This window comes from Gopherus flavomarginatus, chromosome 2, assembly GCF_025201925.1.
Source record: "Gopherus flavomarginatus isolate rGopFla2 chromosome 2, rGopFla2.mat.asm, whole genome shotgun sequence".
NCBI lineage: Eukaryota > Metazoa > Chordata > Testudines > Testudinidae > Gopherus > Gopherus flavomarginatus.
In genome coordinates, this window is record NC_066618.1 from 68106845 (window position 1) to 68227536 (window position 120692).

Here is a 120692-nt window from a genome sequence, read left to right on the forward strand (position 1 = left end):
TTTTGGAGAAGACTAGCAGTTAAGTTATTTCTGCTCTGTGTGAATATTGAAAATTTCAAAGCACTTTTCAGAAGGGTGGAGGTTTTGCCCCGATGTTCTTGACTAAGCTTTTCCAAACCATCCACTATTGTACAATGTGTTTTGTACCAATTAGTTGTCACCATTAACATCTAAGTGTGGCTGCATTTTGATGTTAGTATATTGGATAAAAATATAGGTCTTTATTCTGAAAAAGCCCCACTGATGTCAAAGGAATTTAACTAAGTGAGGACCTCAGGATTTGGCTCAATATGCACAGCTGTAAAGTACTTTGGAATTCGTCACAAGGAGAGGTGCTAGAGAAATATAACATATTATTTTATCTCTAAAAAGCATATTTAGCATAAGAGCTATCACAGGATACACCACTCACCACCAGATTGGCATCTTCAGCTGATACTCTAGGGATCAGCTATAGGCCAACACTCTCTGTGTCTGCCCTTTTCTGAGTTCCAGCCCAGGAACCCTCAACTCAGCAGTCCAGGCCTTCTCCCTCAGGCCTCATGGCTCTATCCCTGGGCTTCTTCCTAACACTGGTTCCCATTTTCTTCCTGGGCCTACCAATTACCAAAGCTGCCTCCCTCTTCCCAGGGAGTGACTGCAGACTCCTCCCTCTCTCCTGAGAATAACTGACTTTTCCCAGCAATCCCTTCTCCTTTCAATGCCTGGGCTTTATAGGCCCCACCTACTCCTGCCCAGCTGACCCTCCTTAATCAGCTGCCTAATGGGTTAATTGGCCCATCTAGCCTGTATTGAACTTTGCAGGGTGATAGTCACCCCATTACAAGGACAAATAATGACAACCAGGAGCAATTGTTATTGTTCCATGTACTTGTTACCAAATGTTCAGTTAAATAATGTAGTTTTTGGCCAGACAACATTAAGGGAAGTCACAATTCACAGTAATACATGGGGTCAAACTACAAGCCTGTCATATCATTCTTGGGACCAGACACTCTCATTTCCACTGTATCTTCTTCATAACAAAGACTGTAGCACTGAAAAATAGTATGCAATTTATGCTTATTACAGAACTCAGTTCTGTATACATATATTGGCTCTCCCACCTCAAAAGTCCAATACATGCACACTTTGGCCCTGTTTATGCCCACCTGCTACCCAATTAAACCTCATTAAGATGCACACCTGCAGCAACTTTAAACTCAGATCCTATGGCTTATAAACCCCCCCCCCCCACCATAATACATCAATTGTTTTCTTGTCATGCTCTCATTAACAACTGTCTTGTCATCAGGAGTTTTTCTAATATTATCCTTACTGCCAAAATTCTCTGACAAACCTCAAAAGTCTGATACCTCAGCAGGTTCCTGGTTATCAAATATTGAATATAATGAACACAGACAAGGAGACAATCAATGATAATCCCAGTTCAGGTGGCAGGAATACATAGCCAAGTGGTTTGCTCCAGAGTCTGAGGGCAGATTATGCTTTTGCTGTACAGTTTCATATAGTACATGTTATTTTTGTGTATCAAAAGGATGGGAAATATCAACTGAAATAATTTTCTATTTTTCTTTAATACCATATTCCAAACAGTATTTGATTAGTCATGTGATCCATCCCAGTGTAACACAGGGCTAGATCCACCATGGAACTTTTAGGCTTCCTGTCACCCAGTGCAATCAAGAGTCCCGAGTTAAGAGCCAAGGTCCCTATACAATGCAGGGGAAAGGTTAGTGGTGTGGTCCACAAATGTGTTAGGCATTTAAGTCCCTTTTTTAGGCACCCTGGTGATCCACAAAACTCCCATTCTGCTGCTGCCTATAGCTACTTAGATTCACTTTCACCTAAATTTTTGCAATAAACATTTTCTAGATGCCTATGTTTTGGCTTCTGAGCATGTGCACTGCTGCCTCACTGTAGATATCTGAGCGCCTATGTCCTGCCTAATCCTCAAAGTGATTCACAGACTGGGGAAGATAGGCTTTTGGCCACCTAAATTGTGCATGGGGGCCTGATCCAGTAAACTCAGAGGCTGCCCACCAGATTGGACCCCTGAGGTGTGTTCACACAAAACAGTGAGAGGGGGAGGGGCACTTACTTAAAAAACCTTTAGCCTACTGGATAGGGTACTCACCCAGACAGTGAGAGAGCCCCAGTTCAAGCCCCCACCTTCTTCTGAGAGGGAGAAGGGATTTGAGTGCCCTAACCACTAGGCTATAAAGTCTTTCTCACTCTTTCACGAGTGTAATATTTAGTTATTCAAGTATTTAATTACAGTGGAACTATGAGAGAGATTGTGGGAGCTCCACATCAGAATATTCCACTGCCTAGGAGTTAGGGCACTCACCTGAGAGGTGACAGAGACCTGTTCACATTCCTTCTCCCCTCAGGCAGAGGGACCTGAACCAGTGAGTACCCTTTCCTCAAGGCTAAAAGTTATAAGGGAGCAGCTGCTCCTCTTCCCTGTCTCCCAGCTGTTTTGTTTCAGGCCCCTCATGAACAAAGGTGGCCTATCTTCCCCTGGTTTGTGGATTGCAAGCAGAAATAGGTACCTCCCTGCAACCTGGACTTAAGATGGGGCTTAGTACATACCCTTCTCTTTGGCATCTTCCATTGGCTAGCTTAGGCAGCTCTGTGCCTAGCATGTAGGCTTTATGGATTGCATTGTAAAGCGCCTCTCTCTCCTCATTCATTGTAAAAAAGTCTAGGCCCCTAACTGAAGCTTTGTGGATAGCAGTGTTGTTTCTCTGCTTTTCTAGATGTTTAAAAGTTGGGCTCCACAATGCCCGGCATTGCAACGCCTAAGTGTCTATGTGAATCTGGGCCCAGGTGCCTAAGAATGGGATCTACATAAATCAGCATGATAAGTGGAGAGCTGCCTAAACTAGCCAATAGGAATTGCCAAGGAGGGGTGTGACCGAAGGCCCATCTCTGTCAAGGAGTTAAGCACCTCTAATGTGTCTGTAACAGATATGGCAATTTCCTGCAATATCCTTGAAAAACCTTATTCTGTTAAGTTTAAGTATCTTTGGAGTCCATTGTACTGAATGCAAAGTTTATGTATTATTGTGGGCCGGGATTATATGTAACTTCTGTAGTGGGAGATGTGATGTAAAGCTTGGATGATCAAAGGACAATATTGAACAATGTGCCAGACACAAATGAACTTTTGGGACAATATATGTTAAGTGTTTTTCCTGAGAAATATCTGGGGGAGATGAATGCAAATTCTCCACCTCAGGTTATACAAATCCGCAGCCCTTTGAAACTATGCCCTGAGGAGTGGGCCTTTGTCTGCTGATCATCTGTTACATGAGGCCAAGATCAAAGCCCCAAGCTGTATGAAGGAAAGACTGAACTCTTAATGGTTATTCTGGTTCCAAATCTGAGACAGTCATGAACCTGTAAGCAAGGGGAAAACCCAGACAAAATGATGACATGGACTAGCATAGTAGCTTTGAGGAGTACCCTATAGGGTACTTTCTTGAGAAAGTGTGTGTGTGTATGTGATGGGGTTCCCCCCTTCACTTTCTACAGAAGGAAAAAGCCCAGTTAGAGACATGTTCCATAACTGTGGGTGATTGGATAAAGATAAAGGACAAGCCAGTGCAATGCAGAGGGAGCAGTCAAAGGGGGTGTTAGAGGTGCAGATAAGTGCAACACCATGTCCTAACTCAATGAGGCACTACCACAGTGAGTAAAACAGTCACAGGCTGCTGAAGCGGAGTGCACATAACTATTTAAAAGGGTATAGTAGTTCTTCTGAGTGTGTTCCACTGGTATCTAGGGGTACAGTGCATCTGGCAGCAGCCACTCAGGTGCTACACTCTGCCCACTAGGCACTCATGGCTTTCATGTCCATAGTTTTGCTTGCACAATGCAGTTGAGAGCTCATCTCTAGGAATTAGTTTGTCCAGGACTATTGCACTGTTTTCAGACCTCATTTTATATTGCCCATATAATTTATTTGCAGAAACAGTGTTAAAAGAATAACCCTGTCAAAGAAAGCTGTTAGGTTGGTTTGACACGATTTATTCTTGACAAATCCATGCTGACTGTTACTTATCGCCTTATTATCTTCTAGATGTTCCCAAATTGATTGCTTAATTATTCGCTCCATTATCTTTCCGGGTACTAAGTTAAGCTGACTGCAATTCCCTTGGTTGTCCTTATTTCCTTTTTTATAGATGGGCACTATATTTGCCCTTTTCCAGTCCTCTGGAATCTCTTCCATGACTTTTCAAAGATAATTGCTAATGGCAAGTTATCCTCCTCAGTCAGCTTCTTGAGAATTCTAGGATGTATTTCATAGGACCTTGTGACTTGAAGACATCTAACTTGTCTAAATGATTTTTAACTTGTTCTTTCCCTATTTTAGCCTCTGATCCTACCTCATTTTCATTGGCATTCCCTATGTTAGACATCTGACCACTACTAACCTTTTTGTTGAAAACTGAAACAAAAAAAGTTGTTTAATACTTCTGCCATTTCCACATTTTCTGTTATTGTTTTCCCTCCCTCATTGAGTAACGGTCCTACCATGTCCTTGGTCTTCCTCTTGCTTCTAATGTAGTTATAGAATGTTTTCTTGGTACCTTTTATGTCTCTAGCTAGTTTAATCTCATTTTGTGCCTTGGCCTTTCTAATTTTGTCCCTATATACTTGTGCTATTTGTTTATATTCATCCTTTGAAATTTGACCTAGTTTCTACTTTTTGTAGGACTCTTTTTTGTGTTTCTGATAATTGAAGATCTCCAGGTTAAGCCAGGGTGGTCTCTTGCCATACTTCCTATCTTTCCTCTCGAGTCCCTTCCAGTCCTACGATTCTATGATTCTATGAAAATGAAATTCCTGTAATATTTAATTCAAACTTTCCCCTCACCACAAAGACTACAAATGTCCCTTTAATCATATCTTCAGTCCTGAAATCTATGCCAGTAATCAGTGGATTTGAACACTGAGCTTTGATAACTTTAGACACCAAGTTCCAAACAATTTTGTTCTAATTTATTATTAACATGCCACTAGAAAATGCCTTTGAAGTAGCAATATTCTGTATGATGCCCAGTATGCAAAAAATCTGCTACTGCAGCAAACAAATTAATATTGATTATCCTACTCTGAAAAGAATGAGGAAAATAATTAAAGTATAAAACTGCGATGAATCCTTGTATAACATGTAATTACTTCCATGTTTTATATACTTATTTTCTTAACATCCATGCAAATAAAGCTGATGTTAGGATACAGAAAAGAATTCCACTATGTGGTTTTGTAGCTATGCAAATGCAGGGAGGTGTTAAGTTATATGCAGGGCTTTAAATATAAGGAGTCTTCCTGATCATCTGCTCCTGGCGCAGGGGTATAAATCGAGTCAAAATGGCTATTATAGAGTAGCAACCTATGCATATACAGTCTCTGTCTCATGCAGACTTGTGTTCATTCTTTCCTTTTAGTGATTTTCCTGAATATGAAATAAAAACTATGCAGGTTGAAAGCATACGTTGGCTCTTTGTGTGTGGATAACATAACATGCCACTTAATATTTAGCATGTAACTGAAAGGGAACGTTTGGGACTTAAATACATGCTCAAAATGAGAGATGGGGAGAATAAGCATGAGCGACTGTAACATGGTGACCGAAAGGTTTATTGCTCTGGATAAATCCACTATATTTCAAATAAATCCTAAATTCTAAATATGTTCGGCAGAGAGAGCTGAAGGGGCTAGGTGCTGATTGCTATCCAGGCACTAGAGGCCCTAAAAATCACAGTAGATTAATGATCAACTCAAATTTACATGGGAAGCTGCAAGAGCACAGGAAGCACATAACTTTGTTTTCAGACTGAAAGAATAAATCCTGGACAGAAAACATCATTAAGCTGTGTTAACTTTGTAAATATGTGCCATAACATAAAGAAAACCTTATGAAATGTTGCAATTTTATGACCAGCCAATTGTTAAAAGACTGGAAATTCTAAGGTATGATTAAACTCTGAAAAACCCAAATGTTTGAAAGTGCAGAACTGAGGCAAGTCCGCCAAAATAACTGTAACGCTGCCCCTACTTATGCACAGACATAAAACAAAACTTATACCCACACACCAGCATGAGACTGAGTATGGCTCATATAATCGGTACTGAATAGTGAATACCTTACTGTCCAGTATTTCAGGTACGAATATACACACTACATCCACTATATATGTACCAGCTACACAAGAAGAGAGATATCCTCTATTTCCCCTTCCCACTTTGAGGAAGCAATGAAAACATCTCCTCTTTTACATTGATATAAACACATGAAAGACTTGTCCAGTGCTCAGCCTGTGTTACCAATATAATTTGATCACACCAGACTTGTGAAATTTTACAGCCATTTGAAACTTGTAGGATCCCAGTACCTGCAGACATTGTAAACGTGAATGCCCTTGCCATTCAACTATGAACAACCTATTTTATTGTTATTTGTTTGTTTGTTTGTTAAGAACACAATTAAATTTGTTTCAGCTGTCCACAGCAACTGGCTGCAAGCTTCTTAAAGCCCCAAAATTAACTGTGTGGTTCTTTCTAAAATGTTTAAATGTAATATTTCCCATCCCAACCATTCAAAAAGTCATGAAACTCGCTTAAAAATCATGATTTCTTCTTTAAATTATAAATCTGGAATTTTTTTTATTTGCCTTCTTTTTTTTTAACTTTAAGGATACACTTGGGTCATTTTATTTGTAATTTTTTCGCTGCAATTGCAAGGGTTAGAAACTTACCTTTTTAAATAAATGAAAGCTGAGAGTCTCATGTATTTACGTGGTTCCAGGAGTCAGGACTTCAGCGCCAAATATTATAACACTGTAAATGAGTTTGAGAAATTTAAAGGAAAGCGCTGCTTTTTTTCACCTCAACTTGTAGCAACATAATCATTATTTAACATTTATATGGTGATAGTGCCTAAAGTCCACAACCTATTGTGCTAGGCACTGGGACAACCTATTGTGCTAGGCTGGGACAAACTCTGCCCCAAAGAACTTACAATCTAAAGTAATATATTATGTAATGGTATTGATGTTCTTTTTTTAAACTAACATCAAAAGAAAGTTCTTCTCTTTCTCCTGGCAGCTGCCATCTCGCAGATCATAGAGCTAAATATTTTATCTTATTAATCCCTCCACACTCTTCTGGGAACACTGCTAACTTTCAGAAAGTGACATTCCTCATATTTCACAGCTGCTGGGTTTTTCCTCTCCCAGACCTGAAACATCTCTCCTGTTGTTGGAACATGATTTTTAGCTGACCTCATCTCCAGATTCTGTATGGTCTGTATGTCAAGGAGGAGCCTCTGTCTCACATTGACAGGGCACACAGAGAAAGTATACATTGAATTTTCCATCTGGACAGAACAGGGGGATTGGGAAGACTGGCCTTTCTGCCTGTGAGTGGAATAGCAGATGAAAGAATAGTGCTGTCTCTTGACTGTATATGGAAAATAAGATGGGATAGGAGTAGTTTCCTTACCAGAGTAAAAATTGACGCAGGGGAATGACATGGTAGTGGTTGTATAGAGAAGGCAGGAAGCGCAATGCTCATATTTCTGACCCATGCTGGAGAGGTGACCTAGGAGAGGTGACCTAGGAAATGGTTTGTGGATGGTAGACAGTTTATAGGGGCTTGTTGCTTATATATTAGAAATGTATACTATGGTGTGGTGGTGTGTAAGAAATTTCTGAGATTAGAGACTGATGCTAGGCAAGGAGTTAAAGTTTTTTGGACTGTGCAATATGGTATTTTACCCAGGTACATTTTATTTACTAGACTGTGTGAACTGTATGAGCATTTTGAAATATCTATGTACAAACAACTTCCTCAATTGTTGGGTTCCATGGTTCTAAATGGCTAGGTTTACTTACCTGTTAGAATCTATGTGTTTCCACTTTAATTTTAATGGACAACCTTTAATTTAAAAGTAGAAAAGATATTTGTGTGTTTGCAAACAGGACTACTTTACCTAGCACTAAAATGCAGCGAGAGAAAGATGAGCAGCAGCTGTTCAGCACTACACAACATTTCAGTAAAGAACAGAGTCATGTTATAACTCCAATTTCCACCAGCAGCACAGAATTATCTTGACCAGAGATATTACAGCACCATGTTATAACAGTTTACCTGCTAAATATATATACTAGAAATAAAATAAATGCATTTTGTTAGATCAAATGGGAAAAAAATCAACAATATTTCACCCACTCCCCTCTTCATTAATCCTTGCTTCTCCCTTCCTATGAAATTGAATAGTCTGCAAGTTGCTGGTGCCAGCTCTTTGCAAATTGCCTGGGACAGGTCTCTTCATTTACAGTTCATTTTGCTTTTCTGTAGCTGACATGCATTGTTATTTCAATGAAGGCTTTTGAACTCAGATTTTTTTCATGCAAATCAGTAATGCTTCCCAGCTGAATTGAAGACATCACAACACTTTCTATGAAATCCAGTAAAAAGAGCCATATTTTCTCATTAGACAATCTCTGAACTAACGGTGGATAGGGATGTGACTAGTTCTGTGGGTAAAAGTGGAAAAGATGCACACAGTGGTGATGCATCCAAAACATTGGCTATATACCAATTCTCCCCAAGATATGCTTTGGGCTATAGCATAGCTTTTAAAGCACAACTGAGATAGGGAAGGAGTCAAGATACAGCATACTAGTGTGTAACGGTGCTATGGGAGTGCACTCTGAAGTGGCAGATGGTACACAAACAGCAGCGTGGGGCATGGGTCGCTTGCTGGTGGTTTCTCTGCAGCTTGAGGTCTTCAAACCAATTTTGAGGATTTCAATAATTCGGTCCTGGGATAGGGGTTGTTATAAAATTGGATGGGTGGGGTTCTGTGGCCTGCCTTGTGCAGGAGGTCAGACTAGATGATCATATTGGTCCCTTCTGACCTATGAGTCTATGAGTCTATGAGTCTATGAGCCAGCCTCCAGCCACTAGAGGATGCTACATCATATCTTCTTGTTTAATGGGACATCACTTATTTTAGTCCCGCAGCTATCTACATTCCATATAAATTTGGTGTCCCCTCATTTTTATTGTTGAAAATTATTTACATCTGAAACAAAGACTCATGAAACAGTTATAACTTATAACAAAGGGGTTATTTAGACTAAAGGAATAATCTGGTAGCATTTTAAATGTCCTGCAGGAATACTTTTTCATGTCCCTCATTTAGGATCAGTCAGTATTGCAAACCCCAAATGTTAACACATCATTAGTCAGGCCCCCAAAATCATAAGATTGGCTTAAAAGTCATGAGACTGTTAAAATAATATAATTTGGATTCTTTTTATTTTCTGTCTGGTTCCTGGACCTTAAAGATACACTCGGTGTATGTTTTCAGGCTTTTTTCTAAAACTATAAGGGCTAGAAATATACATTTTTAAAAATTGAAGCAGAGATTCTCATATAATCACTTGCCTCCAGGAGCTGAGGCTTTAAGAAAATTACCAAATATCATACTCTCATTATAAAATTGTGATTTTGTCCCATATTTGGGCCTTGCCAGGTAGAAAGGCACATGATTCCACAGGATGTGCAGTTGATAGTCTCAGCCCATTTCCTATTCTCATCTCACAAAAACAAATGCCCCAGTCAGCACCAACTAGCACCCTTGTTAGTAGTATCAACAAAGAGGCCACAGAGACTCAGCTACCCTTTCATCCCCATAGGTGGTCCTTTCAGATGAGTGTTGCAGCATACTGATGGAAAAGCTTGCGCTGTTGCTGCCCATGCAATATCTGATTTATGGACTCCAGTCTCCAGGTTTGATAATTCAGTACATTTTGCCAGCACTTAAATGACTAAAGACATAAATATTTATTACAAATAAAAATACCTATATATTCCAGAGTCAAGATGTTACTATGCAAACACATTTAGCTTTCAACATATCATGTGCATTCAACCCTTTGTTCAATTCAGTTTGTTATACAGGATATTCCGTGCTTAATAAGGATATTCTAAATTAGAATCATGTGTGCTTCTTGATTTGTTTTCCAAAACAGCATTTGCCTCCTTCTAGGGCACCTCTAACAGTTCCATGCAAAGTTTTGATTTGATAGGACAAGAACAGTGAGGGCATTAGGACCAAGAGAAAGACATGCACATTGCTTTGTATTATGTCTGGCAAAGGGTTCCTTGACTGAGTGCTATAGTTATGTGTGAAAGAAAGTCAGGGACTGAGTAGTTCTCATCTGTTGATCACAGTTAACTTGAAGCATCAAAACAGGGGAAGCTGTCAGATCTGCTTGCAAAGATAATATCACTCCAGTCCAGACAGCAATTGGAAACTTTGCAGTGGCAGGAAATATTCTGGAAGGAAACTATGAAAAATGGAATTTATTTTTACTTTTTCTCAGAATTAAAAACGAAAATCAAAACTTCAACCACCTTTTAATGAGCTTTTTGGTCAACTAAATACATTTCATTCATAGACAATCTGGGATTCTGTATAACAAAGGATCTCCTTTATCTAATTGGATCTATGTTATCTCTTATAAGTAGGTATTTTTGATTTTGTCTACAAATATACGGGAAAGCATGAAACAACATCAGTGAAATGTGAGGGGGATGGGGGAACCTCTCAGCAGACAGTAATGACCAGTTTTTTGCTGTAAAGAAACCAGAGAGCTGGGCTGTAAGAAATAGCCAAGTGATATTTAGCATGACCATCTGTATTGTTTTGTCACCAACAGTATGCTCTTAAAGAAGAGGTGCAGATATGGATCACGTAAGCTTCAGTTTCTCTTGTTGTTGCTGATGCTGAGTTTTTTGTTACTGATGGTTACAATCCTGACTCCACCATTCCGGGACCTGAACAAAGAGGGGACATCCCAGCCATTAAAGTTCAGTCCCAGAGAAGGGTATCAGCTGGACTTTCTGGAAACCCAAGAAATGTTGGAGACTCAGGAGGAAAGCCAGCAGTACTACCCCATGGTGGGGTTATCCCCTTTCATTTCCCTCCGGGAGGACGAGCTGCTAGTGGCCATTGTGTCACCCACCACCAGGAGAAACCACAGCAAGGCAAGAAAAGGATACCGAATGGTGAAGCAGCAGAGCAAAAGGCAGGAAGAAAAGACTGATGTCAAGCCAAGGGGAAACCAAGAGTCCCAGCTCATGTCCTTTCCCCTGCAGGATGCAGAAGAGGCTGCTGCGGGTGAGCAATTGGCAATCCTTGGCCTGGAAACCCATGGCTTTAATGAAGCGCTCAGTGAGCGGATTTCTCTGCGCAGGGAGCTGCCTGAGGTGCGGCACCCTTTGTAAGTAAAACATCCTAATTATTTCCTATGAGAAACCTGACCCCTCCCAATTGTTCCTCTAAAAAACATTTCCCTTGACCCCTGAGAAATCTATCCCCTTTCTATCACATCATCTCCCTCAATTGGAACAACCAGCCCTCCTCCCCAAAAGAAAATGTATCCGTTCCCCCAAATTTATGTCCCTTTCCCAAACTCTATGCTACAAGCTAGGACCCTGAAACACAGATCAGAAATTGGAGCTTAAACTAGCAAGACCCATCCTAGTTAGACAAAGCACACTCCTCTTCCCGTCTCCTTAAATAACTTAGGGTACAACAGCTTTCATTCCATTATATCATCCCCTGGGGATATTGAGAGCATAGCAAATGCTATAACAGGAGCCATGAGAGACACTTGTCTCATTTTCTCCCTTTCTTAAATATTATAATTGTTTTCTTAAAACAATACTCTCAGACTCAAGTCGAAAACACCAAGTGACTTTGGGGCTCTTGAGAATTGTGTGTCCGGTAAAAGAACTATAGGAAGTTATAGAAACTAGTGGGGTGTGGGGGGAATGGAAGGAAGAATGACTGCAATGTATCAGAGACAAGACGGGTGAGGTAATATCTTTTGCTAGGCCAATGTACCAGTCACTCTGGGTGTTCCAGTCCCAGAAGAGGAGGACAAACAAGTGCACAATGAATTAGTGTACAAGGCTATGTTATTTGTAAAACTCTTTTGCTTCTTGTTTATGTACCGCTCCTGCCCTTTCACTCTCACTGGCAGAGGCAATCGTCCCACTTCACCCAGGTAGCCAACAAGTTCTGACTTTTCAACCTGTGAGCGCACTTATTTATTAGCCTGCTCATTTAATGAGGAGTATGGCGGCCTCTTCTGGCACATATCAGAATGGAAAAATGCTGCAGTTGTCTGCTTTATTTAACAGGTACCAGGGTCAGTCAGTACTATTTAGCCATCTGTTGGAGTGTAAGAACTATGGGGCTGATTAGTCTGTTGTGATGGCAAGCCACACAGATGAATTGTGCTAGTCATAAGATGCCAATCTAAGGGCCTTATTTATGCTTGTTTAGGTGTCTTTTGTTAAGTAATCACATAACCTTATTTATTTACTGTATTCTATTCAGCTGATGTCATCCTTTGTTCTCAGAGTGCTTCATATGTAGGCAATGGCCCAGATTCTGCTCTGAGATTCACTTGTGTGAGACCACTGACTGCTTGGGACTGAAATAAGCAAAACAATTTAGGCCAAATTCAGCACTGTTACCCCTGTGTATAGTTATTGTGGGCTTGCTTGAGGGTCACTGTGGGCAGAATCTTGGTCTAAAATGACTTAGCTCCCTGACTGCTGAATATTTTGTAGTGCACTTGGTGTGAACTTGCCAGGGCATTTGATGCATGTCCAAAGGGCTATCAAACTGTTGATCTGTTAGGTGCCCATTGCCACTCAGTTAGTAAAGCAATAACATTATTTTCTACTATATTCTGTATTCGCAAGTGGACGGTTTTGTGTATTCCCTGCAAGAACTGAGGATACTACTAACACTGGGGAAAAGGAAGAGAATAACAGAAAATCTCTGGCCTCCTACACTTCGTCTTGTTTGTTTAGATTGTAAACTCTCCTTTTTATGTTGTGGTATTCATATAACCTTCATCAACACAGTATCTGAATACCTTCCAGTCATTAATTAATTTTTATCTCACAACACCCCTGAGAGGTAGGGAAGGACTATTCTCATTTTACACCTAGGGGAACTGAGGCACAAGGTAGATTACAGGGCTATGGCCTGCTAAGAAGATCAAGTGAAAAGTTCACTGGTAGGTTAGTCTGTGCATCAGTTGGTCTTGATGAGTGAGGTTCTACCTGGTACCTAGCCAAGTAGGTAGTGGAGGACAAAGAAAGCATCAAGCCCCCTTCCTGCACAGATTCCTTAAGGCAGAATAGCAGCTCCAGAACTCACTCCTACTCCCATTATCATCGGGGGGGTGTGACTCTTGAATGTGGTAGGGGTGGGGAGAGAAAACAGGTAGAGTAGGTGTAGGCAACCTATGGCACGGGTACCAAAGGCGGAACGCAAGCTGATTTTCAGCGGCACTCACACTGCCAGGGTCCTGGCCACCAGTCCGGGGGCTCTGCATTTTAATTTAATTTTAAATGAAGCTTCTTAAACATTTTAAAATCCTTATCTGCTTTACATACAACAATAGTTTAGTTATATATTATAGACTTATAGAAAGAGACCTTCTAAAAACGTTAAAATGTATTACTGGCACGTGAAACCTTAAATTAGAGTGAATAAATGAAGACTCAACACACCACTTCTGAAAGGTTGCCGACCCCTGAGGTAAAGCCATGACTCTGCTCCCCTCTGATCTGGCTAGCCACATGAGATGGGTTATGTAGCACATCTTAGAGGGATATAGCAGGTTCCATGCTCCCCAGAGCAATGGGGGAGCTCTGAGAGGGAGTCTGCCTTTCTGAGGCAGACTATACTTTGAGTAGTGCAGCATGCCAAAAAGATAAGATCTGGCCCTACGCAAGCAACAGGTTTCACATAACATCTTTTGCAGTGGTCATTTTCTCATGGCTAGAGACAAATGGTGGTCCATGTTTGAGGAGACAAACTTCAAGACTTGGAGGATGTTTTCCATATTTGGTAACAGTGTTTGATATGCATTATCTTTAATTTGTTTTTATTTCAGCTGAGTTACACTGAAGGAAAATTAGAGCAATGCAGGGGTAAATCAGGCCCTCTATAATTAACCAACCAAAACCAGCTAGAAGTATTCCAGAGAGTTATTTCTATAAAATCCCCCTTTGTTGCAGCCTGTGTGAAATTAGGTGGTAAACTGTTGTGGCAGGGACCATACCTGCTTATTGTGAGGCACCTAACACACACTTGCATGCTGCAAAATAATAATGATAAACCCCCACTTCTATATATTTCATCTACTAATAAATCAGCATTAAGATATATGGAGTTTGTCATAGTACATACTCTTAGAAGTGCTGTCCCTTAAAGCTGACAGTAAACCATTGCATTGTCCTTTGTATTAAAGCAGTGCACTGGAAAAACTAAATTCTTTTTATTTAAAGATTACATAGCTCACACACAACAGAAATCAGTGCCTGCTGTTCACTGCAGCCTGCCACTCATGCACTGTCCATAAAGTCCTGGACCCGACCATCCAATGTGGAAGGTGGCCCCTTTGACCTCTGCAGCCACACCCCACAACTTTACACATCAAGCATGGCTCCCTACAACCACTGTCTTTCCTGCCTATCCCTGGTGGATGTCGGTGATACTTTTCAAAACATGTATGAATAGAAGTCCTGGATCTCTGCCAGCAAGCTCTCCACCCTTTCACTAAAACTTATTAATAGAACAAAATCATACCTCATGTAATCTCATTTACTTTTCTGGCTGGGGAGAGAGTATGGCCAAGTGACCACGCCTAACCCCTGGGAATCCTCCACTAATGGGGCCAATTGTACTTTAATGCTACTCTCGTTTACCAGGACCCTGAAGGTACAAATGCTCAACACCCTTCCATTATCATCCCCCAGGCGTGTATTTGCCACCTTTGAGAATGCCTGCTTTCAGCTTGCCCAAGTGCAGTTAGCATCCTCCTGGACATTGGGGGTGAGTCAAGCCTGTCATCTTGACTTTATGACAAGGCCTTGTCCACAAACCACAGTTCTTCTGTGTTGGGATTAAATGTCAAATATTATGTACTCAGGCAAATGCAAACATACAAAATGTCCTAAAGGTTTTAAATTACCTCACAAAACTACAGCTCCCATTGAAGTGCTGCTGGGAATTGAATCTCAATAAGACATTTTTCTGGAGCCGAGCAGGAGTCTCCTTTGGCAGTGCCTTTGCCTTGTGTGAATTAATGTAGTGTTGACCACAATTCAGTATTGTTCATCAGTAAGATTAGACTCCTCTGTCCCTTATCCGTCATGACCTTTTCTTGTTTGAAATGATCAGCCAGTCATGGGCCCCAAAGTATAGAAAAGGAGTTTCATGTGCCAACAGCCCCTCTCATTTAACTGAAGACTAGTTATCTGTATTTTTATTCCTTGCCAATCACCATGGCAACTGAATGCTGCATCAGCTAGGCTTCATAGTCTAGAGCAGTCATTTTAAATCCTTTTCCAATCAACATCCCCCAAAATAGCATCAACTTTCTTGCCATGGCAACACTACTAGTTGCAAAGCATTATGAGATTGTGGAAAAAATCCACAGTTGGTTGTGTCAGTATTTGTTGCTCCTGGTTCAGAGGCTGTATCAGTTTCTTTCTTTCCCTTCCCTGTCTCTGGATATAATTGTTAAATCAGATACTTCTGCTTGGAAACACAAATTGCCCCCTTCAAGACACTAGGATTATCCCTTTTCTCCTATCTTAAGTGACAACACAAAGATATTTAAAAAAAAAAAAAACAACCTGGGCCAGACTGATCCCACTGCCTTTAATGAAATTACATCTTGAGTAGTTTGAGGAGCAGTAGAACTATATAATCTCCATATAATCTTTATGTAATGCTGTAGTGCTTCCACTGAGGACTTCTTTCTATTAGAGATTAAATTAGCTAGACAAATTAAAGGGAGTCCACATGGAAAACTGAATATTTTAGGCCAATTTTTCTTAGGTAAAACAAGTGCACATGCAAAATGTATGCAGACACACACTATTTGTAAAATATGTATTTGTGAACCCATGCTGGATAACTATGTTGCTGCCAGTTAGTGTGTGTAATCATCCACTTTCTACGAGACAAAATCAGCTTGTGTGTGCAATGGATGCATGAGTACTTAATCCATCCACACATTGCATCCATTCTTGGAAATTTGTCCAATGCTTCACAAGATTTCATTAAAATGTTTGTGGTCCCTAAATACTCAGAGTTGTGTGAGGATGTAACCACCTAATTCCCACTAACTGTAATGCTATATGTGTGACTTCCATGAGTGAAATTCTGGCCCCATGATGGCAAAATTCCCATTAACTTCAATGGCATCAGGAATATACTCCATATCACCCCATGAGGGAATGCCACACCAGATCAGAACAGTGAGCCTAGGTCATAAATCCTGCCTCTGAAACCGGTCAGTACCAAAAACCTGAAAGGAAGGAGCAAGAAATCTTGAAGTAGACAATTATGGAAACCTGCCCACTCAGGGAGTTTCTCCTTAACCCCTGTCCATCAAAGGATGGCTTATGCCCTGACGAATAACCTTTTAGAAAAAAGTATATATTTAACCTATGTCATGTAATTATAAATGTTTTCATATAAACGTCTGATCTTTCTTTGATCATCCTAAGTTTCAATAATATCTTGTGGCAATGAGTTACATGGGCTTATTAAGCATTGTATAAGTTAGTAGCATCCATTTAAAAGGTGTTGCTTTTCAATTTCTTTGGCTGTTCCTTGTTCTTGTTTTGTGAGAATGGGAAAATAGAAGCACCAGACTGATTTCCCCTATAGCATTAATTAATTAATTTCTATCTTAGTCCTTATTTGCTACATCTTTAAAGTCTTTCCATGCTTCCAGTCCTCTTTGTCTGGACCCTTTCTATTTCAGCTCTGTCTTTTTCAAAGTAGGATGACCAGAACCAAGCACAATGTTCCAGGTGAGGACAAACTATTGTTTTCTATAATGCCATTATAATATTTTCACTGTTATTCTCTATCCCATTCATTAGACATCCTAACATTTTGTTTTCTTTTTTAACCATCACTTCATCCTGAGCAAAGATTTTGAGCTGTCTGCAATGAAGTAAGGGTAGATTATGACTTTCAGCCTCAGAGAAATGGATGTGTTCATAACAATAAGTAAACAAAAAAAAAGTGTTGCAACCTTCCATATTGTGCCGCTCTCATTCTATCACATACAGCTGTCTGCAACAGGACTATGACCCCAACCTTCCTACTGCTAGTGTCATCATCTGTTTCCATGACGAAGCCTGGTCTACTCTCTTGAGAACTGTGCACAGTGTAATGGACACAGCCCCAAGGGCATCTCTGAAGGAAATTATTCTTGTCGATGACCTCAGTCAACAAGGTAGCTCCCTTTTGCTCTCCCTAAATTCTATTTTCAAGCTCTTGGAAGGAAGTTGTAATACTGCATGGCAGGGATGGGGAGAATGGAACTACAAGAACCCTCCAAAATCAAGCTAAACATAGAGAAAACTGGTTGCCAAATTTTACTTTTCCTCCCCTAAAATTCAACTTCAGGCTAAGTTTGAAAGTGTTTATTTTTTCCTGTCATTTCCAATAGTTTAAAGCCTTTATTTTTAAACACAGTTCACCAGATTGCTATGCATGACTGTCCTGTCCTAGTCATTATGTCCCACTCCACCAATCTTTGTGTCAACCACAAATTTTAATCACCAGTGATTTTATATTTACTTTCAGATCAGTGATAAAGGTGCTGAACAATGGTGGACCTCAAACTAATCTCTCCACTGGAAACACCTCAATTTACAACTACTTTTTGAAATGCCTCATTTAGCCAGTTCTCAATCCATTTAATGGGTGCTTTTTTAATATTGGAAAGTGTTAATTTTTTTTAATGAAAATGGCATGTGGTACTAAATCAAACACTTTACAAAAATCTATTACAACCATGCAGTTACCATTATCAACCTAATTTATAATCTCAAAGAATGAAATCAAGTTAGTTTGACAGGATTTATTTTCCATAAAACCATGTTGATTAATAAAGGATGAGAATATGATTAATGACAATCAGCTTTTCCACTATTTTTCCTAGGACTGATGTCAGGCTAACTGTCTTATAGTTAGCCAAGTCATCTTATTTGCCATTTCTGAATATTGGCACAACCTTAGCATTCTTTCAGTCTTCTGATTTAAAGATGTTTATCCCTAGTAGATGCTGCTTAAAGATTCCTTCGTTCCCAATGGTGTGGAAAGTACCGCCTTATCCTCATGTGACACAAAGTGCATCATCCTACTTCTTTCCAAATGCAGAATAATTTTTTTCCCAATGAAAGCTGAGATTCTTACAGAATTCCAGGAGCTGCAACTTTAAGGAAAAGAGCAAATGTCATGAGACTTGGGATAATTTGGGAAAGCTGGTGGTAACACTCAGAGATGACATGTACTTGCTGACAGTGGGGAAGGCAGGGAGAGAGCAGTGACTTTAGCAAATGTTACTGAGCACGCTCAGTCCATGTGAACATGCTCAGTACAAGCCAAGCAGCAAATCTGGGGGGCACATGATCCACGTTTCTTCCCCCCACGCATCATTTCTGATAACACTGGGCAGCACCCTTCTGCATGCATGGAGGTCTTCTTCCATAGATTGCTTCTGAGGCAACATGGATTCTTCACTGCTAGCAAATTATACTCTCACCTCAGAGTTTGCTCTTCCAGTCTATAGTTGAAGGACATATAAGTAGGCAAATGTAAGAGAAGGTCACATTATTTCTGGCTTGTCCCTATTGAAACAGAGGACATCAGTCTCCACAACTGTGTTAGTCCGGTATCTGTTACAAGTTCTAAATTCACTTCATTTTGCTTCTGTTTTTAAACCAACACCACATTAAAAATAAAATGCTAGATTGTGCCCTTAGCGCATAAGTTGGTGGTTACGATTCACTGCCCAAGGAGTAGCCTCAAGAACTGTGACTGAGAAAGTCACCATTCCTTCCCACTTTCCCCTTTCACAATGATGTCATGTGTACTGCACTCTTTTCCAGGGGCCTGCACACACCTCCCAGTATGCCCAGCCAGTTCCCCTGGCTGACTTGTGGGGAGGCAAAACCGTGGTTCCATTGTTCCCTACACAATTTCCTTACAGCAGCGAGAAGGTTAGGGGGAGGGAAGGGGCAGCACAGCACATCCCCCATGCCCAGAACTGCAAGCTAGAAAGGTCTGACATAGTTAAATAGGAGCTGGAGGTGAGGCTCTGCTCCCCTTTACTCCCTGCATGGCTGAGAAGGACAAATGCAAAACTAGCCCAGAAATCACTTTTCTAGCTGGGGAGTACCATTTTTGCCACAAACAGTTTTTTGTTGTTTGGGGGGGGGCGGTTTTGACAGATTGAATCAGCACTGAAATCTGAATGATTATTATATTTACTGCAGGGCATCTGAAGTCAGCCCTGAGCGAATACATCTCCAAGCTGGATGGTGTGAAATTGATCAGGAGCAACAAGAGGCTCGGGGTCATTCGGGGTCGTATGTTGGGAGCTGCACGGGCAACTGGGGATGTGCTGGTCTTCATGGACTCCCACTGTGAGTGTCACACAGGCTGGTTAGAACCCCTGTTGGGCAGACTAGCCACTGACAGGTAAATATCCCTTTGGGCTTAGTGTACAAAATGTTTAGATGCTTGTTAGAAGGGAGTGGGTCACCATGAAGAACTGTGATCCTTGAACTATTTGTATTGTTCATAATGCACAAGTTTATACTAATTCTTGAGAACAGGACAACACTCGTGATCTCTTAAAATTCATTTTTACCTTGGGTTTTCACGGTCTTTCATCCCTTTAGCCATACTGTGTTATTTTACTTTTACTCTATGTGCATTAACCTGAAAGTTAGAAGACTAGACAGACCAGGCATTTAATAAGACACACTACCAAACCCTTTCTCTCTAGAGCTGCCTTGAGGGAATACAGCCTGTGTCTGTAGTGTCTGAAATACATTAGCATTGGAGCAAATGGTGGCCAACATGAAATGAATTGGCAATCCCAGACAGCGAGCAACGGACGACAAGCATCCATCAGAGAAACCACTACAACAGTTGGCATTATTTGCGGCACTTGCTGGCAGTCTCACAAGGATTGAATAGGCCCAGAGGCTGGATTATCTTCTCTTCTTGTGAGCTGCTCCTGTCACATCTGATGCACATTGACAGGACACGGTGGGAAGGGCTGCACTGCTCTCTCCCACGTTGTACCTGTGGCTGTTCCGTGGAAAAATAGAAGACTTTTCAGGCTGCCTAAATCCTAGCTATTTCACCAACGCTAAGTTCACAAAGACAAATAGAGATACTGCATGGCTGTGCTCAGCATTCAGCAATCACCAAGCATCACAAAGAGGTTAGGGTACTGAAGTGTTTCAAGGATCATATGCAGTAAGTACATACTCTTTAATAAAGAAAGAATTCTGAAGCCACTGAAAAATAAATGTTTGAACATTAAATTATGTAACATTAATAGTAAACTAAAGCTGTTTGTAACACAATGAATTGCTGAGGGGGTGAGGGTGTATTTTGAAAAGAAAAGTATAATGCCTCCTTTAAAACACTTACTAGCTCAGTAAGTAACCAAAGTAAGAAGCTGCAAATAAGGTTGTTCCCAGGCAATGAAATGGGCTGCTTTTACTGCTGACAATGGCTGCTTTTAAACTCATTCATGTTCACTTTTAGAAATGATTGCATTGTTCAAATGCAAAATGAAAGATGCTGCAAGTATGTGGAATACAATACTGTTCTAGGTTTCCATGTCTGCCTTTTTCTAACAGGGTTTCCCAGTGAAAGCAGATTGCTTTGTCCTCTGGATTATTTGTGGTCCATGCTGCTGACGCTTCATTGCTGTAGTGACTCAAACTGGCTTTGATCTAGTATCCAACGTCTGCACATGCTGCAATCCTATCTCCTGATTGCAATGTAGACATACGCTAAAAGAGCTACAGAAAGCCTTAAAGGAGAGTCACAGTGATGCACTGCTCCATGGAAACTTTTTATATGCCACTTCACAGGGGAATTACAAGAGCAGGAGAGGAGGCATGGCCCATGGATCCAATGGCACAAATTCATGCCACACTGATTTACTGGCTAAAATTCACCATGGCAAGAGAGTGAGGAAGCCACCAATGCTACTGTCACCCTGAGGCTTCTATAGTGGTCATGGAGCAGCTTCACTAGTGCCTTGTGACCCATGGGAAAGGCTTCTGACACCTGCAGCACACACCACCAACCTTTGTGCAGAGCCAATGTGTTCATTATTTACTCCTGTTTTGTACAGCGAGCCAGGATTTAGTCCTGAGTAAAGGCTGCAGGATTTCTGGCCCATGAATAGAAATGTAGCCTGATTTGAAAAACAGTGGAGGCCCTAATTATCCCTTTCTAAATACTATAGCAGAAGTGTTCCTACTCCAAGCAAGGGAGCTGTGTGTAGTAGTTAAGACACAGGACTGTCAATCAAGAGAGCTGGGTTCTAGTCTTGGTTCTGCATTGACTTGCTAAGACAGTTGGCAAATTGTTAAGCTCACTGTGTCTCACTTTTCCCTTCTGTAAAATGATGCTAATGCCATCTATCTGATGGTGAGGGGGCGGGGAGAGTTACAGCATTATTTTTCATAAAGTCTTTGAGATGCTATGGAAGTGCAAGGCATTAGTATAATAAACTTGAATTAATTAAGCAGGTGAGGAACTGTGAAATTGAATCCATATTCATCTTCTTATACAATAATGAGGCAGAAAACAAAGTTTCACTGGCTCACGAAACACCCACCTCTCTTCTTCACTGTGCACTAATTAAGTTGTCACTCACTCACTTTAGCTGTAAAAGAAAGTGCTTTAGCGTAGGAGAGCACTTCATCAGCTACAGAAAGTGACTCAGCAACTGCCCAGGTTATATACAGCCTTTCTGATGTCTGAACCTTTGCATGAGTTCCAACCAACAACAATCCAATGCTCTCCCAGATCTAATGTTAAAAAGGGAAAGAAAGAAAACAAATTTATTATATATATAAAATAAAAATTCAAACTAACTTACTACAGGGAGACAAATGTGGTATTAATGTAATATACAACATGAAGGCAGAATCAGGTACTTTATCTACACAGACAGCTTCAACTCTAGTTAAGTTATACCTTTTGAAATACAAAATACAGTCTTCAGGAACAGCATCATACTTTTGGTCTTCTATTTCTGATATCAATGAAATAATCATAAGCAAACAATTTCAGGTGTTTGTGAAAATCATGCAGTCCGCAGATTCAAAATACATTAGGAAATCAATAATGTTGCAAAAGCGTTTGAAGATTAAGCAGCAGAAAGCTGGTTTAATAATACTTTGCACTTACAGTAGAACCTCAGGGTTACAAACACCTCGGGAATGGAAGTTGTTCATAACCGAACAAAACATCATAGTTGTTCTTTCAAAAGTTTACAACTGAACATTGACTTAATACAGCTTCGAAACTTTACTATGAACGCAGGTCTCCTGAGTTACATTTATTATCTTAACACAGTAGGAGCTGGTGAAATTAGTAACCTAATGCAGGCAAGCACAGATTTCTTGTCATATAAAATACTGACTAATTACATGGTAATCCCAAACCAGCTCACTTTCTGCACTTGAGTTTTAGACACCATTGTGACTACACTGTTCTAGCTCTGGTGCAACAGAACAAGTTTCAAATCAGGATCAAATCACAGTTTATGCCGGTGCAATACTTCTACATTGAGGGCTTGTATTAGTGTAGCTATATTGGTGTATCTACACCAGTTGATTAAACCTCAGAGTAAGACAAGGCCTCAGTCTCTTATGGAAAAGACCTATACAATTCAACAGGGATGAAACCAGTAGGGTTGTATAGAAATTATTCTAAAAAAAGCCATATTGAATTAAAACGTTTTCTGTAGACTTTTTAACCTTTAAAATAGAGAATATTGATAGGTTCTATCTATAGAAAGATTCCCATTCTCCAAGACTCCATGAGGATGGATGGCAGACTCCTAAGAAATACTTAGGTGCTCCGGGAAGTGGAGGTGATGAATCAGGTCGATTGTTTTCAAAAGTTCCCGCTAACTTTAGGATGCCTCAGTTTTTAGGTGCTCACCTTGGACACCTAGGGCCTGATTTTCAGACCTGCTGTGCACCTGCAGTTCCTACTGACTTGTAGGCAGTATGTAATTAATAGAATTATGCAGGATATCAGTGTTAACCTTATTTCTTGGGGAAAATGCCATGGGATCTTTAACTAAGACAAGTATATTAGTTTCATCCAAGATAAACTAATTTCCACAGTACAGTGCCCTCAGGTATCATGCTGGTAACTCTGCTTCCCCACACAAATGCCAGTGTCATGCTGCCCAGTGCCTGCCTACATTTCCCTAAAGATTTAGCTAGGTGTGTCATTTTCCAGTTCCTATCCTCAGATGTTGGGTAGTATTACTGTGGGCCACTGAATTCCATCTCAGAGGGAGCTACATTTCAGTGGGGATCATCAAAGTGCTCCTTATAGGTAAGTTTCAATAGGAGAATGTTAGGCAAGCTAAACTATAGGTGTGACTGCCAGCTCTGTCTATGAATGTAAAATATTATTTGCTGATTACATAGTTCTTCTCCCAAGGATTTCACAAATACCCATTTGAGGCAGATAAACACTGTTATTCCCATTTTGCAGATAAGGAAGTAGGGAAGTGAAGTGAATTTTTCTAAGGACGCCTGTGGCAGAGCTAGGAATGGAACCCAGGGCTCCTGAGTCACCAGCCTATGGCTTACCGGGAAGAACATCCTGCCTAAAGTTATGTAGTCCTTTGGAATACCTTGTGATAAAAGGTGCTAGAGAAAGAAAAGATTATAGAATTCGTTCCATCCTTATTGAAAAAGGATCACTATACACCTTACTGGATTACTGAATTCACTTAGCAGGGACAGGGCTGCCCAGAGGATTCAGGGGACTTAGGGAAAAGCAGGGGAGCTGCGGCGCTTGTACTCACCTAGCAGTGTTCCAGGTCTTCAGTGGCATTTTGGTGATAGGGAGCCCTTCAGTCGCTCCGCATCTTCAGCAGCGCTGAAGGGCCCCCCGCTGCCAAAATACCGCCGAAGACCTGGAGCGACTGAAGGACCCCCCGCTACCGACATGCCGCCGAAGACCCAGACCGCCGCCGGGCCACAGCTCATGGGGCATTTCGGCAATGGGGGGCCCTTCAGTCACTCCATGTCTTTGGCAGCACTGAAGGGCCCATCGCTGTCGAAATGCCGGCCAAAGACCCGGACCACTACCGGGCCAGGGCTCCTGAGGCTCCTGTGGGGCCCAGGGCCTGGGGCAAATTGCCCCAATTGCCCACCCATCTGGGCGGCCCTAAGCAGGGGTACTTGACTACTTTGTGTTATTTTTTGGTTTTAGGGATTTAGTTGATATCAAAATTCTTTTCCCAGAAACTACAAAATCTTCCTAAAATAATTACCATGTGCATACACCCTCAAGTAAGACTTGTTTAGGATGAATTCTTCTAACCATAAATATAGATTCACTGTCAAACAGTGCAGCAGTGAAAAGATAGGAGACAAAGGGTTAGAATAATGAGACTATGGTGAGTTTTTACAATTGAGAGAGGTAAATAGCGAGGTCCACCAAGGATCTGTACTGGCACAAGTGCTACTCAACATAAAATGATCTGGAAAAAGGGATAAACAGTGAGGTGGCAAAGTTTGCAGATGATACAAAATTACTCAAGATAGTTAAGTCTAAAGGTAACAAAACTAGGTGACTGGGCAACAAAATGGCAGATTAAATTTAATGTTGATAAATGCAAAGTAATGCACATTGAAAAGCATAATCCCAAATTATGTATACATACAAAATGATGGGGTTTAAATTAGCTGTTGCCACTCAAGAAAGAGATCTTGGAGTCATGGTGGATAGTTCTCTGAAAACATCCAGAGTAGAGCAGCAGTCAAAAAAGCTAACAGAATGTTAAGAACCATTAAGAAAGAGATAGATAAGAAGACGGAAAATATCATATTGCCATTATATAAATTCATGGTATGCCCACACCTTGAATGCTGTATGCCATTCTGGTAACCTCATCTAAAAAAAGATGTGTTAGACCTGGAAAATATACATTAGGGGTATGGAACAGCTTCCATGTGAGGAGAAATTAATAAAACTGGGACTCAGAGTAGCAGCTGTGTTAGTTTGTATCCGCAAAAAGACTGTTCAGCATTGAAAAGAGATGACTAAAATGGGATACGATAGAGGTCTACAAAATCATGAATGATGTGGAGAAAGTGAATAAGGACGTGTTATTTACCCCGTCACGTAACACAAGAACTAGGGGTCACCAATGAAATTAATAGACAGCAGCTTTAAAACAAACATAAGTACTCATTCACACACAGTCAATCTGTGGAACCCATTGCCAGGGGATACTGTGAAGGCCGAAAGTATAACTGGATTTAAAAAAAGGATTAGATAACTTCATGGGGGATAGGTCCATCCATGCTATTAGTCAAGATGGTCAGGGATGCAATCTTATGCGCTGGGCGTCCCTAAAGCTCTGGCTGCTAGAAGCTAGGACTGGATGACAAGGGATGGATAACTCAATAATTGCCCTGTTCTGTTTATTCCCTCTAAAGCATCTAGCACTGGCCACTGTTGGAAGACAGGATAGTGGTCTAGATGAACTTTTGGTCTGACCCAGGATGGCCATTCTTATGTTAGCTACAATATATTGTCTTTCCTTGAAGAATGTGTCATTGATTTGTAAAGAATTTCTTGACAGTTGTTCAGGGATGACTAACAGAACAACCTGTACAGTATTTTGGAAAACAGTTCAGATGCCCCTCAGATAGTTTCATCCTACACCAGTCTATATTTCAGTCTGCTTCCAGATCAATAATAATATATAGTTTAATAGCTATGTAATTGTGACTGTTTCTTGTGTATTGCACCTTTAAATCTCTAGGAGTCTGCTGGAGGCAGCTGCCATTTTGTATTCATATCAGTGGCACCCTGTTGCAGAGGGTGCACATACTGTGCTCCATCATGAAGATTTGGCTTTGGTTATTTCTTGTAGAAGAATGGATTCACTACTACTGTGCCCATTTGTGGCTAGCTGTGGCACAATTGCTTTCTTCTCTAGTACCCCTTGCTGACAGCTACACCAGTCCTGCCTCTCCTTGCAACTTGACCCTCCAGGCATGTCATTTTAAAGTCTCTCCTCTTCCAGAGAACTCCTGTCCCAAGTCCACATAAAAAGATAACTTAAGTTCCATTCTCTTCCACCCCTCTTCCTGGGGAATTACTAAGCTCCACAGGTCCTCAGCTGGGATCTTCAACATAGACTATCCAAGGAAATCCCCATGCAAGTACTTCTAGTCACACTCAGCTGCCAGTACTTTGCTAAACCCTGTCATGAAGGGAGAACTCCGCATCTCCTGACATCTTGGTACTCCATCAGTCTCAGCTCCATATCAAACCCTTTTGGGGCCCACTGCAGTAAGAATCACCAGCTCTTGTAGCCTTTGCCATTTAACTGTCCACACACACGGTTTTCCTGGTCTCTGGTGGCCAGGCCTAACACCCTCAGCTTCCTGGGCTAACTTTCCAGTTCCCATGCCCTCCTTTCTCAGGACTTCCTGAAGTGGCTCAGCCTAATGACTGCGAAGTTCTTTTTTGCTCTTAATTCAGAGTGTGGGCTCTCAGATTTCTTCCTGGCTCAGGCCCCTCTAGTTCTGGCTGCAAGCTTCCGGCCTCCCAGCCATCTCTCAGCCTGTAGCCTAAGAGTATGTCAAAGTTAGACTCAGGACTCATAGTTTGTCAGACCACTCTGTTTTATTAGCACAGCGCTCAGCTAATAACACCCAGATAATGTGAGCACCATGCAGGACATAAATTATCTTATTTATATAGATAAAAGGGCAAGCACTTAACAAGATAACAAAGGAAGCAGAATCTGATAAGTTTACCTGGGCTAGGCATGCATATCTTATTTCCTTACTAACTATTACTGATCTTCTGTTAATGTTTTGCCATTAGTACCCTTGTTTATGCCTAATGTTTCTTTTCCTGGCACCTGTATTTCAACATTTCTTATTTCTGCTTAAAGGTACATATAACATTTCTTTAATCCATTCTTATTTTTACAATATAATTCATTCTACTTTCACAAGTGAAAACTCCCAACTACCTCTCACCTAGTTATCCTCTCTGGGCCTTTTCCACTACTCTGTACTCCTTTCCTTTATGAAGGCCCAACTTCTTCCCTAGCTGGGCCTCCTCTTCAGTTGGTCCTAGCCCTCCCTCCAGGTGCAAGGAAGTGCCTTAGTTGAGCTCTCTAGCTCCAGGTAGCCCTTTCAGTGCCAATATAAAATATATAGCCCACCACACAGCCCTTAATCTAAAATAAAATTAATTCAGACTGAGAAGATATAGCTGCTTTTTTGCATATGGGGAAAACATATCAAGTAGGTTTGATTCTTGGCCCCCGAGAACACCAAACGGAGAAAAAATTAGCCTGGTTATTGTGGAAGGTTTGACTATAGAAGGGCACAGACTCCATCTTTAGAGTGTAGGAAGGCAGGGTTTTCTCATCCCTTAGCAGTCAAAATGTCTCACACTAGACCTCTTTCTGGATGCACCTCTCCCTCATCCCTTATTTTAGATTCAAATCTATCATCATGTGATATTTCCCTCTATTACTGTACACTATATATTCAAATACTGAATTAGGAACAGAAACTCAGATCCACAAAGATACTTAGGTGCCTAAACACTAGATTTAGGCACCTATGTTCAATTTTTAGACATTGCTGCAATCCACAAACCACCTGCTCAGCTACTGCTTAGCCTCATAGGCACCCAAACTCACTCAGCGCCTAAGCTTTTGCAGTAAGAGTTCCCTATGTGCCTATGTTTCTGCCTCTGGACATGAGTATTGCTGCCTCCCTCTAGGTGTCTGGATGCCCATCTCCTGCCTAACCCTCAGTGCAGTCCCTGGACTGGGAGAAGATAGGTGGGGAAACTCTTAATTCACGTCAGGGACCTAATCCTGTAGGCATGCTCAGAGGCTGCCTAACTCCATACAAAAAAGCTGGAGGGGGAACCTGCCTTATAACCTTTAGCCAGGTGGTTATGCTACTCACCTGAGATGTGAGAGACCTCCCAGTTTAAGTCCCCTCTCTGCCTGGTGAGGTGAAAGGATTTGCATAGGGATGTGCCACCTCTCAGCTGAGTGCCCTAGCCACTAGCTTATAGAGTCATTATCACTCTTTCTGGTGCCTAATTAATATTTAATTATTTAATGAAGTGAAATAACTTTCATAGGAGAGATTGAGGGAGATCCACATCAGACTAATCTATAATCTCGGACACTCTCCTGAGAGGTGGCAGATCCCTATTCAAATCTCTTCTCTTTGTCAGGTGGAAGGGGGACTTCAACCTGTGTTGTCCTATATCCTGGAAGAGTACCCTAACTACTGGGCTAAGTGTTACAATGGTGAGCCCCTTCATTTTGTTTGGCATTAGGCAGCCTCTGAGCATGTCTGCTGGATTGGACCCCAGAAGTGAGCTTAGCAGAGAAGCATCTATCTTCTCCTGGTTCATGGATTGCCAGCAGAGTGAGGTGCCTAAATCCAGGCTTCATGAGGTAGATGGAGCGTAGGACACATTCCTTTGGTCAGCATCTCCCATTGGCTAGGTTAAGCATCACACCTCCTGGCAGGCTGGATTTTGTGGATCACATGCTAAGGTGCCTATCTCTCCCCATGCATTGTTGAGGAAGCCTAAGCACCTAACTCAGGCTTTGTGAATTGCAGTGTGGTTCCTGTGATTTTTTGAGGTGCATAAAAGTTAGGTATTGCAACTCCTGACAGTTTGTGGAGCCTGGCCCAAAGGCTTCAAAATTGTTAAAAGATGTTAATTTATCTTCTAACAATCATGATCCCTTCATTTGGTTCTACAATGTAGATCACCAATTATTTATAAAATTGTTGTTAAATATAATTAAGAATTACTACAGCCACTGAAAATTGCCACATTGTCTGTTTGCTGCTTTTAGAAATCAGAGTTTTGCCAGGTGTGCAGGATCAGGCAAAAATGGTTCTATTGTTTAAAAGATTTGTGTGCATGTTAACTTTATGCTGATTTAGCATGAAGAATGTAAATATTTTCTACAAAAATCAAACAATGTCTTCATCTCTTCTCAGGACAACTACTGCAATTCCCTTCTGTAGGGCCTGCAAATCTCAGCTTTCCAGATTCCAAAATTAATAGAAAACTGCTGCCTGCCTTCTCACGCGCACAAAGAAGCATGAACTCATCACTCCCATTCTCACACAATGCCACTAGCTCGGCATTCATTTCAGTATCCTGTTCAACACTGACCTTGCTTTTAAAACCTTCAACATACTTAGTCCCCTGCAACTAGGTAGCTGACGTCACGGACTTTGTCTCTCTTCCTGCTCTTCTTTTCATGCCCTCCACTTGTCTAGAATAACGCTCATTAATATGTTTTGCATTTATATACTATGTTCATCTGAAGATCTCACAGCCCTTTACAAAGGTGATTTCAGTGGAAATGTAGGTGCCCAGACAGTGCCCAAAGGCAGATGCTTGCCCCAACTTTGGGCCTGAGCAAGAGTCTATATGGAGCTTGGATTCTCAAGCCATCTCATTTTTGTAGGAAAAGACCCACTGTGAGAGTGAATTGAGGACAATAGGAACATTTTTACAGTTGTTTTTGTTACCTGTGCTCATTTTAACAATCTGTTCCTTTCCAGCAAAGCATGGTACAAATCAATACAAAGCCCTTCTAAAAGCAGTCTACAGTATATTAAACTTTAGGCAGATTGGTTAATTAATTCTTCTTTTTCACAAGAAAAGAACACAATGTCCACAGCTTATGTAAAGGGTAACGGGAAAACATTTCATTTGCAAGTTGTATTTGGTTTAGAAATCCCCAAACAGGAAGTTATGTTTGTTTGCTTTTTTGAAGGTCTCATGTGCTCCAGGCATTTGAAATATTCACAAATTAATAACGCCCCACTCACATTGGACAAAGCATTGTTGCCAGTTCTTTTCGAGTTTCCTTCCTCCCCCATACCCCCTCCTTCTTCAGATTCCATGGAATAAAATTAGCAGCTGTCTGCCAGTGTGAACATTTCATTTCAAAGTTCCGAGAAGGTGCTGACTGTCTGCCAGCTACTGAATTAAGAACAAAACAAATTATAAGCAACATCTTCCAACTTTCAATTACCTTTGGCTGAAAATGTGCATTTCTAGCCACGTAAAGGCTAAATCCACCATTGAACATGCAGAAAACAGATGTTTTAGAAAGGATACTTTAATATCGCAAGAAAGATAAGGCAACACTTGATTACAAGAAAAATTGGCTATTGATTAGTTTTACTAAAATTAAAGCTGCTAGATTCCTTATTTATGGTCAGAAGGACCTTCTAACAATCTGAAGTTCAAGCTGCTGTAAATCAGTGCAACTCCACTAGTTTCAACAGAACTATGCTTATTTACACCATCTAAGGATCTGACTCTTATTTTTCTAAATGGTATCTTAAAACCCTGTGAAGCATGAAATTCCCAAGGTGTTATCATTTATACAGTAATACTTTTAAAACACAGATATCAGTTTGTGGTGCATATAATTCATTTGGAAAAGCAGATTACTGGTTCTTTTACTGAAAAATTTGAGGCAAAGTGCAATATGGCATATCCAATGATTTATCATCAATTGTCTTCAGTTCCATAATTTTCCACATGCAAACTTTTTATTTAATGCTTATCCAAAAGTCTTTTTTTAAAAACTTGCTTGTTTTAGTTTTATATCAATCTTTCCATTGCTGAACAAATTTTAAACAGCCTCACTTATCTGCTTCTGATTAAGAGAGTAAGCTAAATTGTGCAAAATGTTCAGAATAGTAGGTTGTTTTGGAAGCATGTTTTTACCTGGTTTGGTGGTTGTGATTGGTTTGGTTCTGGTTTCCTGATTGGCTGAGCCCTGATTGGCTGAGCCTGGTGGTGCAGAAGTTTTGTTTGCATAGCACTGAAGGTCTGGATCCAATATTTAAAAACAAAACAACAACAACATATAGCTTAAAAAAGGGACTCTGTCCTGCAAACACTACTGGTTTTAGTGCTTATTATCATTAACAATCACATTAAAGTCAAAAGTGTTATTGGAGGATTGGGCTGTGATATTGGCAACAAATTACAGAACTACATCCAGAAAGGATGAGATGTAAATGAATGGAAAATATAATAGTAGAAGAATTATGCCAATATCACACCCTTAGATCTAGAATTTAATCTCAGTTATACCAGTGTAAATCCAGAGTCACAATATTTACTTCAGTCCCGTTATTCTAGAACAGTGGTATTTAACCAGTAGTATGCAGACCACTGGTGGTCCACAGACTATATCTAAGAGGTTTTGGAAAGGTGACTATGAAAATAAAATTTCAGATCCCCAAAAAGGCATTCCATTTTTCTGATCAATCATTGGGTATGTGAATACCCCCACCTACAGGTCAAAACCAGGAAGTATTGTCATTACTAGAAAAGCCCACTGTTTAGCGCTCTGTCTCATGCTGTGTCAAATGCGGTGCTGAGCATGTGAAACATTTATAGTTAATTCTGTTCAGTTAGCTTCCAGTCTAAGACTTCTATGGTAGAGGTCCGCAGACCACAGGTTGAATTTCCAGAGGGGTCCGCACCTCCATTCAAAATGAATAAAGGTTGAAAACCCACAGTTCTAGATTTATACAACTATACATTAGATAAAAATGTGGCCTTCCTAGTCAAACATCTTTGAATTTTTTATTCTAAATAATTCCCCATTCATACTTCTCTTCCTAGTTTTTCTAACTCTAAAATGAAATCTTATTCTAAAATAAACTATGTTACAATTAGTTTATCAGTTCTAGCTATGTAAGAATATTTAGACTAGAAGCAATAGACTAGAGTGTGTAGCAGCAAAGTGAAGCAGGAGTGTCTAGTTCCAATTATAATTATCAATCTCATTTCCACCCTGGCAGCTGTAAGAGGCTTTCAAGTGTTTGTGCTGGAGAAGGACCTCAGTAGTAATTTTTATTCTAAATGGTGCACACTTTGCTATTGCTTGCCATTGAAATTGTAGTTTTATTGACTTGTATTGGAGTTATATGATGTTCTTTAGGTTTTGAAATTTAGTCATGCAAGATGTATCTGTCCTTCCAACCCCACATGAGGAGAGGCTGAGGGAACTGGGCTTGTTTAGTCTGCAGAAGAGCAGAGTGAGGGGGGATTTGATAGCAACCTTCATCTACCTGAAGGGGGGTTCCAAAGGGATGGAGCTTGGCTGTTCTCAGTGGTGGCAGATCACAGAACAAGGAGAAATGGTCTCAAGTTGCAGTGGGGGAGGTCTAGGTTGGATATTAGGAAAAACTTTTTCACTAGGAAGGTGGTGAAGCGCTGGAATGGGTTAACTGGGGAGGTGGTGGAATCTCCTTCCTTACAGGTTTTTAAGGCCTGTCTTGACAGCCCTGGCTGGGATGATTTAGTTGGGAATTGGTCCTGCTTTGAGCAGGGAGTTGGACTAGATGACCTCCTGAGGTCCCTTCCAACCCTGATCTTCTATGATTCTATGTATTACATTTTTTAGCTTCATCTGGCTTAGTAAAAAGAAAATAAAATGCCTGAACCAATTAAATAAATCCAGCTCTAAACTGTGTTCAGTTTTAGCACATCCCAGAAGATGGTGGTGACTTTCATTCTGCCTCTTCCCTTTTCCCTGGTTTTCTCAGTTGGAGAACAAGGATTGACACCAGCTTTCTTTGGAAAGACTGATATTGACTTTCATTTGAATGGAATAGTGTCATCCTGAATACAGGGAAATTTCTCAGCATATCTTCAAGGGATCCAATGAGAATTTGATCTTTATTATTTGTATTATGGTAATACCATAAAACTGCAGTCAGGATTGAACTCTATTATGTTAGGTGTTGTACAAACATATAGCCTATACAATATAATGAAGCTTCAAAAGAAAGTGAAGCCCACCACCCCAGAATATTCCTGGCTGATAGTGCAATGTTGTCATAGAGAGAGATTCCTTCCTGACCCCTACTGCAATTGACTCATGCCCTGAAGCATGACAATGAGTTACTTGGTCTTAATTTTATGACCAATTATAACATTTGTAATCATACAGGTTATCTAATCTAGTTTATAAATCCAGTGCTTGTCTCTATGAGACCCTATGATTGTGAATTCCACAGGCTCATATACTCCTTTATGAACAAGTATCTTCTCTTATTTGTTTTTAACTCATAAAGTGTCACTCCCTGTTCTCTTACTATGGAACAAAGGAGAGACTGAGCAGTTTTAACTATACTCTACATAATACTTCAACTCCCCTCTAGCCATTGAAGACCCATGGACAGTTTTTCTCCACACGTTTCTAAAATCCTCACTAGTGAAATGACAACTGTAATAGAAAAAAGGATTGAGTCCCTCCCTACTTTCACTGAAAACCATCACTATAGTGATTGTAAATGCAGCGAAAATATGCCAAGGTCATACAAACATCACACAGAGTTGCCAGCTCCCGAAGCTGGCCTCAGTCTCTCTTTCATTGCCATGGCAAACAGTGAACAGATAACAGGATAGTGGAGACTATGGTGTTGACCCTTTCCTATTGGCTGGAAGGTATTTAAACTCAGCTTCTCTCAAGAATGATATCAGATCAGCAGAGCTAAAACTTTTAAAGAGAAGGCCATTGGTGTCTCTTTGACAAAACATGCTGCTTTCTCCACAGACAGGGCCAGATTTTTCTCTCACACCGGGCTTATCAACACGCTGAGTTATTTTGGATTAGATGGACACTCTTATTGCAGAATAACAGTATCTTTTTCTGGTTTACTTTAATCCACAACAGCTATTCCCACTTTATACGCTTACCCTAACTTATTCTGGAATAGCTTCCCTGTGTAGACAAGCCATTATACTGAAGTCAATGGGAGTAGCTCCTGAGTAATAGAGCAGAAATGGGTTACTTTGCTCTTCCAAACAGCTTTCTTTGCTGCAGCTCTCAGATCTGTAATGCTGTAGCAGTTGAACTATTAAGATGGTTTCCAAATGTCATGCACCATTGACTAGGAAACAGAAGGTTTTGATACCATGGAACTTGTTCTTTTCTGAATTACTGATAATTTCAGGATGTCATGAGGCCCATTTTTAAGCATCATGATATTTCTGACATGGAAAATACAGAATATTCAGATAAATCCTGATTTAATTAACATTAGAAACTAATTAAAGGATACAGGCCCATGGGGTCAGGGCTCTATTCTGGCTATTACAGACAGATGATATATGGGAACAGTACAGTGGCGAGAAAATTACAAGTATATGCTAAGAGGGAGTTAAAATGGATATGTTAACTACACAGATTGTTACAAAGCAACTATTATAATATAGTACAGAAAAAGGATAAATATACTATAAATTGAACACTTGTGTTTTCAATTTGATCTTATCAAATGAAAAATAGGTCTCTTCCAATGACCAATCCACGGAAAATTATAAGCAAAATACACCTCCTAAATTCCACTTTTCAGGAATAGTTCTGCCCTTAGTCATACCCATGAAACCCTGTTGAAACTAGGGAGGTTGTGAGGGCAAAATTTTACCCTTTGTCCATGCAATTGAGATATCAGAAGGCAGAACAGTGGGCAGAATGTGTCCAGCTCTGTAAAAGACCCAGTGCAAGTGCTTTTTGAGGCAAGGACCATCTCTTGGTTCTGTGTTTGTACATTTTGATAGTGCAACCAAAGTAAGACCCAAATTAACAGTGAAATGACTGTGATTCATACATTCTTTATAAATTAGTGTTCCCTACTTTACTCACTATAGGTTCAATCTTCCAATTGACAGAGCACACTCAACTCCCATCAGCAGAGGAGTTGAGGGCAATCAGTACCTCACAGGAGTGCTCAGGACCTTGCAGGGTCAAATCCTAGAACAAATGGTTTACTAACACACTGTCAACTTATTCTGCAACTTGGCCTTCAAAAAAACATAAATTCTTTTCAGAAATCGAATCGTCTCCCCTGTCCTAGATGTCATTGACTGGAAGACTTTTCAGTATTATCACTCTGTGGATCTGCAACGAGGTGGTTTTGACTGGAAATTAGATTTCCATTGGGAGCCGCTGCCGGAGCATGAGGAGAAGGTACGCCAGTCTGCCATCAGCCCCATCAGGTAACAGTTCATCAGCCAATATGCTTACTCTCACCTCAGCAGCACAATCACAAAATCTAACACATCCTCCAGCTAATTGAGAAGAGACAGGATTACATTCACAGGTTTTTTTAGCTTGTATCTTTTGAGAGGAGAGGGTTATTGGTTTACATATCCAGTAGGTTTTAATTTATTAATAATATTATTAGACTACAGTCGGGCCTATGTTATGGCATGTGCTTTCCAGACATAGACACGGCTCCAAACAATGTACAATCTGACAGGGGTGCTGGAACCATTTGTAGAGTGGGGGTGCTGAGAGCCATTGAATCAAACTGTAAAACCTGTATATAACAGAAACCACTTTAAGCCAGGGGGTGTGGCAGCACCCCCAGTTCTAACACCTATGCAAACTGAAAAGACAAGAGGGAGGGAGATGCCACATACAAAGTTATTAGGATAATGATAGTCACATGGCTTATTAATTACATGTTGATATGTTTTATGTGTGCGTGTATAAGTTAAAATATGCTAATTTCCCCATCCCTTGACCCTCACTCAACAATTCCTCTCTTGCCTCTTTTTCCTGTACTAATTTCCAGCTTCAGTTCCTTATTTCCTTCCCTCCATTGAGATGAACAAGTCAGTCATGCAATAAATGAAATAGATTAATAGATGATGTACTCAATTAGGCCCAGATCCTCAAGGATACTTAGACACCTAACTCCAAATTGAAAGCAAAAGGATTTCATATGGAGTAGAAGAAAGTGTGGAAATTGTGGTCAGAGAAGCAGATGACTGAAGTGGAAGACGGGGGGACAGGGATGACAAAATAAGAGATAAGCAGGGAGAAGTAAAGTGTGGTAGAGTTATGCAGAGCCGTAAAGGCAGCCACAAAAAGTTTGAGCTTTAGTGGAGGTGGACAAGGGGGAGCCAGAGGAGGGCTTCAAATGGGGAGATGTGATCAGATCTTATCTGCTCTATTTTTATGGTCTGGAGGAAGTGATGATGAGAATCTGGGGGAGGTTTTAGCTGGGTGAACAGAGAAAGAAGATTAGAACCTCGAAATATTGTGCAGGAAGAAAAAAGGCTGCAAGATTTGGATATCACCTAGGAGTGTCTAAAGAGGGAGGAGCTGAAGTTCAGACCTAGTTTACTGGGTGACAGGGAGGATGGCGGTGTGGTCAGTAGTGACAGAGAATGGGGGGAGGGCAGAGGCATTCAGTGAAGGTGGCAGTGTCATGCTGGTTTGGCAAGAAAAATGGCAAATGAAGGGAGAGAGAACAAGTATGTAGTGGAAGAAGTCTGTGCAACAATGAGAATGATTCCTAGGGCATTCAAGTGGCATGGATCAAGACCAGACAAACTGGAGGCTGAGGTGAGCCAGGGTTGGGGGATAGTAGGACAGAAGTTTACAATGGGGGTCAAGAAGGAGAAAAGAGTCAACAGTGGCAGAGAGAAGTGAAGGGATTCAGCAACAGAGTCAGTGGAGAAAGAGGAGTGAGCAGGGAGAATGGTGCGGGGGAGGGAATGAGTGTAGAAGAGCAGTCTTGGACATGAACGGACTGGAGGTCCCAGAGGGCAGGGGAATGTTGGAGGAGATAAGGCAATAACATGAGAGACAGAGATCTCTCAGCTTTTGAGAGATCAAAGGAGCACCAGCCTTTAGTGATTCCACAGTTTAGTTGACTTGATGCCAGGCACATCACTTGGCTGGTCCACGCTGACCGCAAACTTATGACCAACATCAGGTCAGCTAATTCAGGTCTTCATAACCATGTTCAAACATGGGAAAATTGTACGTGAGCCCTACAATCTAGGGTAAAGGGTATGCTTTGTGGGAAGACTGAGGGCAGGACTCAAAAGGTGTTAAGAGCAAGAGTGTCAGAGGGAAGGAAGAGAGGGTGTTAAGAGCAAGAGGGTCAGAGGGAAGGAAGCAGCTTCTTGTCTGCAAAGGTTTACACAATAGTGTCTTATCTGTGGTTTCTGCAAGTGTAGTGTTGGCCATCTCCATTTAAAGTAAACAGCAGTTGTGTACATTTGTAAAATAAATAAATTACACTGAGAAATACCCTGAGCTGCATCTCTCTCCCACCAACAAAGTGGCTCACAGCAAAGTCCCAAAATCTGCCACCACTCAGAAAGTGGAAAGCAACACACACACACACACACACACACATCCCTTTTAAACTAGAAACACAGCTGACACTTTAAAATTTACCTGCCACCCTCTCAGTGATAGCAAGGTCCACCACAGGATCATGCATTGTTTTACAGAGACCTCTCCGTGATCAGAGTAAATCTCATTCTCTATTTAACTCTCCATCCTAGATTGCAGCAAGATTCACTTTTAAACTGTGCTCTGTCTAGAAGTCCTGTGGTGCCTGGTGGAGTAGTGGCAATGGACCGACATTACTTCCAAAATATTGGCGCTTATGATTCCGACATGACTCTGTGGGGGGCAGAAAACCTAGAATTATCTATAAGGGTAAGAATCTGAAGAGAAACGTCAAGTAACTATTGTGTGTTGAAGAGAGCAATATTTAAGAGCCCGGAGGCAACTTAGAAAATAAAAACTGAGTAGAAAACTGCATCAGGTGGAGAGAAATTTCTGTTTTCTCATAGAAATCTACCCCTAAAGTTCTCCAGCAAGACGTCAAGTGACAACACACAGAACCACTAAGTCTCATTGGCTGACCCTCACCTCATGAAAGGACAATATTTTTAGCACCTTCTGAAAGTTGCATTTTGCAAATGAACCCTAGCATGTATGTAGTATTTGGAAAGTGTTAGTTGCAGAATCTTAACAACCAGAATGAACAAAGCAGTGTGTCTTTAACGCATGTTTAATGTTAAAGGCTCGAGTAAATCAACAAGTTAAACACATGTTAAAGACAAGCTGCCTTGTCTACACTAGGCTGTTAATACAGGTTAGCTAACACCTTCCAAATCCTAGTCTAGATAAGGCCTCAGAACACAAGCAGCCAAATTATAGCTGCCTCCTTCATGGATGTACTGGGAGAATGGACTTCCTCCTCCTTCTGATGACCTCCTCCTTGGGGCACCCATATTTTGGCCCCCTCAGTCTTGCTATCAGATAAAATGAACCCAGAAGGCTACTAGCCAGAACAGATTTTTACTCGTGTCAGTCTCTATTTCACCTTGCTTTGCACACCTAGGTTACTTACCATTTGCTAAATGGTGTTGATGGTGATGTATTGCCTGCATAGCGGATACACCATGTTAGACCCCTTTTTGTCTTCATCTGTGTTGCAGGCATGGCTCTGTGGTGGTTCTGTTGAAATCCTTCCATGCTCACGGGTGGGGCACATTTATCGAAATCGTATCCCGCACACTTTTCCTAATGAAGAGGCTGCAGTGAGGAACAAAATCCGAATAGCAGAGACTTGGCTGGATTCTTTTAAAGAGATTTTCTACAAGCATGACACAGCGGCTTTCCTAATTAGTAAAGTAAAGACATAAGTGATGTTCCATCTCAAGAGGGAGTAAAGTAAATCCTTACCATTTGGGGAAGGGGAAGAGAGTTTTTCTTTTTGTAGCTGATTAATGCTGCCTGTTAACATCCCACGTATTGTTTAGCCACTTCCAGAGGGAAATAATTTTGTCTGCAGAAAAACAGACACCCAGTACACCAGATTTAGGAAAGTGTTTATTAAGGTATAACACTCACTGAAAAGGTGACATCCTGTTAAGCTCATGGTTGTCCAGAAGAAATTGGCTGTATTCTCCCAAAAGTAGAGTGAAGGACACAGGAAGATAGCAGAAAAGTTCCAAGAGCAACAAACACCCCAATCACTATACCCCAATTAGATTTTCATTTGAGGAGTCATAAGGATGCGTTGAAAAGAGGATTGGATACTAGCTGCCATTCTGTCTTACATTTAGGGTATGGAACCGGAATGGCAAAGCATCACTACTCACAAATCTTCCTGGAGTGACTCAGCATGCTCCACAACCACAATTTAGCTGGTGGCTGTTTGGGTTCAGCACTGTGATTGAAATGTGTCATATACCCAAACATATGTTTCTTAAAATCTAAACAGCAGAGTTGTTGACAATGCTGCTGCTAGCCCTATTTCTTTGGCTTTGGTACATTTCATTATACCAGCAACCTTTTCCACTCCCTGGTAGGGCAGAAGTTTGAGCAGTTATAGCAAGCAGGTGAAAAAATAGACTCAGTAAAGGAGAGATGTCATTAATTTTAAAATGCTGTGCTTACAAAACTGAAGACTGATGAGAATGATACAGCTAGGCAGCATGTGGGTTGGCACTTAGCACTGTATGAGTTTCCTCAAACTATTTTGGCACTGCATTTCAATCCTGCCAAACCCCAGTTGCTGCAGGCCTGAGTTGCCTAAATTATGTTAAATTTTATGACAAGTTTGAGACTGTATCAAACTAATTTTTTTCATCCGATTTTTCTCTTGTTACTTGTATTGCAGGACTTGAACTCCATTGGCCAAATTAGCATCTAATTTATACTCCTGCAGTTTCTTTGAGTCAATGAGCTAGCAATGTAACTGAGAGGAGAATGTGAGCCCAGGTCTGCAGAGATCAATGACTGGTTTCTTATTTCATTTAATAATTAACTGAAGGTGTTTCTTGTTAACTGGGTAATAACTTTATCCTGAGCTAGTAAACCCTTCAGCCTTCAGTGTTGCAGTTTATTTGCTATCAAAACCTTTGCCTTTGGCCTCAGAGTTTATTTTGTCCAGGTTACTGTTATTACCTCACAAATATGAAATACCCTCAAATAATATTCATGTTCAGCTAACATAATATTAATCTATTACCTTCTTCCACATACAGTATTTTTGTGTCAGCATAGCATAGTGTTTTAATCCATAAAGGCAATGCATGAAATAATTTCCAGTGCATTTACTTGCAATCATCATAATAGTCTTGTCCCTTAGTGATTTGGTGAATTAATATGGTAAATAGGGCCATCTACTGGCCCTTGAAAAATCCAGGGAATATTAGCTGAACATTGACTCCTACTAAGTAATTTTAAAAAAATATAACCCCAATTTAGATTGCTTTATACATTTTTTCTGGGACTGAGCTGTATTCTGCCCAGGATGTCTATGGCATGAACATTAATATTGATGAATAAATCTTTTCACTTTCAATTTTTTAGCTAATTCTGTTTGTTTAAACTTATAACCACAATTTCATCTCAGATTGTTTGGGCTAGAGAGTGACCTGCTTCACGGTATTCTCCAGAGTTCTGCCTCCAGTGCCAAATCTAAACTGTAATTAATACAACAAAATGACCTGGCTGACATCTGCTTCCTAGACCCCAGTAATTCTCAGGTGTACTGTCCCGTTTTAGGGAACCCACAGATAAATTTTACTCCCGGTTGATTTCTATGATTCACTGGAGATCTCTTGAGTGATGGGTCTGAGTGACCCTGATACTTTTGAGTTAGTGATTTGAGTTGCTGGACTGGTATTAATGAGACAAATCCCCTGTGATTTACTGCTAGAGATGGGATTAGCAGAGGCATTCCGGTTGGAGCTCCCTCAGTATAAATGACAGGGAGCTGCTAGCAGCATATTCTCCATGAGAGATCCTTGGTTTTGGAACTTACTCCTTCACTTGGTCTGCCAGAACCCAGTCTTGTAAGCTTTCTGGACATGCTGCAAATGTTCAATGTTTAATATTAAAGGCTCGAGTAAATCAACAAGTTAAACACATGTTAAAGACACGCTGCCTTGTCTACACTAGGCTGTTAATACAGGTTAGCTAACACCTTCCAAATCCTAGTCTAGATAAGGCCTCAGAACACAAGCAGCCAAATTATAGCTGCCTCCTTCATGGGTGTACTGGGAGAATGGACTTCCTCCTCCTTCTGATGGCCTCCTCCTTGGGGCACCCATAATTTGGTCCCATCAGTATTGCTATCAGATAAGATGAACCCGAAGGCAACTGAGGAGTGGGTGGCCTGAGGGGAATATATTTATGGGCAGTCTTGTTTATGTTGCAATCTTTAATGTATGGCATAGGCACTCAAAGCAACAGGTGGGTGCCAAGAGCTGAATTTTAAAAATCTGAAGAAATAAGTAAATCACTGGCCAGAAGGTTGCAATAGGTTGCTAAGAACTACGAGAGGTCCGACTTTGAAAAGTATTTAGACCAGGACACCACTGTGCTGGCCACTGTACAAACACAAAACAAAATGATGGTTCCTGCCCACAGAGCATCTGCAGAATCAAATTATTCACATAATATGATGAGAAATTGATGGAGAAAATAATCAAATCATATATAATTTGATCAGCATTACTGCATATGTTAGACCAACTTCTAAGCTCATTTACCCACACTGCAGGGGGATGTAAGTAAGAGCAGATTTTGGTCTGTTAAAGCCAGGGCATTAAATGGCAATCAATAATCCAAATTCTTACAGCTCCATTGGTTTCAGTGCAGTTAGTGTAGAATTTGTTTTTTGTTAAAAAGAGGGTACAGAATTATTGATTTTGTAAGATAATTACATTTGTTATGGATGATGAAAATCCTTATTCCCACTCCATGTCTCATCTTTGAGACTCTCAATCCCCTTCCCACTCCAGACTAAATATTATTTTTAGTATAAATTTACAGGGGGTGTAGAAGTCGTCTTTCTCATTTGTGTAACGCATACAAGAGACACGACACTAACTGTAACTTGCTGTATATAAGGGGTGGCAGAACTGAGCCCTCCCTGGGCAGCATATTTCTTTTCCAGCTTCTCAAAAACAAATATATTTGTACTTGTTTACTATCCATTCAATTGACCTATGCTTTCTCATATAAGGCTGAGAAGCCAGATTGCAACGAGCGCCTTCAGCTGCAAAAGCGACTAGGCTGTAGAAAATTTCATTGGTTTATATCAAACGTATACCCCGAACTCCACCCACCAGAGTACAAACCAAGATTCTCTGGCAAGGTAAGAGGGAAATTATTATTATTATTATTTGTATTACTGGAGTACCTAGAGACCCCAACTGAGATCAGAATCCTGTTGTGCTAGGTACTGTACAAACATATAGTAAGAGACAGTCCCTGCCCTGGAAAGTTTACAATCTAAATAGACAAGGCAGATAAAGAATTGAAGGGAAAACAAAGGCACAGAGAAGTAAAGTGACTTGCCCAATATCACACAAGTACCAACTCAGGAAGTGAACCCACTTCTCCTGACTCCCAGTCCAGTACCCTATTCCCTAGCTCATGCTGCCTCCCCAAAAGTTATAGGATTTCATATTTAATAAGTATAACTTATTAAAACACACATTTAATAAAACTGTTTTATGAGCCAAATCCTGAGACTCTTAGTTTCTATTCAGTTCTTTCTCAGGACAGTTCCTATTGACATTAATGAGAATTTGCCCAAGAAAAGACTAAGTACTGTGTAAGGATCTCAGAATTTGACCCAATGTGAAAAGGCTTAGCTGTGCCTCAATGAGAGTGAGAGCGAGTATGGTACATGAGCAGGGGATCTCATCCTGAGCTCAGAGTGTAGACGTAGCCCTAGCATTCCGCTTGATAGATTCAGAAACTGTAATGTAATATACTACTATCCTCATATTGTATAGCATGATATATAATTCCACGTTTGTCACAACATACCAGCATATGTAGTAATGGTCATTATACTGAAAACATTCTTGTGACTATTGTATTAAATTCAGTACTGTATACACAAACAGGGCAATTATTAGAGCTCATCAGAAAATAGGTTTTTGTGTGGAAAATTGTGACCTTCTGTTGAAAACTAAAACACCCAAGCCAAACATTTGGAGAGTTTTGGGTGTTCAGTTTTTCTGACAAAAACATCAAACATTTTCAGGGAATACAGAAAGTTTCTGTAAAAATTTTAATTTTCTCAAAAACCCAATTTTCCATAAAAAAAATTGTTGGAAAAAGTTCAACCGGGTTCAACTAATTATAACCTGAAGGTTTAACGTTAACTTTGCCAAATAGCATGATCTCTTGTGTCACTCTACTGTCAAGGCTCAGTTTCACTCCATATGCGAGTCTGTTTGATCTTGCCCATGAATGAAAGGACTCTACCTGCTGAATAATTAGCCAAAGCATGTACAATAAAAAGGATACAATCCAAGCAACATTAAAAGTTAATTTAAAAATGTTTCCTTTTTAACTGATTGTACTTTATTTCAGTATAAATATTTATTTGCAGCTGTACAACACTGGTGTTGGTTTCTGCGCAGATTACAGATCTGCCTGGGATGCTGCAGAAGGTCTTATTGAGCTGTTTCCTTGTAGTGACAATATTAACCAGGTATTGTATATTTAAAGCTTGTGTGTACTGGCATCAAATTTAAGGCCCAGATACAGAGAGGTATTTAAGCTAGTCCCTAACCAACTTTAAGCATTGTCTTCAATAAGAGTACTCGTGCTTAAAGTATCAGAGCGGTAGCCGTGTTAGTCTGGATCTGTACAAAGCAGCAAAGAGTCCTGTGACACCTTATAGACTAACAGACGTACTGGAGCATGAGCTTTCGTGGGTGAATACCCACTTCGTCGGATGCATGCTTAAAGTTAAACACATGCTTATGTACTTTCTTGAATCAGGGGCTAAATGATGAGCAGCTAAATTACTGCAACAATATGTCTTGCTGATTTTGTCCCATCCAAAAAATATGTTTTTTTGTTCCATTTGGGAATCAGTTCATCTGCACTGGACACTATTAAAATATTGAGGTTCACCACACTACTACCTCATGATATTTTCAGTATTCCCTGTACTAAAAATGAGAAATGTATATGACTGGACTGAGACAGAACAAATACTGCAGCATATTGAATTATTGCAAATGGTAAATGTCAAGATTTTCATGATCTTGCCTGTTATTTTTTCAATCAGTTTTTGGAAACTTAAAGGGAAAAATCATCTTTTAGGTAATAAAACAGAATGGTTACTTAGCACACTGCTTGACTACAATAATTTAAAGCAATGATTTACAATACAGTAAAAATATTAATTCATTCAAATGAAATCTCACTAAGCAGTCTTTGTCTAATGAAAATACAACCAGCATTGTGACAGCTTTACTGCATTCCGCCCCTCTTTTAAAAATGATTTCCCCTTCAACCATCTAATATGCAAAGTGTAATTTAACCAGCAACACACCTAGGATATGTCTGTTCAATTTCCATGACAGATATTGAAAGCAGGCTACTGTTTTTCACCTGAAATTGTTTGTACATTTTAGGTCATTTAGATATTTAAGTATTTGATCTGCAAGCACGCTCAGACATCTACATTAACTAAAGTGTTTCTGTCCAGAGATTTGTGGATGCAAAAATGAAAGCCTGGTTTACATTAAGCTAAAAATGAGTTCTTTACTTTTTATCTCCATAGAGGTCAGTCAACAACGCTGAGTTCTGGAATAATGTTAAACAATTAGAACTCTATGCTCTGATCCTTATACATCCAAAACTCCCATTAAAGATAGAGGAAGTTTTGGAAGCTCAAGAAATATAGGATTGTATATGCAAATATTTGCATCCTGATTGGTTTGCAAAAGTTCTGCTTCCTGATTGACTCAAAGATAGATGTTTTCCTCCTGAACATTTAAATTCATCTCTCTTTTTGAATGCTGAGAATAAACTCAGTGGGAGTTCAAACTGTCCAGCACATCCGGATTGAGCCTATGAGTACAAAGTGATTATTTATTATTTTCAGTAGCATCTGGGGAAATGGAAGACTAGGAAGTTTAGGGCACAAATATATCAACTCTAGAATAACAGAAATGGATTTTTCCCATATTCTGATGTCTGGGAATGTCCCACCAGCTGGAGTACCTTTAAATAAATAAATAAATAAATATATTGCCTACAAATGTTATATTCTGCACCTATTTTATACATATTATCCAATCCTAAAAACCTTTACTTATGGAAATAGTCCCAGGAAAGTAGTCATGCAAGGACCATTTGTAAGAGGATAGGTTTGCAGGATCAGGCCTATTGTGTCTCCTTCATTCATCTTGGAGTTCTATGTTAACAGACAGGAAATGATTTCGGATACTAGCAACTAAAAATGAATTGGAATGTTCTTCAACTTTATTAACGCAAACAAACCCTTCCTTTTCTAGCATTTTGAATATAACAGTATGAAGGAAATCCGGTTTGGTTCCACTCTGCAGTTTTGCTTTGATGTCAGACATGAGAAGGTTATCCTTCAAAACTGTACACAAGAGACAGAAAATAACCAGCAACAATGGGATGTCCAGGAGGTGTGTAGCAATTTTGTCTTGAAGCTAGGCTAACTGAAAACAGTTCAAAAGTTGTGGGGAAGTTTTGGAGTGTGGTTTCACTGCATCATAGTTTGCATCCAAGGTACTGTGAAGCTATTTGTCCTATTCACACCAACTTCCTCATATAAATTTAGTTAAGAAAAAGAGTTAAAGCAACCATTCTGTAGAACTTCATGCTCTAGATTTTTGCTGTTCTAGACTAACCTATTTATTTTACAGAGGATCCTGGAATATATGAACCAGTGATTATGAAATTAACCTAAGGGCAAACCCCACCCCACTTCTGCAGGCACAAAGGACCATGTACAGTCCTGTTATACAGGCAGGGAGAGGTGTGAGAGGACACAGATTCTGGGAGCACTTGAAGAGGGGGTTAACCTCTTGTTTGGCTTGAATTAGATCTCTTTTGGGAGTAGGGTACGGCCTTAAAATTCCCCCTTCACTGCTGTATAGGAGTATCTCCTTCTATAAGAATTCAATATTATTCAGTGGAATTCACCCAGCAAGGTAGGAAATTATCTGCAGCATGCAAAATTGTAAGGTTCCAGGACAATATTTAGAACAAAGTGTTAAAAGAGATCTAGACAGATTTATGAGTGGGATTGTATGATGGGTTGCTTGTCATGGTAGGGGGCAGGGCTCAGCAGCCCTGGGACTCACAGTTTATGTCTCATGTTCTTAGAAGCTCGTGTGTCTAGGCTTCAGACAGCTATCTGCAGCGGTCAGGAAGGGATTCCCCTACCGCTACCAATGTATTCTGTTTTGGATTTTTTGTCTCCTTCCTGTGGAACATCAGAGATGCCCATGGCTGGAAATTGAACACTGGACAGGGTGGGAGAGGGCTCTGAGGTGGCATCATGTATTCTCTGTCTCAGGTGCTTGGCTGGCTGGTTCTTGCTCATGTGCTCAAGGTCTAACTGACCACCATTTGTGGAGTCGGGAAGGAATTTCCCCCAGGTCAGATTGGTGGTGAGCTTGGGGCTTTTTCATCTTCTTCTGCAGCATGTGACTGAGAGTCACTTGCCAGGATTATCTGAGTGTATCTCATCTAATCATTTCCTTGCCACTACAGGAGCCTCGGGCACTGGTGCATGTCGTTCCCACCTGTTCTCTCCCAGGGGCACATCATAGTCTAGTCCTCTGTGGACTGTAATACTTTGGTCTAATTTCAGTTGTTGGGTTTAGTGTGCATATGCTGGGTGATGTTGGTGGCCTGGGATACACACAAGGTTAGACTAGATAATCCGGTGGTCCCTCCTGGCCTTAAACTCTGACTCGATGAAATTCCAGTTATTCCACACACAGAACAGGTGCATGGCAGTCACACGGGTACTACAGCTCTAAGTCTATTATCATTGCAGTTATGGGGCAATCCTGCTACCACTCTACTTCCCAAGGGGAGGATTCACTTTCCCCAGCATTGGACTAGGTTAGTCTTGGCACGACACAGCCCAGCAATTTATGCTGGGGACAATATTTACCCTCTAAAAAGCAGAAGGCACTGGGGGAAGGGCTAATCTTAATAGGTGCTGAGTATGTACAACTCCCATTGGCTCAACAGGAATTATGGGTACTCACCACCTTTCAAGATCAAACCTAAGGCTTTTACAGTAATCTTTAAATTTAAAGTACTACTCCAAACAAACAATCGTCAATCTCTACTGATTGAAGTTCTTTGTTAGAAGTTTAAAATACACATTCTGATCTGTATTGAAAGTCCTTTACTTTTTCTCCATTCCTTCTGCCCCTTTTTTGTCTTTTTGTAGGGTGGAATGATTGTTCACATCCTTTCTGGTAAATGTCTAGAGGCAGTGAAGAGTGAAGCTGAGAAGGACTTATCCTTACATGTATGTAACAAGAATGAGAATCAGCTGTGGCAATTTGATCACTCACATGTGCTAGATGAGAGATGACTGACAGGTCTATGTGAAGACTGTCTCACGGTCACTTTCATTTGGGATTCAAGACACACAGATTCCTGCATACAAAAGAAAGTTGTGTGTATCTGCCAAGATCTTCAGGAGAAGATAGAAAGATCTTGCTTGGAAAGTCTTGCTCAAGGAATTGCAGCAGGCTTCTGGTTTAACCAACTCAAGCTAAAAATTACTATTTGTTCTCTTCAACCAGAGAATAAAAGTACTGTGAGTATCAGTAATGACTCTGCAGCTCTACTGCTGCAGAAGACAAGAAGTTTCGCCTTTTAAGGAAACTTGGAAGACTAATTGCCAAAGGGTCTCTCTTCTAAAACTTCTAAGAAAACAGGAAGATGAATCTTTGTGAAACTTTAGAAACTCTCTCAAAGGAAGTCTGCCTTGTTAGGATGAGAGTTTAGCCAAGCTGTACAGTGCACTTGACCCATACAAAACAAAGTAGGTTTTATATCTATTAAAGTAGAACATAATTACTTTTGTAAGAAATAGTTAATATATTCCATTCCAAATACACTGAAACAAATACCCCACTCAGTGAGATTGCACAGTGTGTGTGAATTAGCACAAAATTGGGTTACATCTTATTCTTGTTAAAAATTCTCATTGACGTCAATGCGAGTACAACCAGGCTCTCTGTCTTTGGCCCATTGTCTCTTTCTGCCTTAATCCACAATCTAAATTGGATGGGACAATGACTCCAAAGAAATGAATAGATGTACAATGGGTTTTAATAACTGCTTGTCAGCAAACTTTCTAGTAGTAGGCTTCAGGACACTCAATAAGAGCAGAGTACGAAAGATTTAGGAGAAAAAAATCTCGCAAACAACATGTATTTTGACATGTAATTTATTGGAGGCATTCAATTTTGGCTAATAAAATATTGAGATGAATTAATGTACTAAAGCAAAGTATCACTCAAGTTGTAAAACTTCCAGTTGAAAGCAGAAAATGAAAGGACTTTAGCTGCACAAGACTTTATAGCTACATAAGAAGAACATATTGGTGTCTGCTTCCTTTTCCTGCATCATCTGCTAGTTACTTTAAAGAATAAGAGTGTTGACATTGTTGACCCTACACAAGAGGATTCCTATAGCCCCTTACTCACCATGGGTCTCATAGATGATCCTCAGAAGTAACTCAGCAAGGTTCTTTTACTGGGAGTGTGATCATGCATCCCTTCTGACCTAAAGTCTCCCACTGAAGTTAACAGCAATTATTATAATATGAGGAATATAGTGTCAGGCTCCCTGTGTCAGACAGTCTGACTTGCATGAACACTTTATCTGGAGTCCTTAAATTAGGAATGAAATCAAATAGGGCTGAAACCTTCAGGTGCTTCCAAAATAGGAGGGGGAGAAGCTTGGCAAGACAGAGAGGTGATTGCAGGATGGATCCTTTTCCTAATTACCTGGCTTTCCTTTAGATTGGCTCACAATTCATTTCCATATCAATCAATCACAGCTTTCATACAGTCATTAAGGGAGCAGCGCATCGCTATTGAAACCTAATTTATTGCTGACTTTTTAAAAAGAGACAGAAAATGTTACTTTTACTAAGATTTAGAGCTAATTGACTTTGCAGTGGGGCTTGGCACAAGGCTGAAAATAACAGAATGTTCTGCTCAGAACAAGCCAGGTGTCAGCCTTTGGGAAATCCCAGAAAATAACATTCCACAATAGAAATCAGTCACAACAGAAGAAACGAGCATCATTGAGTGCTGTGTCATCAACAAAAACATTATGGTATGGGTCCTGTTTGGTTTCAATGCCACAAATTCCAACTCTTGTGCAGGCATTACTCCATCCACCATAATCCCCAAAGCTACCGCCTGTTCCTTCTATGACAGCACCACTGCTACAGCGGAATTTGATATTGTTAGCAGCTGTATCATCTAAAATTCCTTGTGGAACTTCAACTTTCAGCTGAAAGGCTGTTAGGAACCCTGTTGGACACCAAGTGATTCCTGACCATTGCCCAAACCTAGGAGGAGAAAGACAATTTCAATATATTTTTCTCTTCTTGTTGCATAAATGCCAGTGAAATGTTAGTTTAATCCAGTCTGATCAATTTTTAAAATGGGAAGTATGCCAGATTTTTCTGAATTATTTTGAATGTGTTATTTATTATGTGTTGAACACCAGCTGTGTTTGGACTCTGCAGAATACTCAGGGGATACCATTCCTTCAACCCAGAGCTTACATTCCAAAAATAAAGTGACAGCACAATCACGGCAGGTTGAACTTATCACAAAGCAGCAAGGAGCTTTTCCTGTTTGAGGGCAGGAAAAAGTTGGAACAAAACTGAAGAAATGTGAATGTCCTGTTCACAGTGTATGTATCAAACTCAAGAAAACCTGAGAAAGCAAGATTCACTATAGATACATGCACACCAGAAAAAAGCCTTAAAGTAAATCCATTCACATCAGTGGAAGTAAGAGGAGAATATGTTTCTTAATAGCAATTAAAAATAGCTTGGAGTTTACTCTTTGTTGCCTGCAATAATTGTAAGTGTGTGCCTGGAAAAAAATTATACCCATACTTCAAAATCTGGATTTATGTTATGTCCACACTTTAAAACTTTGTTATTTACATGAATATTAAGACTATCTCGAGTGTTCATAATTAATGTCAACAAACATTTTGGAAGGGATATTAAACCTTGTGCTTCAGGACTCAGGCCAATCTCTAACTATCAGAAACTAGGATTAGACCTAAATTAAAGGAGATATCCTATCTCCTAGGACTGGAAGGGACCTTGAAAGGTCATTGAGTCTGGCCCCCTGCCTTCAGTAGCAGGACCAAATACTGATTTTGCCCCAGATCCCTAAGTGGCCCCCTCAAGGATTGAACTCACAACCCTGAGTTTAGCAAGCCAATGCTTGAACCACTGAACTATCTGCCCCATGCAGAGTGCAGTCTCCCATCTGCCTGCTGAAGGATCATTGCATGTCTTCTGAAGCACCTAGTGCTGGTCACTGTAGGGAGAGGCTATTGCACACTAAATGGACCTTGAGTCTGATCTAGTATGGCAGTTCCATCAGGTAATATAAACCCAATAAATGGCCGAGCCATATGTATCAGTGACCCACAGATCCTTTCATACACAAATTAAATTTAAAAAACAAACTCTTTACATTACATAAAGACATTGATACAAACTGATAGGGGGTGAGGCATTCAAAGTTGAAACTGATAACTTGGCCCTTAAGGAGACATCATCAGTTTAAAAATAATCACATTTCTGTCTGAACATTTCCCTACTACCATTACTAGTAATGTCAAAGACTATTGTAACTGAAAATTGAAGGGGAAATTTTTCTCTCTTTTTTTTTTTTCCTGTTTCTTTTCCTTTGTGTATTTGGCAGAACTCTGTGTATAGTCACATTTGCTGTTTCCCTTCTGAAGTCAGTCAGGTCCTGATCCTGTAATCAGATCTATTAGCTGGACCCCTCCACTTATGCAGTGCCCCATTGGGGTGGAAAGGTCTACGCTAATAGATCTGATTGCAGTGTCAGGGCTTAGTGACTTCATTTCCCTTGCCTGTGCAGAACTTCTACACAACAAGGTGGGGGGAAAATATATATATATAAAAACAGGGAAATGTGATTGCCAAAATTTTGGCCTCAGCAGCAGGTAAAGTACCTGGAATTACTTTTACGTTGTTATTTTTAAAGTGACTAGATTCCAGATTAACTATGTCCCTATAACACAAGTTGTTACAAGAAAATTGTAGAGACCAAATATTCAAGTGAGGATGAGGTGTCAGTTTTAACTTTAAAGATCTGGAGCAAAAGGTAAGAAATTCAAACACAATACAAGCAATGTCTGCTATTTAAATTGTAGTCTTTTTTCTCTGAATTTTGCAAATCATGCATAATTAATACATTGAGCCAAATTCATTGGGCTACACTGGTGTAACACAGACAATAACTTGGCCGCTTCCTCGGCAGTGGTAAACAATTATATTCCTAGCGTAAACACTTAAAAAGAACAACCCGGAGGAAATAACAGGCTGCACTCTGCTTGACAGTGCTACAAGTGCTCAGGTTCCTCCTCATCTGGTTTACTAGATCAAATGAAATAGAAAAGATTGAAGTACCACTAAACTTACTTTCCAGAATCAGATTCAATAGTATAGACAACACTACTCGTACTGTTGATTTTTATGCAAAATAAACGGATCCCATTTAGTGCAGTGTCATCACTAGCTCCTCCATACTCCTCCGTCTAAAATATACAGAAATACAGTAAGATCATTAACACGATAAGAACCTATAGCTCTGACAAGGGTATGGATAAAGTAATCAGGTTCAGTTACCTTTACACTATATCCCATAGCATAGAAATGTTCTGGGCACATATCAATCCATGTCCAAGTGCCCCAAGGGCCTCCATTACTCACATTTATTGAGCTGTAATACTGTCTGTTGGAGAAAGTGCCATTAGCGCTGATTTCTCTTTTACCAAAGACTGGGGAGACATAGGCTAAGCCAACCAATAGCAGAATAGGAATCGCTTGCATTTTATAACAGCTGGATGAAGTAGTGTGAGCCACAGCACTAGTTTCTGTACTCTGTCCTTTATACCCCATTTTATCTCTGCCAATTTGATTAAAATAACAAATGTGTTCAAGATTGTCACATGGGAAAATAGAACAAACAATGTGTTTTGCAATGGTAATTTACTGGCTCGTGTTTTTAAATTAAATCTGGAAAGTCTGCAGCCCTCAGGTTCTGCCCTGAATGAAATACATCAGTGCACAGTAAAATCCCACAGTCCTTCAACATAACTTCCATTGAAGTCAATAGGAGTTTTGTCTCAGGAGGCACCTGTGATGATATGGCAATCTATGCACAGATTATGAATGCTATTTGATATTATGAACTCTGTGTATGGTTATCAGCATTGCCAACCTCAGTGATTCAAACTCCAAAATCATGATTCAGACTTCTCCTCCTCAAAATCTTGAGATTGGTCCAAAAATCATGAGATGTTTAAAAAAGATGATGATGGGTTTTTTCAATATTGACTATTGAACTGCCCTGGCCCATTCGGAGTCTGTATGGGACAATTAATGTTGCCCACAATCCCAAATGTAATAGGTAAGGTGATGTGGACCTCCTGGTCAGGATCTCTCACCACATCTGGCCATCCTCTGGCTAGCAGTTAATCTTATCCCCAGTCCTTTCATCAGTTCTGTCCCCACCCAATCCCCCCATCAGTCTCAGCCCCCATCCATTCAGCCTCATCCCTCCTGTTCAGCCTCCCACAGCGTGCTCTACTCCTCCTGGGGTTCTTCACTCTCTCTCCCATGCCTGGGTGGACTGAAGCCAGGTCCCTGCTCCTCTTGCCATGCTATGGGGGGTAAGCTCCAGGGCCTTTTCTCCCCCTTCTGTCCCTTCCTGGGCCAGGTGCTACACGGGAAGGAGGAGGAGCAGGAGAAGGAGAAATGCTACCCTGTCCATTGTTCTCACAGTAGGAGAGGGGGGACGAGGGAGCAGTGTTGCACTGAGCTGTTGAGCTCTTTGCTCCCTCCTTCCCCTGTGAGCATGGCAAGTGGAGAGGAGAGACTCTGTTGGCTTCTGGTGGGGCTGAGCTTTGTGAGGGGACTGGAGCTTCTTGCATCTCACAAGATGAGCTCCAGACACCTCTGAAATCCTGTCACTTGCACAAAACTCACAAGCATTAGCAATACCGCATTAGGCCCTTATGGTAGTCTTTACCATATTCTGCCATCACATTTGTTGTGCTAATGAGGGAGGGAGTGGGACCTGGCCAACTACCTCTGAATGTGATAGTCACTAATGGCCATCAACAACCAAACAGACCTTGCCCAAGCAGAGCAATGGCATCACAGAAACCTAGGTAAAATCAGTCCTCTCCAGATTATCTATGGAGGACAAGAGAATGGAAAATTCCCCAAAGGGAACAAGGAGATATGTGTGTTAGTGCAAGCCTTAAAAAACACAGAGGCTGAGAAGATCAAGGGTGGAGACAAAGGGGTTTGGCTTTCTGGGCACGAGGGAACCTTTAGTTTGGCACACCAGCCAAAGCTGATGCAGGAGTCAGCGAGGAGACTCCATGATCTGGAGGAGAAGCCTGGGCTGAAGGAGTGAAGTCCAGGAGATGGGACTTGGAATTTTGAAAGGACACTGACCAAATCCCAAGGAACATTCAAAAGTGATTTAAAAAACCCAAGTCCTAGACTGGTTTACAGACGATTTACTATTTTACCTACACCTGTGCATCTTAGGTACTGTCTATGAGTAAAGTGTGCTTTGTTTTAGAAATCCATCTGCAAAGATTGTGTCCATTTGCTTCAAATACATGTTCCTGAAGGGTTAAACAATAATTAATGTACCCACAAGGGTGAAGCTCTGAGGGAGGGTATGGTTAAGCTGCTGGTGTGTATTGGGATGGGTTGAATACTGGTCTTGGGGCTAGGGCAGGTGGACTGTTGGATCGCATGTATAAAAAGAGGGAGCAGGCAGAGTCTATGCCCAGGGAGTGAGTCTAGTGGCCAAAGAAAGGCCTGGAAGCTACCCAGACCCTGGAGAACTTAAAAGCACAGAGATTCAGGGTGTGGATCCAAATACAGCAGCCTGGGGTGTATCCAGCAAGGGGGAGCTTGACCATGTCTGTGAAACCACTGAAGCAACTAACCTCTAGAGACCACAACCTGTGAAACACCCCAAAGTCTACCTCAGGAACTTTTACCTTGCTGAATGACCACATATCTTGGACACTTACAGTGCAGAAACTATTTCCTAACATCATGATTATAGAGTAGGTGGATACAGATATTGCATATAATGTTGTTACCTCTCAGCCAAGCAGTAGATGTCAGGCCTTGCAGGTTAGCTTGCCTTTGAAGGAGAAATCAGAGGTGTGGTGTCTGAGGCCTGGTCCACACTACAACGTTAAATCGATTTAAACAGCGTTAAATCGATTTAACGCTGTACCTGTCCACACTACAAGACACTTGAAATCGATTTTAAGGGCTCTTAAAATCGATTTCTGTACTCCTCCCCAACGAGAGGAGTAACCCTAAAATTGATATTACTATATCGATTTAGGGTTAGTGTGGACGGAAATCGAAGTTATTGGTCTCATTCTTTTACTGAGCTACCCAGAGTGCACGGCTCCGGAAATCGATGGTAGCCTAGGACCATGGACGCACACCACCGAATTCATGTGCCCTAGTGTGGACGCATAAAATCGATTTTATAAAACCAGTTTTATAAAACCGGTTTTAATAATTTCGATTTTATGCTGTAGTGTAGACGTGGCCTGAGTACACAAACATACACCAGTTCTGGAAGAGAGATTCTCACAGACAGCCTGGGGCAATACCCTCTTCCCGGGTTCTCAGCCCACACACCAATGCCCAGTTTCCAGGAAATAACTCTGCCTCAAGAATGGACTGTAGTTAGAGGTTAAAGCCAAGAGAAAACTCATTTGCTGCTTACCACATCTCCCCAAAAGAAACCCAGGCCCCAAAACCAACACAGCATTTTCTTTCAAGTTTAAAATTTCCTCACAAATGAAGAAAAAGTACTTGTCAGATGTTGTGTAACAGCACCATCTAGTGACCCATTACAACAATATATATTTTCAAAAATATAATCTCCAACGTTTTTAAAAAGTGATCTATAATTTATACTAGTCACCATAAAGCTGTATTATGCCAGGCTTCCGGATGATATAGAAAGGTAATCAGGATGATAACGAACAGATGTGAGACGTCAGCATTGATATTCTGTTCTATCTGGTGTGAACCTGGGTAGTGCACAGTACATCCAAAGGCTGAATAAGTCAATCTCTTTCTAAACAGCTGCAATATTTCTCTGCACGGACTTTAGTGTTTTCTCTCATGATGTTTACACAAAAGATAAGTTATTGCTATAAATACAAAGAGGAGAAGATAGATTTTCTACTCATTCTTAGGGAAAAAATACAATGAATATTTTTAAGAGACTGTTTTTAGTAAGCTACATTTCTGTAACTGTTCAAAAGGGCCAGGCCTAACACAAGCTACAGAGAGGCACGCAGCCCACGCAGATGCAGTAAGAGCACATTATTCCTTCTTTCTTCATCTAATCAGAAAGACAACCCTAAAGGGGATTTTCATTCTGCAGTCTTCAGGATGTGCACGTGGTGATTTGTTCCAGTGAGCTAGAGAACCTCTCCTACTAGAGCTCCTTTTTCTATTCCACAAAGCTAAGAGTGGAGGAGCCCAGAACTGTTCATTAATTGATATCCAAGAGCAATACAGATTTCTGCCACAGCTAAGAAAACCTGCTCTCTTAGTTTTGGGTTGGCTTGCATTGGACTGTTACGTAATGAAAAAATGATGGGATTTCCAAGAGCAAGTTAACAAAGGGGACCTTCATAACCATGCTTCAGAGCATAAAGGTGTTTCCTACAATGCTCCATATAGCATTGCACAACTGGCCAGGTGAATTGGATGTTTTTTAGGGGTAGAAGTTGTCATTTTCTTCTGAAATATCAAAAGAGGCCAATATTCTGATGCATTATGGCAAGTTATTACAAGTAACGGTGACTCTAGTCAAAAGAACTGAGACATTTGGAGGTTATTGTCACAACAGTTGTGGGATGTATCACTCTATAATGACTCATTGCACTGACTATCGAGCAAGAATACTGAGGACCTTCGGAGAGCTCAGTCAGAACAATGTCGTTGTGTTATAAGGCCAGGACCAGTGCAAGGATGTTTCACGCCCTAGGCGAAACTTCCACCTTGCACCCTCCCCCCCCCCCCCCGCATCCCCACCCTGAGGCGCCCCCTTCCCCTCCACGGCAGCTCCGTCCCCAGCCCTGAGACACCCCCCTTGCAGCAGCTCCCCACCCCCACCCTCCACCCTGAGGCACCCCCTCCCGCCCCAGCTCACCCCTGCTCCGCACATGAGCACGGGTACCCCAAGCACGCCGTGGCTGCTTCACTTCTCCCGCCTCCCAGGCTTGCAGCACCAATCAGCTTAGGCACCGCAAGCCTGGGAGGTGGGAGAAGTGAAGCGTGCTAGGGGAGGAGGTGGGGCAGGGGTGAGCTGGAGCGGGGAGTTCCCCTGCATGCTGCCCCCACTTTTCTTGCTGCAGGCGGTCCTCCCCGTGCTCCCTTGCCCCAGCTCCCTCCGCCTAAATGCCGGCGGCAACCGGGGCAGCTGAAGATCCGGCTGCCGCGGTAGCTGCCGAAGAAAATGGCGCCCCCCAAATCCTAGCACCCTAGACAACTGCCTAGGTTGCCTAAATGGTTGCACCGGCCCTGTATAAGGTACAGACTTCTGTCTGCAAAAGTGACTGGTAATCTGAGCCCTTCTATCCCACATGTCCAACCTGCTCTTTCAGCTGACACATAGGCATCTGCATTCAGATTCAGATTAGGAATAGTTGTTATAGGCAGGAAACTCAGAATTTCCCTATTTGCCGCTGATGTCCTTTATTCTTTGATCTTGGGTAGTTCATCTGTTTGTAAACACCTAAGAGCAGTGATCAGGGGTCAGCTAATTTTACAGTTTTTAGGATTAGTTTTTGGTGTGAAACTATGTCGGTTTCAAATACAGACTAAGAGTAACATTCTACTTTTATTTTCATGGGTGTAAATCTGGAGTAATGTAATAAAAGTAGCTTGACTTACTCCAGATTTAGTTACCAAGGATTTATACAAATGTAACTGCAGACCTTGGCCCAAAGCATCATTTATAAAGTACTTTATATCAACTGTTTCTCAGAGGGCTTTACATGCCTAGAGAGCGGAATAGCCCCAGCCTGTTTAATCTTAATAAACTGCCTTTGCAATGCAATTTAGAAACTTGTTTACAATTCTGGCATGATAATTCCATGGTTCCTTGAGATGATTAATCCATCAATCCATCTGAGCCTTTCTCCAGAACACTTTATTTTTGCAGGTGCTCCTGATATAACTGCCTAAATAGTACAAGAGCAAACTAGGCAAAATGTGCAGACGCTTTATTTGGCATGGAAAGAAATCAAGGACACAGCCCTGCTACAGTTGCAAAAATCAAAAGAGTATGGGGAATCTGGCCTTTCTAAGTGGAAATTCTACATTTGGGTGGCCTTGCTGCAATCTGTGTGGGACTGGCAGTCATTGTTTCTGAATGAAAAGCTTGGTTTAACCTAGCATGCTATCAAATTCTCCCTTTGTAAGAGCTCTCATGTGGCAAATGTACTGCCAGAATTTCTCTGGCTGAGAAAGCGCTATCAAATCCTGTTATGTATAATACCATGAAAGTGGGCCTCTTAGTTTAAAACATTGAGTCAGAATAGGTTCTTCATGTTTTCTCCAACTGCTGATTTCATTGAATTGTCCTTTAGCTAGGAAACTCCCAGACTTGAAAAATTAACAGGAAAACAAACAAAAAGGACTTAAAAGGCTCAAGGAGTGTTTTGTAGGGAAACATATTAAATTATTCTAACAAGGTAATCTTCTGTATCAACCACAATGAAATGTCTGTGTGTACCTGTATGTATGGCATTTCTTATTTTCAATCCTGAACAGATGGAATAACAGCTTTCAAGACAAGGCTGAACATGAGGAAATCGCCCACATGTTCTAATGAAGGATAAAGGTATCATGCATAGACAATCAATATATTACACATCTATGCTCCTTCTGTATCTGGGTAGGTGTGCAGCACAGTACACGAAACTGCTCACTAGGCTTTACTAATAAAGGAGCAAACCCTGTGCCCAGTGCCTAGCATGAATAGCTGTGCTGGGGAGAGGAATCTTCCCCTCACAAACTGGAATAGTTTCCCCAAGCCCTTTTGCAGCCCCCAGGGAAGGAAGAACCCATATACCAGCATATCCTCCTGACCTGCCTCTGCCACAAGCCGTTCTCTCTTTGCTGCTGCAGGGCATGGAGCTGTGCACCAGTCCCCATTATCCAGGCCACGTTGCATGGCAGAACCACATCAATTCTACTGCTAAGCAGCTTTCTGTGGTTGTGGAGGAGGGGTTTCATTTGTCCCATTCTATTGAATGGGAATCCTTAGTTGTTCAAAGAAGGGCTGCAGGGTCTGACCCTCTGACTAGCTGCCTGCAAAGTTTGTCAACATTCAGTTGTGTATCATATTCTCAACAGAGAAGGTCAGCGCTGAGGCTGAGAAGGCACTTCCATGCCAACCTCATTTTAGATGCTCTTCCCGGTGAGTTCCAAGAAGTAGCCTTTCCCTGAGTACCTAAGCAAAGGGAAGGGAAACTGAGTTATAGTTAACCCCTTGCCCCTACACTCTGTTACAGTCATTATTAATGACTCATTAACAATCAGACTCACTATCCTTTTTTCAGGGCAGTCACTAGAATGTAAGCATCACACACTAATAAGCACTGAACTGGTCTGGTTTTCTCATGTAAGGAGAAAGAGGTGGTACACAAGCCAATACATCATGGTAGGACCCCATTGTATAAGGCACATAACAGGCAGCATCCTCACTCTCTACAATAATGTTATACAATATATTAAAACTAGAAATAAACATCTCCCAGCCTCAACAGGCCCACCGATCTCAGCCAAAGAATCTGGCTCCAGGGCAACCAAATAGCCCTCAGGAAAACCACTGTACCAAAGAAAGCTTCCTGGGCAACAGCTTTAAAAGACCATGGACATTTATGGTGCCATATAACAAGTAATGTAAATGATAATTCCCAACACAAAGAATATGAAAGAAAATGATTTAAAAGATCCAAACAAGTAAAGCCAAAGCAGTAGTGGGGGAAGGGGAGCATAAATCAGATGAGGACAAACCTGCCCAAATGCATCACCCTTTCATCATCTGCATCAGCTGCTAATAAGGGGTTTTGGTAGACTTCCTCTCGGAGATAGTTCCACTGCTGATGGCCCGAGACTCAGGGCATGGCTACACTACAAAATTAAATCCATTTAATTTAAGTCGACATCTAGCCACTGCAGTAATTAAGTCAGTTGGGCGTGTGCACACCGGTCTCGGTGGAGTGCATCCTCACTAGCAGTGCTTGCATCAATGCAGAGAGCTGTGCACTCTTGTTGTGAGCATTACAAACACCTCACACCTTAATCTGCACTATTTCCAGAGCTGAGCCAGGAGCTACCATGCGGAACATTGCGATGTCCTGGGAGCAGTCCTGCTGCAAGCCAGAGAATGCTGGCAGCCATGCAGCGGCTGAACATATTTCTGGTCCCAGGAAACGCGCACTGACTGGTGGGATTGCATCATTTTGCAGTTATGGGATGACGAGCAGTGGCTGCAGAACTTTCGAATGGCCACTTTCCAGGAAATTTGTGCAGAGCTTTCTCCAGCCCTGAAGCACAGCGACACTAAAATGAGATTTACTCTGACAGCAGAGAAGCGAGTGGTGATTGCTCTGTAGAAGCTTGCAACGCCAGACCGCTACCGGTCAGTGGGGAATCAATCTGGAGTGGGTAAATTCAGCATGGGAGCTTTTGTGATCCAAGTTTGCAGGGCCATTAATTGATTTCTGCTAAGAAAGATGTGACTCTGGGAAATATGCAGGACAGAATGGATGGTTTTGCCATGATGGGGTTCCCTAACTGTGGTGGGATGCTAGATGGCAAACATATCCCAATTTTGGCACCACCTTGCCAAAGAGTACATAAACCGAAAGGGATACTTTTCAATGGTGTTGCAAGTGCTGATGGATCACAAGGGGATCACCAACATCAATGTCGGGTAGTCAGGAAAGGTGCATGACACACATCTTTAGGAACACAGGTCTATTCAGAGAGCTGCAATCTGTGACTTTATTTCTGGACCGCAAAATAACCATTGATGACATACAAATGCCAATAGCAATCCTGGGAGACCCAGCCTACACCTTGCTCCCACGGCTCATGAAGCTGTACACAGGCCCCCTGGACAGCAGTAAGGAGCAGTTCAACAATAGGCTGAGCAAGTGCAGAATGGTGCTGGAATGTGCCTTTGGACATTTAAAGGGTCGCTGGCACAATTTGCTCACTAGATTAGACCTCAGTGAAAGCAATAGCCCTATTGTTATTGCTGCCTGCTATGTGCTCCACAATATGTGAGGCAAAGGCAGAGAAGTTTCTGCAGAGGTGGGGCTTGGAAGCAGATAGCCTGACAGCTAATTCTGAGCAGCCAAATATCAGGGCAATAAGAAGAGCTCAGCAAGAGCTCTGCAACTCCGGGATGCTTTGAAAACCTGTTTCAATAATGAGCCACAGTAATGTGCGCTGCATTATCTGAGTTGTGGCTTCCCATACCATCCCCTCCATCGCATCAGTTTCCCTGTACCTCCCCTTCCCCTCCCCCAATCCTTGGAATAAATAGAGTATTCAGCCTCAACACAGTGTCTTTTTTTGTAGAAGATAAAAGATTATAGAAGATTAGGGTTGGAAGAGACCTCAGGAGGTCATCTAGTCCAACCCCCTGCTCAAGGCATCACCAACACCAACTAAATCATCCCTGCCAGGGCTTTGTCAATAACCTCTAAGGATAGAGATTCCACCGCCTCCCTAGGTAACCCATTCCCATGCTTCACCACCCTCCTAGTGAAATAGTTTCCTAATATCCAACATAGACCTCTCCCACAGCAGCTTGAGACCATCGCTGCTTGTTGTGTCATCTGCCACCACCATCTGCTTCATCCTCTTTGGAACCTCCCTTCAGGTATCATTCAGAACATAGGTCTGTATTCTTTTACTACCAGGCATATAGACACAAACTGTATCAATGTATTTAAAATGTCATTACTACAATAGCCTCATAAGATGCAGATCTCTTTTTAAGTCAGGGTCCCAAGAGGAAGAATCTATTGCAGGCCATTCACAGATTCAAGCAGACATTGCACATTGTTCTGTACTCCCTTCACAAACTTAAATGGCTAGAATATTTTTTGTAAAGGACAGTTTGAATTATGAAACACAAGGGGTAGATTCTGGGGCAAATTCCACAGCCTGATAATAAGGTTTAGCATTATTTTAATCTCTGAGTTTAATTTAAAACAGACACAAACTTCCCATAAATAAGGAGATTTGGAGACAAGGCTGGCACACACCACAGTGGAAATCTTCCAATATCCTTCATATACCAGCTGGGCTATTGCTTCCAGCTCTGTATTTACCATCTCTCTGAAGCAGCATCATTTATAATTTATTGGTTTACTCCCAGTAAAAATACAAAACCTTGTTACTTTCTTGGAACAACAGTGGTGTCTAGAATCCCTCTCTTTGCTTACTTTATTATAGTAGTGTGTAGCTATAAAATAGGTATAATGATACAAGCAGGATTTTTTCTGATAAATTTAGTACAAACAAAAACTAAGGGCCTTACTTACATTACACTAGTGGGCAGCCAGTCACCAGTAGGGCTACTGTAATTATTGGACCTCAAAATGTACCTTAAGCTCAACTGTGTGAAGTACGTGAAAGTTCACAAAATGTAACAACCACCTAAGACTTTTTGCCTGCCTAGGACTTAACCATGGAAAACAACTTGACCCGTTTTCAATAAACAAATGTTATGGACAGATGCAAGAAAACCCAAATAGAAAAATTGAATTAGTCCAAACTAAAATGGCCTACTGATATAAGTCAAAGATTGTGGTGAGATATTTAGTAAACAAGAAAACGTGGGAAAAAAAGTTATCTATGCCAAGTTTGGCTTTACAGAAATAGATTTAATTGGTGTACAAAACAATGAGGATAAAATGTGTCATTCACTCTTACTCTTTTTTTGAGGGGGTCGGGTGGGGAAAAGGTCTGAGTCTTAAAAAGCGACCATCCCCAGCTCATCTCCCAACTTCCCAGCATTGCAACTCATCTCAGCTTCCTCAGCCTCAAGTCAGAAAGAGCAGATGAGGGTAAGGGACTTTCTTCTCAAGAGGAAAACCAGCTAGCCTTTTCCTGTTTAAGAAATTTTGTTTTCAGCCGTGAGTGCTGAAAGTCATTCCATCATCATGACATTCAGTTATCATTTTCCGCCCACTCTCCAATTTTCCCTTCGCTCCAAGGGTATTTGAGAGGCATCCGGGCCTGGGGATCTTTGGTGTGATGGTGGTGTAATGAATTGCACTCGCATGGTGTTCTTTGGACAGTTGGCCTTGATATGTCCCAGTTCATTACACTTAAAGCATCTTCCATCTGATGGGTCACTGGGCCGAGGTGAGTTACTGGAGACTGGTGAGGTGGAAGAGTAGGGCGTCTGTGGCTTTACTTGGGTTGTATGTGGGGTCTTTGGCTGTCCTCGGTTGTAGGGTTTATGGTCGGTGTGCCCCCTGGGGTATTCGTTCCCCTTGACAGTAGCTTTCTTGCTTTCTGCCACTTCCATTCATTTGGCTCCAATCTCCCCCGCCTCAGCGAGATCTTTGGGTTTTCCATCTTGTATGTACCGTGTGATGTTTTCAGGAACACCATCCAAGAACTGCTCCATTTGTATGAGGAGGTGCAGTTCTTCAAGGTTTGAACGTTGTGTCCTGTTATCCAGGCCTCATAGTTTTTTGCAACGTAGTAGGCGTGTTTGGGAAATGACACATCTGGTTTCCACTTTTGGGTTCTGAAGCGCCGACGGGCATGATCTGGGGTTATCCCCATTCTGTATCTGGCCTTGGTTTGAAAAAGTTTATAGTCATTCATTTGCTGCTTAGGCATTTCAGCTGCCACCTCTGCTAAAGGTCCACTGAGCTGTGACCTTAATTCTACCATGTACTGGTCTTCGGGGATGCTGTACCCAAGACAGGCTCTTTCAAAATTTTCCAAGAAGGCCTCGGTGTCATCCCCTGCCTTGTAGGTGGGAAATTTCCTGTGCTGTGGAGCAATAATTGGCGCCGGGTTGTTAGGGTTGGCTGGCACATGCAGCCCAGCTTTTGCCAAGTCCAGTTCATGTTTTCTCTGTTTTTCCTTCTCTTCATTTTCTTTTTGTTGTTTTTCCATTTTTTTTTTGTTGTTTTTCCATGTCTCGGCGGTGGTCCGCCTCTTTGGCTGCCTGTTCTCTTTGGTAGGCTGCCTCTCTTTCTCTCTCTCTTATTTCCATCTCTGTTTGTTTTATTTCCAGTTGTCGCCTGTGTTCAGCTTCTCTGAGTTGTTCTTCGGCCTCAATTTTTGCCTTAGAAGTCATGGTTCCGGTTTTCTTGTTGGGGTGCCCTCCGGTGGTTATATTCTGAACTGCAGGCTCTGTTGCCTCCTGGAGTCTGCCTAGCAACAGAGCCTTTAGCTAATCTTCAATGTTAAGTAAACCTGAAAAACCACTTTATTTGCATGTATATAGTGCTGGTAATGACTCTCAATGGGAGTGCTATTGTGTGACAAAAGACTCTTAATAGCATCTTAATGGTTTCTTGCTTAAGATGCAAGCCACAAACTGCCAGAGAGAGCAGAAAAAAAAATTCTCTTTGGTTCCCTTTTAAAACTAACTGTTTCTCTCTGCTAAAAAGCCCTTAGCAGAGAAAAGAAAAATATAATATTCCTACTGGCTTCTGTCTATCATCCCACCGCTACTACTCATATCATAAACCTTATCCCAGATTTGGACCTTAGCGTCCAAAATATGGGGGTTGGCATGAAAACCTCCAAGCTTGGTTACCAGCTTGGACCTGGTACTTGCTGCCACCACCCAAAAAATTAAGAGTGTTTTGGGGCACTCTGGTCCCCCTGAAAAACCTTCCCTGGGGACCCCAAGACCCAAATCCCTTGAGTCTCACAACAAAGGGAAATAATCCTTTTTCCCTTCCCCCCTCCAGGTGCTCCTGGAGAGATACACAGACACAAGCTCTGTGAATCCAAACAGAGTGACTCCCCCTCTCCGTTCCCAGTCCTGGAAACAAAAGCACTTTCCTCTTCACCCAGGCTAGCAAATCCAACACACACAGATCTCCCCCTGAATTCTTCCTCCCACCAATTCCCTGGTGAGTACAGACTCAATTTCCCTGAAGTAAAGAAAAACTCCAACAGGTCTTAAAAGAAAGCTTTATATAAAAAAAGAAAGAAAAATACATACAAATGGTCTCTCTGTATTAAGGTGACAAAATACAGGGTTAATTGCTTAAAAGAAATATGAACAAACAGCCTTATTCAAAAAGAATACAAATCAAAGCACTCCAGCACTTATATTCATGCAAATACCAAAGAAAAGAAACCATATAACTTACTACCTGATCTCTTTGTCCTTACACTTAGAAACAGAAGATTAGAAAGCAGAAACTACTTCTCCAAAGCTCAGAGAAAGCAGGCAGACAGACAAAGACTCAGACACACAATTCCCTCCACCCAAAGTTGAAAAAATCCGGTTTCCTGATTGGTCCTCTGGTCAGGTGCTTCAGGTGAAAGAGACATTAACCCTTAGCTATCTGTTTATGACACCAGTCTCCACTCAATTTTGTGTGTGTTTCTAATTGCCTCATTCCCTTGTTGTATTGCTTTCTATCCCCCTTCTTTCCTCCTCTCATTCTCTGGGCTTTTCACTGAATTCTGAAATCAACAATACTGCATTCATCCTTCCTTATTAAGAGAAAGAATCCAATCAGATGACATCTATGACCAGAGCCTGAACCAGGGTTTAAGCAGCAGGTGTCATGGTTGACTTGCCAGCTAAAGCATCCACTTGTAATGAACCAGCTGTCCAGTCTTCCAAAACGTAACAAAAGATGTATTTCACCCATTTATTTTTTATCCTGTTTCTATGCTACCTTGCATCTGTCTGTTAACAGCAGGATAAGTGAATGCCCTTCACACATCAGGACTGAGTGTAAAATGAACTTTTTCCTTTAAATCAAAGATTATTAATGATGTTTCTATTCTAAAAGGAGGGAAACTGATAGGGTCTTAATACGTTTGTTTTGTATAATGACTCAACCACAGCTTCAATATAAATGTTTGTTTTAATTCCTTGTTCTCTTTTTTTGTTTAATCAATAAACTGTCAACCTGAATGAATGCTTTTGCGTGTCTGGCAAGTAACCAAGTAAATCCAAGATTTCTGTAAAAATAACTCTGAGCCTATCTTTCACTGTTTAATGCTGGACAGTGAAAGAGTTTACAAAGATCTTTAACTCCTTAGGCCATTAAAATCAGTATCAATACAACAGGGCCCCACTGTTCTAGGTGCTATACAATCAGAATAAATGATGGTCCCTTACAATTAATGATAGTTTTAAAAACTTTTATTTAAATAAACAAAATAAATATTTGTAAAAATATATTTTAAATAAATTGAGACCACAGCAGTTTTTAAATATAGGAATCCAGCACCACCTTGTGGCCAACCAATGAAACAATTATTTGTTAAAATCAGTATCATCCAGTTCAGATTCAGAACTTGTAGTTAATGGATACATTTTGGAACCATCTAGGTTTGGCAAAAACAAGGTTTTACCAAGCCTCGTAACAATTTTTTCCCATGATTTTGTTTGGATTTAGTTCTCCTCCTCTAGCACATACAAACTCACTTATTGCAGGATTGGATTAACATAGGAAAGCTTGAAACAGTGAAACTGTCTATTTTATATTCAGTGCCCAAGCTGAGTGATATGAGTAGTAAACAAACCACATAAGTGTTATAAAGTATAAATCTGTAAAGCAGCCCAAGAATAAAGTACTTTGGAGTGTGTTCTTTCAAGGTTTTCTGTGTCTTAAAACCACCATTTAGTCATATGCAAATCTGCACTCATGCAAAGACTCCTGCTGGGAAAGCACTTACTGGACCAGGATCTACATTGGTAAAGAATAATACAAATGTTGAGACGTACAAATAGAAACATAGCTACACTATTCATACATTGACAAATAGCATTGAGAATAACTTGCAGCCTTATTGACTATTTGATGTAGTAGGGTCACATGAGTTGTTGTTCAGGAAAAACTGGATCAAATGCTGCCCACAGTTACACCCATTCACCCCACTGGGAGTGCAGGTGCATTCATGGGAAGTTACCATGACTGCATGAGTATTACTGAATGTGGCCCACCGTGTTTCTCTTTGTGCAAACTAAATAACGGAATCAGAAGTTACCTAGTTTGTTTTAAGTAACTTTAGCTTGGTAGCCATTATCACATGATTGCTTAAGACTCTAGGACGAAAGATTTATTTACTTTAATGCAGCAAGCAACAGATATGACAGGTGCAACAAATAAGTTGTACCCACTGAAGGAAGAAACTGCAGCTGTTTGTTTCTAACCAGAACACTTTCTATTGCCCAAACCAGAAAAAGTCTTCTACCATTCTAACAGTCCAAGCTTTTCCATGTGGCGAACCATTTTGTAATATACATCATCAATAGAGCCAATCTTTTCTTAAGACCCCACTGGTTGATGATCCAAGTATTTCATTCTGTGCAGCAACAAGGAGACTTTGCTGGTCCAGAGACTGGAGAATAACTACTCTTTAGCTAGGTTTAGTGTACAAATTTCACAACCTTATATGCAATGGACTGGGAAAAAAACGTTTGTTGATTTCCATCCTATCCTCAAGAGCTTCTCAAAGTCTTAAAACATTTTACAATAATTTAAGAATTATATGCTTTCAGGCACAAACCCACTTATGTTTTGGATTATTTCACATTACTAGAGGCTGTTGATAAATAGTAGCCAGTCGCTGCACGGGCATTAGAAGAGCAAACACCTCTAGAAGTACAGAACTCTGCGAGTTTTTCCATATCCACACATTGTTTTTTTTTGTTCAGAGAGCAGAGTACACATAGCATTCATCAGCATTTAACCAATTCTTTGCTTGTAGGTGCTGAGACTACTTCACCACACACAAACTGTTCCTAAAAAAAAAAAAAAAAAAAAAAAAATGAATAGTGTTATAACTAATTTCCACTGCCGACCTCACAAGCAGTATAAAGTAAGATAATTTTGTTTTATCTGGCAAAACAGTTTTATTATAGCCACAGATGCAACTGAAGCCTGAAATTAAACTTTCATATAAAATTTGCAAGAACTGATAACATACAAGTATGTTTCAATAGGCTTGTCATTTGGCTAACTAAAAAACATCATTGCTAATTTGGATTACGGAGGCGGTGCAATTAAGGTTGTAACTAGCTTCCTATTATAAAGAACAATTTTATCTACTCCTCTTTTCATCTATCCTCCTACCAAAAAGGAGTTTCTTCTAAGGTATGTACGGACTGTGGGTAAGAGGGAATTGGGGGGAGGGGGAATATTATGTTAATTTTGGAAAAAAATTCTAATTCAATATTTATTTTCAGTGTTTGAAAAATAGTATCACAACAACTAGCTCCTATATATGGCATAGAAACTTCACATTTGATTTATGTGAGCTCCTTAACATGATCTAGTCAGCGCACAGGACTGTTTCTGCTAATTTGAAATGTTTATTCACTCTAGGTTTCTGAACATATGCATATACAATTAGATCTCAATTATCTTTACAAACATCAAAGCTCTGCTGAGGGACTGCTGGGGCAGTGAAATGTGTAATACATAACAGAACAAAATTTATTTACAATATATGACTTTATCCTTAGAGTGCCCCTTTAATTTATAAAAAAGCCCAAAAGAATGCATCTACAATGATTTTTTTTTCCTGGAAAATCTCCCACCATTGCTGGCAAGGGTGGCAGCATAAATGGCTTTTGGCATTACCATAAATGGCTGTTGGTAAACTGGCTGTTGGCATTACCACTGTTATGTCACATACTTGTCTGGAGCAGATTTAGCCACGTGAGGGAAAGACTGCCTGCAGCCATCTATACTAACACCTATGCGGGTGGTACCAGTGCAACCACACAGTTCCTGAAATACAGGGCCTGAGTGCAACTTCTCAGGAGACCTGAACCATTTATAGCTACTATTGGCAGCTGTATGCCTGCAATCAGATGTCCTGGCTCAGAATATGTCTAGACTAGAACAGTGTATCAACCAACATGTTATAATTAACATGTTTTTAAACTAGTGTGGAGGTTTAACATCTTAACGAGTGTTTTACACAGTCACAGTTGACCCTAGAGGGAGCCTGGGGTCCTCTGCAACAAGCCAGCATGCTATTAAAGTGATAAACCCTGCTTACACTAGGGCAGGGGTTCTCAAACTGGGGGTCAGGACGCCTCAGGGGGTCACCATGTTATTACATGGGGGGGGGTCATGAGCTGTCAGCCTCCACCCTAAACCCCGCTTTGCCTCCAGCATTTATAATGGTGTTAAATATATAAAAAAGTGTTTTTAATGTATGGGAGCGGGGTGTCACACTCAGAGGCTTCCTGTGTGAAAGGGGTCACCAGTACAAAAGTCTGAGAACCCCTGCACTAGGAACTGGATAGGATTTAAAGATGTACCAGACACCTGTTTGCCTCAATGGTGTCGCCCGCTGCCACAAAGCCACCGAGGGAGAGACACACTTGTGTCCCCAGGCTCCCACTCACCCCTAGGCTGGCCCCATTCTCACCTGGTCATAGATCACTCTCACAATCAAGGAGCAGCTGGGGCAGGTGGCCACATCCTCCCCATTCTCCAAATCCTCCTGCAACAGAGCCAGGAACACAGTCATTGCTCCGCAACTGTGCTGCACTGTTGATGTAAGGTTGTATTCCTCCACCTGACCTGATGTGCTGCTTGGCTGTTAGAAGCTTGCTCATACGAGCTAGAGTGCTCACTAATATCTGCTATCCTCACTCTGCCCTTACTGCCTTGCTATTCACAGGGACTAAAGGGAGCAAACTGGAGGGGAGGGATGGGCAGAATCTGTGTGTGGGAAACAACACACAAGAGGATTAAACAGCTGGAAGGAAGGAGAAGGGATGAGGGGCAAAATCAGGGACAGGATGCAAAAACCAGGGTTAAGAACTACAGTAACGCGCTGCCAGATAGTGGCGGAGGAAGATTCTGGGATAGGGAGGGGGAGAAGGGAAAACATTACCCCAAATGGGAGACATTTGCAGTTGTTACAAAAATAGGGCAGGGGACTGCTGCTCCCACACCCTCCACAACACAGTATAATTCAGTACCCACTTCCCAGTCTATGTTCTTAAAAGCACAGAGCACCCAACGGCTAGACAAGGCAGCTCTTCCCATCTGATATGATGTACTGATCCGCTAAAGGAGTGAATTTTTTTTTTTTTTTATATATGCTCTCCTCCAAAAGTTATAACTGTCACACGTTTTTAGTGTTTAAAAGAATCTCATACTAGTTTATATGTCTGCGTAAAGCCGCAACAGCAGTTCACAGATTATCCTAGCTGCTGTTCCGAGTACTAGAATCGGACCACCTTTTTCTACATTTACAGTGGATTACAAGTTTCACTCCTTTAAATAATTTACTTTTAAAATGTTATTTTTATTACTCTTAGTATTTCATCATTTACCTTTGTTAACACTGTGCAGATGGATGTTACTGTGTTAGTTTATATTTAATAGCAAATAAAGTAACAGTGAAAATATTAACAGTTGCTAATAGCTTCAGCAATCACGTCTCAACATTTCTAGTATTGTGATATTAGATTTTAATTCTAAATGTGTGTTTCTGGTCTTTTTTTTTTTAATTAGACAATTTTATTCTTTGGGGTCAGATGACTTCAAGACTGACCGATTTCCTGGGTTCATGTCAAAACTTCTTCAGTTCCCTTTGATCTGCAAATGGGGAGTTTTTGTCAACTGTTATTTAACTCCCTAGTACTTCTTCCACGAGTCAGCACTTCTGTATAGAACGTGGCTCTAAAATAATCACTAAAGGCCAAGTTTTAAAAGGCTGAAAGCACCTAAATGCCTTTGAAAATCCCCTAAGTCACCTAAATACCTTTAAAAAACTGGTCCTAAGGGCACTGTTCTACCTTGTATGAAATCCTTCTCACAGGAAAATTTTACTGTAATTTTTATATGCAGTATACAATAATATACAATCCAAGATGGATTCTTGTGGTTGTCAGTCTAACAATCACGTGTTATGCACCTGAAAGTCATGAAATTAAAAAAAAAATGTAGCAATTTACCTTTTTGTTTCTGTGCCTTCACGAATACTAGCTTCATGCTTTTGCTGTTACCTCTCCCAAACAATCCATATACAGTAAAAGCTGTTTCCATGTTGGGGGAATGGGAGGTGCCAGTAAGTGAAAGACACTGGTTAACTAAGAGGGAGGGAGTTTGGGCGTGGGGCTGGGGAGGAGGCTCAGGGTGCCGGATCCAGGGGACACTCACCTCAGGAGGCTCCCCACAAGCAATGACCTGTCCCAGCTCCCCCTAGGCAGAGGTGCGGCAGCCAGCTCTGCACACTGCCCCTGCCCCGAGCACTGGCTCCGCAGTCCCATTGGCCAGGAACCATGACTAACTGAAGCTGCAGGGGCAGCACCTGCCGGCAGGGGCAGCACACAGAGCTGCCTGCCATGCGTCGGCCTAGGAGCAGCCGGGACAGACCGACGCTTGCAGGGAACCGCCAAAGTTGAGCACCTCCCTTGGATCCAGCACCCTGAGCTCCCTCCCACACCCCAACTCCTCTCCCGTACCCAAACTCCCTCCCCACACATCCTCTCATGTCCCAACTCCCAGCCCTGCACCCTCTCTCTCACGCCGAACCCCTTGTGACCATTCCTCTGCCAAGGAGCAACAGGGACATGTCACCATTTCTGGGGAGCCATGCAGAGCCAGGTAGGGAGCATGCCAAGCCCGCACCAACTGGACTATAAACTGAACTTTCTATGAAGATTAGAAATACTGGTTTATAGAGCTTTCCTGTTGGTACAGGGCCAGATAACACAGCTTTTACTGTACCTAAAATGGGCGTTAACATTAAATACAGGTTTGGACCTCCAGGAATGTGACCGCCACCTTTTGTAACTGAAAATTTATTAAAAATCCTAATTTCTGTAAGTAATCTTCCATTCTCCAAACATTATGGGGTACAATTTACTCTTCTATTACTTCACTTGTTGAATACATAGATGCTGATTTTTCTAGTAGATCATTTATACTTCTAATTGCATATTTTAATTTCACAGCCTTTTATGCATGCTACATATTTTGTTATGATACATTTCAGTGAAGTTCTTCATTCTGACATATTTACTGTTCTGTACCGTCAAAAATAAAGGATTCTTAAAACAGGAATGATCCTGTTACTGTTTTTCATTGATTGGGTGGGAGGTCATAGGGCTGATATCACCTAGTTTGCCTTTGGTCGAACTAAAGTATCTAGTCTGACTCCACACTACGTTTTTACAGCAAGATAGGTAATACATGTTAGGTACTCCATTGGAAAAATACACTTTTCTTAGCACTGAGAACACAGATTACAATGCTGACTCAGATGTTAATGAATCATTATTATTAACAGTTGACAACTCTAACACTGACTGTATGGCTAACTCTGTTTCTAAGTCATCAGAAGTATTTGTCTTGGATGTCTGCATCCCCACAGTGGTTTGACCGTTGGCCTGCTAAACCCAGGATTGTGAGTTCAATCCTTGATGGGGCCCTTTAGAGATATGGGGCAAAAATCTGTCTGGGGGTTGGTCCTGCTTTGAGCAGGGTTGGACTAGATGACCTACTAAGGTCCCTTCCAACTCTGATATTCTATGATTCTATTTGTACAGGTGTCTCCAGTTAAAACGGAGAGAAGGGACTGATGAGGAAAAGGCATGAGAAATGGTCTCTGAAATAAAATCAGAGGGCAACATGGTCAGATGTTTGTGCTGAAGTACAGAAGTGCAAGTTCAATACATGGAACAGTGACAATGAAGGTGCAAGGGAGGCTGGATAAGGAACAATGGTAGATTTTTCAGTCAATCAGCTTGTGTTTAAAAGGCATTTGTACGCATTGCGAGTACTGGTTACACTGCTTCCCGCTGTTTTCAGCATGCTGGGTACGTTGAGTTCCCTCACTGCAGACACTCTGTGGCCTAACCTGCAGTGGAAAGAGGCTAAGGAGAACAGACACCACCTTCCCCCCGGGTGGTACGTAGAATAGCCCCGCGGCTCGCTCACCACAACGCCTGCCCAAGTTACAAGAATACCTGGCTCTGCCTGCGCCATGCCACGCCGGCCACCAGCACCCGCCCCGCCCCCATCGCAACGCGCCACCCGCGGCACGAGCGCGGCAGCCGCAGAGCAGTAACGGCTACCGCTAGCAAGCCGAGCCGGCGGCCGTTGGTGACGTGTGCCGAGCTCTGTGCACGGCCGCCCCGCGCTGCGTACCCGGGTGATGAGGAAGCGGTCCCCGCACGGGCACGGGTAGCTATAGGTCTCGGTCTCCTCATCATACTCGAAGTCCTCGATCTCCACCTCATCATGAAACACCGACATCTCCCCACGCCGCCGGCTCTCAATTGCGCATGCGCCGTCCCTCTTTCCCCTGTACTCACATCAAGTACGCCGCAGCCCACTTCCGGGCCGACTCTTCCGTGTGAGCCAATCGCCTGTCAAGCTGGAAGCGCACTGCGCGTGCGCCAAAATCCGTTTTCCGGCAGGCCATTGCCCATGCGCTATTCACTTGCAAGGGGGCGGGGATTTTTCTGGGACTGACCCCGCTATACGTCACAACCCGCAGGGAGCCAATGGGGAGAGAGGGGAGGGATGGCCTCAGCACCAGCGAGAGGGGGCGATGGGGCTGTTGGTCCCTGTCAACGCAGCTCCAGGGGCGAGGACAGTGATTTTCTGCAGCCCCGCGCACCCTGGGGCACAGCTCCTGGCAGGGCAGGCGGTTGTTCTCTTGCCCTTCGGGCCACTGGGCCGTAGGCGCCTGGCGGGCGGCGGGGCGTAGCCTCTATCTCGTGACTAGGGCATTGGCTTCGCGGTAGGGGGCGCCCCCATCACATGATGCGGATGCGGCGCCGGTAGGGCTGCTGGGGTGCCCGGTGCACGTGCGGGGGAGGACGGTTGGGGGAATGAGTGAGTTGCCTGTGTGTGAATGATCCAAACAGTCACGTGGTGGGCGCGCGGTGAAACAAGTCCCCGACCCCGCCTCTTCTTCCCGGGCTGGCGGCTGAGACTCGGCTGGGCTCCTCTTATCTGACGCCGGCCGGGGGAGGCCTGTGCGCCCGGGACCTTCCTAGGCAGCCAGGCGCTAGCACGGGCGGGGGAGCGGGGCGGGGCCCTGCCAGAGAGCGAGGGAAGAGAGGTGCGTCGTGCCGCGCTTAGTGCCCAGAGCTAAGCGGGGCGGGCAGGACCCGTGCTCTGCCTGCGGGAGGTGGCGGAGTTATGTTTGGCTGCAGCTTTAGTCGGAGATTTCCTGTGATGTGGTTTCGGCCAGATGTGACAGAAATCTAAGACAAGTGTAACCCTTCCACCCGTCTGAGTTGGCAGCAACAAGGGCAGGGTTCAGTGCCTGGGGGTTCAGTTTCAATAACAGGCAATAGCGGTTCAGAAAGTGACAGAGGTAGGAGGGTGTGAGTGGCTGACAGCAAATGTTTCGGCCTGGTGCAACAACCTTATCTAGCAATGTTGATCTCCTATAAAATATTGCACACATGTATACACTATATAAAACGTATTGCTTATATGCTTATTAATAGTGACAGCAATCAGCTTTAGGATACCTCTAAAATAAGTTTGCAATTGTGACTCTTCTTTAGAAGCGACAGTATGTTTATAAGGCCCTCGTGTTATGCTCTTAAGAAAAAAGAAAAGACTGGCAGCTTTTTGTATGTACAGTAGAACCTTAGTTATGAACACATGAGGAATGGAGGTTGTTCATAACTCTGGAATGTTCATAACTGAACAAAACATGATTCTTTCAAAAGTTTACAGCTGAACATTGACTTAATACAGTTTTGAAACTTTACAGAAGAAAAATACTGCTTTTACCCATCTTAATTTAAATGAAATAAGCACAGAAACCATTTCCTTACCTTGTCATTTTTTTGAAACTTTTCTTTTTTTAGTAGTTTACATTTAACACAGTACTGTACAGTATTTGCTTTTTTGTGTGTGTCTGCTGCTGCCTGATTCCCTGCTCCTGGTTCCAAATGAGGTGGTTGACTGGTCAGTTCATAACTTCACTGTTTGTAACTCTGAGGTTCTACTGTATATTGTTTTCTAACAACATTAGTGGATTGACATTTACAGTAGTGCACTCTGCCAACATATTTTACTGTCATCTAAAATGGCTTGCTGGCCTTGAGAAACTTGAATACCATTTGGGAAAAAACATACTTACCGTGGTCAAATAGAATTTTAGCCCGCTCTGTTCTTAGAAAAGGAGCAAGGGGACTGGATCCACTGTAGTGCTGTCTTGTGTGGAAAGAGAGGAACAAGGAAGTAGCACCACATATCTAATAGGATGGAGAGGGAAAGGGAGGAATAGAGTGACTTGAACTGCTGCTGCTTTTCTTGGAGGGAAGTGAGAGGAGAGAGAGAAATAAGGAATGGAGCAGTTCAAATGAAGAGGAGCTGGGCAAATGAAACTGCTCGTGCACATCTAGGAGGGCAGTAGCTCCTCAATAACATCTGTTATAGAGTGTTTATTATCAAAGCACTTCACAATCTTTTTTTTTTTTTTTTAAAAGATGCACTGCAAAAGATTCGGTTTAGCAGGTTTGTTTTAAACAGTTATGTTTTGAATGGGTTTGCTTCCCTTCAGTAGTTTGATAAAGTTGAAGTTAATCTTTTTTCCACCTTTACCTGACAGTGCTATCATTCATTAATAGGTGTGGGTCGTTGTCCTTAATTCATTAATGGGAACAGAAAACATCCAGAAGTAATTTCTAGGGTAGAGTGGGGGATAGTGCAGAATTCATTAACTTAGGGAGAGGAACTCCATTCATTTATAGGAGAGCATGGAGTTTATGAATTTTAGGGTGATGTGTTAGAATTGATTTTGTTGAGGGTGGGAAGTGATTACATGGCAATGTAAATTATATAGGGGTAGCTTTGAGGGAGCATGCTTGCTGGAACAGATTTTTTCCACCAACTAATAGGCTTAGCCTTGGTCTGCGCTACCAACTTACATCAGTATAACTTCGTCGCTCACAGGTATGGAAAATCCACATCTCTGAGCCACACAATTATACCCACCGAACTCCAGGCATAGACGGCACTATGTCAGCGGGAGAACACAGCTACTGCCTTTTGGGGAGGTAAAGTACCTGTGCCAATGAGAGGAGCTTTCCTCTCGGTGTAGATACCATCTTCACAAAGCACTACAGCAGCGCTGTAAGTATAGACAAGCCCGAAGGTCATGTTTATGCTACCACTTGTGCTGGCAAAACTAATGTTAAGGGTGTGAAAGAAAACAGCTCCTGAGGGACATAAGTTTTGCCAGCATACGTGGTAGTATGCATAGCATTATGTCGGCAGGAGAGCTTTTCGCTAAGTGGTTTTATTATGTTGACAGGAGAGCTCTCTCCTGTTGACGTAGAATGGCTACATAAGTGATCTGTACAGCTGTGCCACTATAAGCTCGCTGGTATAGACATGGTCTTAGTCTTTAGGTGATTATTGTGTGTGTTAATGGAATCTTTCAAGCCCTGACTAAGTATTGCAGCTCTCACAGCAAAACTGTTTTCTTTATGTTCAGTATAACTTTTACTATTCAGCTCATATTTTGGACTTGCCTTCCCCAATTTTTAAAGTCTTAATTTAAAGATAAAAACCACTGCCCTCTTGAAGGAAATGGCACTGTCAAGTGAAGGTAGAAAGAAGGTTAACTTCAACTTTATCAAACTACTGAAGGGAAGCACACACATTCGAAACACAACTGTTTAAAACAAACCAGCCAAACTGAATCCCTAAAACTAAGTGGCAATGGGATTCTGAAGTTAGGCCATTTACCAGCAGATGTCATTATAGTCAGTAGAACTGGGTTTTTAAGGATATGAGAGGATTAAACAAGAAGCATCTCTGAAAAGACAGACAGCTATGTTACTTGTTTTATAATTTTGTGGATTATGTCAAAAGCCTTAGGTATTCTGATATCTTGTTTACAGTTGGCTATTGATTTTCTGAAATGTACTTAGCATCTTTGCTATTGTGATGTTGTCACATGATGTTAGTTATCTGCCAGTAGCAGGGTTTGATGTTAAGGAAAAAAAGCTACCTGCTGCCATGACAGGTATTTTTTTAAAAATACCTGCCTATTCTATTCTTTTCCTTTGCAATTTAAATCAAGTCCCACAATCAGCAACAACATTGTGCTAAGCCTTCACAGAGTTTGGAAGTAATGTGTAGACCATATAAAACGAAACAAACCACTTATTTTCTTCTCATTTCTTTTTCTCAGTTCTGACTTTTGGGAAAATATTTTGTCTTTAATATATATGAAAATAGTCCATTTGATATGGATTGCTAATCAACATCTTCTAAAAATGTGTGTACTGTAAAGTATTGAGTATTGTTTAAACTAAGTATTCTGTAGCGTATACTGCAGCAAAATTTTTATAAACCATTATTCAGTCCTGGTGCCTTATGACAAGACACTTTTATAGAATCCTATATTAAAAAGTTGCAGTGTACTGTGCAGATAAACACTACAAAGTTATTACAAATTGAGATGTTAAAAGTAGCAGCAGCAAACACTTAAGCCTGAAATTAGGCATTTTAAATAAATAAATGCATTCCATTTGAGGGGATCTACTTTCATTTTCACAAGATTGTGGACAGGAGATTTTATTCGGTAACCAGCCAAAGCAGTTCTTAGTGAAAGCCTAGGAACATACAATATAATCAGTCAGGCATACTGGATTGTTGCCATTTTAAAGAATTCACAGTGGAAAACAGAAAAAAAAAATACCTTCTAAAATCAATACATAAATCCAGTGTATGCCAAAGTCAGAGTTTTAAATGTGAATGAGAGATTAAGAATACTTGTAGAGATACAAGAAGCTGCGACATCAGTAAACTGCATCCTAAAAATGAGATCAAGAATTATGGTAATCCAATCTCAGAAAAAAAAAAAAAGGACATGTACCAACAGAAAGATGTATTGTTTCATTAGGGGGCCCAATCCTGAAAGTGAAGCCAAGGGGGTTTCTTAGGCCTGGTCCACACTACGCAGTTAAATCGATTTAAACAGCGTTAAATCAATTTAACGCTGTACCCTTCCACACTACACACTTTAAATCGATTTTAAGGGCTCTTAAAATCGATTTCTGTACTCCTCCCCAACGAGAGGAGTAACGCTAAAATCGATATTACTATATCGATTTAGGGTTAGTGTGGACGGAAATCAAAGTTATTGGCCTCATCGTTTTACAGTAGCTACCCACAATGCACCGCTCCAGAAATCGACGCTAATCTTGGACCATGGTCGCACACCTCCGAATTAATGTGCCCTAGTGTGGACGCATAAAATCGATTTTATAATATCGGTTTTATAAAACCGGTTTTAGTTGTTTCGATTTTATGCTGTAGTGTAGACGTAGCCTTAGTTTGTTTTCATGTACTATTCTTGATTACTTTGATTTTGTCTGGTTGGTGCAGCTGCTTGTTCAGATAGTAAGTGGTTTTGAATCAAAGCTATATTCTCACCGTACTATGTAACTGTCTGCACCTTCAGATGAAAATGTAGTGCTTAGGCTTTTACAAACATGAGTCTTACGGAGGATATACAAATCACTATAGTGCATTATGCTTATTGCATCATCATGGTGTACATTCATTGTTTTCAAAGGTAGTTTTTGAATGGTTAGGAAAGATCAGGGTGTGTGCAAGTGTCCTAGGTGGTTGCTATATAATCTTTCCCTTGCTGTCCAACCAATTTGCCCCGTCAGTTATGACCTGGGGGGACAATTTGTAAGGTTGAGAATATAGTTGTCTCCATGCCTGTTCAATTCTTTGCTATCTTTGATAAGATTACAATTTTGGTTGATGATCGTGCTGTGGGACCTGCCCATTGGGAGTGAACTGGGACCAATCCATTCCACATGGACCACTTAAAGAAAAAGGTTTTTTTGAAATAAAGTAATTAGTATTTGATGGATATAAAATATATACCCAAAATTAGCTGTGTTTTATAGTTTAGGATAAAGGGGAGATGTTCACTGGATATTGGAGGTTTTGAACCATTTTCAAACCAGATGACTATTGGTTTACAGATGAAAGCAATCAAGCTGAATAATAACAAGTTGTTGAATAATTATTTTAAATTGAATTTTCAGGAGCTGGCAGCTTTGACCAGGGAACACCATGGCCCACACTACCATTTCTGCAGCTTTTGCTATTCCTCAGTTACTGAGAGGTACTGCTCGAATTTTCCCCCTTCATTCTGCATTGTTACGGTTGAAGTACTCTGCTTTGTGTTCCTGCACAATGAATGGGTAGGTTATCAGTCTACAAACACAACTAAATATTTTGTTTTTAAAGAGATTGTGATAACCGTGTCATGAGTGTCAGAGGCTGAACAAACTTTAAAGAACTATAGAAATATTCTATCAATCACCTGGTTGTATTTTAAAGACATTAGTAAGTAGGGCTGGTTGGCACACAATTCTATTCACAAAAAAATGTTGAGGTGTTCAGATTGGGTTTTTGAAATCTTTCAACAATTTTTGTGAAAAAAACATGAAGGAGACAGAAATAACCTAGTGCTTAGGGCACTAACCTGAGTTGTGGGAAACCCTGGTTCAAGTCCGTACTCTCTCTGACCCAGATGAGTGCCCTAACCACCAGTCTATAGAGTTAGTCTCTCTCTTTCTATCTCTACTATTAGACATGCATCCGATGAAGTGAGTATTCACCCCCGAAAGCTCATGCTCCAATACTTCTGTTAGTCTATAAGGTGCCACAGGACTCTTCGCTGCTTTTACAGATGCAGACTAACATGGCTACCCCTCTGATACTCTACTGTTAGAGTTGTTCCATATTGTATAACAAGGTAAATACTCATGGGCGAGAGGTTGTACAGCCCAGTGGTTCTCAACCAGGGGTACTAAGAGGTCTTCTAGGGGTACATCAGCTCATCTAGATATTTGCCTAATTTTACAACAGGTTAGATTAAAAGCACTATCAAAGTTAGTACAAACTGACAATGACTTGCTTATACTATTCTATTTACTATACATTGAATGAAGTATAATTTATATTCCAGTTGATTTTATAATTATATGGTGAAAGTGAGCAATTCCAGTAATAGTGTGGCTATGACACTTTTGTATTTTTAGGTCTGATTTTGTAAGCAAGTCATTTTTAAAGTGAGGTGAAATTTGGAGTATGCAAGACAAATCAGACTCTTGAAAGGAATACAGTAGTCTGGAAAGGTTGAGAGCCACTGCTATAGCCTGGTGGTTAGGACACTCACCTGGGATGCAGGAAATCCAAGTTCAAGTCTCTGCTCTTAATTAGGCAGAACAGAGACTTGAACTTTGGCCTCCAAAATCACTGGTGGGTAATCACCAGACTTGGCTATGGTGAGGGTGGTATCATCTCTTTCTCTGGTTTTGACCAGAATTTCCGTCCTGGACCACAGAAACCTGTGTGGTGAAAGTTTTGTCGAAACGAATGTTCCTGTGAAAAGTTTCGTTTTTGGCAAATGAGTATTTTCTGTTGAAAATTTCTCAGCCAACTCTAGTATTAGCATTCTTAGATTAAATCTGAGGTGAGATTAGTGTCTGACTTCATTTAATTTTTGTTTAAATTAACATGGTTTACAATGGCAGATTGATTAAAGTGGTTAAATTGTCAGTAGAAATTCCTACCATTTAAGCGAAGCACTAATGCTTTGCAGTTGCAGTAATGACGTTAATCTTGATTTGCTTTTTGTTGAAGCACAATGAAATCCAAAAAGAAAACAGATCATCTGGCGAGAACGGCAAATAACTTTCGACAGGAGGTTAGTGTTCTGTTCTGCAGAACTGAAATGTTTTTCTTTGTGTTATGAAGAAACTGGATAATCGTATTTGATGGTGATTAGGCTTCTCTCTTTTTTATGAGATTGTGCCATTTGTCATTTTTCTTTTTTGCATTTATATTCCAAAGATGCTGTTGTAAAAAGGCATGGTTTGGTTTTTGTGTTTTTTTTTGGATGGGTGAAACAAAATGATGATAAAGAATGAATGGCTGTCATTCTTTTTTGACATTTTTAATCAGGAATTAGTAGTCTCCTAGTTCAGTTTGGATTGTTCTAGTTAAGGAAATCTTAGTCACTTATTATTTGTAGTCACCATCATTGATACATAGGCTTTTAAGGAACCATGGGATTCCCCCCCCACTCCCGGAGAACATCTTCTAGAGATCTCTGATATGTACAGTAACTCCTCACTTAACGAAACAACATTAACTGGGACGATGTTATTAGGTTGCTGGTCTATTAAAGAACATACTCCTTTAGTGTCCTGCACTGTTCCCTTATAACATTTGGCTCCTGCTTCTCTGCCCGCTGTTTCTGCCGGGGAGTAGGGTGGAGGGACGGGGGCTTGCCTTGTTCCGCCCACCCAGTGCTCCTGCCAGGGAGCGGGTGTGTGGACTTGCCCTGCTAGGAGCACTGGGCGGAGTGGGGCAAGTCCCCTTCCCCTGACCCCACTCTCCAGCTGGAACACCTGGTGGGCGGAGTGGGGCAAGCCGCCGCACCTCAACCCTGTTATGCCCCTCTCAACCAAGTTTCACAATCATCATTGGTGAGTACAGTATTAAGTTGTTTGTTTAAAGTTATTTAAAACTTACTGTATATGTATACAATGTCTTTTGTCTGATGAAAAATATTTCCCTGGAATTTAACCCTCCCTGTTTACATTAATTCTTATGGGGAAATTGGTTTTGCTTAAGTTACATTTTTCAAGAACATAACTAGGATGTTAAGTGAGGAGTTCCCTACTCTTTGATTTAAGGGGTGAAAGTGCTGCATCTTTAACAGAAATTCTCTTGTTTTTAATGAATTAGTTTAAATAAGTTAACAAAAGAGTTGCAGATATTTTGAATATAAATAACTTGCTTTCTTCATTAATAGTTTCAGTAGTGAAGTGATGCTACATCTTTTTTTGAAATTCAATGCGGTTGGGAAGTGGAGGTGTGTTAAGGGATGGGGATTGGTTAGTTTGAAGAGGGAATGGAGAACTGTGTAGAGCAAGTAAAGAAAGGAGGGTTCAGTGCTGCTACCTCAACTTTCTGGAACATCTGGCAACTTATTTTTTTCCATGCTTAATTTATTCTTAGTTGTTACATGTTATCACTTTATTTCTGACCAGTTAGAAATTGGTCTGTTCGAATCTCCTGTTTAGCTGGAAATCCTATGTAGTTAGTAATTGGCTTCCCTCTCCCCATTACCTTGCTTGGTTTTTGTAATCCTTTGGAAAGGTTAATGGAGGAATTTTCTGTGTTGCAGCAATGTGGATAATTATCACATACTCAAGGATGTAGCACAAATAGCAAGTGCATGAAAGATTGGCTGAAACTTTGTCCGTCTATAGTGAAATCCAGATGGGGAAAAAAATGAATATCTGGGTCTTTTGTTCTGCCAAATCTTGATCTGGGCCAGTTGATTACTCTTACGGATGGTCAGAATCTTCTCTGAAGGTCCTTGATCACCCTGGCCTCCATCACACTTCATTTTCTGCACCAACTTACTACAGAGTAATAATTAAAATTCCAGTGTTTTGTCAAAAATGTAGGCCAAAGAACAATTGGGAGGTAGGGGCTGGGAAGGGAAGGGGAGAAGGAATGTCAAAAGTGTATGCACATTTCCGGCACTAAGACCATTACATAAGAGAAACATTTAAATAGCCTACCTGACACTTGTCTCGTTAACCAGTATGACCACATTTCCTGTTTAATATTGTCTATTAAAGTGGAAAAGTATACTACTCTAACTTGGTTTTAAGTTAGCGAGTGTCCTGTTTTACTGGACAGTAGACATGTTCAAATGTTGTTTTATGGAGAAATTCATTTCCTGCCATGTGTTTTAAATTAGAGCAAGACTGGTTAAAGTTTCAGTTGTTAAATTATTTGATCTTGTGCAGATGAGAAATAGCATAATCATGTGTTGTAGGAAACATCAGATTGGGAGAGCTAATGTAGTAGATGGCATTCAACATTTTTTAAACGTTTTACAGCCTAGGACATAGACTGGCCTATTTACAAAACCAGTATTTCTGTTTCGCTGAATTTTCAACAACTAAAAAAAAAAATCAGTGGGGAAAGCAGGATGGACAGGTATCGTGCAAGTTAGCTGTTATTATAAAACAAGAATTGTACGTTTTGATACACATTGCTGACGATCTGTTTCTATCCCTGTATATTGAACATTAATATGATTGTTTTATCCTGTAGATCAGGGGTCAGCAACCTTTCAGAAGTGGTATGCTGAGTCTTCATTTATTCACTCTAATTTAAGGTTGTGTGCACCAGTAATACATTAATGTTTTTAGAAGGTCTCTTTCTATAAGTCTATAATATATAAAGAAACTATTGTTGTGTGTAAAGTAAATAAGGTTTTTAAAATGTTTAAGAAGCTTAATTTAAAATTAAATTAAAATGCAGAGCCCCCTGGACCGGTGGCTAGGACCTAGGCAGTGTGAGTGGCACTGAAAATCAGCTCGCATGCCGCCTTTGGCACATGTGCCATAAGTTGCCTACACATGCTGTAGATGGATAATGTGACAAATTTCCTTCTCTACCTTGGTGGGTCCTGCACTTATTGGTGGATTTGCTTGCCTCACAGATTCACCCTGTGGATTGGGAAACAGCCCAGAGACCTTCTCATCTAGTAGAAGCCACAGTCCAGGTCCATTCCTCCTGTATTTGATCAGGAGTTAGGAGTTTTGGGGGGAACTCAAGGTTCCAGCCCAGGGCCCTATGGACTGCAGCTGTCTAGAGTGCCTCCTGGTACAGTTGTGCGACAGCTACAACTCCCTGAGCTACTTCCCCATGGCCTCCTCCCAGCACCTTCTTTATCCTCACCACCGGACCTTCCTCCTGATGTCTGATAACGCTTGTATTTCTCAGTCCTGCAGCAGTATGCCAACTCACTCTTAGCTTCTTGCATGCCTCTTTCTCCCAGTTCCCCTCTCACACTTCCTCTCCCCTGGCTCCCTCTGTCCTGACTGGAGTGAGGCCTTTTATAGCATCAGAGGGGCCTTAATTAGTCAGGTGCTTAACTGCCTCACCTGACTCTGAGCAGGTTAATTGGAGTCAGGTGTTCTCATTAGCCTGGAGCAGCCCCTGCTCTGGTCACTCAGGGAACAGAAAACTGCTTATCCAGTGGCCAGTATATCTCCCTTCTACTACTCTGCTGTTCCCAACTGGCCTGGGTCTATCACAATACATTCTTCACGATATGTATATCTGCTGCCAAATGCTTCCCTGAATTGCATCCTTGCAGCCTCATTGAAGTCCAAGTTGTTGCATAAATATAGGGAAGAATTTGATGTAGTGTGTTTGTGGAGAAAGCATTTATGATGCTGCAAAAGGATCCACTTGCATGGACCCTGGCCCATTGAAGTCAACAGGTGGAAAGTTCAGCCTCTGGCAGCCTCCATTGTAAGATCTGGCCCTTATTTAATATAGTGTTATTCTTCGTAGCTCTTGTCCTTAGCCTTTTAGCTGTAATATTTAGTAAGTCAGAACTATGGCTTTCAGGTACTCCACTCACAACCAGAGTCTTTGCTTCCTGCCAGCAAGAAAAATATGCTTGTATAAAAGTTTCCCTCCATTCTCAGTGACATAGTGGGCCTTGGGCAAAATGCTGTTATGTCACAAGTGCTCTCATCAAAACATGGAAGTATATTTTAACTCACTTTAGTGTTCAGTCATTTATCTGATGATAGAGTAGGACCACTTTCTCAAACGTTAAATATCTCAGGTTTTTGGTTGTTTTAAGAAATCTTATTTTAGGAGGTATTGTGGCAGCTAAAGCATAAACACATACCCCTAGAATGAGGTTAGTTTCTGCCAGAACCAGGTATAGATGAGTTTGGTACAGTGAGGCAAGATGTATTAAATTAGACATTTACAACTGGATGGCATGTGTTCATTGAGGAAAAAAATAAACTGAGGTTTAATATAGGAAACATAGCATGAAAACAAAATAGTGATATTGGCCACTGAACAACTTTTTTTAACTGTAGCTTCCCCCTCCCCCAAGCCTCAGAAGTAGGGCTCAAGATTTCTAAAATATTTTATTACTGACCATGCAAATAATGGTCTCTTGGCTTCTCTGGTAATTGATTCACCTTATGTCTGTAGATTCCATAATGTAAATGTGTAAATTTATGGCTAAATGCAGGAGGTTAAACTGCATTTTGTACAATAATCAGGCCTATGACATGAGGCAAGGGGAAAGATATGCTACTAATGTAGTGGAGATTCCAGTGGCCATTGTGGTTAAATTGTGTTTGACTGTCTTAAATGGAAACAAGTAAATACGTTAATCTAGAAATGAAAAATAATTTTTCATTTAGAGCGACTGAAAACACAGATTTAATTAAATGAAATGATAAGTTTTAGGTTTGTTTTTTCAACAGTGATCTTAAATATCCAATTATTTATGTAGAATAAATATTCACTCCAAACTTCTCCCAGTGATACTAGTCAGTTACTGGTCTCCTTTTAAAGGTTGCCTTTGTCAACATTTTTTACATGAAGATTTTCTACCCACTTGTTTTGATGACCTTTTTGCTCTCCAAAACCAAAAATAAACTAGACTTTACTTTTGACTTTGGTCAAAACATTATGTAGCTGGGCCAAGATTTTCAAAAGTGACTAGTGATTCTGGGTGCCTGTCTTGCCATAGTAAAAGGGCCTGTTTTCCAGTGTGCTCAGTGCCTGCTTTATGCAAATAATGCCCCTTTAAGGTATCTTGAATTGGACACCCAAAATTCCTAGTCACTTTTCCCTGAGTCTGGTACTTACCATAGGTCTGTGGATAAATCAGATTTTACACTTTTTGGTAAACTGGAAGGATCACTTGTACAGTTAGAAGTGAACTATTTTCAGATAGTCTCTCTGTCGCAAACTTCAATGTGTAACTGGCAGAAATAACTAAGTGTAAAACTATGAAGTAGTAAAAAAACCCTAAAAATTAAACTTTATTTTGAGGGGAGGAAAGATTATGGGTAAGGAATTGGGAACAAGCAATATATTAAGAGCACATTGTATTTGTTAAATCCACTAGACCAGGGTTTCTCAGAACAAATTATTTGGTGGTCTCAGAGTGCAGACACCAACTCTTGCTGGTGGCCGCTCTGACAATTTTTCATAAAACAATTAACTTTAGGAAAAACCAATAAATATGCACATATACACATCCAAAGCATTGTAATTTGTTTATTGGTAGCTAGTAAGTCTGCTGTGAAAAGTGATATTAACATACAAGTATCACTTTTCACAGCATACTTACTCAGCCCTAGCAAGTTTGTGGACAAATTAGGCCCTGGATTGTGTGTGTGTGGGGGGGAGAGGGGGGGCGGGAGGCAGCAGAGCTGTAGAGCCCAAAGCCATGCAGCCAGAGCCGGGGGCATGCTGCCATGGTGCCGAAGCCCAGGGCTGGAGACTGAAGCCCTGGGGCCAGAGCCTGCCTCCCTACCCACCCTAGGACTGAAGTCCAAAGCTTGAGTCTCACTGCCCCTGGGAAGTTAAAGAACTCACCAGCTGCTCCTCCAGTGTTGTGCCCCAGGTGTCTCCAGTGGAGGGCAGGGCCCAACCCGTGCTGGCCAGCCCAGAAACCAACACCAAGGTGGTGTATCCAGGAGCACCAGGGAGGGGGAAGAGGCCACTGCTTCCCTCCCCCACTCCAATCACAGCCCAGGAGGCTGTGGCTGCAAGAAAAGTCAAGAAAAAGTGGCCACAGTGGCTGTGTTTGAGAGTAAGGGGAGAATACTTATTCTGTGAACAGCCTCGTGATTCCTATTGGGAGATTTCACCTTCAGAGATACCATTCTGAACAGACCTTAGTTATATTTCTGTTAGAAAAATATTTTTACATAATGAGGTAACCCAGCAGTTTTCAAACAATAGGTCATGATCCCAGGTGGGGAAAATGTCACTTTACAAAATGGCATCCTTCACACAGCATGACTTTGCATGTAGCTTTTGTGCAAGGACATGCTGTGTGGAGGATGCCATTTTATGGCACAGATTGGCATCTCTGATGTGTGTGACCTCACACTGCGTCTTCCATGCTGTCTGGAGTCATGGGAAGCAATACCTCTGAAAATGGGGTCATACAGTGTGTAATGGTCAGGCCTCATTGGAGGCATCACCTAGTGATTAGGGGTTGGGCCCTTCTTAATGCAGACAGGGATGGTAGGGGAGCCCAGACCCTCCCACTCCACCAGGCTCTAGCCCAGGACTTGTAAGGGTTCAACATTCAGGAGCACCTTAAGGCTGTCCTCCCTGGGACCCCTTTTACCATCCACTTTGTTGTCCAAGTTTTGTTCTCTATTGTGAAATGGTAATAGAAAAAGGTACTAACAGTACCTTCATTGTGTCTGGGTCCAGCAGATAAGCTCATCATCTCTAAAAGTTGGCTTCTGCAGCACCCCTCCTCAGGAGCTGGTAGGGCAGCCTTTTCGCTGCCTGGTAAAACCTTCTTCTGAGCTGTTTGGCTTCCTTTTAAACTCCACCTCAGTCTGGCTCATGCTGTGCAGGTGCGGCTGGGTGGGGTCATCAGAGCACAGAATTGCTCTTTAACCGCTTCAGTTCTAGTGTAAGGTTTCCCATCACACAGAGAAAAAGTTTGGGAACCACTAGTAGTAGCCCCAAATCACCTAACATCCAATTTAGCAAGCACAGTAATAGTCCCATGAAAACTGATAGAACCAGTACCTTGCTGAGTCAGGGCCATTGTGACTGTTTATAGTAGTTCCATTTTAGAGATCTTTGGATATCTGAAAAGTCTTTATTTTGAAAATTACTTTACTAATTCCACTATCATTCAGTTCACACTGTTTGCTTGGTTTGCATGTTATACATTATAGATATTCAGTAAAAATAGCCAGATGGGGATAATGTTGCGTGTTTGTTTCTAGAGATACCTCTTTTTTTTTTTTTAAAGTAATCTAGAATGTATATAGTTCAATTTAATCTGGATGAAAATAATTTAAATTTAAACACAGGTTTAGATTAACCCTGATTAAAATATCCAAAAAATCTTGGCATTGGTGTATATATTTAATGAGGGGTGGTTTTCTGTGTGATTCTATTATAATTTTTTATTATTTTCCCACTGTGGTGGATACGTGGTAATGTTTTTAAATTATGAAATGCTGTAGTTAATGATGCATAACTTCCATGGACGGTCTCAAGCACATTTGCTGAAAATGACACTACTGTACTATAATGATGCATTCTCCTTTCTCTAGGTTATTTCTCCAGCAAAAGTGTGTGGCATCACCAATGAATCTGAAACAGTTAAAAGACTTCGCTTGGCTGTCACAAATAAGGATTTTACTTTTAAAGCAGGACAGTGGTAAGATTTCTCTCAGATTTTTGTGGGGTGAAATTGCTTACAGAAAGCCCAGGATGATGAAATGTTAAAGGAAGATACTGGGTTAATTCTTCTCCATTATATTTATATAACATACTATTTTAGTCATAAATGCTGTATAAAACAGCTGATAAATTCAACCTCGTAATTGTGAGCTATGCTTTATTAAATATATCCATATTCATACAAATAGAAAAAAAATTAAAATTTGACAGTTTTCATTTTGCTTCCTTCAGTGATGACTTCTGGTTTATATCCATTAACTTATTGCTATATTAATATCTTTACACACTACTTGTATTCTATTACTCTGATAGCTAGCTGCACAGTGGAGCAGAGACTGAGTGCTGCAAATTTGAAAGTTAATTTTAATTTGGTTGTACAGTTTTACCATTAAATAATCCCCAAAAGTGATGTTGACATTTGTCCCCCTAAAATTAGATCTGCTGGGTTAGTTTGGGTAGGTGTATACTTGAAAACAAACCCAATTCACTGCTTAGCCCTTTCTGTGGATTAACTGTTATGACACTTCCCCGGGATACCCAGGTCATTAAGGTTCTTTGCTTCTATCTATCTTTAGCATGAAGAATCCTTGTCTGTGCCTTTTAGGAGTCAGCTCCCCAATTCCACTGGCCATGAGCAATGCAAGTATTCCCCTCTAAGCCTTGCAAGTCCCATAGTTACTCTACAGGTAGCCATTGGCACACCCCAATCCTCTAGCCCTCTAATCATCTCACTGGAGTGCCCAGCCCCTCTTTCGCTGGATGCTTGCAGTGTTCACGGATTTGCTTCTTCCAAAGAAACAGTACACCCCAGTTTACCAATTCCACCTCCTCTGCTGAACATGGATCTCTTAGATATATTTATGGTGAAATCAGGAATAAGTTTCTTTAACAAAGCAAGGAGATTCAAAGTAATAACAAATAGAAGTATTGGAAACAAAAATGATTACATATAAAATAAAACCATAACATGCATGCTAGACTCTAAACATAATTAACAAGATATTCTCGTGTCTAAATAAGTTTTGCTCACCCAAAAATCCTTGCAGCGATTTATAGCTAGGCTGGCTGAGATCCTCCTTTTATGAGACAAGCATGCTGTCAGCTTGCCTTCTCGGTGAAGGACTTGGGGGTGTCCTTGCATCCCAATGTATAACAGACCAATCCTTTGTATTTATTCATAAACCAGAGCACCCGCTCACCTAGGTGTTTGTTTCCTACTGGGAATTCCCTCTCTCCTAGATTTTGCAATCTCTTAGCCTGTGACTCAGTAGGCAAATAGGCATCCATTGTGAAGTGTACAATACACAGATGACCAGACAAGGACATAACATACACCTATCTCCTGCCTGAATGGAACATTTCTGAGTTGTCACCTGCCTTAATTCAAGACCTCAAGAACATAATTTTTGGTATAGATATATAACTCCTTAAATATTATCTTTGTGTACATTTCACAGTGAGTATGATGACCAGTAGGCTACCTACTCTCAGTAGGGACGTCAAATGCCACCCTTCAGTGAACTATTATGCATACATCTGACAGATACCTGTAAAAACCTATGCACCCTCTGTGCCCTCTGACAGTTGGCACCAAGCGGTCCCTGGGTCACAATTGCTATTTAAACAATGTTACAGTTTTAGGAGTGTTAGAATTTTTCAGGATCAGGAGGAATTCTATGTTTCAATTCAAATAGTATTTTGTAGGATAAATTATAATCTGGACCTCTCACTCTTGACAGTAAGAGACAAGATGGATGAGGTAATATCTTTTATTGGGTCAACTTCTATTGTTGACAGAGAGAAGCTTTCAGGCTTACAAGAGTTCTTCATGTCCCAGGTCTGAAGAAGAGCTGTGTGTAAGCTTGAAAACTTCTCTCTGTCACCAACAGAAATTGGTTCAATAAAAGATATTACCTCACCCACCTTGTCTCTCTGATATCCTGGGACCAACACTGCAAACAGCTCTCAGTGGTCCTTTAACTTTTTTCTTTTTTTAAGCTTCCTGTTGGCTTAATCCAGCTGGAAACTGCTTTTGCTGGAATCAAAGTTTAACTGCTAGGGTGTTAACAGCATGTGTTACCAGTGTAGTCTTAATATCCAGACTCTTAAATTTAGAACCAGAAAAACAAGATGTTAATTGCAGTAATTTTTGTTTGTGGAGCATTTTGTTGCAGTTTTTGCACGTGTGGAGTGACGCATATTAAATTCTTGCTTGCCAGTCCTTTGAAAAACACATTTACCCATCAAAAATGTTTTAGCAGTTATCACTCTGAAAAATGAAAGGTTTAATTATAATTACTCTTTTCATATTCTTTTTCCTTGAAAGTACTCTGAGGCTGTTTTTTGGCATGGCAACTTCTCTGTACTGGAAGCTATAAACTGTGGTCGTGTTTTCTGAGGAATAATGCCAAGAATCAACAATTTCCTGAATAGAAAAGCCTAACATGTCAGTGAGATGCCAGAGCTAAAGTTTGTCTTCACAGTATTAACACAGAAAATGGAGCTTACATAATCTTGGTTTACATAAGCAAAAGAAGTTGATTTGTTGTCTATCGAGTTACAAAAAATAATTAAAATGAACAAGAAGAGATTTGTTGCTGTAATAAGGAATTTTTGAATGTGATAGATTGTCCATGCATATGTTTGTTTCTAAGTATCATGAAGGGCTGAAGGACAAAGGACCAGTAACTTTAAGCTCATCTTAATACTTCTAACTTATTCCAGCAACTGTTGGATATTTATCTCTTTTCTGAATCTTTGGCTTTAAAAACTTTAACAGACAAAGGAGGATATGTGACTGAGACATACCTATAAGTTTACAAATTCTCTTTCCTCTTTTTAAAGGCAGCATCTTCCCTTATCTTGGCTTCCCCTTGTTGGATATATATATTTTTCTAGAATTACTCCACTTAAACCGTCACCAGTAGTGTATTACTTTGGAAGTCCTCCCATGTCATCTCACACCCTGTTAAAGTAATGCAAGCCTTCAGAAGCAAAAGTCAGTTCAAGATATTAATTACAGCCCATTAAAACTTCTGCTGTCCGTAGTGAGCTAAGTTTAAAAAATTATGTACTTTTAAAAAAAGATACACACTTGCGTAAAATCTTTACTTAAAATTCATGCTTTTTAATAATTTTTGTTTGAATTTGGTGTGATCTCAAACAGGGTTTTAAGAAACTAGTAATTTCCCCTGTCCATAACCAGCATACTTACTTTGGCATGACAGTGGACAGTGATTTGTGGTTTTAAGCGCCCTCCATTCTAGTCTGAGCATTCCAGTTTATTCTTTTCCTATAGAGGGCGGTACAGAGCTTTAGTATCCTCAGTTGAGGTGTTCTTTGGTACAGTAAGTATTGCAGCACAGAATTGGATCACCTTTACTCAACTTCCCAGTCTAATTACTTAGAGCCTGTTCACCAAAGGTGCTGAGTACCCACAGCTCCATTTGAAGGCAATGGGAGCAGCAGGCACTGAGGATATCTGAAAGTCAGGCCCTTAATTTCTCTAGATTAGGCAGTCTCCTCAGGCCTCCTGTCCTGTAAAACAATGTTTCTCAGCCTTTTCAGGTTGGCAACCCAAAAGTGTCACGACCTCCTTACATTTACTATAAAAGAGTAAAAAATGTGTTAATGATAAGCCTATGTAACTTGTGTGTGTTTTTGAGAGATTGATGGAGAATACCTCTCTCTGAAGCGTAAGGGTGTGCTGGGAGTGGAGGAGAAAGATTGTCTGTGCTTTAGATAATAACATTGCCAGTGCCTTGCCCCCTAGCCTTACCCAGCTGCCATTCATAATCTTAGGGATCATAACCCATCAGTTGAAAACACTGCTCAAAAACATCCATGTAATAGAAGCTAAACCACACTCCTTCTACCATCCTCATTTAACTAGCTAACTTAATGACTCATTGTGCATTATCTGGGGCTATTAAAGAAGCTGACACATAATTTTGATCAGAACTGAATATTTACTTTACAGCATTTTGTGCAGGGTGTCATCTCAGGCCTTAATTGACTAACTGGTCATTCTCCCATATTTAGCCGTCTTTACCACAGTGCTCAGTTCACAAAGAGAGCAGCCCAACTGACCTTAACATAAAATTTATAAAAAAGTCAGAATTTTGATATTTGCAGCAGAGAAGTGAGAATATTCTTGACTGCTTAAATATTAAGGCAGCTCTCTTTAGGAGTTTGAAAAGCACCAATAGAAGATTCCGAGTTAAAACCTGATTTTCAGAGATGATGGAACACTGCAACTCCCACTGACCTTGATTGATGCCCATCACTTCTGAAAATTACCCCTAGCTTTCTGAAGTTATTTAAACTGAACTATGAGGTATCTGTCTCTTTCATTTGTGAGTGCAGCTGGATGAAAATGGAAGAATTTTAATGTTGAGCATTGAATTTGACTTTTAGCTGCTCTGAAAGTAACATGACCATATTTTGCAATATGATGTGAAGCACATTTACTAAGACTCCAAATATTTTTAGTAGGCTTCTTATATTTTTTGATATATTGTTGTTCTGTAGCTTTACTAGCATCATTTGGGAATGATCCACGTGCACGTGATCCGATGGCAAAGGCTTATCTTGTAACTTGCCAGCCACTGATATACCTAGCCTTTTACAACATGTTATTTTCTGAACCTTAAGTTCTTAGGTGTGTGTTCTAAATTTAGTTTAGACCAACACACATTATAAAAATGCTTCTTGTACATTATCAAAATGTTGTATGTCACTAGAGGGTGCTGCAGTTTAGCATGTAAAGCAGTATCACTTCTTTTAATGGCATTCATTTTTTGTCATATAAAAATAAATAGGTATGTAAAGAATTTTTTAACAGTCATATTTCTTACTCTCAGAAGAGTGCATGTATATGTAATTAAAATCTGTTTTCCAATCCCTTTCCCAGTAAGGTACAATAGTTTGAAAATCAAAGGGAGTATCTGTGATGCTGAAAACGGTGGGAATGGAGTCTGGACCATATTGACTTTTTAAATACATAGCTAGACTTAAATAAATGACTAATAATGTAAGATAGTAGTACCCCTTTTTATACATTGCACTTAAGCCTCAAGAACAACCTAGAAATTTGCCAGTATAATACAGATGTGTTTTACTTTTTGGCAATCTGGAAAGAAAAAGAAATAATCCTGCCCCTTTACAGTCGTAAGTGAAAAGAATTCTGATTTGATAGCATTACTCAAGCTGTGTGTTCGAATGCCAAATGCTTCTTATTGTTAAGCTAGTAGTAAAAAGTGGTTACTCAACTTTGTAAAAAAGTTTTGTTCAGTTATTTTGTTATCAAAATATACAAATACAAAAACTGCTAGTGTACTCTCTCTGTTGGGTTCTGAACCTTATAGAAATCAAAATGCACATGTTTTGAGTAGCTGAGATCAAGCCAGCCATTTTGAATTGGAGGAACGTTGGTGAACGTTCTCTTGCCTTGTTTTTAAAGTTTCTTTTATTTAACTATTTCTTAGGGTAGATTTCTTTATTCCTGAAGTTGCCATAGTTGGTGGGTTCTCAATATGTTCCAGCCCTGGTCTACTGGAACAAGATGGAGTATTGGAACTGGCAGTAAAACATACTGTACATCCTCCTGCTCACTGGATTCACACTCAGGTAAATGATACCTGCAGATGATTACACACTGAACAAGTCATTTTTCACCTAGAACTTGATTCTGTCCCATTGAAGTCAGTAACAAAACTCTCATTGACTTCATTGAGTAGGATATGGGCCCTTATTAATACACAATTTCTAAACATCTCATTTAATTGACCTTAACATTTATCTTAAATAAAATAATCTGCTTTGTAACAGGCCGTGAAATAACATAATATGCATGTGGTAACCTGAGTCTAAAGTTGTGATCTTCTAACTTGTTGGTGCCTCTCTTCTGAATCTTAGATACAGCTCTTGTTATATTACTTAGCCATATCTAACATCCTGTATTTGTGGAACTTTCCAGCAATCATGTCTAACTGAAAGGTCATAGTTAGTAAGTTTAAATGTTTATACAGTTACATATGGTTGACAGACAAAAATCATGTTATAAAAGGGACCCTTATGTCAGTAAAACATAATCAGTAAACCAACACAATACTTCAGAGATGACAACATCCCAATACTCTGGATTACACTTTGAGACAATTTAAGGCCTTTTTTTTGGTCATGCTAAGAGTAGTCTGATTCTTCCCCCCCCTGCTGTTTTGTGATGGGTACTACTTGAGGACTTGGAGCATTTTTATCATACATTCTCCTATTTACCACAGTTTAATTATGGTCACAAGATTTCCTTCCACGCTGTCTGTTCAGATATCATCCTTCCTACTTACTATCCTATGCCTATTGTCCATAGTTCTCTAAGTGTGGCTGCAAGGTCTAGGCTAACAGATTCTTCCAAGGTTACAGCCATTGCTGCTCTGTTTATTGACCAGAAGAGTCACAGTAAAAATCAAACAGTGAGAATCCCCAGGTTGATCCTAACCCAGCAGTCACCATGTGACCTTGCACTACACTTCTGCTGCTGTTAAATCAGGTTAGTTTCATGCATCACTGGACTTTAAATGAAATGACTTGTTTTGAAAGGCTGTGTAGAAAATGTAGGACCAATGTCATTGGCTACACCTTTAATGAGAGTACACAGGGACATTTCCTATTTCTTTGGTGTTGCTCAGTAATCCTACTGAAAGCCTAACTAATCTTCCATCTCTGCAGCATCTCTGAAGCTGTTATCTGTCCTTAACACCACTATTGAATTTTCTAGGTGAATTCACAGGAAAATACTCAGTTCACCTGTAAACTAGTTCAAAAGCTGGTGCTGCAGAAGAATCCTCAGAATATGAACTGTGTTTTCCATTAAGCAAGTGGTTTATTTCTGTAATGAGGAAAGGAGAAGGAAAAAATGTAATAACCTCATTGAATCCTATGACACTTATTTGGTAGGGAAGCTATGAGACTTAATTGATTAAATTTAATTTGTAATGCATATTGAGATTCCAGATTCTAAAGGAAGCTTTAGAAATGCTAAATATTATTTGTCATATTTACTTATTGCACCTGATTTTTTCAAATTGATTTTTTCATAATTAACCTTTAATACCTTATTTATAATAGTATATTTCATCCTCCGTGTTTCCAGTACACTTTATAATCTTAACAACTTCAAGACGACACACTTCTGTGGATAAAGTTGTAGCGTAGTTTTTTTTGCTGTTGAATCCATCTTTTTCTCTCAGGCTATGCCATTGCAATGCAATGCTTGCAATTTTAGTAGAATATGCTAGTTCTATGCTACAGGGTGATGCTTCCCCACCGAATCACCCCAGAATTAATAGTCTTCACTAACACGGTGACTCTTAATAATAAGCTTCTTCTCTAATATGTTTTCCATTAGTATGGCTGCATAGGTGTGTCTTTCTCAGCTGTCAGTCAGGTTATTGCATTGGTCCCTGAACTGCACAGGGGGCTGCTGGTGTAAAAAACAGTTGCCTAACTCAGAGCCCCGTCCCCCTCCCCACCCTGAGGCCTGACTGTGCTCATTCTACAAGAGGCCAAGATGGTGAGGGATACAAAGTGGACAGGGGCGGGCACTTTTGTCTCTTCCTGTTTTATTTACTGGGAGAAAGTCTGTCTACCCCTATTCCAGGTACTCCTTGACCTCTTCTGAGGCCTGGAAGAAAGAAGGTGCCTCTGTGAGGCATGGAAAAATGGAAAGAGCTTGCCAGTGTGCTGGGAAAAGGAGGAGGAACTGGGCTCAAAAACAAGGCATACAGATTGCCTAATACCACTTGACTGGAACTCACTCATTTGTCCATATTACACAATGCAATTAGCAAGGAAAGAAACTTTTTTGGTTTTAGGGTGATGATGGTAGTTAGTTCATGGGCCTCCTGCTTCCTTACAATCCTAGTTGTGTGTAACACACTGCTTCAAATGATCTTCTTTCCCCATCTTGGTACAGGTAGTCTTTTGGGGCTTGGACCTTTACCAAATATATGCCTGTCACTGATGGAAATCCACTCTTCATGGTAGACCTGGTTGAGACAATGTCACTTAACTCTAAGCCCAAGATTTGCCTTTTTGATTTTGCTGTACTTACTGTTTTGTAAAGCACTCAAGACAGTAATTTCTCGGTCTGCTGGAGCCTGACAAGTGTCTAGCTTAATCTTCAGGTTCACTTCATAAATGGTTTGTAGTAGTAGTATCCCACCAAAATGACAAATAAGGGTCAGTCTTCTAGCCTCCTGTCTCAACATTTTCTTTTTTGTTTTTTCTCACCTTAACATGAAGTGATTTGGCCTCGTCTGCTTCAATTGCTATGTCCTGATAATAGAAGAGACTTTCTGGAGGCAGCGCTTCTTGTCTGTGACTGATGAATTGCTGTTCCTGGTGGATTTTTTCCCCCCTGTTCTTGTATTTTTACCCCTCCTCCTTTTTCTGTTTGTCCCTCTTTCCTATTTGTTCTTCCCCATTTATGTGGTCTAGAGTAAAAACATATGATTCTGATCAGGAGTTCTGTCTTCTAGTCCTGGTTCTGCTACTAACTTGTGACCTTGGAAAACTTGCTTAATTTCTCTATCTCAATTTCCCCCTTCATGCAAGGGTGTCAGTCTGGAATTGAAAAAGCTTCCTCATATTCCAAGAGGACATTACCCCAGTGTGATATACTCAGGGCACTTTCACTTTTCCATGTATTCGACTTTCTTTGCAGAGTTGCTCTCGGAAACTACCTCTGTTTGTATACGACTGGAATTTTGATTTTGAGGGGGAAAGGGTAACATTTTTACCCTGTGGTTTTTGTAGTTGTTTAATAAAGCAGATAGAAATATCAGTGTAAGAGACATTTCTTTAAGGGGGTTCTCTCCTTTTTTGGAGTGGCAGTGGGGAAGACAGCCCTTTTTAGGTCCACACAAGTGCAGCATGACTTCTTCCCATGGCCTGGGCTCCTTTCCCCTTAGCAGAGCCTTTCTGAGAATAAGGGTCCTGGACTTAATGGGAATTTCAGACTTTAACCTTAGGTTTTCACTACAACACACATTTTCATTGTGTAAAAATCCTAACATGAATCACTCCTTACTGTGAAATATCCTGCATCAGCCCTCATCGGGGAATGTCATCAGTCCTTTATCAGGGCCGTGCCTTGACCTGAGGGCAAAAAATAGGCCCCTTCAGGGCACTCAACCAACTGACTTCAGATAACTGGGTTAATTCTGAGTGTGTGTTTTTAAAATACTTGAGCTTTCCTTCATGGGTAAAATATGTAAAAACTAACAATGATGATCTTATTCTGAAGCCCAGCTTATCTTATGACTTAGTGATGTATGAGGACTTGTATTTTGTCCTTTGCTTTTAGTAAAACTTAAAATATTATCTTTTTTTTCTGCCCCTAGTGCTCTCTTGACTCAGAAGTGGCTCTGCGAGTGGGAGGCAATTTCTTCTTTGATCCTCAACCTGCTGACTCCCCTGTAAACCTTGTGCTGATAGCAGGGGGAGTAGGAATCAACCCATTGTTTTCCATACTGCTACATGTAGCAGATTTTCATAGAAATCAAGAGAGTGAAAAAAATGGGTATAAAATGGGAACAGTGAAGCTGTACTATAGTGCAAAAAACACAAATGAACTCTTATTTAAGGTAGGTAGAAGGAAAGTAGCTTTCTTGAATTATTCTTTTCAGAAGGCTTATTGTTCAGTTGGTTTGTATCAATGTAGTGAGGAGAAGTGCTGCTTGGAGACCAGGCCCCTCTTGTTCCAATTGCTCTACAAAAACAGAACAAAAAGCCTGTCCCTGCCTCAAGAAGCTTATATACCTTTTTTCCTGCTCCCATTGACTTCTGTGGTGCAGAATCAGTGTAAATTTTGTGCCTTTCCCCTTTATTGCTTAACTTAAATACCTCTGATTTGCTTTCTGTTTGGGAACATCTGACCTTATGATCCCGTTTAATGGTTGCCAAAGAGACAATTGAAAGTTAGTCACAGGTTGTCAAGTTGATCTGTAAAATCAGTTCTAATGGAAAATGTCTTCTGAAAAATTCTTGCTAAAATTACACACAGGCCCATACATGTTCATGCATCTTCAAGATGCCCACAAATGCAAAGATTACATAGTCAGGAAGCAGCATCAGTACATGCAGGGGAACTTCTAAACTAATATAGTCTTGTGGCATTAACCACAGTTGCAGTTAAAGCACAAACATTTCCAAAATAAGCCTTCCAAATTTCTAGTCAAAAAGCTATGATTCTTGTACAGATCTAGACAAATTACCTCCTCAAAGACAATTAGCCAATTTTTCAAAAGTTGCATCTTATTTTTGATGCCTCTGAGTACTCTTCTTAAGATACTGATTTTTCATTCTTTTCAAGAGCACTCCTTGACTTTAGTTGGAGGTGTGGGTTCTGATCATCATCCCTGATAATCAGATCTTTGGTATTTTAAGCTGAGTATATGAAACTCGTGACCACTCTTGAAAACAAATTGTATAGTTATACGGATGGAATTTCAGAGAAGCTAGGATTCAACTTTTTTCAGATTGTTATTCACATTCCTGGCTTGTACAATAAGAATTTATCAAACTGATCAAAATTGTTGCTTCAAAAAATTTTTGCTCCATGTAAACTGTAACTGAATGTTGAAGTATTACACCCTGTTGAGTGTGTCTGTGCACATTGAATGGCTGAACATATTTATTGGTATTGTTTCAAAAGATTTGGTGAATGTAGTGCTAATGACTGTTGTTGGATTGATAGCCCTGCAGATTGACGTCCTTTTCCCACAGAACAGCAACGTGTTATGCAACGTTATTTTTCAGCATGCAGAAGAGGTACAGATATCCTGTGTGAAGTGGCAGTGCAAGTTTGCCAACAGTATCCCACTAATGTGTATCAGAATCCTGGTCCAGAGATTAAAGGGTTATTTGGTCTCCTTTGGCTACATCTGGGTGTAAAAATTGTATGGCGGGCCATGAATGCTCACAAATTTGGGGGTGGAGTGCAGGAGGGGGTGAGGGCTCCAGCTGGGGGGGTGGGCTCTGGGGTGGGGCCAGAAATGAGGAGTTCAGGGTGTGGGACGGGGCTGTGGGCTTGGGCAGGGGGTTGGGGTGAGAAGAGATGCAGGCTTTGGGGTGGGGCTGGGAATGAGGGGTTGAGGGTGCAGGAGAGTGCTCCAGGCTGGGACTGAGGGTTTGGAGGATGGAAGGGGGATCAGGGTTGGGGTAGAAGGTTGGGGCCACCGGGGTGGGGGGGCCTCGGGTGCAGGCAGGCTCCGGGCAACACTTATCTCAAGCAGCTCCCGGAAGCAGCATCATGTCCCCCCTCCAGCTCCTACGCGGATGCACAACCAGGTGGCTCTGCCTGCTGCACCGTCCGCAGGCGCCACCCCCCCACGCACACAGCTCCCAGAAGCAGTGGCATGCCCTCCTACAGCTCCTACATGGAGGCGCAGCATCGGCCAGGTGGCTCTGTGCACTGCCCCGTCCACAGGTGCCATCCCTGAAGCTTCCATTGGCCACAGTTTCTGGCCAATGGGAGCTGTGGGGGGTGACGTTTGGGGCAGGGGCAACATGCGGAGAGCCCCCTGGCTACCCCTACATGTAGGAGCTGGAGGGGGGATATGCCACTGCTTCTGGGAGCCAAGTGGCAAGCCCCTGACCCCGCTCCCTGGCCGGAGTGCCGGAGCAGGGCAAGCCCCTGACACCACTCCCCAGCGGGGTCTTGGAACTGGAGTAAATTATACATAGGCCATTAAACAGCTGTCATATCGTCATGACTTGTTCATTACAGAACTGGGCTGGATTTAGTGACCTAATGGTGAAAAGTTCTCATTAACAATCTGCTCATTGCTATTGATACATTAAAAATAATACTATTTCAACCAGTGGAAAGAAAATTTTTCATAGAAGTATAGTGTATTTTTATCTCTATGCTCTGCCTTACTGATGTACCCTGTATTTTTTTTACAGTACCATTGTTGACCTGCTATGTCAGACATGCCAACCCTCCCTTATTTTCAGTATTCTCTTGATTTTTCAAAAAAGTAATTACAAAATTACTATTCCAGGCTTAAATCTATCATTTTTGCAAGTGCACACATATATGTATAATAAAAAACATATGCCTGTGTCACTAACAACCACTCAGGTCCTACGAATATAGCAAATAACATTGTGGCTACTGTAAGGATCAGTAGGAGGCAAGCCATGATGGTTTAGAATGGGTTGGGGCCCTGCTGAATTAACTGACCAAACCACAGGCTGTGTGTTTTGCTCTAGCTGCCCCGTGTATACCGTGCTGGACTACGGCCTTGGCTACACTGGCGCTTTACAGCGCTGCAACTTTCTCGCTCAAGGATGTGAAAAAACACACCCCTGAGCACAGCAAGTTACAGCGCTGCAAAGCGTCATTGTAAACAGTGCCCCAGCCCTGGGAGTGCGGCTCCCAGCGCTGCAAGCTAATCCCCACGGGGAGGTGGAGTACCTGCAGCGCTGGGAGAGCTCTCTCCCAGCGCGGACGCCGCGACCACACTCGCACTTCAAAGCGCTGCCACGGGAGCGCTCCCGCAGCAGCACTTTGGAGTTTTGAGTGTAGCCAAGCCCTATGTTAATGTGCTGTAGGTACCAAGAGCACGCCAGGGGGGTCTGCATGGGGCAGTTAGAGCACAACACGTAACCTGTGCTGTGGCCCTACAGATAATCACTGGAGCTTGTCTTCTATTAAACCCTTACCAGGAAGTCTGCAAGGGAGGAGAAGCCAGAGGGGTGGGATGAGGCAATGACAGTAGAGAAGGAGAGAAGGAACATTACAGAGAAGAGGGCAGGATCATCCTGGGAAGGAGGTCCAGGGCGAGGACTGACCAAGATAATTGAGGGCCCTAAGTGCCTGGGCAGCTTTCCGCTTCCCTATGCCTGCCTTTGACCATAGACATGGAGGGGATGGTGGAGGTCCTGGTTTCTTTTAGGTGGAGGGGAAGGGAAGGGAGGTGGAGAGAGAGGTTCAAGCAACTTGCCTAATTTTTTTTCCATAAACATCTCAAAGTCTCAGAGCAAAGTTGGCATCTCTACTATGTTTTGATTATGTCTGGATGAAATAAGATGAATTTTATAACATTTTTTTAAAATGTAACTTTTTTTTATTTGGTTACATAATTTTCACACCCTGAAACACCAAGAGACTGAGAATTTCTTGCATAATTTGAAAACACAAAAAGTCACTTTTTTTGCATGAAATTTTATGTGAATTTCAAATAACTGGATTTGGTCAAATTTATACTGAAGAGTTTTGACAAAATTAAGAAGTAGAGATAGTAGCACAGGGCTGAGAATAATGCTTCCTTATATCAGAGGGGGGTGCTAAGGATAAAAAACATTAGCAATTATGAGGTGCTCAGAATTTGCTAATGCTAGGTGTGTAAGTACCTATATAGATTTGCTTCAAACAACATTTAATTGCTTCTGTTTTCCTAACTCAAAAATGTGAAAACACAAATTAAATGGGGGGAAAAATCTGTTAGTTCTGAATTTTTGCCAGCCCTAGTTTTGATCAACTATCATGTTGCTGGTACATCTCATAATACTATGTTGGTTGTTTAGTATAATATAGTCCTTGTGATAATACTTTGCCATCATCTCAGTGTTTATGTGACAGTCTAAGGATTGAGTAGTATAGCACTTGGATGTACGGTCACTGATAACACTGTTAGTGTCAAATCAGCACAGCTTCCATAAGGGAAAATTGTCTCTCTCTAATGACTTAGGTTATTTGAAGAAATCAGTGGCTTTTGGTCATAAGTGATTGAAGAAAATAAACACTAGGTAAAGGGCAAAGATCTGTGTGGATATTAAAAATGGCTGATCAGTATGATCTGCTCCTCTGAATCTAGATAAGTAAATGGATTGAATGCCTGAGGCTGATGTCACTACTGAGTTTGGTTTAATATATTAATGCCTTGGGGGACGTAGACAATGAATGGGTGAAACCTCCAGGTGAAACAATATTTTGGTTTGCAAAGACTGAAGTAGAGGAAACTCTCAGATGTATTTAAACACATTAGGGGATTGAGCAGCAAGATGGCTGATGTACAGGTTATCCAAGGTAAAATGTAAGCCTGTTAGTATAATATTGTCTAAAGTGCTCACCTCTGCCGGTAGATTCTGACTTCTATTATTCTCCTGAGTGAGAGAAAGGAAGTCAATCTATGTGGGTCACTGAAGGTATCTACCCATTGCATAGCCAAACTAGAATAAAATAATTTCTTGCATATGAAATTAGTAAAATAATGCAGGAGCTGTTGTGACATTTGGCAATGATTTGCCCTCATCTAATGGAATGTCTGAATGTTTGATCACAGCACTTTAATAATATAGTTACAAAGTCAAGGAAAACAGCTATAGGAATGTCAGGACTACTTTTATCCAGTGATTGTATAGTGAGGTTGTTTAGTATCTCAGGGACAGGAGTTACGGGCTTAATATATTAAACTATGCAAAGAACTGATGAGTCCCTCTTCTTAGTTACTAAAACCCTGTTGCATACAATGAAATTAAAAGGCAAGATATTTGGATATAAAAGGTAATGTTTCTTACTGTGTCTGTAAGAAAAAAACCTGGAAACGGTGTGATGCTTGCCAGCAAGCCCTCTGTTTGTCATGTCTATTTAGATTACAAGTTCTTTAGGATTCAGACCATCTCTCACAATGGGTCTGTATAGTGTCTAACACTGCAGGGCCCCTCATTGGGGCCTATAGACTTCATTGTAATACAAACAATAAGCAATAAATTGGGGGGGGGAGTGGGTAATTACATGATCCTTGTTTCTCAGTTGTGCTAGGCAAGTCAAAATTAATCAAATCTTATGCATCCAGTTGAAAGGTGAATTGTCTGCAGGACTCAGTAAAGAATTTTCTTTCTACACGCAGTGTTGCATAATTAAGCCAGATGCATCCTGCATGGCAGAGAAGGTGTTTGCTTCCACTAAAGCATCTGATGTTCTTTGCTGCTGGGGGCAGAATAATACACTTGCACCAATAGCTTCATTCAGTAGAGCAATTACTAATGTTCCTGTGTGTTTTATAAATAAATATATACCATTTTTAATGGGGATGGGGGTGTCAATACTTTCTAAAAAAATCTTTTTTCTGCAATTTTGTGAGAGCATAGCCTTTATATTTGAGCATTCTGCAAGGGAACAGAGTGTGATAATGAGCTGTGACTAGAGATTGCATTGCTACATTTGAATGATTTATTATGTATGCTCTTTCTTCATGATCTCTTGAAATTTATCGTTCAGAATATGTATGAAAAATCTTTGATAAATACGTACACCGGGATGAGGCACACATGATCATTGCTTGGCACTCCTTGTTATCATGAGACAGCTCCATGAAACCTTTAGTGCTTCAGCAAGGATACAGAGGACCCTTTAATCCCCAAGAGAAAATTACTTGCGAAGTAGACCTTCCTTTCTATCACCTTGTCAAGTTACAGTAAATCATTGCTCTGACACTTATTCTTTTGCGTGCTCTTCAGCAACTTCATAGGCAGTTACTGTTGCCCAGGTCTTTGAAAATGTAGCTCTATGGTATGTTACCCACTATATACATTATACCATATTAATGTAATTACTGCCAGTCTCTGCTTAAATAGCTGTCTCAAGTTTCTTTTAATGTGAAGGTGACTGTTCTTCCCCTCCCATCTTCCAGTCATTATGAGAAGAGAGATCTTTTCCCCAGTGGGGGTCTCATTGTCCAGCTGCCATATCCATTTTGTACATTAGTTGTCAACTGGCAGATTCAGACAGACAATAAAAAAACAAAACACCTTTGATGCATGAATGCTGGGGAAGCACTGCCTTTCTCTGCACCAGGTTTTGGCACTGAGATGTGTGCAGAATCATGGCCTGCACTCCTTGAGAGTGAACATCCAGGCAATATGTGTACAAGTAAGAGGAAAGCCTGTGAATCTGCTTGGGAACCTGCTTAGCCAGGTCCTGATGTCTCTAATCTTTGGGAGAAGATCTGACTCAAAAGTACCCCAAAACACTGCACCGTTCCATATTATTGGCAACTTCTGTTGAGAAGATGCTCAGGGAAGTAAAAATGAGTCAGTACGAGGGCTATTGGCAGAGTGGTTTGCAGAATTGTCTGTCTGTAGGCCTTATCCTATTTGAAGTCCTCTTACTTTCATGAGCACTAAAGTTCACCCCAAAATTAAAAACAAGTCTTCAAAGTGAGTTCAAGAACTTCTCTGGTTACCTCTCTGAATATACACTGGAGTCAGGCTTGTTCTCATTGACTGGGAGACCCATGACAGATTACTCATACTAGTGGGTAAACAAACAAATGATAAAATAATCCAGGATACTATATCACAGAATATAGTTCAGTTTTACTTCATAATAATCTGGCAAATATCCTATAATATACTTTCTTTAAAATGAATTTTGTAGAGCACTGCTAATGCCTTTTACAGTTATGAAAACCCCAAGTAGCTTAGAATCTAGATCAGAGGAGGGCAAACTATGGCCGATGGGCCAGATCCAGACCACCAGCTGTTTTAAGCCAGCCCTGGAATTCCCGCTGGGGAGTGGGGTCTGGGGCTTGCCGCGCTCCGCTGCTCCAGCCGGGGAGCAGGCTCGGGGGCCTCTCCATGTTGCTTCCAGAAGCGTAGGAGCTGGAGTGGGGACATGACTGCTGCTTCCAGGAGCTGCTTGAGGTAAGTGCTGTCCAGAGCCTGCACCCCCGAGCCTCTCCCTGCACCTCAACCCCAGCCTTGATCCCCTCGCCTGCCTGCCAAACCCCTCAATTCCAGCCTGGAGCATCCTCCTGCATCCCCAGAGCCCGCACCCCCAGCTGGAGCCTGCATCCTTTCCTGCACCCCTGCCCCAGCCCTGTTCCCCCTCCCGCCCTCCGAACTCCTCGGTCCCAGCCCAGAGCACCCTTCTACACTCCAAAATCCTCATCTCCAGCCCCATCCCAGAACCCTCCCCCCACAGCCTACTCCCCCACCCCAGCCTGGAGCCCCCTTGCGCATCCTGAACTCCTCATTTCTGGCCCAACCCTGGAGCCCTCACCCCCTCCTGGACCCCAACCCCAATTTTGTAAGCATTCATGGCACGCCAAACAATTTCTATTCCCAGATGTGGCCCACAGGCCAAAAAGTTTGCCCACCCCTGATCTAGATAGTAACTAATGAAGTCGTAGTTGTGAAACTTCATTACAGCACTGGTCTAGTAAATTTTCACTGAGAATTGGCATGAGGCCACTGGGGTTTTGGTGAAAATGATCACACTTGTGGATTACAGAATTGAGAATTAGTGAGTTTCTACTCAGGGTATTAATAGGATTAAAATTTATCCTGTAGGTATGTCATAACCTATTCCCAGATTTGGACCTTAGCGTCCAAAATATGGGGGCTAGCATGAAAACCTCCAAGCTTAGTTACCAGCTTGGACCTGGTAAAGCTGCCACCACCCAAAAAATTAGAGTGTTTTGGGGCACTCTGGTCCCCCCAACAACCTTCCCTGGGGACCCCAAGACCCAAATTCCTTGAGTCTCACAACAAAGGGGAATAAACCATTTCCCTTCCCCCCTCCAGGTGTTCCCTCCCAGGGTTCCTGGAGAGATATACAGAAGCAAGCTCCGTGAATCTAAACAGAGGGATTCCACCCTCCCTATATCCAGTCCTGGAAAACAAGTACCGAGAGCTAATCTCTCTTCCCCCCTCACCCAAAGAGTATGCAAAGTCAGCCTAGTAAATCTAACACACACAGATTTCCCCCTGACTTCTTCCTCCCACCAATTCCCTGGTGAGCACAGACTCAATTCCCTGGAGTTCCCCACTAAAGAAAAACTCCAACAGGTCTTAAAAAGAAAGAAAAATACATAAAAATGGTCTCTCTGTATTAAGGTGACAAATACAGGGTCAATTGCTTAAAAGAAATATGAATAAACAGCCTTATCCACAAAGAATACAATTTAACACATTCCAGCAACTACACACATGTAAATACAAAAAAACAAACCTATAGTCTTCCTATCTTTGTACTTACAACTTGGAAACAGAAGATTAGAAAAGCAGGAGACAGAAATCCTCTCATAGCCGAGAGAGAGTACAGGCAGAAGACAAAAACAAAGAATTCCCACACAAACTTCCCTCCACCCAGATTTGAAAAAGTCTTATTTCCTGATTGGTCCTCTGGTCAGGTGTTTCAGGTTACTCCTTTCCAGGTAAAAGAACATTAACCCTTAGCTATCTGTTTATGACAAGGTAGTTCTGGGTTTTTTTTTAAATAGGCCAGTAACATTACCAAGGGGAGGTGGTTCCAGGCTTGGACCGAAAGGTCTGGACAACTGAAATGCACAACTTGTTCATTTTAAAGTAAAAACATCAGGTTTCTGGAAGGTGGAGGGAGGAAATGGGGACCAGTTTGCCTTTTTTGACAGCTTCACAGCTGCAAGAAGAGAAGCCACAAACGAGCGGAAATAGTCATAAGATGCAAGTGTGGTTTAATTACAAACAGTTGCAGAAACAGAGAAAAACATCAGCAGTATAATTGGTAGCATATTCAGATTCCAGATAAAGAAGTCCTTAAAAAGTTCTGGCTTTTTAAACTCAAACCATCAAATTCTTAAATAGAGAGAATTTGATGTGCAGAATCTTAGCAGATAATACAATCAGCCGTGTTCTGTGCACACATCTGCTTTGATTTAATAGATTCTGTGGTATGACCAAGTATGTTTGACATTCCAGAATAATATCTTTGGTTTGATGAACGAATTTCCTGGAAAGATCACATGCAGTTTCCATGTTACTCAACAGAGTTCACAAATCTGTGAAGAACTTCAGCCATATATCACTGGTACGTACTCTGGTGATGCCTAGAGATGTTAAAGTAATTGGTTCAGTGGGAGTTCTGATCGTAGTGGTGTTCAGCCTATACTTTTAGAGAGGTTTGATGTGCATAATGTTTTATAATATCTGAAAAAAAATTATCATACAAGATGGGGTAGAAGCCCAGTGGATAATTGGGAAAATTTGTACATGAAAAACATGAATGATTTAATTGTATGTACTTTTTGGTCCTCTGAATCATCTCAAGTATGCTTGCACAAGTTCTGTGTTACACTTATGGCTGAATTGCTTCTACTTGCCGTTAATTCTTATTTACACTTCATACCCAGTCCTCTCCTCTGTGTGTTCAACACTTGTATTTACTTTGCTTAAAGCCGTAATGACAAAGTAGGATAAACCCACAGCCTTTAAGGTGTCCTTGGCATGGAGAGAGAGAGAGAAAGAGAGAGATCTATTCTCAACAAAATATGGGATATTTTAGTTGTACAGTATTGTGTTACTGTTAATGACAATTGAAGAACTAATGTCCTGTAAATTGACACTGCTTTCTTAAACACTATCTAAGCTTTCAGGTGACTAAGTGGTTTTGAATGCGTGCGTGTGTGTATGTGTGGTTTCCTAACTTTAGAGGGCCGGCGTGAAACACCAGAATCACTACTCCATGTTAGAAACTTTAAGCCACTGCCTTTTGACTGTATAAATATCTGTCTTCATATGAATTTCTGTTCTTAACTACGTGTGTTCTCTTTGGTAGAGGGAAGAATATCTGAAAAGGAACTAGAAAAACATGTGTCTAAGGATACTTTATGGTACATCTGTGGTCCACCTCCAATGATAGAATCTATATCCAAACTACTAGAAAACTTTGGTGTTCCTACAGACTGCATTTACTTTGAAAAGTGGTGGTAGCAACAGCTACTTAGCAGAAAATAAAAACTGAAAACAACTAATCTATGTATTTTGGTGAATAAGAAGTGCCTGAAATGCACAGAAGATGGACTTTACTATGACCTCACTGACTGCAAGATTTCACTATACACACATGAAATCTTTACGCACATGAAATCTTCTTGTATCTAGTAACAATTCCTAAATTATCCTATAATGCACTCTGATTTGGGTCATTACTGCTTTTGGAAAAAAAACTGTATTTTATATAAAAGACATGAGCCATTTGATTTTTGTATTTCACTCATTTGCTACTGATTTGTGTAGTACTTTTTTTTTTGTTAATTAGGCAGCTTTTTAAACATTCAAATACTATTTTCATTACGACTATAACTTAACTTGCAATTAACTAAATATGTAAAAATGACCAGATGTAATCTGTAATGTATTAATTCTGACCATAATTTTGTAAGCTAAGCAAGGCCAGATTGGGTCACTAGTTGGTGAGGGTCTCATCTCCCAGCTTTTGCAGATAGTGATATTGACACAGTACTAATATTGGCACAATTCCCGGAGTCCTATTTAGATGCTGCAGCCTGATAGGGTGCTGTTTTCCTGAGACTACTCTTCTTTGAATGAGATGTAAAACAGGTCTTGACCACTTCTGGGTATTAAAGATCCTATAATATTTTCAAAAGTCTAGAGCAGTCTCACCTCTTGGGCTAATTCTAAATTACATTCTGCTTACCTAAACTTACTTTTATTTAATTGGATAAATTTACCCATTCACTTTCTGTTGTACAAGGGGAAAAAGCCATTTAGAAGGACTTCTGTATGCCACTGCCAACTGTGTTGGTGGTAAGTGAAAAGAGCAGTATATTCTAATATGAGTATAGTTTGTAATTATGTGAAACATTTTGAGGCTAACAAAGTGCTAAGTAAATTGCATAATACAGTAGAACTTCAGAGTTATGAACTAACCAGTCAATCACACCTCTCATTTGGAACCAGAAGACTCAAGCAGCAGCAGAGACAAAAAAAAAAGCACCGAGTACAGTACAGTACTGTTAAATGTAAACTACTAAAAAAAATAAAGGGAAAGCTATATAGTAAAGTTTCAAAGTTGTATCAAGTCAATGTTCAGTTGTAAACTTTTGAAAGAACAACCATAATGTTTTGTTCAGAGTTATGAACAACCTGCATTGAGGCCCGAGGTGTTCATAAATCTACTGTAGTATGATTTAAGATATTTAAATAAGCATGTGATTTGTTTGTTGAAGACTTTTATCTTAAGCTTGATAATGAGCTTACTGATTTTCTCAGCATCCATGCAAAAGAGAGGACTCCTTGAAAAGGAATCATACAGGACTCAATTATTACAGAAAAGACACACTCTCACTTACTTTTCCTGCAGTACACTCACATCCCTTCTTAAAGATAAATGGAAACAGAGGTCACCAAGATCCATCTTGCATTTGCTTCCCCACATTCATGTAGGAGAGGTATGTATCAATTCTTTTGCAGTTGTTCATATGGATTCTGCTCATGCTGTTTGTACACTCCATGCTTTTGAGATCAGATGCTTTTGGCCATCAGTTTCACGTGGTGGCCATACCTGTGCCCTAAATGTCCTTGCACCTCCAAGTCAAAGGGCATAAAGGGTGGAGCAGGCCCAACCATTCTTCAGTTCCTTCTTGCTGCCTGTAGCAGTGAAAAAGAATCCTTGCCATGTCCATCTGCTTCTCAGCACCATGTGCTACTATTAGTTAGTAGACTTTAGTTGTTAGATTCTAAAGCCAGAAATGACCACTGTGATCATCTCGTCTGACCACTTGTATACACAGGTCATAGAAATTCCCCAAAAATAACTCCTAGAACATGTCTTAGAAAAACAGCTGATCTTGATTTAAAAATGACTGGTGATGGAGAATCCACCGTGACCTTGGTAAATTGTTCCAAGGGTTAGTTTATATAGATAGTTCTCTGCTCATAAGCTCTCTTTAGGCTAGAGTCGTCCCAGTACAGCAGTATGGGAGAAGTAAAATCCCTGGGGTTGAAAATGTGTCCCCTCATTCAAAACTTCAGTGCCATTTAATGACCAGCACTTCCGATGCCTCTTGCCTGGTGGAGGAGCATATTCCTGAGTAATATTATATATGTTGCTCCTCTTGGCAAACTCAAAGGTGGAGGTGCCTGCCCAGTGTTGTTCCTCCTCAAACTTTCAATGCAAGGTCTTGAAAGGAAAGATGCAACTTGACCACAATCCTCCAGTTAGTCCCTCTCCATGAGCGATGGATGAGTTAGCCCCAGTCATTCCAGTATCAGCAACACATCAGTTCAGGTGGGTCCAGCACCAACAACCAATGTCCATTCTAGCATCAACAACAAGAGGCATAAAGGAGCACTACTACAGAGATGAGCCAAGGCCCAGTAACTTCCAGTGCCTACCACGTGGAGAAACAAGAGTCACAAAACTTCTTACTTATCTTAGTCTCAACACTCTTAAGGATAAAAATCAGCAAAAGGGCTCCTCTGGAATCTTGGTACCAAGAGTGTCAGTGGTCCCTACTAAATCTACTGACCAGCCTGCATATTCGGCACCTTCCATACTTAGGGGGAGGGATAGCACAGTGGTTTGAGTATTGGCCTGCTAAACCCAGGGTTGTGAGTTCAATCCTTGAGGGGGCCATTTGGGGAACTGGAGTGAAAATCTGGGGATTGGTCCTGTGAGCAGGGGGTTGGCCTAGATGACCTCCTGAGGCCCCTTCCAACCCTAATAGTCTATGATTAGATTCTCCCTCCCCAAAGAGGCAGTGCAGTACAGACCATCCCAGCCAGGTCAACTAGTGCAGCCTCAGGTTCTGGAAAGACAGGAGGAGGAAAGCAAAGAATAGCCTGCTTTCACATATGTTCATCCTGCCCACAGGAAATGCATCAGTTTCCTAGTATGGATCTCTTACTAGTCCTGTCCTTTGGTCTTTCCACAGTACTGAGGATATGCACCGACTGCTTGATAGTTGTAGCAGCTCTTCTAAGAAGACAAGATGAGGGTTTACCATGGCCCATACATTCATTACTACCTGATCCAAGGAAGATCACCCCAAAAGGATTCAAATAATCTTAAATCTTTTCCACTCTGGGCCTCAAAGACTGAAAAGAAGTCTCACTTACTGCAACTTAAAGCACAGAGTTCATAGGAACAGTGTTTGATTCTAGATCAGTAAAAGCTTACCTTCTACCAGGAGCAATTCCAAGTTATAGTGACTCTCATCAACTGACTTAAAGCTCGCTTAGACACCAGGAGGGCATGCCTCAGACGTTGAGAAGAGTGGTCTCAAGCACTTATGTGAGACAGTTTGTCACACTTAGCCTACGCTCCACAGATGGGCGGTTGAAATCAGCAGATTAGCAGGCACCACATTGATGTATTGGGCACAGTCCCTCCAGAAGTCTTCTCCTTGTTAAACTGGTGGAAAGACCATCTTCAGGTGTACAATGGAGTAGCGTCTGCACCTCCACCTATGAAGCCTGGCAGCTGATGGCTCACCTTCAAATTTAGGAAATTTCCTTCTTCCAGATTCTGTGGTCCCCGCAGGACACACAACTACACATAAACCACTTAGAGCTTAGTGCCATCCACTTGGCATTCAAAGCCTTCCTACTTCCATCCCAGATAGCCACAAGCCAGCTGCTAACAGACAGCACATTATGTTAGGAGACAGGGAGGAGCTCGTCTATTTACCACCAGATCACACCACTGTTTCTGCATCTGCCAGAGATTCAGAGCTCACTAGGAGATCACGTCCGCAGACAGAACACCGAGTGGTTGATCAAGAACCCAGTGCTACAGAGAGTCTTTCATAAACAGAGCTCTAGGCCTATTTATTTGCCACAGACCAGAACAAGCAATGCCAAGTGTTCTGCTTGAGTGAGGGGCTCCACTCAGACACTTTTGTCGTCATCTGGATACTGGGATTGAGGTATTCCTGCCCCCTGATCTCCATGATACTCAAGGACTTGAGGAAACTGACGCAAGAGGCAGGGTTGATGATCATGAGACCTCTGGCCAGTGGCCAAGCAGTTCCCATATTTGGATCTGATGAACCTCTCAGTACCTTGCCTCCGTGGTTCTCAACCTTTCTGGACTATTGTACCTCTTTCAGGAGTCTGAGGCCAAAGCTCTGCCACCTGGGGCTCAAGCCCAAGCTCCGCTACCTGAGGCTGAAACATGTAACTTAGCTTCGTGGGTCCTGGGCAGTTGCTACCCCCTAACACCGGCCCCTAACTCATCCCACTACCTCCTGGGGGGGGGTCGCAGCCCACATGTTGAGAAACATTGAGCAAGAGTTGATGTACCCCCGGAAGACCTCTGCATACTCCCAGAGGAATATGTACCTCTGGTTGAGAAACACTGTTTTACGTGATCTAGCTGACAGATCCTACACCCAGATCCAGCTTTGTTACACTTGACTGTCTAGATGCTTGGCTGGATGATATCACCCAAAAGAGTCTGTTCACCTAAAGTTCAGAACATTGTGCTGCAAAGCAAGAAACCCTTAGCTGGAATGACTTAGAAAACTCTCTTTCACTTAGCTTTATATGTGAGCATATCAGCACCAGTTCCTTTAACACCCATATCAGCACTATTGACCTATTTGTTATCCCTGAAGCAGTCTGGACTTTCAGTAAGCGACAGAAGTGTTCATTCAGTACTAATAGCTGTGCATCACCCGCCTAGCCAGTGCCATGTATTTTCTCACCCTACAAGGTCTAGATTCTTTAAGGGCTCTATTCATGTTTTTCCTCCAGGCAGAACCCCTCTCCCCTGAACCTCAATATCATAGTAACAGTATTGATGAGTCCCCAATTTCAGCCATCAGCAGCCTATTCCCTTAACCTCCTATTGATGAAAATTGCCTTTTTAGTAGCCATTATATCAGTTTTAGAGGTAGAGGAAATTCAGACCTTCATGGCAGGTTCCCCTTATACAGTGTCTTATAAAGATGAGGTTACTTTCAGGCCTCTGCCCAAGTTCTTGGCCAAAGTGGTTTCAACATTCCAAATGAATGGAGGATGGAAAATTCATTACTAATTTCCTTTCTGGGACTGACTTCTCCCGCAGTCAATTACTAATACGCTGTAGGGAACAGTAAGGAGAAATAGTAGGATACCACTGCTTACACATGAATCATCTTGTTTCCAAAGGATGTGTCACAGTAATAAAGAGCTAGCTAGTAGTGTATTGGTATGGGACCATCTAGCAACCTTGGCAATTTCCTGTGCGGTAGTTGCTCTTTGGGTTCAGGTTGCTGCCATAGAGCACTGAGCTAGTTATTATCACCTGTCACAGTAATAACTGATTCCTGTAGCTCCTACTGCTTTTCCAGGGCCAGATACGGTTCTCTGATGCACCATTTTCTTCTGGCAGCACCATCTCTATCTAACAGCATCCACAAATGGGGGTCTCCTGCTACCCCTGACAATGTTGGAGCCCCTGGAAAAATTAACTGCACCACCTCCCAGCACTCTGGGAGAACTGATTAGAAATATTTGCTGGCTGTGGGAAGGCATCAGGTGTGGGCTTTGCATTTGACAGCCAGAATTCCCACAGACAGCAAATGTAAGTTTAAATGGGTCAGTATGGCAGCCTGATGTTGCTGTTTTAAAGAAAAATAGTTGCTGGTTTGCTCACACCAGAGGTGCAGAGGGAACAAAGCAGTTGTCCACATAAATAAATGTCAGGATGTGGTGTGTTAAAGAGATCAGAACTGGCATTTCAAAGCTTAGTTTGGAGAGAAGCCATCATCTTCCTGAAAAGTGAGATTCTGTGCCTTTGGCAGTGCTAAAGCCATAAAGAAGAGGCCAGAAACCAGTTTCCAACATGCTTTCCATTTCCCAATTAAAAGTCAATCTTTAAACATAGATTCCCTATATGGCTTTTAAGCCATTAAACTGGTTTACACTATACCGATAGGGCATATTCTCCCTGTATCACAAATACCATCCCTTTCACACCCTGCTCCCTCAAACTTAAATATTAACAGAAAGTTAAACCAAGCTGGCCACTTAACAGATGACATTTCATATCATTTTGCTTTTGTAATTATCACCTCCCCACACACCTCTGGCATCCCATAGTATATGCAGATTGAGACAGGGACAAGGCCATGTCTTGTTTAGTGTACGTGGTTATTTACATCTAAAGTATTACAAAAATAATTTCAGCAATATGAGACCATCTGCACTAATAGCCTTAGAACTAAGATGTAATTAAAAAAAATTAATCAGATTAATAATACGTTTTCTTACCTTGTGACCTTTTAGCCTGTTGGTGAGCTTGCAGGTTTCCTTTAATTACACCGAGCACAGAACATCTTAAATTCATATACAACATGGTTGTAAAAAGTCTGACCTACCTGGAAAATTTTCTTATGGTCCGAAAATCCCCATGGAATTGCTACACTAAATTATGTTCATTGGCTTCATCACTAACTAGTTGTTTGTGGTGATTCTTTACTTATGAATAGTTGGGCATCTTTCTTCTGCAGGTTAGTGGTCTAATAATGAAACACCAGCATTTTCATACCACATAGTAATTTATAATTCATTTGCTCTGAAACCTTTATTCATGCAGCATAGAGACATGCAGGCCAGTAACAGGAGTGTTTATTTAGCCTATAGTGATAGGAAACAGGAAGAAGCCTCTGCTAGTTAAAGGGCACGAATTTAAAGAGAAACACCAATCATCCTGTTGATTGTGTTGAAGAAGCAGTTTCACTTTGGAAAAGTGTTCTTCAAGCTTTGTGTGATAAATGGATGGGCTGTTACTAGAAAAAGTGAGACACTTGAAAAGACAATTTTGATGAATCCTTATGTCTTTTTAAAAAAATGGCTTTCAAGGTACCCTTGTGTTGGTACTATATTAAACTAAACATATTCCTAATTTCTTTTGTATCACTCACCATGAGCTCATTTAGTATTGTGGGTATGATGCAATACTCTTATAGGCCTTCCATTAATTAACTAGCAAATGGTTTCTGGCTAGTTACCATTAGCACAACACAGATATCCACTGCCTTCTCTGACAGGGGTTTTTAGAACAAACAAAAGAAAGCTGTTAAATTGTGAAGACTTTTTCCTCATATGGATGAGGTGCAGAACATGGTAATTGACTCCCGTCAACAGTATAGGTAGACTGTTGCTAATGAAAATTTTTGCACTGGCAGTCAGCCCCACTTAAATGACACTCACGTCAACATTAGCAGCGCTGGACATGACTTAAACTGTGAGTAAAATCTGTGAAAAGTTTGCTGGTCTAAGAAAGGTAAATGTAATGTGAAAATAGTCACATCAGACTGGTGCGTCACTGGCCTGGTGAGGTATTAGCACATCCTTTGGCTGAGCTTTCACTGCTCCAAGCACACACAGACCAGGATTTAACTCACCTGGAAGTCCTTTCCTAACTGCAATCAGTTTTCTCTGTTGTGATGTCAGCTCGCTACAAGGCACACAACTCACCCTCTGGCATGGAGCAAGTTCCTGGGTTGCTCAAATTTGGTCTTCCCTGGGCTTCTTGTTCAAGACATAGGCATAACAGGTGGCAGACAGGCCTGTCCCACTGCATACTAGAATCTGTTGACCACAGAAAGGTAATTTGCCTCTGTGCCTGCTAGATCTGGCTTGAGGATGGTGTGGGGTTAGGGAAAGGAAAGGAGACTAGCTACTCTCCCTGCCTCTTCTCTTTGAGAACCAAATTGGTTTGGGGAGAACTATCTGAAGGGGGAGGACACTACTGTGAAGCTGGGTGCTTGTAGCTGATTATGCTCTTCTGGCTAAGAAGCAAACTGGAGCTCTCTCGCCTACACTGCACAAAGCAACAGAGAGGCCTTATCTCCTGCAGCTGGAAGCCAATTCCCTTATCTTGCCCCAAATACCATGCTTGTTTGGAGTGGATACCCATGTCTGGGCAGTCCCAGCCATTTGCAGGCTAGACTGAGTATGATTGGTTTTTCAGGAATGTTAGTCAGGCTCCTCACCTAGCAATTCCTTTTCTTGTCTGTGCCCGGGCAGCCCCCATAGTCCCGGTTTCAAGCACAGCACCTGGGCAGTCACTTTCACTTTCTTGGCCTCTGTCCACTCTCTTTCAAGCCTCTAAATGGCAAGGAGGGCTAACACCGACTAAATTAAACAATTATACGATCTTATCATTGGAACCTTGCCCTCTCTCCCCTTCTCCACTCCCATCACAGCTACCTTGGGATAATGAGTGAGAGTTTTCAAAGTCAACTAGGGGATTTACCCAAACAAGTCCTGTTCATTTGAGTGGAACTTGTGTGACGAAAGCTCTACTTTCCTTTGAAAATTTCAACCATTGCACTTGGGTACTGGTAAGTAATAAAAATCTCTGACTATGAGGTGTCTTGGAGTGGCAATCATTGCCAAAATTGGCCCTCTGAATATTTCAGGATTTGGAAATAGTGTACGCAAACCACTAGAGTGTAAAGAGGTCAAATGCTCCCAGAGAAAGGGTTTTTAAATGTTCAGTATAGTACTTATAACCCAATAAGAGAATAGAGAACTGTTTTTTCAAGATTTTTCTAATAATCACTGTGAACCTGCAAGAGACTGAAAAATGCATCCATTGGAAAAAAAAATGTATTGTACCTATTGGCATGATATTTCCTCAGCCTTGTCTACATGGAGGAAGTGACATCAGTTTAACTGAAGGTATTGTTTTAAACCAATATAGTTAAACTGGTGCAAACTCTTTGTGGTTTCAAAGTGGTTTATTGCAGTTTAGATTAAACAATTTCCTAATTGATTTAATATACACCACATTAGCCTAGTTTAAGATCCTGATTAATTTCAATTTAATTAAATCAGTTTTAAATCACCCCTTTCATTAATCTGGTTCAATTTTCCTTAGTTACCCTGGTACAAGGGTTTAACTCAGATCCTTATGGATATTTAGGCTTGTCAGGGTTCCTTCCTCACTCTGAACTCTGGGGTACAGATGTGGGGACCTACACGAACCCCCCCCAAGCTTATTTCTACCAGCTTAGGTTTAAAACTTCCCCAAAGCACAAATTCCTTCCTTGCCCTTGGTATTGCTGCCACCACCAAGTGATTTAAACAAACATTCAGGAAGGGCCAGTTGGAGCCCTATCTCCCCCAAAATATCCCCCTAAGCCCCTACACCCCCTTTCCTGGGGAGGCTTGGAAATATATCCTAACCAATTTGTTACAAAGTGAGCACAGATCAACCCCTCTGGGTCTTTAGGACACTGAAAACAATCAAGTTCTTAAAATAAGTTTAAAATCAGCATTTCCTTGAGCTTACTATTTCTGTAATATTAGATGCTTAGTTCAGGTATGGCTTAGGGAGACGCATTTTCCCGGCCATGGTTCATCGCTGACCTGGAGAGAACAAAGGAACACAAAACAAAAACCTTCCCCCACAGATTTGAAAATATTTTCTCCCCTTATTGGTCCTTTGGTCAGGTACCAACCAGGTTATCTGAGCTTTTTAACCCTTTACAGGTAAAGGAGGGATTTTATGCTACCCTTAGCTGTATGTTTATGACAAGGGTCCTAACTTCCATTAAAACCAGTGAAAGTTAGGAGCCTCAATATCACTCAGGATCTAAATCTTATTAGTCTCTCCTTAGTTCTTTCAAATAGGGGCCAGTGAACTAGTTAACTAGATTTGTAACATCAGCAACTAATGCTAATAGAATATTGCTTTAACCACCCACCAGCGTGACTGATCACGCTTGTTTCTAGGCCAAGCTAATAGCAAGAGTGTGAAATAAGATGCCTCTCACTCACATTTGTTTCTTCTTTTAGCTTTGTAAATGTTTGGCATCCAATTAGAGCAAAGTAGGTCATCATGTGCAACCAAACACATTTTCCAGTGGAAATTCACTATTTAACATATATAGTCTCTATATCAACTATTTTCCTAGAACGCTGGTTGACTTATTTTTTAATTCAGAGAAACTTAGTAAGACACAGGCTTTAAGGACCAGCTTTATACTCAGTTACTGAAAAGATACTGTGCCAATAAAATCTGCAAACAAATGTTGCTAACTATCCAGAATAGAGTGTTTGTATTAAAATAGCAAATAAATGAAGGAATATTTACGGTCTGGGAACATACCTTTGCCTCAGGGTACAGAATGAACTCACGGTAAAGTACCATAAGTTATTAACATTATTTATAGACCTTTTTTAAAATATTCTGTTAAAATAAATACTCTTCAGTTATTGTGGGAAAAAAATACAACAAGTTTTCTCAAAAAGAACAGGAGTACTTGTGGCACCTTAGAGACTAACAAATTTATTTGAGCATAAGCTTTTGTGGGCTACAGCCCACTTCGTCGGATGCATAGAATGGACCATATAGTAAGGATATATATACACACACTTACAGAGAACATGAAAAGATGGGAGTTGCCCTACCAACTCTAAGAGGCTAATTAATTAAGATCAGCAGGAGAAAAAAAACTTTTGTAGTGATAATCAAGATGTCTCTGTCTGAGGGATTGGAGCCAAGCACCTATAAGATCTCTATCAAGCATTCTTAAAACTACAATACACACCTGCTGAAGTGAAAAAAAACAGACTGACAGAGCCAGAAGAGTACCCAGAAGTCACCTACTACAGGACAGTCCCAACAAAGAAAATAACGGAATGCCACTAGCCATTACTTTCAGCCCCCAACTAAAACCTCTCCAGCGCATCATCAAAGATCTACAACCTTTCCTGAAAGATGAACCCTCATTCTCACAGATCTTGGGAGACAGCCCCACAACCTAAAGCAAATACTCATCAGCAACCACACACCACAGAACAAAAACGCTAACCCAGGAACCTATCCTTGCAACAAACCCCAATGCCAACTCTGTCCACATATCTATTCAAGTGACACCATCACTGGACCTAATCACATCAGCCACGCCATCAGGGGCTCGTTCGCCTGCACATCTACCAATGTGATATATGCCATCATGTGCCAGCAATGCCCCTCTGCCACGTACATTGGCCAAACCGGACAGTCTCTATGCAAAAGAATAAATGGACACAAATCTGACATCAGGAATCATAACATTCAAAAACCAGTAGTAGGACACTTCAACCTCTCTGCCACCTTTAAGTCTGTTACTGAGTGACTAATCTTGCAACAGAAAAGCTTCAAAAACAGACTCCAACGAGAATCAGCTGAACTTGAATTAATATGCAAACTAGATACCATCAATTTAGGCTTGAATAGAGACTGGGAATGGCTGAGCCATTACACACATTGAATCTATTTCCCCATGTTAAGTATCCTCACACCTTCTTGTCAAACTGTCTGAAATAGACCATCTTATCACTACAAAAGTTTTTTTTCTCCTACTGATAATTGCTCATCTTAATTAATTAGCCTTTTAGAGTTGCTTGGGCAACGCCCACCTTTTCATGTTCTCTGTATGTGTATATGTGTATATATGTATCTCTTTACTATATGTTCCATTCCATGCATCTGCTGAAATGGGCTGTAGCCCACAAAAGCTTATGCTCAAATAAATTTGTTAGTCTCTAAGGTGCCACAAGTACTCCTGTTCTTTTTTGCGGATACAGACTAACACGGCTGCTACTCTGAAACCTAACGTTTTCTGTGCATGAAATGGAGTGATTTAAATTTAGCGGCGATTATCCAAATTACATGGACATTTGATGTTGTTGTATGATTATTTCTCCCTGTTCAGCAAATTGCATTATTGCTTTTAGATGTTGACTGTAGTTTTAAAAAATAGCTTGAACATGCATGATGTGCACTTAGAAAACAAATTTTATTGAGTTAAAATACTGTACAAAGACTGAGAATTACCAGGCACAAACTATGGAAAAAACTATATTGAACATAAGAACAGCCATACCGTGTCAGACCAATGGTCTATCTAGCTCAGTATCCTGTCCTCCAACAGTGGCCAATGCCAGGTACTCGGAGGGAATGAACAGAACAGGTAATCATCAAATGATCCATTGCCATTCATCCCTTCTCAGCATCTGGCAAACACAGGCTAACGACACTTCAGCGCATGGTTTTGCAACCCTGCCCATCCTGGCTAATAGCCATTGATGGACCTATCCTCCATGGACTTACATTGTTCTTTTTTGAACCCTGTTATAGTGTTGGCCTTCACAACATCCTCTGGCAAAGAGTTCCACAGGTTAACTGTGCATTGCACGAAGAAATACTTCCTTTTGTTTGTTTTAAACTTACTGCCTATTAATTTCATTTGATGACCCCTAGTTCTTGTGTTATGAGAAGGAGTAAATAACACTTCCGTATTTACTTTCTCCATACCAGTCATGATTTTATAGACCTCTATCATATCCGCCCGTTAGTCGTCTCTTTTCCAAGATGAAAAGTCCCAGTCTTATTAATCTCTCCCCATATGGAAGCTGTTCCATATCCCTAATTAATTTGTTGCCTTTTCTGTACCTTTTCCAATTCAAATATATCTTCTTTTGAGATATGGGGCAACCAGATCTGCACACAGTATTCAAGATGTGGGCATACCATAGATTTATGTAGAGGTAATATATTTTCTGGCTTACTATCCATCCCTTTTCCTAATGATGCTCAACATTCTTTTAGCATTTTTGACTGCTACTGCACATTGAGTGGATGTTTGTAGAGAACTATCCACAATGACTCCAACATCTTTCTTGAGTGGTAACAACTAATTTAGCCCTCATCATTTCATATCTATAGTTGGGATTATGTTTTCCAATGTGCATTACTTTGCATTATCAACACTGAATTTCATCTGCCATTTTGTTGCCCAGTCACCCGGTTTTATGAGATCCCTTTGTAATTCTTCACAGTCTGCTCTGGAAGAGGGCCTCATCCTCCCTGATTGAACTAACCTTGTTATCTCTAGACTGATTCTTGCCTGCATATTTATATCTGCCTCTAGAAATGTCCACTACATGCATCTGATGAAGTGGGTATTCGCTCCAATACGTCTGTTAAGTCTATAAGGTGCCACAGGACACTTTGTCGCTTTTGAGTAGTTTTGTATCATCTGCAAACTTTGCAACCTCACTGTTTAACTTTTTCCATCTTATTTATGAATATGTTGAACATTATTGATCGCGGTACAGACCGCTGGGGGACACCATTATTTACCTCTCTCCATTCTGAAA

The 120692-nt window shown here is 41.1% G+C and overlaps 4 protein-coding genes across 14 annotated transcripts; 2 read left to right on the top strand and 2 right to left on the bottom strand.

The window, feature by feature from the left end:
• Positions 1-10256: 10256 nt before the first annotated feature.
• GALNT15 (polypeptide N-acetylgalactosaminyltransferase 15) lies at positions 10257-48183 on the top strand. The gene is made up of 10 exons (XM_050938408.1): positions 10257-11309; positions 17209-17375; positions 19423-19627; positions 35105-35272; positions 37622-37739; positions 38528-38722; positions 42070-42201; positions 43453-43554; positions 45374-45514; positions 47302-48183. Exons 1-10 carry the CDS (start codon positions 10747-10749, stop codon positions 47446-47448), a joined length of 1938 nt encoding a protein of 645 aa, XP_050794365.1. The 5' UTR covers positions 10257-10746; the 3' UTR covers positions 47449-48183.
• A 114-nt stretch (positions 48184-48297) lies between these two features.
• Positions 48298-52364, bottom strand: LOC127044094 (vitelline membrane outer layer protein 1 homolog). Its single transcript, XM_050938569.1, has 3 exons — positions 51784-52364; positions 51577-51692; positions 48298-49446 (listed from the first exon to the last, which is right to left on the bottom strand). The coding sequence occupies exons 1-3, from the start codon at positions 52054-52056 to the stop codon at positions 49149-49151; spliced, it is 687 nt and encodes a 228-aa protein (XP_050794526.1). The 5' UTR covers positions 52057-52364; the 3' UTR covers positions 48298-49148.
• Positions 52365-65598: 13234 nt separating this feature from the next.
• DPH3 (diphthamide biosynthesis 3) lies at positions 65599-72828 on the bottom strand. 2 transcript variants are annotated; one of them, XM_050938567.1, is made up of 3 exons: positions 72597-72812; positions 68860-68934; positions 65599-67219 (listed from the first exon to the last, which is right to left on the bottom strand). In XM_050938567.1, the coding sequence occupies exons 1-3, from the start codon at positions 72702-72704 to the stop codon at positions 67157-67159; spliced, it is 246 nt and encodes an 81-aa protein (XP_050794524.1). In that variant the 5' UTR covers positions 72705-72812; the 3' UTR covers positions 65599-67156. The 2 variants fall into 2 exon arrangements, with proteins under 2 accessions (XP_050794524.1, XP_050794525.1); XM_050938568.1 differs by lacking the exon at positions 68860-68934 and having other exon boundaries at positions 72597-72828.
• A 101-nt stretch (positions 72829-72929) lies between these two features.
• Positions 72930-108617, top strand: OXNAD1 (oxidoreductase NAD binding domain containing 1). Of its 10 annotated transcripts, none has more exons than XM_050938504.1 (9): positions 73025-73234; positions 73913-74041; positions 78494-78652; positions 80100-80163; positions 87626-87732; positions 93242-93383; positions 97157-97399; positions 106506-106614; positions 107362-108617. In XM_050938504.1, exons 3-9 carry the CDS (start codon positions 78522-78524, stop codon positions 107514-107516), a joined length of 951 nt encoding a protein of 316 aa, XP_050794461.1. In that variant the 5' UTR covers positions 73025-73234; positions 73913-74041; positions 78494-78521; the 3' UTR covers positions 107517-108617. The 10 variants fall into 10 exon arrangements, with proteins under 10 accessions (XP_050794466.1, XP_050794462.1, XP_050794461.1 ...); XM_050938506.1 differs by having other exon boundaries at positions 73973-74041; XM_050938505.1 differs by lacking the exons at positions 73025-73234; positions 73913-74041 and adding an exon at positions 72937-73014.
• The last annotated feature ends 12075 nt before the right edge of the window (positions 108618-120692 follow it).

Bases quoted from the DNA above. Each gene is read 5' to 3' on its own strand.
- GALNT15 (XM_050938408.1), top strand. From the start codon at position 10,747: ATGCTCTTAAAGAAGAGGTGCAGATATGGATCACGTAAGCTTCAGTTT. The intron at 11,310-17,208 runs GTAAGTAAAACA...TATCACATACAG, and splicing joins CCTGAGGTGCGGCACCCTTT to CTGTCTGCAACAGGACTATG. The intron at 45,515-47,301 runs GTGTGTAGCAAT...GTCTTTTTGTAG, and splicing joins AACAATGGGATGTCCAGGAG to GGTGGAATGATTGTTCACAT.
- OXNAD1 (XM_050938505.1), top strand. From the start codon at position 78,522: ATGGCCCACACTACCATTTCTGCAGCTTTTGCTATTCCTCAGTTACTG. The intron at 87,733-93,241 runs GTAAGATTTCTC...ACTATTTCTTAG, and splicing joins ACTTTTAAAGCAGGACAGTG to GGTAGATTTCTTTATTCCTG. The intron at 106,615-107,361 runs GTACGTACTCTG...TCTCTTTGGTAG, and splicing joins ACTTCAGCCATATATCACTG to AGGGAAGAATATCTGAAAAG.
- LOC127044094 (XM_050938569.1), bottom strand. From the start codon at position 52,056: ATGGGGTATAAAGGACAGAGTACAGAAACTAGTGCTGTGGCTCACACT. The intron at 51,693-51,783 runs GTAACTGAACCT...TGTATATTTTAG, and splicing joins CTATGGGATATAGTGTAAAG to ACGGAGGAGTATGGAGGAGC. The intron at 49,447-51,576 runs GTAAGTTTAGTG...TTCTCCTCCTAG, and splicing joins ATTGAATCTGATTCTGGAAA to GTTTGGGCAATGGTCAGGAA.
- DPH3 (XM_050938567.1), bottom strand. From the start codon at position 72,704: ATGTCGGTGTTTCATGATGAGGTGGAGATCGAGGACTTCGAGTATGAT. The intron at 68,935-72,596 runs GTACGCAGCGCG...GCTCTGTTGCAG, and splicing joins ACCGCTTCCTCATCACCCGG to GAGGATTTGGAGAATGGGGA. The intron at 67,220-68,859 runs GTGAGAATGGGG...TTTTTTTTTTAG, and splicing joins TGAGAGTGATCTATGACCAG to GAACAGTTTGTGTGTGGTGA.